We start from the raw sequence: 144179 nt of genomic DNA, 5'->3' as shown, positions 1-144179 counted from the left end.
ACATAAACACTTAACCCTGGAAAGATTCAATGATGGCGGATAAAAGAGTGATTTGTGTTCTGCTAAGGGGAAAATCAGTAATCCTATCATTCAGCGTGACATGCAACACAACACGCTACATCAGTCACAGACACACACACGCGACACTAAACACTGCCTATCAGGATGATAAAAGCATGCCTCACCCACACAATAAAGCGTTTGATTTTTCTATTTTCCGTGTCATTCATTTTCTCTTTATTCTGCTCCTCCATTCTCTCCCTCTCCTTTTCTCATTTCCCCGCCGGCATTGCTCCTGACACAACAGCACATATTTGTGTATTCATGTAAATATCTCAACTAATCTCTATAAATATATTTATGAGATTTAATACCTTTGTACTGTAATCGTATGCATGCTGAGCATCGGGTTTCACGCCCTCATGAAGACAAGCGCACGCATAGAGACCCTCGTACAGACGCGCACAGCTACACGTGGCACACACTGGGTGCATACCAATCCCTTGGTCTTTCTTTCTTCCTGCTGAGGCATTAATTCCTGCCCATATTTCCATCTGATTATGGTCCGGTTATACCCGCAACTAATTGAACATTAAATATAAAGAAAGTTAATGAAAATGTCCTTTATCCCCTCCAAACTGGGCCTGAGAACGCATCTATTAACGCAAATTAATCTGGCCCTGGTGTGTGTTGCAGGGGAGAAGATATATGCACAGTTTGCTCCTCTCCTCTCTGATCTGCATTATGGTTCTTCCCTATGAGCAGGACATAGCTGAAGAAGTGTTGTTGTTCTTTCCAGTGTTCTCGTAAGCTTCATGTCTTGTTGAAAACAACTTTGACGCTTTAGTTCAGTCTGGATGTTTGCGTCCTGGGGTTGTCCTCCTACTCCTTCTTGCTCCTGCTGCATATTTGGACCACCAGCACCGCCCCTATGACTGGTATGGACAGAAACCCCCTTTCTTCATTTTACAACCAGAGAATGTAGATTGTGTGGTTGTTTTCGTGGACAGGTGTCAGAACTGTAGCACCGACACACAGTACAGACAAGCTCAAGTTCAAAGACCTGACCTGATGAATGTGTCCGTCAGACTTCACATGGTGAGCAAAAGGAATCTGTCATCTGCACCTACGGCACATCACATCTGAGGAGAAATAGATAAATATACATTGTGGCAGGTTTGAATAACAGTATTTATTGGCAGCAATAAGTAGGAATCTGCTATGAATTGTTTTCTAATGGGCTTGTTAGTTTTATTCCTTCTGCGCTTTTCCTTTTACTGGAGCTACTTGTACAAGTGGCTCTAAAGACCCCCACTGAGAGTGCGTCCAACAGACTGACTGACGCGCGAGGCAAAAGGAGAAAGCAATAAATGGATGGATGCTTTCATTCTGATGAAAGGAATAAATGCTAAGGCATTTATTTAGTCTATTATCCCACTAAAATGCCCTCTCCATTCCTGGCTCCCCCCCTCCTCCTGCTCCCCCAGGGCCCCTCATTTTAGCATCTCTCCTGGACAGCGATGGGTTAACTAACCCGTTTAAGGGGAACCACAGAAAACAATACATGGACCCCAAAAAGACAATGGCAGCGCCTTTCTCCTCCGTATTTGTAATTTAACATCAAAAGGCTCCTCTCCCAGCGACCTCTGAGAGCCAGCGTCTCTTTAATGAAGCGCCCCACCCCCCTTAATCACATTCAAATTGGTTAGTGTTCAGAAAATAGAAATATGTATTAGATAGCAATAAATTTTCATCATTGGCTAAGCCTGCTTCTTAATTGTCCTGTCCCAAGGCTTGGGAATTTCATTGTTCGTTAGGTGCTTAAGTCCCCCATCTCATTCAGTCTCTCTGACATTACTGCTGAGGGCTCTAATGCCCAACTAATTTGAATGGGGATTTACATGATAGAGCAGGGAGCATTAAAATGTGGAGGGAAGGGAAAAAAGGAAAAAAAAAAAAAAGAAAGAGGGGGAAACGGCTTCTTTCACTTCAAAAGTCACTTTGTTCAAAGTCAAATGACAGTGTTTAAAGATGCTATATCTCTCTCTCCTCAGGATTTTGGACAGCAGTGCCAAGTTTAATGGTTCGTTATCTTAGCACCTCTCTGTCTTCCACTCTCCCTCCTTACCTCTTTTTCTCTTTATGCCGCCAACCATACGCTTTTGTTTAGTGGCACCATACTGTTTCAGAATATACATTGTTTTTGAGTGACTTTGAATTGCAAAACACGTCTGTCATTCTGGATTATTTTTTTTTTCCCCCTCATATTTCTGTCTCTCTGCGTGTCACTCAATAGTGTGCCATCGCGGGTTTAGGAAGCTTATTGAATAGGCATGAAAGTCCATACTTGTGTGCACACATGTACTGAGTGAGTTTGTGTGTGTGAGCTCAGTGCGGCTGTAATATTAGGTTATTGCAAGAACTTTCACTCCATCTGCCACGTAACCTGTTCTGCCTGAGGTTTCTGGCTGGCAGCTGGACTCTGCCTGGAATTGTTTTCTGTTTGTTCTGGAGGTATTTATGGATCTGAGGTAGATTGTGAGTGTGCCGTTTTGGATGAGTGTGAATACGAGCAGCAGTGATAAAGAAAATCACGTTTTGTGATGTGCACCGTTGGACTCAGTGTGTGTGTGTGTGTGTGTGTCTGGCAGTGCAAACATATCATTGTCCATAAGGTAAACACAGACCAAACAGTTTACATGGGGAATTAGAATTTTGACAGCGCAATTTCTTGTGCATACATGTGTTTGTACATGAGTGCTGTGAATGTAAACGCATTCTTTATGTGTGTGAATCCTCACCACTAATGTTTCACACCTCTGCCCACTTGTTGTCAGGATGCCAAAGAGTTTCTGCTGCTTGACAGAGGGCCTCTGGTAGTATCTGGCATTGTTGCAAATATTAGGTGAGAAAAGCCGAATTATGAGTTGGCATCTGAGCCTTGTGTTTACCCCAGCTTTAATTATTGTTTGCCACTTTTTACCTTCTAAACATTGCCACTCTCCGTCTCCAGCTCCACATAATTAGCGTGTTTGGTTTGACCTGGATGTCATGGGAGATGAGAGGAGGTTGCAGAGGGTCAGAACTAATGAGAGAGAGGGTTCGACCTTAGAGGTAGAGCCAGTCTGGGGCAACGAGAGCATCATCATGCAAATCACATAATACCACACACAGATGTTGCAGCAAAGGTCCAGAAATGTCGAGGAATAACTAATTGTTTCATAACTCTGGGTGCTGGCGGTGACAGTGTGCTTCCTAACATTTAGAATGAAGAAAATAAAAGTGAACTGAAGTCACTTTTGGTGAGAGTCATTGTGGGACATGGGAGACCACGCTTTCTGAGTATGTTATCTCCTGGCTGTGAAGCTGATGCTTTTTTTGCCGTTTGTGTTTTATTCTTGAGCTCGTTATCTGAGGATATCGAGCTGAATGTCTCGCTGTCTGGCGACTAAAGATCAGAGACGGAGAGTGAAGGGTTAACTCTGATAATCACCTGTATTGATTGGTGGGTGTTAGAGGAAAAACTGCTGTTTCCAGAGCAGCCGACCATGAATGGTTATTGATTCTATCATAAAGACCATAGATCCGGCTGCCTCCTGAGTCTATGGCTCTTTATGTAATCACTGATGCCGTTTTTCTTTTTTTCCCTTCTGGCACTCTGACAACTTCATATCTTACACCTGTATCATCTGGCCACTTTTTAAACTCATTGCACCCCAACAAACCTGCACCATAAATCACTGTCCTTTTTGCCTGAAGTGGCCCCATCTTCCCATCATCCACTCTCGCTTCTTGGCTTCTTGCTCACACTTTATACACTTCTGTGCTACTATACAGATTTCTTTTCTCTCCAAAGCCTCATCGTCCACAGACAGACAGACAAGCAAACAGGCCGACAGACGACAAACGAGGAAGCGCTCACTAATCTGGCTTATGCTGCTAGTGGGCTAATAGAGCCGTGTGCCCTGCTTAGACTGCTGCTGTAAATGATTAGCCTGGCTCAGGCTGAGCTGTATTAGCTGGCCTGCCATCGCTGATAGCTCCTGACTCCTAACTTTATCGCCACGATAAGGCCCCACCAGAGCCTGCCTTAGAAACAATCAACCAATTTTCTCTGGTTTTGCGTCTAGGTGGGAATGGCAGTAGACTGTGCCTCTGTGCTGAGAAAGGACTGAGAACTGAAGGAAGACGGTCTCCCACGATGCCTCTGTTAGATAACCCAAAGCAGGCCACGATTTAGGGAAACATAAGGGAGGTGAGAGGGGCAGCCTGTGACTTCACATCAGTCCAAATTAAAAGACAGATCGTTAACAAGTGATCACTTCTACCGTCTCGTCTTCCCTCCTTTTGGTGCAGCTGATACTTATTGTACAATTTATCTCTAAAGTTTAGTTTTAGTGCACGAGCGCAGTAATTCAGGAGCTGCTGTATGTGCCTTCTGTATGCCCAAAGACTTGGATTAAAGCCTTGATCACATTACCATCTCTGATCTGCTTATAAATGTATGAATAGAGATTAATAATCTTTAGGCATGTGTGTCCTTGCCTGTATGTGTATGAGACCACATTCCAACCCACAGCACCTCTAATGGCCTTTACACATTTGCCATACACCCAACATATGCTGACACACATCCCAACCCTCAGGACCAACATGCGAAGGAGAGACAAGGTAACTTTTTATTTTCCAGTGGTCACATTGGCCGAAACACACACACACACATCGTGCCCTCACACAAGATGAACACACACACACACACACACACACACACACACACACACACACACACACAAAGACACAGACAAATGAGACTTTAGTGGAATAGCTGGTGGGTTTTCTGCTATGGTCATGATTTCCTTCAGGGCTGTGAAAACACTCTGCATATGGAGTCCATCTCCTCTATGGCTTAACACTGAGACAAACACACACACACACACACACACACACAGCATCACTAGAACACACTCACGCATAAAGTAATATTCCCTTCCTAGCACTTCTGCTATAGTGGTGTAGTTTCTGGCAGGGTACAGACAAAAGTTCTTTGCCAAAAAGGGAAATAAATACAGTAGGTAGAAACAAAATAAGACGTGGGGATTCACGCCTTGACTAAATGAGGCTAGATGGAGGACAATGCATGTGTATGTGCGTGTTTCACATTCATTTGTAGCGTGACCTGTGATGAGCATAGACATTTGTTAAAAAGAATGGCAGAGAAAGGTATTCTGACATGGCAGGAAAAATCAATAGGAACAGTTGTGTGTTTTTTCACAGAGCCGTGGTCTATTGAGCCATCGCGGCTCTGCTAACAGGTTATCAACTCAGGACGACGTGCGTGCATCTGTGTGCGACTGCGAATATATTCATTAACATCGTTATCACAAAACAGGCACACAGAGAGTCAACCCGGCTGTGTCTCACTCTCTCTTCGCTGACTGGACCCGAGTGTGGAAGTATTGACCAGTTGCCAGGGGATAGGAGCTATTGATTGTGACTTATCCAGTTGTTTATATTTGAACCCTGGGTTTAACCTTCATCGATCGACACGCACCTCACAGTCTGCAAGGTGTTCAACTCTGCTTTCCACTAATGGGGCTAAATGACTGTGCAACTGTGTGTGTGTGTGTGTGTCTCTACCTCTGTGAGTGTGCTCTCGTGTGCGGCCCAAAGCGTGGCCTGCTCTGTGTAGTTTTCACTTCAGAGAACATTGTGTGTAAATTATTATTATTTTTTTGAAATCAAGGAAAGTGAAGTTTAGCTCTGTTCTGTTAGGTTGTGTGTGTTACACAAAACACTTTGCCCTCCACTCAAGGAGGACATGAGAATTCTTAGAAAATAATCCTAACCCAAACCAGACCTACTTTTTTTTTGTCCTGTCGAGTCCTCTTCAGTCTGTCACTGCCATGACAACTTTGCAAGGTCTCTGAGGACCCTTGATTTAATGTGAATATTCTCCCCGCCTGTTTAATAATTGGCTTAATAACACGCTTACTACTACTCACTAACTTTGCCTTGACACTTTATCTAACCCTCGAACATTACACGCAGACTAACAAGCCTGCACACACTCCCACAGATGCTGATACAATGAAGTCAAGTTTCGTTTGGTTGTTTTTGCTCCAAAAAGAGGAAGGTTAGATTTTATGCACTTTTCTTCCAACTTTTTGTTGAACTGTCAAACGATTCATTTAAAGACCCTTAATAATTCTGCTCCAGTCAGTTTTGTATTTCTCTCCATTTTACTGAGCCATGGCCCTCACACCTACACCCCAACCTCAGCTGGTTCAAATAAGCAATTATTATGTGTGAATGCAAGTGTATGTTTGCATTTATCCGGGGTTCTGTACCAAAGTTTTAAATGGAAGCTAGAAACTGGAGAAGAAGAAAACTTTTGTTTGGGTGATACCTTCTCTCTCTCTCTCTCTCTCTCTGTCTCTCCCTCTTTGTGTGTGTGTGTGTATATGCTTTCATTTTGTCATCTGTGTATGCCCGTCTCCCTTTCCCTCCCTCTCCATTTGAAGGGTTGTAATGAGTCATCAGGGAGAGCTGATGTGAATTATTAATATTCAATCATGATGCTGTTCATGAATTAACTGAAGCTGGAGGAGGACGGTTGGACAGGAGAGAGAGCAAAGGGGGTAGACAGAGAAATATACACACACGCACAATGCATACCTAAATATTGAATTCATGCTGGTGAACAGAAACTCAAAATCATTTTAAATAGTGGTGAAGTTTTGTATTTAAAAAGAAATATATAATCTCACAAATGCTTTGTTTTATATTTCATGCACTGACAAGCAGGGTGACTTGTCCTCTACTGTCGTGTTTGTTATTTGGACTTTCCGGTCAGACTAGCAGCACATTCTTTTGGGGTCATGTGTCATTTCATATGTAATCATTAATAAGGTTACAGTATGTTCACATGCTGACGTGGCCCAAATCAAATCTTTTTGCACTGATCAGATTTTTTTTCAAGTAGCTGTAAGGTGGTTGGACTTGTGGGTTCAAATAGTTAAATTAGTAGTGCTGTAAACATTATTACAGTTATGTTGTATTTGGACTTCTGTTGATGTGGTGGAAGATGTCATTAGTGGATGTGGCTATGAAGCATGTTAAGTTTAGTCAGGCACCATGACTGAGGTTCCTGTGGCAGTCAGTGGCCTCTGGACTAACTTTTATATACAGTAAGTACAACAGCTTTTCTGGGCTCGTATGTGGGGGAATTCCACAAAGCTGCCTTGATCTTTATGGATGCTTTCCACGATATGGAAAAAAGAATCATTTACTAATAAAGAAACATGCACGTGAACCATCTATATGAGAAGATCTGACAAAAAAAGTCTTGATTTAGCATTGAAGCCTGTAATTTAATTAAAAAGTAGCCTAAATGAATAATACAATTAATCTTGAATTGTTAGTGGTAAAATATGTAAAAGATTTCCTCCTTGAGGTTACATTCAGCTTTTTCTTTGTTGAAGCAAAAGACATTTGTCATTGTTTGACAGCTACAATTGTAATTCTGTTATAGATGACTACAGGTGCATGTGCTTGATATCAGAAAATGTGATACAGTTCATGCTATTCATAAAAAAAGATGGTGTTTGGCTCATCTAAGAGGAAAGGTGGATCGCAGTATACATCAAATCCCTTTTAAAGCCACTGACTGAAGAAGAAGAAGGCAGATAAATCAGTTATTTCAATGTGGGTATTGTCAAACTTGAAAGCCCAAGCTCACGGAGCTGAGATGCCAGTTGTTGAAATGTCCTCACATAAGTTTGTCATGTAGACAAATAAATAGATAATAAAGATTAGATACAGACTGATTTGTGAAAATTGAATGGATTTAACACCGTAACCTTGTGAAATAGCAATTTGAACATTGACATTAAAAGAAACTTGTGTCATGGAGAAAATAGTTTGGTAAGACTCAGCACATACGTGTAACTCAATGAGTTCATCGGTTGGATCCCAGCTGTAAACTGGAGGAAATGGGACAAACTGCACAAACGACAATAGAGCTTACCTGGCAAATGATCTTAATTTATTTTGTTATTGAGTCTTTTCTTGAAAACTGTCATCACAGACACAGGCTTTAAACAGTCCAAAAACGTATCTACAATGTGTTGACAGTGCCCCTTGTTAGATTGAAGACTGTAATTTGATGTATGTCCCCAGACATCACCCTGTATCGACATAAAATCAGTGGTTCAGTGCGACTCATAGATACAAGATGTCAGCTTTCATTCTCTGTAACTGGTTCGTCATGGTGTGGCCTGTGGTTGGGGTTATTGTGATTCACACTCTAATCCTGTGTGTGTGCGTGTGTCTGATAGGAGGCTTGTGGTGCATATAAACAGCTGTCAGTGAGCTTCAGTTTTGATGTGCGTCTGTGTTTTGCTGTCACTGCAGTGCTGGATTGAGTTTTCAGGTTATAGGTTATCAGATGCTCACAGACACAACATACCAACACACACACACACACACACACACACACACACACACACACACACACACACACACACACACACACACACACACACACACACACATGCTTGTAAACCTGACCAAGCTTGACAGTTCCATCAGTGTGAGTAGACTCTCAGTCTCTCGTCTCCTATCGTCTCCTTTTTTCCTTCCTCTCCGCCCTAACGTTTAAAGGCACATTTACTAAACAGTTTGCCAAAAATGAGATGATCACCATGTAATCAAATCACAGCCACATGAGTCAAAGTTGATCATTTCATTTATTCTAATTTTCCCCGCCATAAATAAGACAAACCTGAAAATGTCAGTGTTTAAACATCTTAGATATTATTGTTTAACCAACTGGGTAATAGTGACATTAAAGATGTTTTCTTTGTAATTTTATTAGCTTATTTTATGTACCTATAATTCATAAATGCCTTATTTGTTCTTTTTAACACCTCAGACGCTGATGTTTCTCGTAGTTGTGCCTTTATGCATCACCAGATGTGGTTAACTTCACTTTTCCATGCTGCTTTTTAGTAGGTTAACTCCGTATAATCAAATCAAACCCAAAATGCGTGAATTTTACAGCTGCACGGAAAAGTTGGAGCCTTCTGTTGCATCATTTTATGCCGCTGACAACATTTGACTTATTTGGGAACTTTTAAAACTTTTTAATCTTCACTAGAATTTCAAATGAAGTTCAGTGGGTTTGAACAAATCTCAGTTGCACAAGATGCATTTGTAATGATGAACCCGCTGAAATGCAGTAGGGCTGAAGGGGTTACTGTATTTTATGGAGAGTGGTCCAGAGTTTTGGCAGAGATGCGGCACTCAGTGGTTTGCTATGCCTGGCACTTTCTACCTGGCCTGGGCAGGAATCAAACCCACAACTTACACAGCTCTTAGCTTGCTCTTTAGCTCAGCCAGCAACTGCCAGCCCGGTTGGCAATAGGCACTCCTGAGAGGTCCTGACCCACACTCGGAGGCAAAAAAATATACATTCACATTCACACAAGGACCATTCCAGTGGCTTTGCACAGTCAGTCCAGTAAAACCTGTGTAGTCACTAGTTAGATTATTAACAGTTATTTCACAGTTAATGCAAGTCAGCCTGTTTCCTCCAACCTTGCAGGATCCCATTCATTTCAGTTAACTATCAAAACCAATTGCAAAAGACTTGGAACTTGCTCAGCAAGGCTAACGCACTTTTTTTTTAGTTACTAAGGTGTTCAGCTTTTATAAGACTCATCTGTTAGTTTTTGGTGGTGCATTCATAAGCTGAAGTGAAGGTCTTACAAGTGCTTCTCTCTTCAGCTGACACATCGTGTTAAGTTTAGAAAGTGTGATGTCTGAAAACTGAATAGGGGAATACAAATACTTATCAGACATGAGTGCTGCAAAAACTTGACAGTATTATGACTGCTGTTGACTGAGGACAGTTTAAGTAGAGGTCAGTTTATCTACACACTCCTGTCCAGTGACTCAAGTCACAAAAGATTGTTAAAAGTTTTTGTAGACATGTAAGGGAAAACATTGAATTTTAAAAGTTATTCAGAGAGTTATGAAAAAAAATTACAAAAGCTAAAATCAAGCATGTTTTGAAAACTAGACTGACTGGCACTAAATGTTGAATGGTAGTTATTTATTCTAAAGATGCAATATTATGGATACGGCCCTTCAACGTTGTCCATACTAATCACATTGCAAAAACCAGACCCAAACTAATCTTTATCTTAACACTAAACTCAAATCCTAACCCTATACAGCATTAATAAGCAGTCGCAAAACATCACCGTGAGCCCATTTGAATTATATAAAAAGAAAAAATCTGTCACACACATGCACTCTGTTTCTGATACCTCTGATATTGCCTTTTCTTCTCTTCTTTTTCTCCAGGTCTGTTTCCAACCAAACACTGAGCAAATTTTATCTGTATTTTCAAAAAGTCTATCAACTAGTGCTATTTAAATATTCTGAAGAGGGTATAACAAGGGCACGTAATTAAAAGAGCACCAGCAGCTCTTCTGTACCTCTGGTACGTCGGGGCATTTCATTGCAGCTTTCCATTTAATATGGCATTTATGTTATTTACATGAATTAATTTGTCTGCTGGGCCACTAGTTTTGTTCTTTATTTTTTAGTAGCTTTTGGTTGGAGCAGAGGAATGTAAGGCTAGCTGCCAGGAATATGCCAACACTGCTCCTGAAAATTAAAGAAAAATGTTATTGTTTATTTGAAAAATCTGTTTCATTCATCTTCTGTTAATGGATTCACTGCTGTTCCACCTCAGCCAAGAGTAAAAGCAATTTTGCAATCTTACAATAATCTTTTTTTATATTCGTTTAGATTTTTATGCTCAACCGTAATATATATACAGTATATATATATATATATATATATATATATATATATATATATATATATATATATATATAGAAACAGATGGATATAAACTCTCCTCCAGTGTGTTTTAACAACAACAAAGAAAGCATCAGCTGTTGATGCTGATGTTCTGTGGATGGCTTGTGTTAATGCATGAACGGTATGGTTTAAAATCCACATTCGTGCATGCATTTACTGTCTACAGGCCTGTATACAGTAGGCATGTATGTGTGACAAAGAATGTGTGTGTAATATGAGTGTGTTTGTAAGTGAGCGAGCCAGAGGTAGAATGGTAGAATGCAGTATTCACGGCAGATGAAATAAGGGTTTTGTTCAGTTTGCTCCAGATGTTGAGTCTATGTGTTTTATTTTTACATTCTTGGCCTGCGGCCTGTATATATTTTGGATTGGGCAGGGAGTATATAATATCAGTGGAAAATGCTGCGGTCTGGTACCTTTTAAATAACATTTCCTCCTTTTTCTGCTGCTGTCCTGTTTTTCTTTCCATGTTGTCTTTTATTCGGGAATGAGCTTTGAGAGGTGATGTTTAGAAAAGCGCTGAAATGAGACTGGCTGCGGGGTTCAGGGAATCACTGGAGACCCCTCCACAGACACACACATATACAGAACACACAGAAACCATACATACTGCTGCTGCTGGTACTAAATTCAAGGAGTGGGTGGAGAGGAAGAGGAAGAAGGTTTTAAAAGAAGAAGCTTAGGCAGGCACTGTTATGTGTTGGGGTGGCCCTACCTGGGCTGTAGGAAGTGGGAAATGTAGTCATACTAATATTTGGCTCCCAACCCCTGGTCGGTGGAAGGAATTATACCAAAGGTGCTCAGGGACCCACATTTTGGACTTTCCTTTCCTCCATTTCTGATTTATTTCAGAACAAATCTGGGCCGAAGCAGGCTAAAATCTGCTCTTGAGCAGTTAATGGACTTGTAAAGCTGGGGTAGGCTCCAGGGAAATCGAACCACAGGGCTTAAAAAGTTTCCCTCTGTCTATGTGTGTGTGTGTCTTTCACTCTGTCCTGTGGTGGGCCCACTCCTGTTTCAAAAGCCACAGTCCCCAGTCAGAAAAGAGCATTAGATCCCTCACACCTACCCTCATGGTGGGTCCTGTCATCACTAATCCTGCATGTGTGTGTGTGTGCAGAATACAGTATATATGTGTGTGGACCTTGCAACATATGTTTAGCTTGATTTGTCAGTATGTGACACAGAATGATCTGCTTAAGTTATATGAATCTTGCTCTCAGTATCTGCTAGTTTAAAAACATACAATAGCATCTTTGTGAAGTGCATAAAGCACTTCATTCGAGTGATTAAAGGCAGAAGACTGGAGAGGCGTGCCTGTCTGACGGCTGCCCTCTTAGCATAGGATTGAATGACCTGCTTTCTTTTCCACAGCCTTTCTAAAATAAGGACAACAGAGTTATCAGAATTGTGAGCAATGACCAGCTCCCGAAAGAGAAGAGTGTGTTGACATGAGAAAAAGAGCACTTCTCAACTTTCATGGTAGAAACAATGGGTCAGCAAAGATAGGAAGAAGGGTTTGCAGGGTGGGTAGTGAAGGATGAGGGAGTGAGAGAGGCTCAGCATCTGGATCCTGAGCCGTTTCCCAGCCAAGTTACATTTGTTTAGTCTGAAAGACAAGAGTGTAGGCGAGTATTGGGGTGTGGGGCAGAAAAATGTGAGGCCAAGAGAATGAAAGCAGTTAAATAAGAGAGTGAAAGGAGAGCAGGTGTGAACGTGCATGTGTTTGTGGCTGCATAAAACGTACTGCATGATCGAATGGACTCGGAGTGTTTGTCTTTTGTCTTGTTTTAGCTGAGCGGCCAGTCCTGTTGGTTATGATTTCATTGCTAACATCTGGCGATGTGACACAACTTTATAAAAAAAGTTTATTAGGGTAAGCAAAAGGTCAGACCATCCAACTGATTTAACAGCTCCTCATATATAAATCTGAAAAAATTATCTGAAATAAGTCAGATGTTATGAACAAAGATGATCACGGTCAAAGTGACAGTGTGTGTAATGATTCAGATAAACAAAGAAAACACACCTGACTGCTGTTGTCTACCTGCCTCTGCATTCATTGTCCCGGTGAGTTATGACGGTCTAAAATACTAAAATATGTTGTATCCAGGTTGTGGAAAACTAAATTCCTTTACTGCTTGAGTGTGTGTGTTTGTTTGTGTGTGTCCAAGGCTCTCACCTCTCCCTTCCCCCTTCTCACCATATTCAGGCCTCAGGGGAGGCCAGCGCCTCTTGACCTCTGCATTCCACAACCCGGCACCACAGCAAGGCCACACATACATCTGCACCCAAACAATTCACGAATGGACTCTCTCTCACACACACACACACACACACACACACACACACACACACACACGCATACACACACACAAGCATACATGATTGCATTCATAGGCAAAAATGTGTACACCCAGAGACTAGCACCCATGCAGACACAGCACATAAACACCCTACTGCCCTGATATTAACAAGGTAGAGATGGGAAGACACGTGAAGAAAGAAAAAAAGACATCGGTTGAGACAGGAAGGAGGATCAAACTGAAATCCTTCTCAACTGTGTAGGACACGATAAAAAAATCTGTTTTTGGAACAACATCGTGCCAAGAAACATTTCCTAAAGAACATAAAACTGTAAATAGAAAGAGAGTAAAGGAGATAGAGAGAGAGAAAGGATCATGCAACATGCAGTCATCCACACAGAGGCCAGTGTTTTCACCTTTTATTCCTCATATTGTCAAATGTACAGATAGTGCTTTGTTTAGCTGGAATTTTGTTGTGTGCTACATGAGCATTCCCCAGTGCCTCACTCACTGATCTTTGACCCCTGTATGCAACACACACAAACACACGCAGACTATAATATGTAGGGGATTTCTAGGATATACAGTATACAACATTATGCACAGTCAGACGTGACATTGTGCTGTGAAATTAGGCTTGATGCCAACTTTTCCCCTTATAATCTACTTCTGTGCATGTGCACACATAGGGCTTGTGTGTTGGCCTGTCTGTGCAATATATAGCGTAGATGCCTGTACGTACAGCATGTGTGTAAGAGCATATATGTGAGTAAAATAGAATTTATGTGTAGCTTGACATGGTTAGTGGCAACAATTCATAGGTGATTGCAGCCCGAGACCTATTGAACAGAGTAAAGTGTGTATTTTTGTGTTTTCTTGATGCCAATCTATGAGGCACCATGACCTGCGACCCAGTGTCTTGTCTGTGACCTCATCAAAGAGAGATGAGAAAACAAGCATCCCTCTTGAGTACAGCGGCCATTCATCACTCCATCTTTGTCTCCTTTTAGAGCCTTCTGCCTGTCGTAAGGAGAAATCAATGTCTTAAAAGGATAGACACAAAGATTCAGACACAAAGAGCACAGTCTCCCACATGCACACACACACACACACACACACACACACACACTGCCATACTGAAGTGCAGCGAGAGGGAATCTGTGTGCAGCACCGCTTTATGAGTTTGCTATAAGGCTGCAGTCGTTGTTTGTACTCAAAGTACTTGACCTTGTGATGAAAGGAATGGAACAATTTTTGCAGTGCTGCATTTAGAAACACAAAAAATGGGCTGGTCTCACTGGGCCTCATTCACGAAGCATTCTTAAGAAGAAATTTCTTCTTAAACCCCACTTATGCAGTTTTTATGAAGATTCGGACGGACCGTGTGCACTTCTCAGTGCTGACATGTTTGTGTAAAATAAACGTCCATTTTACTTTATTCATTTTGTCGATTCTATGGTACAAAGCAATACAATACAATCATATGCACCGGACAGCAGACTCGCTCAGCTCAGATAACTCTAGGTGAGCTTGTCCTCCACAGAGGAGCAATCAGTTCTTCATTTATGATATTATATATGCGGCTTGTTTGATGTCTACTTTGTGCAGCATTGTCACAGCTTCAGAACTCTGATGAGTCTGGTGATCTACTATCATTCACTTCTCTTTTCAATTTCTGTGTGACAGCCTCGTGTGTGCATGTGGCCCTGCATATTTATGTCCTTGCGTGGGCACCGGAGGGGTATTAACCTAGGCTAGTAAGTAACAACTAGATAGGCCTTCAGCTAATGAGGATAATGGGACACACCAATGTAAGAATGAAGATAAGAGCAAAATCAGCAGTTAAAGAACACATCATGACTTTTCCTAAGAACCAATTTAAGGAAAAACTATTGATTGGTGAAGATTCTAGTAAAGAGTCAGGAGTGTAATACAGCGAGGACGTGTGGGTATTTATTATACAATTAAGGTGCAACAATATGTGCATGCTTATCTTACCATGTGGTGACCATTGTATAATTCATGTGACCATTAGTTGGGTGGCCAGGTGTAAAAGGTTCCCCCTGTGCTGTTTCTGCAGCTACGTATGCCTCCATGGAGCATATCCCCTAAGCAAAGGTACCAGTAGTGTTTAGTTTTCTCTGTGCAAAAGAATGCTGCATCTTTGGTCTTAGGTCCAGTTACTGACTACATCTGGCATGTGGCTGCAGTGGGGTGACTTGCTTCTGTTGTTCGTTTGAAATGAGAACCCATGCGTGGGCCTGCTCCTCCTATGAGTTTTGCTCTGTGGCGGACAGACAAGGCTGATGTGCGGGCGATAGCAGCAGCAACAACAACAATAAATGCAGTCTCACCGGAATAATAAGAGAAGGCCAGTATGTAACCCAGAAACATGAAATGGACTTGAACAGCTGAGACGCAGCTGTGTCCCATTTTTCACTCAATTTCCTGGGAAACATGTAAAATATTAGTGTAATCCTTGAAGTTAATAAATTAAGTTATGCAATTTGAATAAACCAGTTATTTCTTCCAAACAGCACTCTCATGCATCTTATTCAGTGTTAAGGTGTGGCTTTGACATGTCCTCTTTGTCTTGCCAGTATTTTGCTAAATGCTGTGCAACATTTACTGTACTCGTACAATATCTCTTTTGCAGTGTGTGATTGTAACTACTGTACAGTACTAGTATTTGTTTTACTGGTAAATGTGTGCATGTTGGTTATATAGTTCACAGTGTGTCACAGTAAAGTTTTGTCTTAACACTGACATTGACCCTCAAACAGAAACAGATTCACAGGCACAGTAGCTTCTGTTTAGTCTGATTTGACTGCTGCTATTTGATGAAGAAGAAGCTGTTCAACTGGATGTGATTGAGAGTATTTGCTAAAATGATCATTATTTAATGTCCTAAAACATCTCTCTAAAGAAAATACTTAATTTTAAATAGTTCAAAATACAAATGTAATGAAACGGATGGCTGTTCTAAAAAGCCTTCTTGTTGACTTGTTAAACTGTGTAGGATTGGCAACATCTGCAGCAACAAGATTATTTTCCAACCAGGCTTACTCATACTCTGGTCAGACTTTGTGTCTGGAGGCCAAGCCCCAGTGCTCATGAACAGAGTTGAATTCAAAGGGGAAAAACAAAAACAAGAATGCAGGTTGCTTTGTGTCCATATGGCTGTGTGAGTTGCGTTCAAGTGCTGGTATGAGGTGGTCTGATCAGTAGCATTGTACAAAGGATAACATTTATTTAATCTGGTTGCAGTTAAATTAACTTTAAACTGTCCACTATCCCATGGAAATGAGGTTCCGGTTCTGGGAAACATGTTTGCATTTGGGGTGGAACCTGCTGGGATAGCAGAACTTTCCAGACCAGTTATCAGGAAGCAACACAAGGGCTCACCTTGGTGGGTGTGTTGCCTCAAGAGGTGGTGGGGCATGGAAATACAAAATATCGGAAATACAAAATATCAGAAATACAAAATATCAGAAATACAAAATATCAGAAGTGCTTATGATGATGCACAGAAAATAAACAGTTCATAATTAAAAAGTAGAATTAGGATGCTAAAGAGTTTAATGCACTTATTAAAACATTTTAGGATCATATTTACCCCATTCAATATTTGGAGGTAACATTGAAAAAAGAAAAGCGTAGGTAACCCAAAGTGCTACCTCCCCACAATTCATACTAAAACGTTCTCATTTAGGAATGATTTAAAAAAAGAAAAAACATTTTAATGTTTGAGCTGGAGAAAAAAAACTTTGTCAGTAAGGAGCTGTGACTGAAGCCTGTAAGATTTATTGAAATAATATATTATTCAATTATATGAAATAAAGATGTATTTTCTTTTTGGGTAACTTAATGATTTAACTGACTCAACTGTTTGCAGATGTTTCTTATTTTGAAAATGTCCATGTATTTGTTCAATTCAGTGGTGAGTAGTGAATAATGACCTACATTACATGATTTGTCTTTTATCTGTACCGTCTGTAGAATTGACTAATAACTTCTTCAATAACCCCCTCTCTCTTCTGCCTAAATATTGTCTTTGATTGGAAAGAAAACAACTACTGTCAAACTATTGATCTTGTAGATTTTTTGTATTGCTAACCTAAAATTATTTTTCAGTATTACAGACAATAATAATAATAATAATAATAATAATAATAATAATAATAATAATAATAATAATAATAATAGATACTTTATTAATCCCCTTGGGTAATTCTTTGTGGCAGAAGCACATGTGTTGGTTCCTCTGATGCCTGCAGATGTTATAATACATCCCACTGACCACTAGGGGCCACAGAATTCTCATATTTTTATTTTGTCATGTAAAATGTATTAATCTTATCCCTTAATATGTTTTTTGTTAGACACTACCTGTCCCCTATTTATCATGCTATCATTTCATCCACCGCCAGAAGGATGAGGTCCAGTTCACTCCTGCGCCAGGTTGGACACCTACAGACCCACTTTAGGGGATAAGAGGGGTTGGCAGAGGTGTGACTATTACATCCTTCATAACCTCCCCTTCTATTATTTCACCTAACGAGTCTACTCAGGCCAGAGGTGGAGTGAAACCAAACCTGGAGCATAAATTTCTACTTCTAAAGAACCCACTTGGATGAGTATCAAAACGGTTCGAACTAACAAGAAGAAAGTCCAGTTGCCACGACTCAACTTCCAGATAACGTCACCTGGACGACTGGGAATCTTCACCGACTCATCCATTAATGTTAAAATTAGTTTCAAAATGCTTTAAAACAGAATCCAGTAGCATGATAGTTGTGGCACTGTTTGAACTTAGCATACATTAGGTAATGTTTTGCATTGGTATTACTCTAAGGACATCATTCATGGGTTGGTTTAATACTGCGTGTGTGTGTGTGGTGTGGTCTGTTTGTGTGTGTGTGTGTGTGTGTGTGTGTGTGTTGGGAGTACTCTGTAATGGATCAGTATGAATGCCTCGTTAGCAAGCGCCACTAAAACCCTGTAGGCCCTTCAGAATATGAGTGCCATTTTAGAGTGGAGCTTTTGCTGTCGCATTCTAACTACCACTTACACAATACGTTTTGTTCATACACACACACACACTCAACAAGCTCTCGTGTGTGTGTGTGTGTGTGTGTGTGTGTGTGGGTGTGTGTGTGGGTAGCTGGCTGAATTGATGAAACAGGATTCTGCATCCTCTGGGGAGCAGAAACACACCACTCTATTTAGCATCAGAAAGGCTACATTCACTCTTTTCATCTGAGAGGTGAAGTGAGGAATGCCCTCAAGGTGTGGACCGAGGGATGAGGATGGTTACAAGGCGGTGTAGGGTTTAGGTGGCCGGGCCGTGTCTACCTTTGTGTGCCTCGCTCTCAGTTTGTCTTTCTCTTCTACAGTAAATCTTTCCATCCTGCAGACTGTAAACAGCAGGGGGTCTTTTCATACATTTTTTCATATGCTGTGATTCTGCTCTCCTTGTGTCTGTCATGTCCCCGTCTTGTTTGGTCTCTCTTGTTTCTCTCCTCCACCCTCCACATCCTTCTCTCCATTTTCTTATCAAACAAAGTGGCATACACACACACACACACACACACACACACACACGGCACAGGTAGCAAAGTTTCTCCTGGAGTTTTCCCATTCAAACAAAACATAAAACAGCACTAACGCACAGGAGTGAGGGTGGTAAAGAGGAGGAGGAGGGAGGCGAGAAGAGAGGGAAGTTATTTTCTCTGTTTTTGAGGCTGTGCCGCGTGTACTTCTGACAGGTGGGAGGGGAGATGAAGCGTGCATTGTGTTCACTTGCTAATTAGCATCGTTAGCGAGGCCCATCCGCTGTGAATGGCGGAGATAGTATTAGTGAGGTTTATGCACAGTGAGTGGTGGAGATAGCGAGAATAGAGTGTGGCACAGGCGAAAGCTGTATATGTTAACGCTACATTAGGTCTGATAAACTTGCAGGTCTTTTATGGACTCAGCAGGAGAGGGAGGAGAAGGGAGAGCAAAAAAAAAAAAAAAAAAAACAATTGTAAAGAAGTGTACAGCAGTCTGCTTCAGGCTTTCCTTTCAGTACTTGGAAAATGACCTCTGAAGAGCTAAAAAAAAAAACCAAAAAAAAAACCACGGTGACACACGAACAAGATAATAAGACATTGTGTGCGTGCACGTCTTTTAAAGAGATTCGGGTGGAGTGATTTTGAGATCAGACTTATCCACTTTCATCTTAGCCCTTGAGGGTCAGGTTACATGCAAGGTGTATGTTACAAGCCACCGGCCATATGAACAGTCCTATTAACGTAAGATTCACGTTTCACGTTTGTGCACACGCACGCTCATAAGCACGCGCGCGCTTTGGAACAAAAAAGGCATTTCAAAGCAGCAAGTGCTTTGGATCATATCTAATGCTTTGGTTTGTGTCACAGTAATAATATGTGCGTCTGACCCGGGAGGTCACATAAAACTGTCAGCATCATCCAATCACCTAGGTTTTTTCATACTGCCCTTTACCCCTTCCTTTAACTCCCTTCCACTATTTCTTTCACTCTCGTCATTACAGCCCCTCCAGTGTCAAGAAATGGCCCTTGAGGCTGTGTTGCTCGTTCTAGGTAATACACACATGCACCCGCCCACGCACTGCACATGCACACACATCGTCTCTAAAGGACCCCTGAGCGAAAGGACCAACAGAACAGATTGGAGGGATGGGAGGCACAGGGTATTGTCATGGGTGGAGTTTTCCAACAGAAACATCTCAATGGATCCTTTCTCTGTCCTCTAAATAGGCGGAAGGGTGTGATTGAATGGGGGAAATGAATATTAAATAAGGTCTAATAGCTGACACCCCCATCTCCTCCGCCTCATGAGACTCGAGGGATCACTATGACATGAAACACAAGAGTCACATGACTGATACAGGCATCTTATAGTTAGCCAGGTTACTGTAAAGTTAAGATGAGTGAGAGTTTGATTTCCACTGCAATTAGAGTCACTTTACACGATTCTTTATGTGCATGCATGCTGAAAATGAAGAATAAAATATGTATTGCACAACTTAATTTAAATTTCACAATAGCACGTGACACAGCTCACGTGTCGCCATTGACACATCCTTGTGTTTAGTCAGACAGAAACTAAAAAAGCATCACAAAGTGCAGGCTGTGTAAGGCCGTGTTCGGAGAAACAACACCACGAAATGACAAAATGCAGCACATTCCCTGCAACGAATGTCAGAAATGTTTCGAAGCAACATGATGTGACGTCATCTGAAAGCGCACTGTGTTGGCAGCACATTCCTGTGAGGCTGCTTCATAATGTGAATGGTGTAATAGTACTGTTTACCTGGCAACTGTCACAGTGGAGGATGAACGATGGCCGCTCTGATTACTTTTTATTAATTGCTGTGCAGTTAAACCCTCTGATCTGTTGCTGGGTTTCCTCGATCCTGTTTCATCATCCCATTACTATCTGAACAACGAATTCCCACTAATTCAGTCTGGTCCAATCAGCTGGATGGTTTACAAGTTTACAAACACACAGTAAATTACATTATCATTGGGTTTTCTTAATTAAAGTCATTCACATACTTACATTACTTATGTCACATCAGTTTGTTTTCACTGACTACACTGATCTATCAGTCAAGACAGTGCAGTAGATTTAACTGTAAGCAACTATAGTGTGGCGGTATGTCAATGAAAAAAATCAGTCCTTTGAAAACCCGAGCGGGCTGCGCTGAGCTTTGTTTCTGGTTAATACGCTAAGTGAGCAGTGCTGCCTTATTGAGAAATCAAGAGGCCTGCGTCAAGAAACGGCTTCACTGGAACGGTGCGTGTGTGAGATTACAGTTTACAGTGGCTTTTTGGCTCTGATGAGCACTTCACTCATTACGCCCAACTTCACTGCATTACAAATCCCCTCAGATAACAACATGTTGCAGGCTTCTATCAGTACAGCAAATGAGCATTTCATTACGCCGCCACCAGTCATAATCCCCTGACCAGCGCGGCCCTCGTGTAGCATCAAACACATGACTTGGAAATAGAGGAAAAGAGGAGGATGAGAGAGGCAGGAGTTAGAGGGGCGGATGGAGGGGGCGTGTAATGGTGTGTGTTTGTAAATAATCCCTCTGTCATGGTGGTAAATAGCAGTTTATTTAACAAGCATCACATCACATCAGCGCTTTCACCCTCCGCCACCCCATCTCTCCTCTTCTTCTTCTTCTCCTTCATCCCCTTCATCCTTCTCTCTTTCCCTCCTCTCCTCTGCTCTCGCCTTGGGCTCCACGGTTACAGCAGAGCATTAATAATAATAACAATGATAAACAGAGAGGAGAGATAACCACAGTGGTGTGTGTATAAGAGGCCCTCACGCTCAGCCAGCTTACAGCGCTTAGCCCCCATTAAAGATGGGATGCGAAGGGGTGGGGTGGGCGGGAATGGGGGGGCAGCAGGAAAATAAGAAGCTGTTATTTTGCATGATATTAACCACATGAAAGCGTGCGGCTGGCGAGGACAGTAAAAGTCGCTGAAGAAGACAGAGGGAGGGTGCAAGAGAGGGAGGCTCGGTGGAGGAATAATGTAAATAGCGGCTGGCTGAGTTATCGGGCATGGCACTGTCAGACGTGTGTGCATGCATGTGTGTGTATGTGTTATCGTACGCAACGCTGTCAGACGGCCCATTGTTTGGGAAGCGATAAAAGGCAATTTCCCAGAGTCCCTTGTAGAACCACAAGCTCGGCTTAATTTGAGGGCCATTTTCCGTGACAGTGTTGACAGTTTATACATCTCCCTCTCTCTCTCTCTCTCTCCCTCTCTCTCTCTCTCTCCCCTCTGTGTTCTCGTGCTTCCTCTGCTCATCCTTCCTGTGTGCGCCTGCTCACTTTGTAGTAAAGAAGCTTGTATTCATGTCTGTGTTTATTAGTATCTCAACCCCGTGTTTGGCATGTTCCCTTTGAGGAAGCAACAATACCTGATACTCTAATACCTGTCAGTGCACACACTCAGACACACAGAGCACTCCACGTCTGATGGGAATGTTTTTCCCTCTGCCCTGTCTTAATCTTGCCCTGACACAGAGCATTGTGAGCTGTGCTGCGCTGCCATCAGAGGAGAGCATGTCCTCTCATCATCCTGAGAGAGGCCCTATTAGAGGAGCTGAGGATGATGGGAGGCAGGGAGGAGAGAGGGAGAAAAGAGAGGAGATTGCAGGTTCAGGGCAGGATAATTGACACGGAGGCTCCTATTGCCTGCGGAGGAGGTTTTTTTTTTTTTCTCTACAATGCCTTTAGTGAGAGAGCAAACAAGACATTGTGCACAAACACACAGACGCACTTGCAAACACATACACAACACAGTCATGCGCGCACGCTGTATGAGCAAACAGCTTAGTGTTCGGTTTTTTCGCTGTAGTGTGATTTGCGCTGGTTGCTCTCTCAACTTCAGAGCTTGAGGCCTTGAAAGGAAACTGATACCTGGCATTGAAGTTAGTTAGCGATTTTTATTTTTACCTTTGCGCTTGCTCCATTATTCAGGTGTCTTCTCCGTCCGGACTTTGCTGCTCTCTAATAAAGTGACCTTAATCTTGATTACATCAGCACATCTTAATTACTATGGCCACTAATAGGTCTTTGTCACTTGAACTTGTGACATTTTCACCTACTTTGAATGTTATCCAATCATTCGGTGGCTGTTGTTATCGGGACCACATGGGTTAGTGGGGCACTCCAGCTGGTAATCTGCATTAGTAGGCTGTTATCATTGGCTTAGTAGGTTATCTCACAGAATTACATGAGATTAAAACGAAAACATCTTGGTTTTATTTAAAATAAAAATTTACTGTCTGTATTTTTCTCTGTTCTCTGTTGGACTTTGTCACTTATACCACGTGACTTTTGTTCCGGTCAGAGTTACTATGATCTCAGGTGAGGACAGTGGATTTGATTTGCACCTTCTGGTGGGTATGGTTTCCTCCTTCTGGTGCATAATTATTGGAGTGATAATAACCAATAAAGCCCATTGAATGGCATGATAACGTTTTGGAGTACCTGCTGAAATGACTGACATTATTATTGTTCTTGGGAGGACAGCTTCAGCACTAATTATGCCACCGTATCACAGTAAATTATGTTTATCCAAGCTTTATTCGTAGGAAATGGTCACTGTGTCACCCCTGCACATAGCTTCGTGACAGCATGGCAGATATAATGTTGTTGGGCTGCATCGATCTGGATGCCAAGGCAACTATCTTTTGCCTTGGCATCCGGACCTGTACAAAGGCAGGATGAGACCATACAGGAGCTGTTGCATTTCTTCATCTAAGCCTCTAACTTGAGCAGCAACAGAGTAGCTCAGACATAGATAAAGCTGTGCGGCTATCTGCTTACCATAATCTATAACCTATAAAAAGAGAAGAAAAGACTGGCCATTCTATTCCTTAACTCTGTTATCATTCTTTAGAGCTGAGCTCTTCTGCTTTCTTTGCCGCTCCAAGGCTGTTTTATTGTATTGTCGTGAGGAAGAATTCTTATTGTATGTATTTTTTTATTATTATATTTCATTGTAAGGAGAATACCTCACACTGGTGGTCTGCTGAAGAAAACCAATGAGGTAGGTTTTGATAAAGGCACACGTTTTCAGTTTGATGGGGCACTGTCTGCCCTTTCTGTGTGATAAGTCAGTCTTTAGTAAGAAGTGGATTAAAAAAAAAACTGTATATGCCACAATCTATTCTATTTCACAAAGTTGCAGACAGCAGAATAAAGCCAAATGCTGTAATGTCTTTAAAAAGTAACATAAAAGGTTTTCCTTATTATCTAAAGCCAACAAGTTTAAATTGAACAGGCCGTTGGTGGGGTCTGGCCTCTCCTCTCCTCTCTGTATCTCTCTTCCCCTCTGTTACAAATGGCCCCACGTAGGAAATGAGAGGATTGTTATTTCAAACTTAATAATGTTACACGACTCCATCAAGACAACGCTGCTCTATCAAACTCTCGCAATCTCCAGAGATAATTTAATCACCAAATGCCAAACTGCCACGCCACATTTAGGTGTAATTTTCATCCATGCAAAGGTAATTTGTTTCAGTATTATGAATTAATTAAAGCCTAACGAAGATGGAGAAGGCTGTAGAATGTCTAATCAGCAGGCACTTGAAGACTGATTGATTCGCTCTCTTCCACACTCTGGCCTGTCATGCTTTGTCCCCCTTGTTGTCACATCTCCTGTTGTCTTCTTTTTCTGTTGTTGCTCTTTTTTTTTCCTTCACAATGACTCTTTTCCTCCTCTGTTATTGGGTTGTGTCCTGTTTGTGATGAGCTAGACCTCACAAGTTCCACGGGTGAAGTCCTATACACGCCGTAACGTGGCCGCTGACTGACTACTGATGAACTGACAGTTTCTGTTTCTGCATGTATCAGCATCGCATTTATTATTTTATCCCTGTTTGCACCTTGACTTGTTCAAATGCTATGTGGTATTTGTTGACATTTAAGTAGTTCACAATACATTCCTTATTCTATATATGCCAGTGGGAAACGCATCAGGGTGGAGCCATGTGTCACTCAATCATTCTTGCAGCTGCTTGTTCCAGGGGCCAGCGACTTTGTTTTCACGTACATATACAAGCCGCAGGCACCTGAAAGCGTCCTTTTCACCCTTAAACATTCACTCACAGGCAGATACACCAGTGTGAAAAATACACTAAACCATAAATCAAGGTTAGAACATGCCACGGTCATATGCAGACAAGCCCTTCTCACGCACACACCCCACTTGTCAGGTGTTATCTGCGTTTCAGATCTGCAGGCATGTACACTGTGTGGACATTTTCTGAACTACACACACTCGCATAAAAGTGCTCACGCCCAGAGCCATACAGTAAATACAACAAATGCCTTCTCATCTACCAAAAACAACACACCTCCTGTGCTTGCTAATGTAAATATTTATCCTGCATGCCTGAGATATTCAGGGCAGGCTACGTGGCTGAGACAAAAGCTCCCAGGTTTGACAGTGCATAGTCAGTGGAGGTAAACAGCGGATGAATGAAACCTGCAACACTGCTGTTGCAAACATCACAAACACAATCAGGGATTGGGAAAATGCTGAAAAGACAGGGTGTCCTAACTCTCTGCCTGTGTAAGTCATGTATCGAACATAGAAAGGTTAATGTACTGTAGATGGAGATAGCTGTAGGTGCATTCCTTCACTGTACTGTACAGAGAGAGGGTGGTGAAAAAAAGACAAAGGCATAAAATAAAGTAGACATTGGCTGGGGTCAGACTGAAACCAGTCAATGAATCAGATGAATCAACTGTGTTGAACAAACATTGTTTAGTGACAGGCACCAGGGTGTGTGTGAGTCTGTTTGTGTGGGTATTTATTTAGGCTCTATGAGGCACCATGGGAAATGCAACAGGGAGTGCCTGCAACGAAGCATCATAACTTAGTGCTTAGATGGGCTTCTCAGCAAGTGATCGGTTCACACAAACAATAAAACACAGCTTTTCTGTATTTTCGAAACCCATGCAAATAGTTTTGCCAAGTTTAGTGATGATATCCACCACCACTGCAATAAAAGGAGGTGAATGCACTCACAATACATTTGTAATTCCTTAAACACTGCCACAATAAAAAAATCGAATCAAATAAAGCAACACCAGGTTATCTTCCGCAGAGTCTGATGTGAATGATTTTCAGTATTTTCTAAGTGCTACAAATAAAATTCTATTCACTTCATTGAGAATGGGTGGTGGCTTAATGGTAGATATTCGCATATTCATACAAGAGCTCGGCCCAGGAGAGCTGCTGAGAAGTTGGAGATGCACCTCCTGTCACCTGGCTGCAAAGTCTGCAACTAACAGCTCAGTGTGATTGTTCCTTCGCGCTCCATTTCTCACCTCGATATTTAAAATGGATGCAAACTATTAGAACAAACAAAACAGAAAACGGCCGTTTTCTTGTTTTGCTAAATCATTTTGGATGGAGCCTTGAAATCTGCTTCTGCTTAACAATATTGCATTTGGTTTGTTGTAGGAGCGACTCTGCGTCTCACCTGTTGAATGCTTTGACTGTGACCTTGCAAGATTAGGAAATGTTTGGCTTCTATTAGCAGTAACTCAATACAACCTTGACAAAGCTAAATGAACAGTAAACACGGTTGTTGATATGAATGAGGAAACAGTACTGCTGGATTACTGCACACGCATTAGTCAGTAGCAGGTTAGCACAGCACTGATGGACCTACAGCAATATTAGCCTATATTGATACTTGTCTTTATAGAGAAGCAAATGATATAAATAAATAAAATAATATTAATTAATCAATTATAAAGGAATATAACTTCAATGACATACAATATTAACATATTTGTTTTTCTCCTAGTTCTAGAGGTTCCTGTCCTATGTATCCATGTCTTAGATCGTGACATACTGTACATGTGTTTGTGTCTTTGTACTCATTGGGTTAAAATGACCCTAAGATCTCCTGCTGTTTAATCATACTGTGGTGACACAAAGCAGATGGCCAATTAAAAATCCTTGGACAAACACCCAATCATAGCTGTGCTCTCAGGGTCTTCCACTCCATCGTCTACCTGCTGCTTTTTCACAGCCATTTTCCCTTTCCGTTCTCTCCATCACACACGGCGGCGGGGGTCTTTTCACCACACAAGGACACGCATACGCATGCACGCACGCACACATAAACACGGTACACCTTATTACTCTTTATTAATCTGCAGGGCGTTAATTGAAACCCCCCTGAGTCTGAACCGTACCTGCATTCCCTCCCTCATTATCAGTCAAGGTGCCTTTGGGGGAAGCAGAGAGGGGGATGGTGGTGGAAGGAGAGGACTCCAGAGTCCACAGATCCACAGATCTGACTGAATTAAACTTAGCAGCCAGTCATATGTACATTCAGCCTGCCATCAGTGAAAAAAAAGGATGCCTGGAGCAAAACCTGTGGATCTCTAAATCTCATATGTTCAATATGTGCTGGGGCTGTAAGTAGTGCCCCCCACCTCCTCCATTAGTCTATAATTTCAACTTCCATGTGAACAGGTAGATGAGGCGCATGAAGAAACCTGAGCTATGCAAATGTTTGAACCTCGGTTCTTCTCAGCCCTTTATAGGTAGCAAGTACTTTTCCTGACCTTACAGTGCTCAGTGCGAGGTCATGAATGATACATCAGGATCCCCTGAAATAATATTTCATGCCTGGTGTTGACACAGCACTGAACACGGGTACAGTTATTTCAGAATTCGGCTTCTTATTTCTCCCTTTTATGAAGCTGTCAAAACAGCTGTTATCAAACAAGGTCTACAGACAAGCGACACAATCACTGTTTCTCTAATTCCCTTTTGAATTTTCCCTTTTTTCAAAATGAGCAGTGTTTTGAGCCAGTGTTTCTTTTTTTTTTTTTTGCTCTCATTGATTGCATTACCAGATTTCAGCTGGTTTAGCATGTCGAAGTTAACAACAGTTTAAACAAGAAATCTGCTGTGACTCAACAAAACACATAAATGTTACAAAGACTGTTGTTGCACTGCGGTGTTTGATGGCTGAACGGAAAGAAAGCAGGACAGGCAAGCTCATAAAGCTCGCAAGTCAAATAAAGGAATGGTCTAGGACACGTTTAATTAGACACACAGTCTGAGCAAACTGAAAGATGTTTAATAATTCATAGTATTTAAGAAAGAGTGCAGCTGATCAGCAGACGTGCAGGTTGGCATTCCTACTTGGTTTTCATCTACAGGGGAACATTTTATTATTGATGTGTTTCTTCTTATCACAGGTGTTGAGACAAGCATCTTCTTAGACTTTGCTCATTAGTTATGGACGTTAAAAGTGGGTCAGGGTTCAGTTTACACAGGCATCGTTGGCTATGGAAGTGTACTTAGAATACCAGGAGAGGAAAGTGTGTATGAGTAAATTGCATGCTAGCCTGTGTGTGTGTTGTGTGTGTGTGTGTGTGTGTGTACGCGCGTGCGTGAGCCCGCATGTGCGCCAGGAGAGAAGAGGATCCGATTAGTACTACTCTGAAAGTAATTACCTTAATTAAAGCAGTAATGTGTGGAGACAGAGGGGAGGAGAGGGTGAGAGGAGGGGGGAGGCAGGGGAGAACCTGCCATCTTTTATGGGGCAGTTTAGGGACTGTGTGATTTAAGGGGCACACTCAGCAGTGAGCAGAGAGTGAGAGAGAGAGGAGGGAGGGAGGGAGGGAGGGAGGGAGAGACCGAGTTTGAGGATAAAAGAGGTGTTTTGTTATGGGAGGATAGAAAGAGCCGAGGGGAGACTGAGCGAGGGAGAGAGGAAACGGGGAAAACCACCATCAGCTCACACCGAGGTCTGGCCAACGAGACAACTTCATTTCTCTTCATCGCATTTAGTTTTCACCTTATCTCTTATCTCTAACCATACTCACCTCATATGGATGTAACCCCCGCCCATCTGTGACACACACACACACACACACACACACACACAGACAGACACAGAGACAAAACGACCCACAATAGTCTCCATTACGCTCTTTTTTTTTTTCTTTTTTTTTAACCCTGTGTTCGTAAGCATCTTATCTGACCTGGCATATGACCAATGACTCAACTGTGTTGTGGCAGACTTACTTCCTCTCTAACCTATTTTACCCCCACACACTGTGACTGTGTGTCAGTGTGGTGGTCTGTTCAGGTGGTGGTTTTGTGTGAGAACCAGTTAACCCCTTTACAGGTGGAGCCCGCTGTGTCACTGTAGGTTTCAGTGGAGGATAAACATATGTAGAGTTTGTTTGTTAGTATGACATAAACCATGATCGGAAATAAAGTGAAGCAAATAAAACGAATTTAACTAAAACATTAGAGTTATTAATTTATTTATAATGGAAAATGATCCAGTCTCATGTTCAGTGTGTGTGTGTGTGGTGGAGAACCTGTGATTATCAGTTCATTTGAAGGAGTAATTAGAAATTAGAGTCAGGCGTTTCAATCAGTGGAATAACTGTCTAGAGCCAGAACCAACAGATACAAACACTCTTTTCTACCCTGAGCAATCAGTACGGTGAACTCAGAGAGAAGACGGCCATGAAAGTGTCCCCCCCTCCAGCCCCTTTATATGTACTTTATATTAACTGTGTCTGTTTTCTCCGTGTCATGTCAAAAATAATCATTTCCTGGAAAAAATAAAGTTATTGATTGATTTATTGATTGATTGAGTGATAACAATTATGTGTGAGTGTGGAAAACTGGGTTTTTCAAAATGCTTCATGGCTCAAACGAAGATGACACCTTAGAAGTGGAGGGCTGATAAACCGTTAAGTTCAAGTCATAGCAACAAAAGGAGGTCGCACAACAGTCCCAAATATCAAAGATTAAATCATAAACCAACAAGTATATAAACCAGTGAGCTATTTTTGTCTCATTTGTTCAATTGGATTTCCTTTATCTAGCTTTAAGACTTGAATAAAATCAGGTCATGTTTTGGGCATATTTGTGCTGAAATGCAAATTTGCAAACTTTCTCACTACATTTCACTTAACCTTCTCAAAACATTTTAAATGACATTTTGAGCCTCATAGGTCATTTCTTTGAAATGATTTTGTCCCCACTCTACTTCCCTTTACTGTCAACTTGTTCTTTATTATTTTTTTGGTTTGTTTCCTTGAATATGTTATGTTCTCTGCTTCACCCGCACCACTCGCTCTTTCTGCCTCACCTACCTTATTACTGATAAAATATTTTCCCATATTGTGTAAGGTTGAAGCCTTGTTGTTGTGCATGTTTTCTCTGTACTTCCCAAGGTCCAGCTCTGTGTAAAGTTTGCGGTCTGCATTGGCCTTGCATACATTTGCATCTGTGCATTAGTGTGTGTGAACGTGTGTGTGTGTGCACCCTAATGTGTTGCTGGGATGGCAAAACCACACGGAGAGACTGAGAGCAGCTTGCACATTTGCATGAGTTGGAGGCCTCCACATAACGGTTAGATAATGGAAATCAAATAACAACCTACAGAATACAGTCAGTACAATGTCCTCACACCACGTACACTGTACAGGTGCGTGTGTGTGCGTGTCGGCATTTGAATTGTAAGTGAAATAACATCTTTGTGATAGAGCGATAATGAAAATAATAACATCCCTGACAAAATATTCGTAAAGGTAATGATGAATTCCATATTTCTCAGAGAGATACATCAGAGGCGTCTTGGTTAAAAGAAAACAGTGGCTGGCGTCTCCAACACCCTCAAATTATCTGCCGCTTTCACATTTCACTGATAGCATAGATGAGAGCTGAGGAAAATGGACACACAATTATGCTCACTTGTCGTATATTAATACTGCTTCTTGACATCTTCCATGGACCCTGAGCTGTCATCTCTTTGTCTGGTTTAATTGAAAATTAATGGTTAGTATGTTTCCATGGCAACCCCGGCAGTGGTGGTGGGTAGTGAGTCACATTCAGACAGACACCAGTGGCATTGTTTGTCCTGTCTGACCCTGGAAGTAAAGAAAAAAGATGGAAGAAAGGCAGAGGAGACAAAAAAGACATTAAAAAGAGAATGGAAAGGTAAGGGTTGAATGTTGTGCATTGGAGCGAGTGAGAAAAATAAAATAAAGTTATTGTGGCCGTGTTTTTGGCCAAATGGAGAGAAAGAAAACTGTGGTAGGGGTGACAGAGGAGGGGACTGGAGATATGATGTCAAAATGCCAAATGGGGAGAATTATGTTTGAGTAAGAAAGCAGAAAAAGGCCTGGTGATTCTTCTGTGGAGCGACAGGATTACCTTTGTGCTGATGGAGTCAGAGGGCACCTTATGGCCCCATAATCATCTGGACACAGGTGTGGAGTGAGCCAGCGTGAAACAGAGGAATCGTATATGTGTGTGGAGGTGCACGTGGACATGTTGGTCCCTTATGTTTACAAATCCATCAGTGTGGACACAGTGCCAAATGGACACTGACTTCAAGGCCAGGCATCCGTAGATTGACATCACACAATCTATTCAGCGGAACGCTCTCGTGGCCACGATGAGGAGAGATGCAGGGGTTACAGTAGACGTGATGAAAAATAATTTATAGAAAAATATAGAAATTATTACAGCTGTGATTTGGTCTCCAGAGATGTCAGTGGCTATGGTGCTTTTCATTATTAACAGACTGAGGCATATAGATACATCCCCGTTCAAGTGGCATTTTTCTAATTTAATATTAAAAGAAAAAAAAAAAACAACAACAAAAAGAAAAACTCAACTTTTCTGTCATTTGCTGTGTTGATGCTGGATTTTGATCAAATCTAACATCTTAAAATACGTCAAATATTTGCTGAGAAATATTTTACTGCAAGCACTAAACCAACAGTTCCATCACAACATCCAGTATTCATTGTGAAGGTTTTCAGTTGTTCCAGTCTATCACGGAGTCAGCATCGCTCATGCTCCATTGTCAACAAGTGCACATTCATAAAAACATTCAAAGAATGTTTTCTTGTCTTTCCACATTTCCCTCGATATCCACAAAAGGTTTTTTTTTTTTACATTTTTGCTCTGTTGAAATGCTCAAAATTAGCTAAAAGATACTGAAATCAGAGAATGTGTGGTTTTAAGAGTGATTGTAAAAATGGTGGCTGATTGTTGTGATGTTCAAATACTCAATTAATGAGCTAATCCGTACCAGCTTTCGGGTCTTCTCTGAAGCTGACACGAGAATTGTAGTCAGTCAACAGCTGATAGCTGGAAGAAACTGAAGATGTTTCGTCGAGCAGTGTGGCAATAAGGAACGTAGCTGTAAAAAAAGGGGTTCAGCAGATGGGTTGGCAACTCTATGTTAAGCCATTACCACCAAAGGTTTTCCTTTTTTCTGTGGTTTAATGTAATCACCATTATGGCACATTGTTTAATCTTTCAGTCCTGCTCGATGGGTGCTATGTTGAGCTAGAAAACTGTAGCTCACAACATAAGCATTGAATATTGTCTGTCTTCAGAGACAGAAAGCACAGCAGTGCTTGACTGTGTGGACTCTTGGGTTGATCGGGTACGGTTGTACATATCAAATTCACCATTCAATAACATCCTCTACAGCTTCGCAGCACTTGCTTCTGTACCCGTGTTTATTCCTAAGTGATGACTCCACCACAGCTGCACCCACCCACCATCCCGGCTGCACTCATGAAGAGTTGTTTGTATGAATCATGCTGCATGTACTGCATTTTCAAAAAACCTTAAGCCACCGAGCACATCCTCCACAGTCACATGTATGTGTGAGTGTGCGCATGCTGGCTTGCGGATACACAGGCAGCTCTGTGTGCATATTTGAGCATTGTGGCCAAGACTGAAGAACTCTCCAAGGACTGGAAGGCCATGGCACATTTATTGATTGAAACTTTCTTATGCAGACATTTTGTGAAGGTTGAATGCCTTCAAATCCCATAATGTAACAATACACTGCTTTTGACACAAATGCAAGAAACATTTTCTTTTAATAGTTCTCTGCAAATATTTCTCACTACTTTTCATGTTGCTTTTAAGTATTTGTTCATTTCCATCATCCACAGCAGACTAGTCAATAAAAGAACAAGATGACCAGTAACACACAACACAAACACTCAAAGTGCTATGCAGCTTTTTTTTCAGAGGAAATTCATCACAAATCTTTTTTTTTTTCTGTGCCTGTAACTTTAGTGTGTATCTGTTAGTGTGAGCGACCGACTCTGTAAGTATTTTTCCAAAACACACTGCCGCCTTCCTTCTAAAAGCAGTTACTGAAGGATAGGCCTTTCTTTATGATTTCTGATTTAGTATTCGTTCCATCTGAACGGTATTACGCTCTATTTAAATGTTCTGATGTGTGAATGGAGGAGTCAGAATGGTTCGTTGAGTGATGATTTGCGGGTTGAAGGTCAGCAGCTCTGAAAGTGGAAACGGAAATGCAGGTGGAGGAACGTGGATTTAGGATAGAGATCAGTATCCGGTGAGATATGGTCTGATGACGGCATCTCCGGAGCTCAGTTGTCAGGTGTAAATGTTTTGTTTTAGCCGCTGTGAACATTCATTAGAGAACTTGAGAGAAGGCTTGGGGCGGCTGTTGGACTCAAACGCTTGCTCTCTTACTAGCTTGTCAGTAATCTGTGAAGCAATTTGTATGATTGAGCGAATACCAACGAGTAGTTTCGATGTGCTGAAAGAACTTTTGAAAGTGCTGGGGACTTCTCCTGCAGCCATTCAGCCGCCCCGACCTGTAAGGTGGTTGAGGTTAATGGCATGATTGAGTATCATGTAATGCATGGACAAATCTGCACTGGGAACGAGATTGTTGATGCTGGGGAACCATTGGGAAGTGAAATCAATAATGAGTCGCATTCTGGACACAGAGCCACTGACATCCATCGAACCTTAAAGGGAGGGCCACTGAATGCCTTGCTAGTGTAGACTATAGCACTTTAGTCATGCTGTATAGGTCTCCTGTCATGGCATGTAAAGACCATCACCCCACAGCAGGAGAGACTGTAGCAATTAGAAAACAAAGATTTTTGTTGTCTTTTAAACAATTAACGCAATGAGTTGTTTTTATTGACTAAAACATATTTAATGTGGTTAAACAGCAATTAAAAGAAGAACTTTCAAAGATATGGCAAAATCTCTTCCTGCTCCTTTAAATCCATTTACATTTAGTGAAACCATAGCAGGAATTAACAGCGGACTGAATGTCTATGAAATTAAAATAATGTGTGATTATACAACGAATACGGTTAATTATAGAGGTGATAAAATTATATCACAAGTCCTGTTTGCAAAGTATGTATTACATGCTTCTAATTGCACTACCTCAGCGTGACAATTTGTATTAGCATCACATAAACATCTGAGGAACAAGTGCTGCTACTGATGTGACAGAAGTGACGAGCTAAGCTTGCTCCAAAGTCTGCGCACGCACACACACACACACACATCCAAACATATGTAATCATGTTTACTTCTCCCCCCCTTGTGAAATGTATGTGAGTTTGCTTTACTTAACTGAGAACAGTTGCTATAATAAAATAAATTGCTATGCGTAGCAATTACCAGCACAGGGGCCACCATCAACATGTTTATAAAGTGAAAGTGCATCACGATCGACATTGATAAAACGCTTATGTAGAGATCCATCCCTGAGGAGACATTTGTGATTCTGTCACGCTCATGACCTGTTGGTTTTTTTGTTCCTTAATATGCACAAGCTGAACCAGGCTGGTACAAACAAATGCTCGTCACCCCATCTCACGCACCTGCACTCGCACATGAGGAGAGAAACTTGTCTCATCATTTGAAACAATGAGACACCTGCACCCACTCGGTTCTCCTTCAACCTACGACAGGCATGAAATGAACAATAATAATGAATGTCTCATCCAAAGACCTTGCATACCATAAATATATTCTCCAAAACACATGCAATAGATTGTAGTGCATTATGGCAATGCAATAATCCTACTGCAAACTAACTAACTAAATAAACAAATGAATGAATGAAAGTAAATTTCCTAAATGGTAGCAATAATAGTACGTGTGAAAATGTGTTTAACTTAACAGAGCTACCATCCTCTCTCAGGCAACAGAAGAGAGCGTCTGTCCTCAAACTAAGTGAAGCAGTCAGGGAAGCAGGAAGAGGGAAGTGATGTGAGCGACAGGCGAGGGGAAAAAAGTAGTTGCGTGTTTATAATACGGGAAAGTTGAGGTAAGGGGTCAGGGATGTAGGAGGAGGGAGAAGATAGAAGGAAGAAAACGAAGGATGGATCACTTTCCCATATTGCATGTGTAGCAGAATCCATCATCTTGGGGAGCCAGATGTGCGTCATTCACATCAAACTTTCCAAATTAAAGGGCCACCTCACCCCTCCACTCCCCTCTCTAATCCTCTCTCCATCTCCCTCTCTCTTACCATTAAGTCTCTGCTATTACACACACACACACACACACACACACACACACACACACACACACATGCGCGCGCGCCACCGCACTTAAATGCATACATGCATGCTCACACGTTGTAAGTACACACACACACACTCTTTAATGTCTTCCTCTAATTCTTTTTTTCCGAGGGAACTTGCTGAGAGGTCTCATTTATGATGTTTTGCAACAGCAGTGTAGCCTTAGGATGCAAAACACATCTTTGCGCTGCCAGACGAGGCATTGCGCCTTATCTTATCTGATGTGAAAAGGGGTGGTGAATGTTATTTGCATGCTGCATTGATGTTGAAATAGCAGTTTGAATGCTTCCTCAGCAGGGAAGGACTGTGATTGTATGGTTGGCGAGCAAACAAGTGTATGAGATGATATCAGCCTTGGCCTATTTTACTATCCCGGGTGAAGCGCATGAGTCTGTACCATAAAAACTTCACTGGCCTTATGCATACATTGGTCTCCAACTTTACCACCACCTCTTCTCAGTAACGTACGTATGTGAATCTGTGTGTGTGACTCCCTTGACCATGCCACTATTGCATTTTATGGCAGTGATATGTTAAGTACCTCACATTACTGCCATAAAAAACGTCTGTGCATCGCTTGTTGATGCAGTTTCAAGCTGCAGCAGCCAGGCCGCAAATTGTTCTCTGCTCTCTAACCTGTACGCACCAACACAGACACAAAGTCGATCCCGTTTGAGTGGCCGCCAAAGGCCCCGTCTGCCTTTCATATGTACACAAAGTGATAAGACGAAAGACAGAAGAGAGGACGCGGGAGGCGGGAGGACAAGAGAGGGAACAGAAGCGAGAAGAGAAATGAAAGGGAAGGTGGGAGAAAGACAGTAATAAGGAGTGAAAAAGTGTCTGAATTGTAAATGAGCAGATGTCACTCTTACAGCGGCACAACCGGACAGACACATGACGGAGCTTTCATTCCTCACGATACTGTGTCATTGCTCCATTAAACAGACAGTGAGAAATTTTCTCATTTTAGGTCCAATTTCCATGGGATAGAAGGGCACACGATAAGTGAAAAAGCACCACTACCCCAGAATCTCTGTCTTCTCTTTCTTTGTATCTGTCACACACACACACACACACACACACACACACACACACACACACACACACACACACACACAGCGCACGTGAGTAGACCAACTTTCTTTGAGGGAGTTCTCTTTAGCTGTGCTGCCAGATGAGGTTTGATACCTGCGATTCCACAGTTAATCCTGGTTAGAATTTAAATAGAAGTGAAATTATTGTCTTTCTTTTACTTTCCCTTTTCCTCACTTCCATTTTCACCACATCTCCCTCTCCCAATATCGCTCCCTCTCTTTTCTCCGACGCCGGGCGCAGAAAAAGCCTGACCTCTGCGTTTTCTCCCGTCCTTAAGATTGGTTTTAAATACTCAGCAGATTAAAGCACCGGCATGAAAGCTCACATTAGCCATATATTTTAAAATCCCCCTGGCTGATAATCCGTGTATTTGTCAGAATCAAACACAGGGGAATAGAAAAGGGACCAATGACATGATGAGTAGCCTGAGCCAGACGTATTGTGAAGGGGAATTAGAAGGAGAGAGGTGCATTTAGCAAAATGTGGCCTGAGAAGAAAAGTCCTTCAGGATGATTATTGAAATTCACTCAAGACTGGCTCACATGAGCGTTTGACAGGACAAAAAGCACTGTGGCAATTTGACGACCTCTGATGCCCTTCACTGTCTCTTTCTCTCTCTCTCTGCAGTTCACACACACACACACACACACACACACACACACACACACACACACACACACACACACACACACGCAGACTGACCTGTAATTATGAAAAACTGATAATGTGCACTTTCTACATGCTGTTGGATGTGTAACAGTAATTTTTAATATGCTGTAAATGTAGCAGATTCAAATGTTGCTGTCAGTTTTATACAACACATACATGTAACAACATATAAGTTTTTGTATTTAGTTTGTCTAAAATATATAAACTTGTATAAAACCTAAGGCCATACACAAATATATAAATCTGTGAGATGTTTTTTGAAGTAATCTGAAGCATTTTTTCTGTTTTTAAATGGTAACTTTTATCACATTTACACAGAAGGAAAAGCTGAATAAATAGAAATTAGCAATTCTGTCCATCTGTGGGACTAGTTGTGTTTTGTATCTATATTTTACAGTAAATTACAAGGACTCTCTTACAAAACTAAGTGAGTTTTATTCAGAGACAATTCCCTACTGCATTCCTGTCATTGAGACCACTGACATTACTTCTTGTTTTGGTCTGTTTCTTTAATCTGGCAAGAGGAGATGAATAGCCTGGCTAAGTAAGATGTGTATTTGAAAAGAAATCATTGAACCCTTCACACAAACAGATCAGGAAACTGTCAATAACCAGTTGCAGTGAATTCCGGATTTAAAGTTAAACGAAATAAATACATATTGCATTCAATGGTGCAAAGCCTCCAAGGTTGTGAAAGCTGCAGGACATTAAACGTTTTTATTTTTATTCAGCTCGGATGAGTGAACTCATCATTTACTGAAGAGAGCTTTGGATAGTACAGGAGGACAAAGAAAACTGCATTCTTGAATGACTGAAGGAAGAGGTGGCTTGTTTGAAAAAAAAAAAAAAGAAGAAAACTGTATATGTATTTTCAATGCCACAAACAGAGCTTTCAGTGAATGGTGTAGTCAAAGAGCAACAAATTCTACAGCTACAGTGAAGATTTCTGTCTTTTGTAGCGTCAGTGACCTGCTCACACTTACTACAATTATTATTACAATTTATAACTTATTATTGATTTTTATTTATTTTATTTTTTCAACATTTACATTAGAAAATTCCTGTTATCTTTGATAATTCGTCTCCATCACTTTAATCATACTGATTAAACTCTGCTTTGTGAAACCAGTTGCAGCCACATTTGATTTCTGCTGTCATTTTTTCATTCCTCTTTTAATAATGAATTTATTTTTATTTAATCATTTGTTTGTGTAAAAATAAACTGGTTTTCTTGTCATCTATCAACCACATGCATGCATAGAGTTTTGAGCTGGTTATTGTATCAGGGCTGTTACATGTGTCAGCTTAACACTGATGGCCACACTAATGTGACAGCTCTTCGGGTTACAACTTTCTCTCTGCTGCATTAAGATTCTCCAGTACAGCAGAGAAAGGCCACACGTTACAAAAACACACACACACACACACACACACACATCAGTAAGGTGACTAAAATAAAAAGCTCTCCTTCCTCTTCATCCCTCACTCTCTCATTCCTCGAACCAGCCACTGACAGGACACAATGCGGAGGTAAAATCACAGAGGCTTTTCCACATCTTTCTGTGTGCCTCTGTGTGTGTGTGTGTCTGGGTGTGCAACGCTTTTGCAGACAAAGACCCCTGCTGTAGGGAGTCCTGTGGGAAAGGCGTGCGGCCGGAAGATGTGAGTGCGCCGGCGAGTGATAATGTCAGCTGGAAAGATACGGCGTGTCATTTTACACAAGCACACATCAAAAAAGACAGTGGGGGGAAGAGAGGAGAAGACAGCATGTCATTTGTTTGCTTTGATACAAGATCGCATCAGGGGAGGGACTGGAAGGATCTGAAAATGCATGTGTCTGTGTGTTTGTGGGACTTTTTCATAGTGTGTTTGTCCTGCGTGTGAGCAGATGAAGGCATACAGTTTTAGGGATTTAGTGTTTTAAATAATGTCAAAAACAGACAGACACACGTGACGACTGGCACAGATCTGTCATGTCTGACTTCAGTTGTTCAACCTGTATGTAGCAACATGGAGGCCCTGTCACACACCATAAAAAAATCACTGGGCCCAACTTAACTGAGTTTTGGCCAATAGAAAAACTTTGTTTATTTTAATTTATCGATAGACACTAATGAGACAGACAACTGTACAGAACTGTTAAACAACTGTGGTTAAAGGTACAGACCCATCAGCACATGACACTGAAAACTGCCAATGATACATATAGCGTTAAATAGACAGAGACATAATGTAAAGATAAATGAAATTCAAATAGAGACTTGGTCTGATTTTAAAGGTACTCACACAATTTCAGCAGGAGAGAGTCAAAACAACCTGAGAGTCTCCCTCAGTTTTGAGTCTGGAGCGAGAAACAACCAATAAACTCTAACTGAAAACAGAAAAAAAGTGAAGACAGTCATTTTAGAAGGATTTAATGGGGAGCCAGTGAGAAAGGATTAGGACTGGCGTGTACATGACACCTCTTTGAATACCTGGAGGATCTCATTCTGGACTCCGATCCAGGGCTGTTTTTTTTTTTAATCATCTCCATCCCAGCCGGGTAACAGTTTAGCAATAAGAAACAGAAACAAATTCAACTTTACATCAGCACCTGTTCAAAAGTGAAGAGATGAACGTGGCATTAAAACGTTGTAGCTGGTGAAGGCGGAACTAGTTTGGATTAATAGATGAACAGATACATTTCTACTACTTACCTTTCACCATGCTGCAGTTTAAAAACTGTTAAATTATAGTTGACAGTGCTTTAGCTGAACACAGCTACTCCTCAACCAGCACACATCCTACTTGTCTGTCATTCACTCTCTCCATTTCCCCATCACTAACAGCTGGTTCAGTCACTGTCACTCTGCCTCCAATGCTAATAGTTAGCATTTTAAACATGGTCATGAGTGACCTTCCTTCTCTTTCCTCCTCTACATGTTAGAGTGTGTGTCTGTGTGTGGGAATGCATGCATGTGTGTTTATTTTTATGTGGCACTGCCTCAGATGTGGTGAAGTCGGTTGACTTTATACCGCTGGTAAACGACCAAACATTTGCAGATATGAGTGTTTCATTTCTGTGTGCGCCGCGTACCTGTCAGACTGAAGACGTCTTCCTGGACTTGACTGCCGGGTCACAAGTGCTTTAAAATTAAGTGAGTCACTGAGACATACAATGAGATCCTCTCTCCCTCTCTCGGGCTTGTCCCCGCACATGGGAAGAAGTGTGCGAGTGTGTGTTAAAACAGCTTGTTAACACGCACTCCACAGCCTTGGCTGGGGCTCCCTAATTGTTCCCTTCCAACTAAAGGCCAAGACAGTGAGAGAGTAGTGATAAACACATTTTCATTTCTTTCTCTGTCTGTTCAGTTCGGTCTGTGTCTGCGTGTCTGTGTGTGAGTGTGTGTGTGTGTGTGTGTGCATGAGTGTGTGCTTGCATGATGCACAGCAGCTGTGACAGTAAACATGTTTAGAAGTGGTTAATAGAAAGCAGGTGGTGATTGGCTGTGAGCCTCCCAGCAATCAGTGTATATTCAGAGCCTTAGACAGATGCCACAGTGTGCACTGAGGACACATGAACACACACACACACACATATTCAAAAGAAACACACACTGTTCACAGGTACTGTACTGCAGGAGCACTGTGTGGATGCACTCACTCATTTATTATCGTAATACATCCCGCCCTGCTGAGCCACTGTCTGCTGTTGCCTTTGCATAACCGCTGAGTATGTTTGTGTGTGTGTGTGTGTGTGGTGTTTGTTTATGCGAGTGTGTGTATGCAGTCTTCCCACTTTGTCTTTATTTGTAAACATGCAAACTCATATGTGTACCAGAGTGGGTGTGGGCACACATGAGCATGTTTGTGAACGCTGTGGAAATGTGGATAATTTGGTCTGTGCGCTGCATTCCTGCTCTGGGTCTGTTTATTTGTATACGTGTGTGTTTGTGTGTGTGTGTGTGTGTGTGTGTGTGTGTGTGTGCGTTTGAGGCCTCTATTTGGGTTTAACTCTCAAGGCATTGTGGGGATTTGGTGGGGGTTGTTTGTAAACATCAACAGCAGTAAGTTTTATTTTATTGTAGCTTTATTTTACGACATTATTCCCAGATGGCTGTTAAAGCTCGCAGTTATTTAATGCGTCCACCACACATTCTGCACTCCCCAGCCTCACGCTTGCCGCCGCACATATGCTTTTGCTCTCGTACGCAAACAAACAAACACAGTCTGTGGGACTGATTCAGTTAGGAATGAACAGTGAAGATGAGTTTTTTTTTTTTCCCCCGTCACACGTACACACAGGCTAGAATCGTCTCTCTCTCACTCTCTCTCTCTTTTTTTTTTTTTAGCATTCCCGTGTTAAACGGATCAGATTGAGTTATTCAAGTTGGTGGCAGGAGCTTTTTTCCTCATTTTTACCAGCTCTGTGACACTGTGGGTGAGCTCTCCCATATTTCTCTTTAATTAAGCAAGGGAAAACCTTGTAGTACAGCCAACCCGGCTCATGTAGCCACTTATGTTTTAATTTAATTACCTGTCCACTTTGATAATTATTCCCCCTGATTAACAGGGAGAGAAGGGCTCCTAAATGGGAAAAGGAGATGGGCGAGAGGGCCAAGCAGCATTTTTCCTTCTTTCGCTGAGAACAAGAATGAAGGTGTTGACTTAAGATGTTGAGGCCAGCTCGATTTTGATCCAGGTTTCACGTGCACTTGGCCCGCTTCTGGTCTGGCCTCCGAGTCCTACGGAGAGTTTCCTGTGCTCTGTTGAATCTTGTGATTTCATGCAGCCATGAGTCAAAACAGACAAACAACAAACAAATCATGATTCTGCAAACAGGCGGGGGTGATTGATATCTTTAGTCAAAATGCCAGCAGTTGCACAACAACGAGCACGGATGATTCAGCCTCTCTGCTTCGATTTTTTTCCACATATTTTCATTTAGAGCCTGCATGTTGTTTGTTCTAGTGTAGCAATGCACATGTTAGAGTATATCACTATATTATTAAAGTAACACAGCTGCTGGGGCTCAGTTAGAAACTTTCCTTTCATAATGCCTATGATTTTTGTAGATCAAACTTGAAAGTAGACCTTCACGATAACAGCCACTTAGAAAAGCATCACTCATCACCATTCAGTTGCTCACATTAGCACCCGTCAGTTATCAGGAGATTTATTGGACACATATAACAAAGTGTTCCTGGTAAAATTTGTTAGGCTCAGAGGAGAGGTAGGAATTAAAAAAAAAAAAAAGGTGCTCATACTATATACTCACACATACAAACACACCCAAACATTAGCACACACACACACACACAGACACGGACACATAATTTTAGTGCTATTGATCGCTCTAATGAATGTGTTGTGATTTACTGCACATGTGGCCCATTGTTGGGTGCTGCAGTGATGGACCGCCATCATTTTCCAATGGTAAAAGCTTTGATAAGAGAAAAGGCAGGAGGGCAGAATCCCATTTAATGGCCAAAGCAAAATTATTCCAAGATCTTCTTATGAGTTATGGCTCTCTCTTTTTCCACCTCTCTCTCTCTTCCTCTCTCCCCTCTTTTTTTTTTTTTTTTTTTTGCAGTGACAGGTATGATGTAATTTCCAAATTTCATCAGAGACAGTAATCTCAACACTGATTATGCTGTCAATTAGTAAATGAATGTGGGCACAAGGGGGAAAAGGTGGTAATAACTCTGCAAAAGGAGTTGTCAAGCTTCCAAAATACATAAAGGACATAGTGAGTTAGGCAGACTGTAAAATTTGTCCAATCACAATATAACTGTCTATTTGCAAGGTAAGTGTGTAACAAGGCTGAACCCACTTAAACTGGTTTTACACTTCTTTTTTACTTGTGGAAAAATGGCATTTCCTAGCTTCACATAAATCTTTGTGGCACAAATCCATAGAGACTAAGGTGTAGTGTAAAAAAATCAACTTATTAAAAACAAGTAAAGAGTAAAAATGGTATTGTCTGATAATTCCTTACTTGTGAAACTTTCCTCTTGTGTGGGACATAGAAGTTATTTTATTTAGCACCAAGTATAAGTGTATCAATGGAAGACAAACGTTGCCAAGTGTTTCAAAGTAGAGTAGTTTCTGTTTGAGTGATACTGCTTTGTTTCTGGCGGTTTTGGAGCTCAAACTTAGAGCAGGCTAACATCTGTTCCTCTCTGCCTCCACAATAGCACAACTCAGCCGGGATGCAAAGAGAGGTCAAAAGATCAGTGCCTTCCCCTCATCTACACACACACACACACTGGGAGAGAGAGCGAGGTGGAGAGAGAGAGAGAGAGAGAGAGAGAGAGAGAGAGAGAGAGAGAGAGAGAGAGAGAGAGAGATAACTCTCGCCGGCTGCTGTTTTCCTATTGTGCGCCAGGGCTTTGCGAGGATAGGGCAGCGATTAAAGCGCGCACCTGCTTTAGAGGCATTACGGTAGCGCAGCGAACTGTCCCCCCGCAACACACACTCGTACACACACACACACACACACACATACACACACAGCCCTAGTGATTCAACCCTGATTTCAAGCGAACGAGCAAGCAACAGAGACGGGATGCCAAAAAGTGAGCGCCGGTGGAGAGGTTATACGCGCTGATCCGAGCGTCTCGAACAGACGGCGAGGGAGAGCGGACGCAACAACACAACAAAAAAAAAAAAACACAAGACGAGAAGCTGCGCTCGTTCTCCGCGGCAACTTGCGCACAGTGCCAGAGTTTTAGCGGCAGTATTGTTCTGACTTCACTCCAGAGGGGCCACTCCGAGGAGAGAGGACGCACACAAAAGGGAAAAGGAAAAGGACTAACGAGCACGCTTTGTCGTTTTTAAAGTAATGGTCCTGCGGTCCGAGACCTCCGATTTCTCTGTCTGTCTCTCTCCTGTGTGTTTCTTCCCATTTTGTTTTTGGTTTTGAATTTTTTTTTTATTTTTATTTTTGTATTTTTATTTTTTTTTACCTTCTTCGTCCCGGTCGGTTTGTGTCCCCCCTCTTTTGGTCGCCGCGAGAGAGAGAGAGAGAGTGGACGCGCCGGGGGTTTAGAGGAGCAGAAGCGGGGCTGCCCACATGGTCCAGCCACTGGCGTGAAAGTTGACTTCTTCAGAAAACGAGAGAACAGGTTGATGCATTATCTACACTTTGCTTTTTCTTGTCTTCCTCACTCTTTCCTCTCTCCGCGCTTACTCTGAAACTCTCTCTCTCACACACACACACACACACACACACACTCACACACACCAGAAGCCCAAAAAAACACCGAACTTCAACTTTGCATAGCACCTTGTTTGTGAAACTCCTCCAAGTCAGCCGAGTAACGTTGTAGTGTGTTAGAGGAATAAAGACCGAGGCGGGACACACACTCTTGAGTTCTCCTCTTTCACACTTCTATCTCCTGTGTCTCGTTTGTTTTCAAAACTTTGAGCCTCTTCTTATGCGCCACGTTGTTAAAAATCCTCTTTGAAGTAGGTGTTTTCATCTTTTTCGATTTCTTCAAGCTGAGAGAAACTCGTCAGTGGAATAAGTTTCTCAGCAGCTCTTCGCCACTTTAACACGTGTTCTGTGCTGAACCACGATTCCTCCTCATTTGCTCGAGATTTATTTGCACAGGATTTATGATCTTATTTGAAGTCTTGTAATCCGGCTCCGTGGACTCCGGAGGGCCGGAGCGCACAGAAAGTGTCATTGTCCGAAGTCTTCGCTCATGAGACAAAAAAAAAAAAAAAAAAGTTTTCCTCTCAGGTTAGGACGAAGTAAAATGTCGGGAGTGGATTGAAAGGAGGCGACAAACTTTAAGTTCGCCTTAAAGTTTGTCATAATCCTTGTTAAGGGATTTGATAATAAACACGGGCACCGGTTATGTGGTGATAATTTTACACACCCGACCGAGGATCGTTTGAACGCTGCGTCGTCCTCTTTGTACCTGTTTGTCTTATTATTAGATAGTTGAACTCTGTCTCTGACAATAGAACAGCAACTTTTCAAATTAGAAAAGGACATTAGAGCCCCGATTGGAGATAATAGAGCTCTTGTTTTTTAAAAAAAGGGGGCTTTCTTTCTTGAGGAGGGAGTCGGTGGGTCAGAAGACAAGAGTTTCTTTACAAACCGTGGAGACTTGTGAAATGGGAACCGTGTTTGTGGCCTCACGTCTCTTGTCTTTTTCTCCTTTCACCTTAAACAAACGACAACAATACATAGATCAGTGTCTGAGCAGTAGTGCACAGAGGAAGTTGTTCCTGAATAATTCAACTAGAGAATTTAAAATTGCTTAAATGTTGATGAAATCACTGATGCGCGTTTTAGTCTTTGGAGAAACACGGTGGTCATCATCAGGAGGACGAACACACTCCAACATATCTGAAGCCAACAGACAATTATTATTTTACAAACTGAGAAGCTCTGCATGGCCCACGTTATTTCTTTTTTTTCCAGTTCGTTTTTTTTTTTAGCTATAAACCGCCTTAAAGTAGGCCCACACCACAAAACCTTATTTCTTAGAGTAAAAGAAAAGCAAAGGACGGACTAACAATAACCAGACTGACAACGTGAACTCTTTACATCACACGATGTTTGACGCTGCAGCATCAGTCTCTGGGTTTTTCTCCTGTCATCCTTTACTTATTTCCTCCTAAATTATAAACTCCCACCAAATATCTGAACACTCCCGCGTGTCGGATGGACTCAGATCCCGCACGATGTGAAGCTGCACGCACAAAAAAAAAAAAAGAGGGGGGGGGGGGGGGGGTGAAGAGATGAAATGACAATTAATTGCTGTTAGGTGTCTGTCATGGAGAGAAAAGCATACATGGCCGTGTGGGTGCACACCCTGACGTGGGCATTATTGCCCTGTGATTGATGGGCGCCGGGGCATTTGGCATAATTAATTTTATTTACTGTGTTCTTTCTCTCTCCTGTTGTGTCCCCCCCCCCCCCCCCCCCCCCCTCACTCTCTGTCCTCTGTGGTGGCATTTCCGCGATGCGATGACACACTTTTAATTGCACTTTAATAGAAGATCCAGCGGGAATGAAAAAGCTCTTCATCACGTTTTACGACCTTGTCACATTTCTGCTGTCAGACAGGAAAGCAGGTATTTTGTGGTGGCTTTGAGCCGCCTGGTCTAAAGTGGATGCGGAATTGGATTTATTTAAAAAAAAAAAAAAAAGTTTATTTCACCTGTAGGAATTACACATCCTCTCAAAACAAAACTGCCCTGTGTGCATTCACACAGCCAAGTTTATTAAAATCAACAAATTTAGGTAAGAATTTTAACCTAGATTATTTTTAATTTTAACTAAGGCTTTATATGGATGTGTTTGCATATTATTTACAAATTTAAATAGTGTTAAAATAATTTACACAATTATATGCTGGTAGTGACAACTCAAATGTAACTTAATTTATTTTCTAGGCACCTGTGGTTGTCTGCTAAATGTGCCAAAATAGTTTCCTCATAAATATATCAGAAATAAATCAGCCATTTGTCACTTTTTTTATTATTATTATGATTTTCTATCTCCTTAATTTTCAAAGCTGATAAATCTCAGTTAGAAGAAAGATGTTTGAAGTTACAGGAACAATTTCCAGTAAAATACAAATGACTGTATATTTTAGTTATTTCTACATTTACATTTAAAATGACCACACTGATAATCTCCCACAAACTAAGTGAGACACTGCTGAACGTGTGAAGAACGTGTTTTTCTTTTTTCTTTTTTTTTGTTCTTTTCTGTTTAAATATTTACAAACAGTACACAATCTGTGAAGTTATCATTTCTGTGTAGTGCTTTGCGCCTTGATGAACGATCACATCAGTGACAGCCGTTTCATAAAATCATAATAGGGCGATGAAACAAAAGAGCATTTGAGAGGCAGAAGTCGTTATTTGGGAAAATCTGAGCGTTGTGCAGGAAGCCAGGGGTGTCAGAGACAGATTGACTCTCCCTGCTCTCTGTCGGCTATTGTTGTGTCCGTGTCTGAGCGTTTGCCTCAGCGTTGCCACCTTTTTTCATCTTGCTTCAACACTTTTCCTTCTTTTCTTTATTCTGCTCTCACCAGCCGTGTCTTCTCCTTGTCCTGTTTTGATTCATTCTGTGTAAGAGTTGCTCACGTGCTGCTGATTTTGATCAGTTTCTGCCTGTCCTTGCCAGATAGTTGTTTCTGTTTTGCTCCTTGACCACATTACTTAAGTGATGATTTTTTTCAGCTCTGTCCTGTGCCTGTGTGACTGTGTACCAGGATGTGACTGGAGCCTTGCATGAGACCGTCTAGAGACAGACATTAATGGCTGCGAATCTCATGTGCTCTAAAACCCCTTCAGCAGGATTAAAAGCCACCAACATGATTGTGTTAGTCCATAAACTCACTCAGAGAGTCCTTACCTCCAACACGAGCACGTGTGAATGTATGTGTGGAAGAGTTTATATATCTGAGTGCTTTTTTCTCAATTCACCTGTCCTGCTTGAGTGAAAATGGGCAGTATTTGAAGTTTTAAATGTCCTGTGCGTCGGTAGCGTGGATGGCTCAGCTGTCCGTCTCTCCATCTCTTGCTGTCTCTTCATTAAAGTCCTCCTGCTATCCCAAACCCACAAGTCTGAGTGGGCTTTTGGCTCCAAAGTGATGTTGAAGAGCACCCGTATACGACACTGCTATATGTGTAGAGTTTGACCTGTGATAGATACTCACAGGTTTACTTGTATTGCAGCACTTAGTGCATTACCTGCTTAAAAGCTGAAATGGTTAAATTTTCAATATCCTTTAGATGGGATTTGAGAAAAGCAAAAAAAAAAAAAAAAAAAAAATCTGTCAAGAGAGTGAAAACATGTTATTTAATGGAATTATTTCAAGTGTTGGTCTTGAAGCTGCCGTTAACGCAGGGTGTTCACGTTTGAACTGCACACGTGTGCTGATCTTTTCAAATGTGGAAATACCATCTATACGATAACGTGTTACGGGTTGTGTAATTGTGTGTTAAAATTAAACAAATTGTGGTTTTGAGGCAACATTGATTTATAGGGAGTCAAATTGTTCCTTTGAATGATGCTAAAATTTGGAAAAAGAAGATATTAATCTGAAATATCAAATACAGCTTGTCGCCTCTTTAAAAATTTAAATATTCACAAATAGTAAATTAAATGAAGGTGTCATTGTACACAGTCAACCAGTGAGTGGAGGAATGTTTGGGCTGCGTATTGAAGTGATTGACTGCACAGTGAAACTGCCGCCACATTGCTTTAGACTGAGGCCTGATTATACATGTGGTTCTAATTGAACCTGTTATTTAGGCAGAGTTGAGGCCTGAATACTTGTACGAGTGTGCGTGGCTGTCCGTCTGTCTTTGTGTGCGTTTAATAAATCCCCACACATTTTTCAAAGATGAGATGTGTTTTTTTTATGATGGGCAGGGAGGCGGCGTCATGCGGGAAAGTTTCAGCACAGTGGAAGAGCGAAGCTGCTGGGTGCTTATAGGTGTCTTTAGAAAGCTGATCACCTGTGTGTGTGTGTGTGTGTGTGTGTGTGTGTGTGAGAGAGAGAGAGAGAGAGCAGCTGTTGTCTGTTGTTGCTCTTCCTTTTTCTCGTTGTGACTTTTGAACGAGCTGTCATTGCATCTTACCTTTCTAAAAGTGAAGCACTCCTCGTTCACTGATTGATAAGGCAATCATTTTCGCCTGACACAGCGGTTTAGCCTGTGGTCGTTAACATGCCTGTGCGTTTCAGATGAGCTTTTCTGTGTGTGCGAGAGAGGTAGCTGGGAGGCAGGCCGACTCCAAGATGTTTCTCAAGCTCCGTAGAGCACCGGCCCATTAACAGCTGATGGATGAGGGAAGGAGTGACCCAACAGCTCAGAGCGGAAGAGACTGTTTCCTATGGGCATGGGGGAAAGGAAAGCAAGAGAGGGGAAAAGAGAGATATAGAACGTACAAGTGAAAGGGCTGCATGAAGCAAGGGAAACGACAGTGTGAGGGTTTTAGGCGTGGGTCATTATAGCTGAGGAAGCATTAGATCAGCCTCTCCAGAGTGTGCTTGGCACCTGAGGCTATGGCTGGAGCAGAGCTTGAAGGAGAGGGAATGAGAGCAGATTGTGAAGTGGAGTCGTCAAGTTTGATTTCAGAGACGTAGAGAAAGAGTCACAGAGGATCACGAGGTCAGGGCTACAGTCAGTGATGGTCAGTGACAGCAGAAAAATACCCAAGTGGTGTTGTGTGGAGGAACCGAGAGGACGCCTGTTGTGTTCAAGTAGAGCATCTTCATGAAAAAGCTCTCATCGGTCATTGTGTCCCTTACTAACTCTGCATTGCTTCTGACAGCTGTATTTGTGTTATGGATTTTCCTTCACTCGGTCCCGTCTCCCTTTCCTTTTCCCCTGCCTCCCTTTTCTCAGTAGTCGGCTCCCCTCCTCTCCATCGCCTCCACCCTTATGACCTTTTGTAAGCACTTCATCAGAGAGCCGTTGGTGTTTTGTAAAGCGCCGCGACAAACTGACAGGGCAGCCGTCAATCGAGCGGGGGAACCGAGGGAGCAGATCAGTAGAAAAGCTTCTCGCAGAACAACAATGTGACTAAACTTTCTGCAGCACTGCTCTAATGTGTATTGAAAGGATGGCTGCGAAGGGTTAGGTGACAGCTGTGAAGCGCGAGGACTAAAATGCCACGGATGCACACACAGACGCACGTTTCGTAAACCATCTGACTGTAGAGACGTGCTGCAAAGCTCTTGAACGCTCGTCTGCCCATAGTGCCGCGGCGGTAAAATCTGCTGAGCGGACGAGTGAACGCTCTGATGAAATGCTGAGATTCACAGATGAGGAGGAACGCGCACCAAACTCAAACCTTACAACTCTTATTACTTTGTGATGCAATAAATAACCCCTAATCCTGGTCACCCAAATTTCCTTTTCATCACTTGGCTCATTTCCTTTTTAGTTGATTTAGATTTAGGTCAGATTTTAGTTTTTGATTTGCTTGAGAATATGTGAATTACTTTAACCAGGACGACTGTGCATTAACATATGATGACAGGAAATTAGTAATGCAGCATTTCCCCTTGTCCCTGTTCCTTTGCCATCCAGGACCGGGAAGGTAATGACTATTTAAATGCATCTCATTATGTTTTCTAATCCGCAAAGTGTAGAGATGTTGGCGAAACGCAGGCGAAAGTGAGGCTGGGGCATTGCCGTGCACTGCTCTTTTATGGTATTAGTATTTGTGGTATTAGTTCCGGGGGACATGGGATGCCTACTTAAGCTATTAGCATGTGAGGCGCCATGGGATGATCCATCCCCTGACAGGACGAGCTGTTAACCAGTGTTAAACCAAATCACAATAGGCTGCCTGGGCTGACGGATTGACAGAACTCGCTCTCGCCACTTGCTCGGGCCGCCTCTCCTTCCTCTTCCCCAACACTTAACGTCACAGAAAGATTTGTTAATTTCAGGAGGGGAATTAACTTTTCCAAAGTGACGCGAAGAAGAGGAGGGTGGGCAAATTCGGAGAAGTTATCTAGGGGTAAAAATACGATCCGTATGATTCGGCTCACATCGGAAGACTCTCTGCGTCTCTCTCCGCTCCTGTCGTCGTCCTCCCCCCTTTTCTTCTTCTTCTTCTTCTTTTCCTGTGGTTCTCAAGGTGAAGTGACTATGCAGGCATTGCCCAGTGGGGTGCGGTCTCTATGGCTTCTATAGTGCCCTTTCAGAGATGGGAGGAGAGGGGGGGGGGGCAGGAGGGAAGGATAGTGACTGTTACAGCCACTGTCGGGAGTCTTGGAGATCACTCACAGACACGAAGGATGCTATTGCTCTCTGCGTGCGTGAGTGTGTGCGTGTGCAATTACAATTACCTGTCAGTCAGTGGGTGACCCTGCACCTCTCCCCTCCTCGGACAGAATTCCTCAGGTTTTAAGTTTTGTTTTTCAGATGGCTGTGAGAGGAGAAGAAAAGCAAACAGGTCTTCACTTTCCCAACTCGTGTGTATCTTTTTTAGACATTTCATTTTTCAGGAGGAAACAAGCTCCACCGTCCTTATTTTTATAGGCTGTGTTGTTGAGTAGTTCGTGCTGATTTATCAGCGGCCGTTTTTTTCACCCTGTGGCTGCTCGCTGGGCATTGAAACTCTGTCAGTGTGTATGCACACACACATGCACGCCTGTGTGTGGTGGGCATTGTTGACCGAGAGACATCTGCCACTAGATTATTCCCAGCTGTTATCTGAATAATTGTGTAATCCCCCCTCGCTGCACTCCTCTCGTTCTCCTTCGCTCCCTCCTCCTCCTCCCCCTTTCTCCCTTCTTGCCCCCATATTCCTTCTTCCTCCGAATGATGAGACGGAGAGTGGTGAGTTTTTTTTTCTTGGTGGCACTTTGGGCTTTTTTTCAGGAGTGTTTATGAGCGTGTGTGTGTGTGTGTGTATACGTATGTCTATCTGTACGGCCCCTGGTCACCGGTCGCTGTCTGACATTTGTTGAAGGATTCGAGTCTCCTCCACCACTACCCCACCACCACCACCACCACCACCCCCCCCACCATACACCCACTCCCCTCCACCTCTCCTCCCCTCCCTCCCCGCAGCTCTCGGGGAAATAAAAGTAGCCTAATCCTGCCAGATCAAGATTGCTGTCCACCACAGCTTTACCAGCCTGTGAATTAGAGCCTGCTCTCATGTTCCTGAGGAGAGTGGAGGCTGTGTGTGTGTGTGTGTGTGTGTGTGTGTGTGTGTGTGTGTGTGTGTGTGTGTGTGTGTGTGTGTGTGTGTGTGTGTGTGTGTTTGCGCTGTGGGCCGTTGGCCTTTGAAGCAGTGTTAGCTGTTTGCCGGCAGAATACTGGTCAGAGGGTGAGAGGAAAAAAAAGGTAGAGAGTGCTGAAAAACAAGAAGAAAAGACAAGCTGGAGGTAGGAAAAGTGTTTGGGTGGACGAGTGTAGTGCACGCTTTGATTTTAGCTTTTAGATGTAATGGTTTTTGCATTATTCTAACAGTCTGCATAACATACGTTTCAAATACATACAGTTATAAGATAATATGTTCATTCAAAAAAGGTTTTTTTGTACCATATTTTTCCAAGTTCAATGCATCAATTCAAGTTTTCACATGAAAAAAAAAAGCCACTATATTTCCTTTTTTAAAAATTAATTAAAACATTTCTTCCTGGATTAAAAGAGAAAAACATCATGAAATATACCAATGTCACATCCTCACTGTCTGTCTGTATCTACAAAGGCACAACATAATGTTTTTTCCTCCTCCTTTAACAGACATTTTCAGTCAACTTTAGACACATGAAGTAAAAAGGAATATTTTATTGGGTTTTAACTGTTGATTCCTTCTCCAGTGCTTTTGTAATTTAACATATTTACCTGCTTCAGTAGTCCTACAGATACACCAGGAAAGATGCTTGAGTGTTGCTCATACGATTGCAGTTGCTAGGGCTGTCTTTATTTATGGCTCGTGGATGGTAGCGAAGTGTTCTTCTCTCTGTCGGAGCTCAATGGGAAGGACTCTCGCTGCCTCTTTTTTTTTCTTCCCTGCTCCTCTTTCTTATTCTGTTGCACTTTCTCCTGTCCGGCCACGCTTTCCCTCCATCTCTGCTCTCCCTCTCTTCTCCTCTCCCTGTCATGCCTGTTGTCTCTAATTATCACAGCTCTGTGTTCCTTCAGCCTCTTCATTACATCCGAGCTGTCATCACAGTTTACCTCCAACATTTACTCCCTCTCCTCAGGCCCCATTTCAGTCAGAATAAATTATTCTATATAAGTGAAATGACAACACTCAATACAAGGTCAATCAATATTCCTCTCCACTGTCTTTGAGAAGCTTTTTTTTTTTTTTAGGTTGGGTTAAAATGGCTGGAAATGTGTAATTTAACAACTAATTGAAGGTTTCGAAAAGAGAAATTTCAAACCACATTTTTTTTCTTTTTTAAATTTATTGTTATTTATTAAAAATTTTTTGCCTGCTTTGAATTCAAGCACATTACATGTAAAAATGACTGCAGTGCATGCACACATATTCCTTACTAGTGTGATTGGTAAACTTGCTGAATTATGTGTTTTCAAAGAGACACATTGAGCGTGACAAAAAATGTTAAACAAATTATGTTGATAAATTTTGTTCAGTTCAATTTGCGATTGTGATGAACTTGAATGCACTGTTTTGTCGGTGCATGTACTGTGCCGGTGCAAAAAAAAGGCTTTAGCCACAGGTCTCTGGCAAAAACATCAAATGACAAGGAACTCTTTAACAGAGTTCTACTTTGTATTTCTTCCTCGTTATTTCCAATATGCAACTTTTGCTTTGAAGTATTTACAATCAGCAAGTAATAGATAAAACACTGGAATATTTTTTTTCCTTTTAGGAATAGAGACATTTATTACCAGGTTTTAAAGGAACTCGTTGAACAACTCAGTGATTAGCTGACACCACCATGCCCATTTGCCCAGTGAAGGTCAGTGCTGCCATTCGCAACCTGTAGCTCTAATCGGCAACTTCTACTGCAGCAGGTTTCCATTGTGTAAAGGTCAGTCAGAAACAGTGCATTAGCTTAAAGGAAGTAGTCAGTATAAACGAGGGAGGAGACTGAGGGAGGAACGAAAGGACTAAAGTACAAAAAAGAGGACAGGAGGGAGGGTGGGAGTGGCAATGAAACCCTGGCATGCTCCGTGTCAGGCAGCCGTACGGCTTCTGGGGGCTTTGTGAAAAGTTTGCCTGAGAAACTTTGCTGAAGGCTGGGTTTGGTTTGAGCGGCTCCCCTAGGGGTTCGCGCACAGAGTGGGTGGAGGAGGGGGGGGGACCGAGGGGGAGGTGGAAAGGGAAGTGAGAAAGCAAAGAAAAGGAGGAGAGGAGAGCAAAGCACAGAGAGAGAGAGAGAGAGAGAGAGAGAGAGAGAGAATGCCGTCACAGTCGCCTGTTGTTGCAAGGCGCAGGCCCTTAGTCGCTGATCTAAGAAACACAACTCTTAGCTCATGCCCCCTCCTTTCTCCCTCCCACTCCCTTCTCCATCCTTTTCCCCTCTTTCCCTCCATCCTCTGTCTCTGTCTATCTCTCTCTTAGCTTTGACAGCGCTGCACTGTGGTTTTGAGAGCTGGTTATTAACATACAGCCTGTATTAGTGGAACAGTGGCCACCACTATTTGCTGCTAATGAGGATTTGGGGCCTGTGCCGTATAGTAACTTGTAACTTGACCTCCGGTGGCGGGGGTCAAGTTCATCCTGACGAGGTGTAATTCTCTCACTCCTCAGCCCAAACACCCTGACTGCACCCTGGGGGGAGTGTGCTGGGGGAGGAGGAGCCCTATTCGTCCCAAATTTGAATCTCTCATCCCGTTCTCTCTCTCTCTCCTCCACCCCCCCCCCCCTCCCAGAGGGTTAATTGAAGGGGAAATTGATAGTTCTGTGCCGTAATTGTGGCTTTGAGAATTCTCTGTCTCCCATGGAGAAAGATGAGGGCAGCTGTACCACAGAGTGACGTGTTGTAAGAGAAAAAGAGAGCGAGAGAGAGGAATATGGTGAGAGAAGCACATAGAAGAACAAATAGAAGCCCCCGCACCTCCACTGCCACTGCCCCCATGGTGGGGGTTTGATTGGTTGATGAGGGAGCATGTTGATTGGCTGATGATGAGCTGAGATTTCTGTGTAACTTTACAAGCCGGGCTCTAATAATCATTCACTTCATTATCCAATCAGAGAGACTTGCCACACTGCACTGTATCCTCAATGATTCTTCTTTTTAATTCTCTTTTTTGACCCCCCCCCCTCCCTCCTGCTCCAATCCTCCCATACCTCCCAGAGGAGTCGGGGATGGACAGATGAGTGGAGCGCGTAGTATCAGTTCGGTTCTGCTCTGCTGCTCGCTGAAGTAGAGAGAGACAGACTTATATTCCACTGAAGTCAGTGCTGAATGGCCTCTCTGCCTCCCTCTCTCCTTCAAGAGTGGCTTTTCTTTCCCAGGGGCAGAGCTTTATAATTAGTCTTCTTCCAGAAATAGAAAACTAGTTTTCTGAGGTGAAGTCACTCTCTCATGTAGTAGTTGCAAATTTGAATTGATACGTAACCAAGTGAAATCTATCTATCTATCTATCTATCTATCTATCTATCTATCTATCTATCTATCTATCTATCTATCTATCTATCTATCTATCTATCGATCTGTCTGTCTGTCTGTCATCTATACTGTATATATATATATATATATATATATATATATATATATATATATATATATATATATATATATATATATATATATATATATACAGAGTCAGAGCAGTCTTTGGTCAGAGTAAATGTTCCTGCAGTAACTGCAGCTCTTTCACCTCCCCGCTCATTGTTTAGTCTCAGATCAGGTCATCCTAAGGTTGTCACCCAAACAACGTTGTGTGTGTGTGTGTGTGTGTGTGTTTTTGCGTTGTCTTTACATTTTATAATTTTCCTCATTGCGTATTAAAATTTGTTGATGTAGGCATTTCTCCATTTGGATTTTATCTCCAGCAGCGGTTCAGTTTTCTTTTCCGTTTTTCCCACCTCTCTTTCCCCCCTGATCAGCTCAACCCCGACTCCCCTCAACCTCTCCCCACTGCTCTCCTTTTCTCTTTCCCTCCAACCCCTCCCTCCCTTCTCCTTTTGCTTTCTCTGTCCGTTAATGAGAATGTGTTAACGAGAAAGAAAGATCTATTGGGTGTAGCACAAATTATCAGAAAGGCAGAGGTTTGGAAGAAAAAAAAAAGCGGCAGACCCTTCAAAGAAGTCCTATTCTTGTGGTTGTGAATGTTTGATGAGACAGTGAAAAGTTCCCCCTCTAACGTCATGGTGTCTGAACAGAAGAGAACAGAACCGTTCTAATCATGCCGCACAGAAAAAATGACTTCCAGCCCGATTTAATTAACTGATAAGAAATGGCTTCAAATTAATTTTTCAAGGATGTTAGATTTTGATTAAGAAACTCCTAAAAGAAATAGACGAATAATCAATTTTTTAATCAACTTACTCAAATGGTAACTGGTTAATATGATAATTCTAGCAATTAGGGCAAATATTGTCGAGCAGCAGTTTCTATGCATCCTGTTAAAGGAATTATAATATCTTTACATCTAATTATCATGCTTATTTAATTTTTTTGTGTGGCTACCTCTCAATTTTACCATTCGTTTTTTCATCTGCCATTATAGGGATAATGAAATGAGAAGTTGGAAAGTGAAATAAGATGAAACTTTTATGAGGGCCAACCTGAATGGGACTTTTCACGCGCCCTGATTGGACAGATATTTAGGAAACGGGAAGGGGACGTCGTTGAGAATGACATTATTTCAGCTGGTTTTACATGCAAAGCCGAGATGGATCTTTAGATGGTTGATTCTTTTATTTTGTCAGCAGATTAAAGTAGCTAATGGCTTCTGGCTTCTCTGTGTGGCGCCTCTCTTATCCGTAAGCAGGTAGACCCAGCTATGAATATGCTCATCATTTCTAATCCACAAAGTTTCAAATAATCTATTCAGTTCGAAAAGCGAGAGAGAGAAAAAAAATATATTCAGCTTAGATTGAAGGGAAGATTCAGTTGTTCACCTGCTACTGGCCATAAAGCGTGTGTGTGTGTGTGTGTGTGTGTGTTTCCCTAATTGGACAGGTATTGTAAGCGGAGGTGAGGAGGGGCCAGAGAGAGGGGAGAGGGGAGTGCACAGAAAAAGCTGGCAGGGGGTCCGGGGCTTTAAGGAGAGCAGCCAAGAGACAGAGTTCTTTACTTCAAAGAAGGCTTGGACAGACGCTTACCCCGCTCACATACCACTACAACACACACTCCACATTCATTTACAGTGGCTCTTTTAGCTCTCATGAGATGAATATCCATCCTCTCTGGCACTCCTCTCTGTATCCCTCGCTCCCTGCTTGCTGAACATCAGTGGAGTCGTGCATTCAGAGGGAAATATTGACAAAGCGTTTGGAGAGATGGAATGGTTCCTTTAATTATATGCTGCTCTTATGATGCATGATGTTTCTGTCTGGCTGCGAATGCACACACACACACACACGTGCACGCCGATCAGCTGAATAGGTATTCCTGGCACAAACCCCTGTATTGAGCACACATATTCAATTAACAAAACTCATTAGCAAAACTTGGCATTTGTTGTTGTTTTTTTTTTTTGCCTCCTTGCTTGGAATTAATGGTTTTGATATGCTAATTAGCGGGTAATTTAATTTCAAAAGGCCTCAATTAACAGCAGCGTTGTGGACACGAGGAAGTTAAGCAGCGTAATCTAATTTGCATTAGTAACGAGCAGGGAGTAATTAGTCTCTAATTAGCCACTTCAGACAGCACTTGTGTTTACTTTCCTAATGAAGTGGAGTTTTTTTTTTTGTACAGGAAAGCTGTGTGTGTGTGTTTATGAGAGAGCATGTGAGTGTGTGTGGTTGTGTGTGCGTGTGGTTAAGGGGCGGGGGAGAAGAGGGGTGGGCACCAGAGGCAAAGTGGCATATGGCTTACCGTTTGGCTCCAGTTACACACATGGGCACCCCTTCACAGACACACAAACAAACAGTGGCTCACACATGAACAGACATGAAGGTCTCACTGTACTGGGCTGTCTTAGGCGACTGGACATGTACTTACATTTGTTCCTCAAATCCATTAAAACATCTCCATGAGCTTACTTACACATGCCAATGAGGGATTTTGTAGGGTTTTGTCTTGATAGTGTTTCCACTGTATTTTGTGTGTGTGTGTGTGTGTTGCAATAGCTTGCAATATTTTCACATTTCCTTTTTTGTATATCCAGGCACTTGTTCATTTTCTGCCATATTTTATCCAAACATTTTTTTGCATTGTGAAGAGTATAAACTGTTGTGTATGTGAGTGATGACGTTACAAACTGTGGTTGCTGGCCAGCCTAATGCAGTGGGTTATTTCTGGGAGACGGTTGCCTGTGTTGACAACATAGCAAAATGGAGAAGAAGAAAAAAAGAAAAAACAGACAACTAGCTAGACGCATAAACAGACAGGCCGTGCTTTATGTGTTTTATTCCTTTCATTTCTATCTGCTTAATGACGTGGGATTACATCCTAAGTAATATTTAAGAAAGAATTGTGAGCAAATTAAATGAAATCTTTTCAGCAGTGACTGTTCCAACAGTTTGAACTTTTCCATTCACAGCCGTGTCAAAAACAAGTTGAAAACAACAGGCTTCCTCCTGGGCTTTTTATGGGAAGGGAGACGGGGTGGAAGGATTGCAGGGGGAGCAGTATAGCAGTTTTTTTTTTGTTGTTTTTTTTGGAGGGGGGGGGGAGGGGGGTGGAGGGTTGGGGGGGGGGGGGACAAGCAGCTGTCCTATTAGCCCAAATCTGTTGTTCAGAGGAGGTGGGAGGAGGGTGGAGCAACACCGCTGAATTTCCACAAAGGAGAGCGCACACTTTTTTTTTTTTTTTTTTTCACTTTGTGTTCAAAAAAGGCTCTGTCCTGAGATTATGCCACAAATTAATGTACGTTTAACCCCTAATACATCTTTGGGTGTAGATCTTGTTTTATTTTTAACCATGATTCAGTGAATAGGACAGAAGAGACCACGGGGACCCCATTAACTGACAGCATTTCTGATGGGAGGGCGTTTTCTAAGGGCTCTTTCTCAACCTTTCCTGGGAATAATAAGAGAGGTCAGAAAGCTGGGTGACTTCCTGCTGCAAAGAACAGGGTCAGAGCAGTGGTTGGCAGTAATAGTCAGCACTCAGCAGACTTGGGATACACACACAAACACACACACACACACACACATAGAGTGAATGGACAGGCAAGCCATATAGCAGAGTTTGGGTGATTTACACAGACTGGGAGCAGAAACAGGAAAGGATTCAATAAATATAATGAATGAAGGTGTTACAGTGATTATGAGCCTGTTTCCAATACTGACCTCTACACGTACACACGGATTTATAGGCACAAACATGCGCACAGACGCACACACACTCACACGTACACATCCATAAATAGGCAACTGATTTACAAATGAGCTGACCTGTGTGTTGGCCTTGCTCTCAGATAGGCTCACACCCCCGCCAGGATGCATAAATCACAATGGACATGCATATGCATGAGCATCTGAGGAGGTAGGATAAGTGTGTGTCCGCATGCGTGCGTGTGTGTGTGTGTGTGAGCGCCAGCCAGCAGCGGTATTTGTATCGATCATTGAGGCTTAGTTAAGTGCCTTTTATTTCATTGAGTTAAAGTTAAGGGCCGTGGACAGGCCTCTCTCCAGCGTGTGCTGCTTTTCAATGGAGAGAAAGCAAGAAAGAACGTAAAAAGGAAAAGAAGGAACTCTTAACTGTTCTTTTTTCTTCTTTTTAGTGGCATCCAGGGATAGCATATCACATTAATGGAACTGAGATGACGTTTCACGTCTCTTCTCTCTGTGGAAGAAGTGGTTTTGGTATTGGACCTTTGCCTGATGTGTGTGTGTGTGATGTGAGCTGCTTTAACCTCCTCTTGTTTTATGGACTTATACATGGCTCTGGATCTCACTGCTGCTAGATTAATTTACACACCACTCACACATGCTTGCCAAATCTCCCTCTGTCTTTCTTTCTTCCTCCCTCTCTCCTTCTCTCTGAAGACAGAGCAGAAATTGCCTGGTGAGGTAAATAAATTACTTCCATCGATTGCTGTAGTTGTAGAGTGACTTTATCACAGTTTGACTTATCCAGATACAGATCAGCGTGTGACAGCGTGTGTTTTTTATAATGTGCCACTGTTCCTATGTGTGTGACTTTACATGTGCTCGCCTGTGTGTGTGTGTGTGTGTGTGTGTGTGTTGGGGGGGTGTGTTCGTGTGAGTGACGATGTGTGTTGGCTTCAAAAATCAATGTAAAATCTACGTGATGTGTATCTCAGCATATTAAAAGCCACTGTTAGAGCTACAATACTGTCCACGAGATGTGTGCCTAAATGAAGCAGGCAACCGTGTGCATATTGAAAAGCATCTGATGAAGTTGGTGTATTATAGTGAGGTCTTACAGTCTTACAGATAGATTGTTGGTTGATTAAGTTTAACTCTATCGTACCATTCATCAGCATCGGCCACTGATGAGAGCTGCAGATAGGTGACATTTTAATAGAGCTCTCACTGATACCTGCTCTGAGTGTGTGCAATCTACATATCTTCCTACATATGTGGGGTTCCTGCAACATGTGTAGAAACGATGTGCACACCTTCACCCCTAAGCCCCAGGTGTCACTTTATGGAAAGAGGGTTAAAAGTTCACCACAAAAGTGTCCATGTGCAGAGGTTTTCTGTGTGTGTAGCAGTCTGGGACACATGCTGTTTTAATAGACGCTGTGCTGACGTTATTGCAGAGGCCAAGAAGCCACCGTTAAAAAGAAAGGATTTGGAAAAAGAGCAAGGGAAGGCCTCATCTGTTTGCATTAAACAGTGGAAGAACTGACCAGTGAAGGAGCAAACGAGCAGCAGACGGCTAAAAGATATCTGCTTCGTTGGCTTTGTCCCTCACTTCAGCTTTCCCTCCCTCATTCCTGTCATTTTCTACAACCTAAAATGCTCAGTATGCTCCTTTTTTTCTGTCTTATATCTCTTATTTATTTATATTACTTGTTTAAGTTTTTTCTTCGTGGAGGCTTTTGGCTTTAAGTGTATCTATTAACTCAAAGACGTAACGCAAAGGAGGAGCTAAAACAGTGAGAAGCAGACATATTTTTATTTACACTTTAAGACTATTCCTCGTGGTTTTGTTCTGACCGTCTGTCTGTCATCTACACGATCAGGTTCCTTTCAGATGCTCCTGATTTGAGAATTAATTAGACAGCGCAGTGGCGTCAGGGTTGGAATTTTAGGTTTGTTCTCTAGCTATTTTAGTAGCTAATTACTGAGGGGGAGAGTGTTAATTGGAATTCTCTTAGATAATGTGAACTCCTCTTCCCCTTTTCTCCCCCGCCTCCACTAGAGTTTAATAGAAAACCACAGCACTTAATAGACTCTCCCTCTCACTCGCTCCTTATTTTTATTATTTTTTTTATTTTGATGTTTTTGAGTGTAGCTCAGTTAATGCCTTTGGAGACGGGAGATGTTTGTGGTTGTGTTGGCACTGTGCACGTACAGAATAAGCTCTGTACTCAGACAAAGTGACATATAGTAATCCTTTCAGACTTCATAGGATATTGACTAGTTTTCTGTCACTGATATGTTGTCTGTTACCTTTCACTGGGCACAAAGTGAGAGAGACACAGAGCCCGACGCCAAATCACAGACAGTGCAAACGATGGGAGAGTATATTTTAAATTTATAAAAAGAGCTGTAGTTCACAACAAGATTCTCACAAATGCATGATTAATGTTCATTGCATTTAATTCTTTAAAAATAAGCAATAAAAAACTAAAAAAAAAATAATTTTGAGAAAACCTATCCCAAGGGCTTTTTCATGTTTTTTATTTATATATATTATGCTTAACTTTTGTTGCACTGATAATGAGCAAAACTGGCCTAACCTGCTTTTTGACTTAGCACTTTCTCCATAGCCCCGGGGCATTAAAATGCAAATTCAGTGGTGCGTAAGTAGGGGGATAAAAACACAAAAAAAAAAAGGGATTTTAATTTTAAAGAATGTTTGAAATGAAACAATAGTTGCATTTGGATGTTGTTATAATTGGAGCGAATGGCTGACTAGATAAACAGGCTTCTGTTGCTGGCGTAGCAGCACACACTTGGGGGTCTTTTCATATCAGTGCTCTCTTTAAAAATTAAACTTCTAACCAGCATAAAGCAGAGAGGGAACAAAATTAATATACAGTGAGGGAAGATTAATCAGAGATCTGTGGTTACATTGTAATTTCTCTGTCATCCTAAACTGTGACAAAAACATTATTTAACATCTTTACCTCTGCTCAGCCACTCATAAAAGCTTGGTGCACACACAGACGACTGTACAGTATTTTAATATCACTGCTTGTATATTCTAATCCTGACACCACTTGAAATATAATTCCTTTCCCTATTTTAAATCACAGATGTGAAATTGCATTAAGGCTAGAGTGTGTGGGTATGAAAGCAGGAATGTTAAATGGACATATGAATGCAGGGGTGAATCCTAACCTATTAAGTACTTTCCTTATTATTTCTGAAAGTGGAGCGTGATAATTACTTTGGTAGAAATCCTATAGCGGGGTGGAGGTATGGGTCTCAATAGTTGAGCCAAATTAATTTCTTCTGTCACCTTGAGCATACGTTCCTCTTAATAGGTTTAATTTATTTCACAGTGATTATCTTTTTTTTTTAAATGCTTGGCTGTGATGCACACATTCATGACAAAATCCACTTCAACCTTCTGCACAAGTGAATGGTATATTCATAGCTAAATATGATATAGCTGCAAAGCGTCATTGCTACTTGGCTCCTGAGTCTGTGTGATCTGAGAGATGGCACTGTGCCGTTTTCCCAGGGGTCCTTGCTGTTGCGGCCCAGTTGTCATGTGATCCATGTGTCTGGCTAAGAGCTTCGCGTTTCTCAGGAGTTGCTCCAAGTCTTTTTAGGCCTAAAAGTTAACAATCATTCCTGATGTTAAATCCATCAGAAACCTACATGTGCCACGCGGTTGCTTTAATAATCTCCCCTGTGTGTGTGTGTGTGTGTGTGTGCGCGCGTGCATGCGCTGAGGTTAGGGTGGGCCATGGGAAAGTGGCATACCTGAGCAGATTAGCGTGATCTCAAGGACACTTTGCGTGGGACAACTTTCAAATACTAATTTCTTGCTAATTCAAGGGCACTGCCACTTTGAAGTAAAACTAACGGCGAAGCCATTGTAGTACAGCATGGAGCGTCTCTAATCCAAAACAACACAAGTCACCGTGAATGTGTTCATTTTCAGCATACGTTAAGTGTAAGCCAGTTCATGGGTGTGTTGACTCCTCCTCAAAGAATATGGTTTGTTTTTGATCTAGCAGGGTTCACTAGTTACCCTGTCTAGTTTCAGCTTACACTGGTACATTACACGCAATCACTGAAATTACATCCTATAGACTGTGTGTGTGTGTGTGTGTGTGTGTGTGTCTTCATTGTTGATGTCATCTGAACGAGCTCTTCTCAATGTCAGCTTTGATTAGGTTGAATGAAGTTCAACTGAACTGTTTTTGTGTTTTTGTCATTTAGGGGAAGTAAAATGGAAATGCAGCTGTTTTTTGTCTGTGTGTGTGTGTTCGAGTGTGTGTGTGTGTGTTCGAGTGTGTGTGTGTTTGTTCAAAAGTTGCTGTGTTGCATGTGGCAGCGAGTGCGTAAGAGTGGTTGTCAGCTGGTAAACAGCAAAGACTCAGTGCAAAGAGAAGCTGATGCACAGAGTCTCAGTTTTCATTGGACAGGCTTCAAGTAAGGGAAGCTTGATGGGACAAAACTCATATGGAGAAGCTGCAGTCTGCCAATTAGTGAACCAGATGTTCGTTATTGTTGGACTAGGATTATGGCAATAGCTGCATCTGGCCAACCATTATGAGTGTGTGTGTCTAAGTGAACTAACTCCACCATGATAGATTTTAAACAATCTTCTTCTGGGACTTACTCCTGTCTTTAATACTCCTCTGGCACCTGCGGTGTTTTCCAGAATTCTGTCCCTCTCTCTTTCTGTGTAGTTTTTCAACATTTTGGAAATGTAAACACTTCTAAAATACATCCAGATGTTACCAGCTGTGCTCCACCACCACAAACAAGGAGTGTGTGTGTGTGTGTGTGTGTGTGTCTCAAAGACTCCTTTTTCAACTATTCACGCTCAGACAGAAAAAAAATGATTGCCCGATTTCGTCGTATATCTCCACTTCTTTGTCTGAGTGTGAGCAGGTTTTCAAATACAGTGTGTGTGTGTGAGAGAGAGAGAGTGTGTGCTGAATACGACTATTGTAGTTGCTAAAAGCTGCTGCAGGGTAGTGTTGGCTGAATTAAAGGCGTTATTAAATGCAGAAAAGTCAGAACTGACGCAGTGTCACAAAGGCAGGGGTTTTTAGAAAAACATTGACCTTAGGTATGCCGCATTATCTCATTGTCTGTCCTTCCCCCTCTCTCTCTCTCTCTCACACACACACACACACACACACACGTAAACTCATATAAAACCAATCTAACGTTTTTACGGCAAACCTCCATTTAGATTTGTCATTACAAGAGATTGGCATGAGTTCAACCACTCTGTGTAGGCGAAGTTGAGAAAGGTGTAATTGTGAGGTGAACGGTGTTAATGTTTGTTTACGAAATGCCCTTTACTACATGTGTACACACAAACACACACACACATACACACACACACACTCGCACAATTACCTGTGTAGAGTTCTAATTAGCGGATGTCCTCATCTTCCACAGTGAGATTATTACCAGTATTCCCTTTTCCACTCTCACACACCTTCCCCTACGCACACTTTTCAACAGGTGATCACACTTAAATGTCATGCTGTTTCACATGTGTCAGCGTACTGTGTGTGTGTGTGCGTGCGTGCGTACATGTGTGTGTCGCTATGTATTTGTTTATGCACAGTGGCCGTGCTGAAACCTTGTTCCTCGGGGAGTAATTACAGAAGAAGTTTTCTGGCCGTTTTCTCTAATTAGTGTGAATATGGAAAGAAACTGTGGAACCTCAGTTAGCATGTCTACGCACACACACACACACACACACACTGACACATGGAGGCTGTGTATAAGGCAGAAGTCCAGACGTGTGCAGGGCTTAGGCTGATGCCATGGCTTTAGCCTGGAGGTACGGTTCATTTCTTTTGCCACAGGTCTATTTCAGCCCCTGCATCTCTGTATATATACATGCGGTGCGTTTGTGTGTGTTTCTCTCATTCAACACATCTGGCCTGAACCTCACTCAGTCCTTCAATTGAAACTGCAGGTTGTTTGTTTGGGTTCGCCCTTACAAACACACCATTAGGCCTGCCCTCTGTACTGAGGACTATTCCTGGCTCTGGCCTCAGTTTAGCTCAGGCCTGCTGCCTGGCTCACAGGAGGTCCCTGCAGGCAAACCTCACTCCTACCAGAACCCAGGAAGATCCGAACCACAGCACACCGCCCAACCACCACAGTGAAACTCAAGCCTGCTTCAACCAGGCTCACCCCACAGCCTTAAATGTTAGCTGCAGGGTTTTAGTGTGTGTGTCCTACAGCAAGTCTTTTCTTTTTAACAGTCAGCCTGTTGTGATGCAACAAGTCCCCCTTTTCTGCAAACAAACAGGTACAGACAGGAAAAAAGAGCGGAGGCTTCGTGAGTCACACTCAGACAATGAAAAAGGATTTGGGAATGAGAGATGAAAAGAGGAAAAAAAAATAGAAAGAGAGAGTGAGAGGCAGCAAAAAACGAAAAGAAAACAATAAAGGTGGTTAGGACAAAAGCAGTATTGTATCATTGAAATGACTTGTGAGTTGAAAGCCTTAAAAGTTCTCCCCAGAGCCTGGTCATAAAGCCCAGAGACCGGCTTGGCAGCCTAGTCTGTAGCCAGACAGTCCTGGCAGTTGGGCTCAAAGAGCTTCCAGTAACAGGAGATGTAAAAATCAATTTGCCGTGAATAAGGTAAACAATCGGAAATGACAAATATGCAGGTTCTTTCCATCCCCCTTTTTTTTTCACCTCTTGCTATTTTCACTGTTATTAAAGAAGACAAATGCAGGGAGGAGAATGACTAATCTGCAGTCATGTGGCGAGGGATCCTACCAATGTTCAGGGAGAGAGGGTGAGAGGAAGAATCTCTCGTTTTATTTTCACTACCTGAAACAGTCGAGCTGGACTTTTCTAGTCAGCAGCTGAAACACACAGACTCCATATTAGCATGGATGTTGTTAACACAAACGCACAGACGAGGACGAGTCAGACGCGATTAAAGAGACTGAGGCCGATACAGTCATGCGGATAGCGAAACGATTGAAGAACAGGGGGGATGACAGAGAGAGATGGAGGAGAGGAAGGGGGCGAATCCTCGGGGGCTTGTTTGGTGGTTAGGGGCCCCAGAAGCCCCAGTGGAGACCTCCATTAGTGGAACGATCCGAGCCTGTGGGAGCCAGTGCGGTGGCGGGCCTTCGAGGCAGGGGCCAGTGTGTTGAGCCGCAGTTTGTCTGCATTGCTCATAACATTGATCCAGTGTTGAGCTGCACCCGTAGGAAAGCTCTTTGGTGCTGAATAGGCCGAGCAGCAGTGTATCGATGAGGCAGAGTGGACCAGCGGAGAGCCCTGCACCCTGTTGGTCATTTGGTTAAGACGGACAGATCTTGTTCAATATGCTCGCCCCGCAGTCGCCTTAGGGTCACATGGTAAGGCTGCCTGCGCATGTGTCTGTGTGCGCAGTTGCCCATCTTTATGTGCGTGTGGGTGCAACGATCTGTGTCTTACACAATCTAATCCTCTTTACTTGTCCCTCTCAGATGAACAGATCTGCTATGACTGGTTGAGACAAAAAAAAAAAAAAAAAAAACGAAAGGGGGGGAAAAAAGAATGAGTGAGAAAACAAAACATGTTTCCCAGGCTCCAATTAGACCACTTTTTATTGCCCCTAGATATGCTCTCCCACCCTCGCCAGTCCCAGTATCACTGAAATCTGCTTACACAGAAAGCTTGAAACCAACGAGAGGGTTTAAACATCAGCTATAAAAATATGACCGGGGGACACGGTGAAAGGAGAGGGAGGCAGGTGTGACAGGAGAGAAGAACCTCTTCTCCATCATCTGTCCGTTTTGAAGTTAACACACATCAACAGGGCATGTTTGAAATCAGTGTACGCGTCTGTAAGAGGTTTACTACCCTATTCTTCTGTGTGTCAGCTGCACCATGGGACATGTGTGTTTTGTGGTTGTCGTATTTGTACAACATCAGCCGCTGAACGCTCGAAAACAAAACAGTTTGAACCCTCGTTGCAGAAGCCATCAATTCTTAATGAGATAATGACATGCTAACATACTCACAGCAGCAGCTCTGTTTACAGATGAAGACAAACCACAAACAAGACACAGACATGCTGAGCACTTTAGCCTTGCTTCCCCAGCTACTTTCCTCTTGCTATTTTTCCTTCTCTTCTCCAGCTCTGACTTTGTGCGGTGGCCAAAACTTAGCTAGAATAACAGGTGGGGAACGTTTTGATGGTGCGTGTGTGTGTGTGTGTGCGACGTGTGTCCTTCTGATAGACACACATACGCAGTAATGAGTCAGGCGCTATAATGTGGCTGCAAACCAGATTCTCTAATACGAGAAGAATGTTGTCCATGGCATCCAGAGTTTTTCCACTGGACTCACACATTCATCCAGCCTGTTTCCTGCCCTGGGGTCTTCCTCTCGGCATGAACAGTTGAGGAGAGGGAACCCTCTGTCTCCCTCTCCCCCTTTTACATCGCTCTTCCCATTGTCTCTGTCCCCTTTCCCCCCGCCACATCCTTTTTCTCACTTTTTCCTTCCCCTCCATCAGTTAGATTCAGTTCGTGTGGGCTATCGGAGCGCTGCCCTTCCTTTAACGTTTTCTAGTCTGGTTCTAGAGTGACACAAGCACATGACTCACAACTGAGTCAGACCAATTCAGGCCTATTGCTGAGGAAATGGTGGTGGATTAGGAGGAGAGGTGTCTTACTCGGACTGGTACAGGAAAACACACATGCACGCACGCATGCGCCCTCGCACACACACACACACACACACACACACACACACACACACACACACACACACACACACATACAGCTGAGTAAGAAAAAAAACATCTGTGGTTCACTGAGTCTTCAAATTAATGGAACTCTTAGTCTTAGCTGTGGAGCAACTTTAAACAAACCAAGACAGAAGTTTAAAAATTCACATTCAAATACTTTAACCTTGAAATCTCCCCTTGCCAAGGCACCAGCTCCCTCTTTTTTTCATCTGTTAAATGTTTGAGTGTTTGATAGTTTGAGGTCTATAGCAGAACCCGCCCGGGAATTAATGTCATTCATATGCCCTGCGGAAATTACTTTTGAAATGCATATAATCTAAAACATGCAAATGAGGCTGACTTTGTGCACCCTGTTTAATATGAATTATCATTTTCTGAATACCTATTATTACTGCGTACATTTCTCCAATTATATTGTTCTTTTTTTGTCACTTTTGCATACGGACGCACACATTCACGTCAGGAACACCAGAAACACATGCATGCGCATGCTTGGTCACATGCGTACGAGTGCAGGCGCACACACACGCTCACATGCGCACAGCAGAATGTCTTTGTGATGGTTGTATTTTAATGAGGAGTAATAAGGATGGTAATGACCCAGTCCACTCCTCTCTCTCTCTCTCTCTCTTTCTGCCTCACTCTCTGTTTTTGTGACTCGCCTCTCTCTGCCGCTCCATCTATTTCTCTCTGCCTCTCTTGCCCACTGCCTGGCACACAGCTGTTAGTTTACGCGAAGCCAATGTGAAGAGTCGCATTTAAAAACAACAAAAAAAAGTCATGTTTCACAGATTCTGCACAAATGTACTAGTCAAAAAGTCCTTAAACAGCAAATGAAAATAACAAGGCAGGAAATACAAGTGTTGCTCATCCAAATTTCATCAACTGACTAAAATATTGATGCATTTTAAAAATGAACAGTGCATAGTTTGTCTCTTCCTTTTCTCTTTCTGGTGATAGAACACTGTTATTAATGTCCTTGTCCAAGAGGCAGACATTTTTTTTGCTCTTTCCTCCTAAATTGAATGGAAGGCATCCCTTTTTCAAATGAATTACTCTATTAATTTATTTATACTGTGCCATAAATTATTCTATTAATATTAGCATGTTCCAAATTAGTATGACTTCTCTCAGTGCTCCTTCTACTTCTATTAATTAGCATGCTTGTCAGTATAACAAAGATTTTTCTTTCTCTGATAAATTATAAAGGAGACATTTTTCAATACAATGAGAACCGCCTGAGAAATTATTAATATTTTAGTTGTGGCCTATAAGACAAAAGTAAGGAGAAAAGATCAAGAAGAACAGAAAACTAACAGTTACATGGAATATATTACAGACTGTCATTGGTGTGCAACAGTGTTGATTTTTATTTTGCTTTTTTGAAAGGAAAAAAAAATGTTTGAGCGTGTATGTGTGTGTGCTCACCCATACTGAATGCTCAGGGATATCATCTTGTTTTAGTACTTTTGGATGGGATGTGAATTAATTACCTCTGTAACAGCTTGGACCAAGTTCAAAAGTACTAAAATTCAATTAATTTGAAAAGTGGACATGCTATCATTTTCTCCGCATGGCTCCTTTAAAGTCTGGCCTGTTTTTACTATGGACTTATTCAATTATATTTGATTAAACTCACTCTGATCCAATCTATTAATTAACTAGGAAATGCAAAGTGCCAACTTGAAAGCCGATGTATAAAATTATATCATGTCCACTTTGATATTTATTTATTTATATTTTTGCACCACTATTTTTTATAATCCATTGTAACCCTTTACCATTGTAACTCACTGTTGCCCATGTTGAGGTTGGTCTATTCACTTATTATAATATTCCCTATGTTCCTCGTACTGCAAATTTTGATCATAAATGAAATTATGTCTCACCTTAAGGAAACTATAACACATTGCCTCTGGGCAAAATATCCTTCTTTCTATTTATTTTCTATTTAACTTGGCCTTTTTCACGCAATAAAATATAAATTCTTCCAAATAATTAAAGTTAGGAAGTTTGTAATTTATTCAGTTAGAAGAAAATATCAGAAGTGGAGCACTTGTTAGTAATGTTTCATAATTAGGAATTAGCTGAGGATAGTCGACTTTTTCATATGATTAGTAGGACAGAGTGTTTACATGTTCCTCACAGGTCACATGCACCTGCAAATGCTTATCCACACACTATCAGACTTAAGGAGACTCAAAGACTGATTTGAGTGTGCACATTTTGGATTTATGAATGTTTATATTTTGGTACATGTTGGTACTGAGGGTCAGACAAATCAAATTCACCACTGGTCTGTTCTTTAAATCCCAAAATACAGACATTACTCTTTTTTTTAACTTTCATATTTACCGTCATATGTCTATTTCCCCACCATTTAATCTTTTGGTCAAAATGTCCTTCTTTTCTTTCTCTCTTCTCTGTCTCCTCACTCCCTCCTCATTCCCCCTCAAAGTGAAGGTCATTCTAATAAAGAGCTCTCGTAGGACAGAGCTGCTAATTGCTCCACAGCGCTCTGGCTGGTTTCAGATCCAAATAAAGGCACATTGCCTTTTTCCAAGCTCCTCTCTCTCCTGCCCTCCATTCCTCCACCTCCCCTCTTCACCTCTTTTCCACCATGTTAAATACAATCTGAGTATTAGCTGTCATAGACTGACCTCAGCCTCCATTACCTCTTAGGACAGAGGGAAGAGATGAAGGGAAAAGCAGGGATTTTTCATCCTCATGATCACAGGATGATTTCCAACTGGCACACGTGAACGCGCACACGCACGTGCAAGATTTACCTCTTTAGGAATGCACAACCCGTGATTTTGGGCTCAGATAAATGAGGTGTGCATGAAGTCCGCTCCTTCTACAAATATTTGTGTGTGCGGTGTGTGTGTGTGTATGTGTGTACATATCCTTGTGTCTGTCTTCAGTATTTTGAACTGACAGCAGTCTGCAAGCTGGTAAATCACTTACTGCACTCTAAAGGAAGGGTCGAGGTGAAGGCAGGAGTGTATGTTTGCCCCGGTCATACACACATACGGAGCGATCTCATCGGTGCGGAATGTGCTGTGTGTTTACCTATGGCTCCAGAACCCACCTGACCAAGGGAGGCTAATCTTTATGGGCTCTGTAAACAGGGACTTTGTCTTCAGAGAACTGCAGGCGGGCGAGCAGACACACAATTCACACACACACACACGTGAATGCAGACGTACCCGTGCGTTGACTGTACAGGATGTTGCACACTGTAGAGTCAGTGCACCGAAAGCACAGATGCTGCACACGCACATATAAACAACTCTGTGAACATGACCTGCAGACGTATAGAAGAACTCCCCATGTTCATATAACAGGGGATTTGCTTATCGTCTGCACTCGGAGCTCCTCTCCTCTTCATCTTCGGCTTCTTCATCAACCAGCTGCTTAGCACACTGGAGGATCAGTCTATAGGTCTGTAACGCTGGCTTTCCTCTCTGGGTTGATGATGCTCTTTGAAGCCAGCCAGCCAGTAGTAGATATTGGCCCACGTATGACTGACTGTCTGCTGGATAATGGAGTTCACCTGTTAGCACTGGAGTAGGGCCAGGGCAGCCGCAGACATCTAGCATTAGCCCTTTGCTGTTAGCCAACCTGTTAGCGCTGGCTGGCAGCCAGAGTAGCCTGGAGCAGCGCTGTTCGCTGTTAGCTTCAGATCTACCTGCTCGCCCCTGATCTGCTATGTTTCTACCAGCGTGCTGCTACGACCAGCTGCTGGGGAAACAACCAACCCAACTTGGACGGAGAAATATGTCACTTCTTCAACTTTTCCTCTGACCTCATTTTCTTTTATTGAATCTAATACGCGTCAGCTCAGAAATGCCACGCAGATATCCCTCCTGTCCCTCGTCCTTGTCTGCCTTCTGTTATTCTTCTCGAGTCCAGCCGTTGCAGTAGACAACTTAAATGTGTATTATACAGTGTCTCAATCAGCCAAGTAAAAAACTGAAAGAGAAAAAACTCTAACCTACTTTTGCCAAAGCTGAATTGCTGTGATGCAACTCTGGACTTTCTTTTAAAAAAAAAAAAAAAAGCATCAATTCATTTAACTGCATATGAGATGATGCTGTTCTCAGGCTCAACCTGTCTTTACATGCACGACGTTGCTTCATTAGTCACATAGTTCCATATACAGTATGTTTGCATGGGAAGATAAAATGAAGGCGACTTGTATAGGCGCTGGAAATTCTGCCTGTGGCGGAAAATCTGCCCTGAAACTATGATTATCCAAGAACAACTTGTCTCTGCAGTGTCTTCACTTGAACCTAAATAATACAACTAATGTTTACTTTCTTTCTTTTTTATTTCTTTATCCCTTGGTACACAGTTTTTTAACCGTATTAACCGCATTTTGCTCAGTGTTTCTCTCACATGCGAACTATAGAACTGATTAATAGACCAAAGAGCCCAGACCTGATAGTTGGGTTTGTTCTGGGGTTTGAGGCTAAAGCAGATTCCCTCTGGGCCTGTGTTACAGTTTATTTAGCGGAGGAGTCTTTGCCAGCTCACAGGGTGTGAGAATATGGGTGTGTAAGTGTTTACTAAAGTATGATCTGTCTGTGTGTATGTCAGCGTATATGTCCCTGCCAGAGCATAGAATAAAAGAGCTGAGACTCTTTTTGATGCTTGAATGACAAATCCTGGGGCTGATGCCCTGACTGTAAATAGGACGTTTTGTGGACACAATGACAGCAACTGGGTTTTTTTTTTTAATTTTATTTCTTTTTGTTTCCTCGTTCGTGACTGTCAATTATAATGAAATAAAGCACATTTGGGTGTAACTGCTAAACCAAATATTTTATCAATTCACAAAACCGCTCACTGTCAACAGAGGCTCCTCCAAATTCTGTTTCCTGATTACAAAACAGGTTAGAGCTCCAACTCCTCAGATTTCTGTCTCAGGAAGGGTGTCTCTCTTGCTCACAAATATTGATTGAACTATCAAAGATTATAGAAATAACCTGTGTGGATTCTATTTCAGGGTGAAAACTTTAATGTTTTCCAGGGTTGCACCTTCTACTAGTTGCCAGGTATAACCGGAGGGAGAAAGACATCACGCAGGGAGTACGAACAAGACAGATAATTCAAGAATCAGATGAAAGTAGATGACGGAGTGTAGATACTGATACACACAGTTTTTTCCCCTTACCCCCCTCCCCCTTTCTCCCTTCTCCCCTCACTCTCCATCCCGCCCTTATTCCCTTAGTTCTTCGCCTAATAAGCAGCGTTCCTGCGAGCTGATGCAAGGCGGAGGAAACAGAACAGGCGTTCTGGGACTGCTGGAAATATTCCCACATGAGACATAACATGATAAAGACTTATTATCTCACTAAGCTGCTGTAAACACAGATGCACGCATAAATACACACTGTACACAACTCCTGTTCTCTGTCTCTCTCTCTTTCACACACACACACACACACACACAGATAAACACACACATTCACAGAAAATGAAACTGGTCCGGCTTTACAGTTCTGATGAGCAGTGACCAGGAGGAATCTGACAGAGCCAATCCCTCCAACAAAGCCTGAGAGTCAGTCATGGTGAGCCAGCTCACTGGGCATTTGGCTCAGCTTGTTTGAACTCCACACACTCAGAGCAGTGGGAAGGAACAGAGGGAGAGTTGACTTCTGATTATTATTAGTACTAAATTTTTCGGGAACATCTGCTCGAGCTACATGTTGGAACAGGACTCGTTGCAGCACCTCTACACTCATCAATCACACCAGACACACACATAAACACATGCACCTAGCGTTTGCTGTGAGCTAATCCAATACAGTACAAAGTATGTGTCAGCCTCTTAGACAAACACACACACACACACACACACACATACGCCAAAGTCATCAGAAACATGTTGAGTCCCATTTTCTTTCTTCTGTTCTCCATCCCAATTAAAAGGCAAAGGAGGCCTTTTATTTTGCTCTCCTCCAAACACATTCTTTATCTCTCTGATCTGCGCTCCTCCCTTTCTCGCTCAGTCACCTCAGGGTAATGGGAATGTCTCTCCCCACGTACTCTCAGGTCAGGGGTTCAGTTGGAGGGGGTCTGAGCATGCAGAGAGAGATTGAGAGAGGGAGAAAGAGACACATAGAAAGAGTGAGCAGCGGGTTGAGGCAGGCCTCTGCACGGGCAGCTTGTCGTCGCTGCCAGAAACACTTAAATTTAAAGCAGTGTGTGTGTGTGTGTATCATATCCCTAATCAGAGACTTCAGGGTAGATTTATGCCCCTGCCTTTTTCCCGACCTCCATTACACCAGCTTATATACACCCATTACAGGATATGACAAAGTACACAGCCTTTAAAGGAGCATACCACACTGCCTGTGTGTGAATGAGAGGGCATGCATTTTTATACACTCCCCACTTTCCCATTAGGTCCTTGTCCACCTGCAAGCTCTGTCTCTCTGTCTTTATCTTCAGTTCCCTTATTGCTAATAAGGTCAATGAGGAAGAGTTAGAAGCAGATGGGTGTACAGTACATTACAGCACAGCATAATATAATGTGGGCTAGATAGCAGGCCGGTGATTCATGCTTAGTGAGACGTGTGATGATATGAGGAGTTTCTACTGCAGTGCAAAGTCAGTGGACTGTGCAGCAGGATCTGTTGATCACTCAGCACTATGCCTTGCTTCATAATCTTACCTCAGGGAGCAGTTTGATGTAGCAGGGGTCTGGACGAAAGCGGAAGAAGATGGAATGAGAGGCACTGAGGAAGAGAGACCGTGTTGGGAGGAGGAGTGAGGTTAGAGATTAAGTGGCTAGTTTTAAATGTCACAATAACGCTCTACTTCTCAGTCTTAACTTCACAGGCAGATAGGTGCCAGAAGGGAGACGGAGGAGAGTCAATGGGGAGGAAAAATACTGCAGTGTGATTTGTGGTTTTTTCGAATGGCGGTGCTTGTAAGGGAGAAGTCTTGAACTGGTGATATCAGCACTGTACTTTTAAAGGTTTAATTCACTGAAATAAATAGCTCATTTGACAAAGATTAAATGTGATTGCCCAGTTAATTATATATTTGAATAACCTCTCAACCATGTTGGCTTAAAAGTTGAGGGGACAGTTAATTTTTGTTCTTGAAAAAACATTTGACAAGGACAGTTTTGTTTGTTTGTTTGTTTGTTGCATGATGTCCACCGACTGAAGACGTTATGTTGTATTTATACTTACTCTGTGGCATCAACTTCTCCAGATAGTTTGTTTAATGCGCTCTGGCCTGACCTCTATCCCATAGTATCTGATACTATTCCACATTCAATAAGTGAACAAACTGTGCTGCACAAATACTTAAAAAACTCTGCTGCATAGTGTTTTTTTTTTTTATAAGCCATAGACTGCACTGTTTTTAGTATAACTGGGACATTTGTATTTGTGAAAAGACAAAGTGTTGTTGATTGATCACGTAATTGTTTTCAATACAAAGAATAGCACAAACAAAATTCTCAATGCGTTGCGGCAGCAGCAGAAAATTTATTAGCAGGTATCCTAAAACCTTGGAAAATAAAACAGCTCTATAAACACGACAGGGCATCAATGGGCAACATTATTTTCATCATTTGGTTTAACTTGCACGTGCTAACACACACACACACACACACACACACACACACACACACACACCTGCTCAGGTCCCTGTCCTCTGCAAACATCTGGCAGTATGCCTTTAACAAAGCCACCAGTGATCAAACTCACTTTCACTCATACACACACACACATACACACGAAAGTTCACCTGCTGTTGCCTCAGAGGAGAAGAAAAGTTAGATTCTCTCATGAAATGCCTTTTATTGTTTCCCCAGAAGGCATGGGTTGTATGCCTCTGAAAAACACACGCATACACACAGGCGGGTAGAATGCCTCGATGGCGTTTTGTGTACCCACTCCGGGTTGCTGAAATAAAAGCAGTAGAACTTTCCCCTTTAAAGCTATGTGCTTGTGTGCGTTAATTTCTAAAACTGGATGAGGCAGAAAGACGAGATTGAGCTTGTCATTAGGAGTTCACAGCCTGCGTGCTTGTATGAAGCTTTGTTTTGTTGTGCATTAGCCGCGTTGTGTGTTCTGCGCGCGTATGTGTGTCTCTGTGTCTCCTCTCTCCCACGCTCGAGCTCCTAACGATGGCAAATGTGCCTGTGTGTTTGCGAGGCGTTGTTTCTCAAAAACAACAACACATCCAGGAACGGCTCGTTTTGTCGGGTTTTGTGGAAGGAACACGCTCTAATTAGAGAGGCCCTATGAAGGTGCATCAAAGAGATGCTTCTCAAAGACCAACCTGCACTGCACACACATGCCACCTCTGATTATTGGAGAAGAGTGTGTGAGTGTGTGTGTGTGTGTGTGTGTTATTTAACTGTATAGCAGAGTATTAACAGCGTTGTCACTTTAGATTTATCGCACATCTTATCCTAATCCATGCACATGCTGTAAGACCCACATTTACACGCAGACAATAAAAGCATCTGCTTCAGGTGTTGCTTTGTGGCCACTTGGGCATGTTTATGCGCAGGTGGCTCGTGACTAAAAAGTCCTTTTCATGAAGTACACATGCACGCAAGCATGCACAATTCACTTCTCTATCTCAGCGTGTGTTTACTTTAGTCTTCTGTCTTTGTTTGTTCACTCACATGGGAGCAGGCTTTCTACTCAAACTGCCCAGGTCACTTTTATTCAACCTGTGTTGTCTTGCCCCCCTCTTCTCATAGGTGCCAGTGATGATGGTGGAATCAGCTTCGGAGACCATTCGAACAACGCCGTCCAACCAGAACGGAGTCAGCAGCCTCAGTAGCCAGTCAGACGGTGGGGGAGGTAGAGAGGGTGGGTCTAATGGAGACACCAACGGAGAGATCAGCCCAGTCGACTTACTGCACCTGCAACAGCAACAGGTGTGTTTGAGTGTGTATGTGTGGGCATGTCACGCATACATTTTGACATGCATTTGCATATGGACCTGTGTATGTGTGTTTGTCATATTTGTTTTGTAACACCTCCAAATTGTGCAACTCGTGCATACAGTACGAACAGGTTCGCTGTCTAGAACAGCGTGTACACACCAGGTTGTTACATAATGTACAGATGTGACAACAAGTAGCTGGCCAGAGTCTTTCATCTGAGAATGGAGAGAAGCCCTGACAGGTCGGTTCATTGGTGCTTTCATTAGCCACAATTCACGTGCCAACTAATTTTACCATAATAATTAATACACATTAGGTATTGTAAGATGTACCTGCCATTTTTTCCTATCGTGGGTGTCATATAAACATATAAGACATTTAATAGTTTGAAAACAATGTGCAAAGACATGCACCGTAGAAGAATCAGATGCTCGAGAAGTGTGAGTGGTCACAATTGTGGTCTTTTTGTTTTATTTTTTTCCGCTCATCCGTGAAGTAGTGTTTATGTGTGTTTGACACGTCAGCATGTAATGTCTCCAGTAATGCCATTTATCTTGCCTCCTGTGCGTCAATCCTCCCCTGGCTACACACACGCATGCACAAACACACACGCACACACACACGCTCGCTCACTGGCCACTGTGTCAGATGGAATTTCCAAACTTCCCGGAAGATCTTGGATGAAATTCTGCATTTTTATTTCTCATTCTCCCCAAAATCCACAAAGCTCTTTTCTGATTGCTCTCATAAGGACCTGGGCTTTCGCACATAACACATAAACACACACAGATCATTTTAAAAATATTTTTCTTCATCTAGAGGGCTCACATTTGTCAATAACCTCCAGAAATGTCCGCCCAGTGTTGTCATCTAATGATGGAAACTTGCTGATTCACGGTTTCATTCACTGATGTGGCATTTTCTGCAGTTGAAGATTAGAGAACAATTGAAAATTGTCCTATTTATATACTCGTTATATGAGCATATAGGGAGTATTTGCAACTTAGGCATATGTATATGTATCTATACACTGTCTCCTCCATTTATTGGGCAGAACCAGCTGACTTCCTAGTGGAGGAAACCCTGGGTTAAAAAAGAAAAAAATCAGGGTTTCCTCCCTGCAGCTAAAATTATTCCGACTAATTATAATGATAGAGCCTTAGGTGAATGAAGAACACTCGAGACCCTTCACTCCTGTCTTGGTCTCCCTCCTCCTTCCCCTGACTGCACCGTCACCCTGCTTCCTCAGCAACCTTCAGCCGAGGACACACACACACACTAAGCCACGCACAAATGCACACACATAAACACCAAACCTGTAGCTCATACAAAGCAGGTCTTTATTCTCTCGGACATGTCTCTGCTCTCTATGTTTTTGCACCTGTGTGTGTGTGCGCACACTGGTATTTCCTCTGTTGAGCGGGTTACCAACCACAAACATACCTCCCTCTCTCTTTCCATCTTTTTCTCTTCCTCTATTTCACTGTACTTCTTTTTCCTTCTATCCACTGTAGACCATGAAAGACAAACACAACCTTTCCTCCAGATCCCAACCCTGCTTCACAAAAAATGTTACATCCACACATATAGCGGTAAAGCAGCAGTCATTTATTACTGTGTGAAACCGAAATTGCACAGACTGATCCACAGGTGTGTCCTTCCTTTACTATAAATATTTTTCTTCAGCTTTTTGCAAGTTTACGGCTAATTTATTGTGTTTTTCAGTGTTATCTCACATTCCATTTTTAAATTAAGTGTAAAGTTAAAAGTGTTTTTTCAGCCTTTCTTTTTTTACACAACTCTATATAGCACCTACAAATCATCAGCATCATGGTACCTTCCCTTTAATGTTGTACATGAATATATGTGTGTGTCTGAGTGTGTGTCCCTGTCAACTTCGCTCAGCATTACCAGCCTTTGGTTGCCCCCCCCCCCCCCCCCCCTCTCTCCTTCAGCCACCCTCAGCCTCAGATATCACAACCAGAGGATTTTTTTTCTCATTGATCTCTTTTGCCTCACTTTCTTTCGTAAAAATCGAATATGTTTATTTATTTTAAATGTATCTTCCCTTTTTTGCGTACGACTGGTGCAGAATGCTGCAGCAAGACTCTTAACTGGTACCAGAAAGAGAGACATATTACACCTGTATTGCCATCCCCTGCACTGGCTTCCTGTCAAAAGAAAAACTGAGTTCAAACTTCTCTTATTTGATTTTAAGGCCCTACATGGATTGTCTCTGCATCATATCTTTGCTGGTTTCCCTGACATATAAGGACCTGCCTGAAAGTCTCAGATATACCTCCTCCTCCCCCTCTTTCTTCCTCCTCTTGCTTCTTTCTCCTCCACGCTTGAGTCTCTCACCTGAAGTTGTACTGCAGACTAGTGTTGGTGCTTAAACACCATGCCAGTGCGCACTGGAGCAGAAAAGACACACACACACACAGTCACAGAACTCCTGACAGCACGATGTTGTCAGAACACAAAGCCTTTTCCTTGGGCCCCCTGGGAACCTGAGAGAAATCACAGCCATCTCCAGCCATCAAACTACTCCACTGGCCTTTCTCTGTCTTCCATCTCTTTCACAGTGCCTTTGTCTCTGTCTTTTTGTCTTGTTTGTATTTTTAGATAGATGGATAGATGCATAGATAGATACTCTAGATGGGTAAATTCATGTCCAGGGTTCAAAGAAAGAAATAAAGGAGGTCATTGGTAGATGCTAGAGGACCAGCAGTTATAATGGGGAATAGGGTGAGCAGAGAAGAGGAATTAGGACATATAGCCAGAGTAAATGGAGGTAAAAGGAGGGGCAAAGAGGCAGAACATTGGTGGGGGTGGGGGGGGGGGGGGCACTGGTGGGTTAGAGAGGAGAAATAGAGGGATGAGGGAGGGGTGTAATGCTGAAACGTGTCAGAAAAGGGCGCCTGGGCCTCCCTGTGGAATGTGGCCTGTCTGCCTCCCCAGAAAGTACAGAGCAGGAGAGAGGGAAGAGAGAGGGAAGAAAGGGAAGAGGGGGTGAAGACCAGTCCTGCCCCATCATTGAGTGGATAGAGGAGGAGGAGGGGGGGGCAGAGAAAACAAAGACCAGAGTTATTGGGCGAGAGGAAGGAGAGGTGGAAAAGCGAGAGTGCAGTGGAGAGTGTACTGCACTTTGTTGAGGTGCTGGGCACGGGTGTAGACGTGAAATGAGGCATAGTAGCGGAGAAATATAAGCAGGATAAAACCCACCAAGTGTGTGTGTGTGTGTGTGTGTAGCTGGGTGTAGAGTGCTCTGACGAGAACCAGGTGTCTTCAATTCTTGCCTTTCATTTATGCCTCTCATTCCCCTTTTCTACAGCCCTCACTTAAATCGCTGTCACTCTCACCCTTTCTACCTATTCTCACCCTTTTCTGTCTCCTCCTTTTCCCCTGCCATCAATTAATAGCCTCCGGTGTTTCCAGCAGTTACAGTAGTAGTAGCTTGTGATGACTAGAAGAGAAGACAGGAAAGTAGTAGGAAGAAGAAGGAGAAAGAGTTGGTGACAAAAAGGTGCCGTTTCCTCTTAGGAGTGCCACTCATCGGTCAGCTAACAGAGCCGGAGAGAGTTTTTTCTCTTTCCTCTCTTTCTCTCTTGCCCCTTAACTCACTCTTACGTGCAAATAGAAAGTGAGAGGCAGATTTTAGTGGTGGTCTCCCTTCCCCAAGGCTTTAAAAAGGAACATTGGTTGAGAAAAAGGCAGTTTTAGAAATTGGTTTGGAGCTTCGATCCCCATTCCCATTTGTCATGTTCTATTTTTTCCTCAGTGCTTCCCTCTTTTTGCTCTCTCATGCACACACACACACATATACTGACAATCTTTCTCTCCCTCTTTTATTTACACACACAGGCAGTTACACACATGCACCGAGCTGATGTGAGTTAATGAAGGGTGTAATTAAGGAGCCATAGTGATGACTGGAGATCAGGGGGAACCGATACAGATCTCAGATATACACAAACACTGATGAAAGATAGCTGTTTTGTGTGTATGCACACATGCAAGAGTGTGCATTCGGATGTGATGCCCGGAGTGCTTTGCAGACAGATGTATGAGACTGGTGCGTGTGTGTTAACAGATGATGAGAGATCATCAGCAGATAACGTATAGCTTTCCTTTAGATTGGCTAGACTCAGTAATTGTGGCCTGTATAGATGGAGGTGGGGAGGTTTAGAGATGTATGTCGTTCTTTGGCTGTTAGGCCTTTGCTAAATTATGGGAGGTGAATGTTGGTCACTGGGACAGTTATATCCTGTTTGACCTCCAGCTCACCACCAGAGTTCACTTTCAGGTCAGTAGTGCAGAGGAGACGAAGGTGAAGGGGTGGCAAAGGACAAAGAGGAAGAGGTCAGAAAAAAAAACACATTTTCTGGATTAGTTAGTGCAGTGGTATCCCATGTTGCTCTTCATATTTCATTACATTATGGTTGCATTTTGCACATTTGCATGACAGATTGTCTCCCATGTGTGACTGTGCGTGTCACTTTCCTGTCTGTATGCACAACCTGTGTGTCTGCGTGCATGTGTCCGTCTGTCGTGTGCGGGCTAGTAAATCAGGCCCAGGCCTCTCTCTGAGTGCTGTCACCTCCTAAAAGCTTTCCCTCAGTCTGGGGCCAGGCCTTGCTCTTTATGTTTGAGGTCAGCGTAGTTCGCAGGTCACCAGAGGTCACGCTGCCACAGAGGAGAGGCAAGCTGGGTTGCCTAGCATCACAGAACACCCACTGCCGTCAGTGCACAGATACAAAGAGACCTATAGAACATCAACTTCCTCTAGAAGTCTTACAAGTACCAGCAGTTCCCTTTATCTCGCTTCTTTGACTTTTGCTTTCCCTTTCTCTCGCCCTCTCAGTCTTTCTCTATATTGATCAATTTACGTATTGATCATTGAAGATTTCTATTTACACTTAGGCATTGATCCATTTTTTACACTTCCTTTTCAGACCTTTTTAGATCACTCCCTTCCCCTATTGAAATTCTGTACTCCAGATGTGTAAACACACACACACACACACACACAATGCCACAAACACACCTGCGCATACAAATCTCTTGGCAAATGACTGCGTTTCACGTAACTCCCCTTCCTCATATTTGTCATTTGAGACTTTTTTTCACACATTGAGATTTAATTCTAAAATGCTGAGATGATGCATTTATGAGCACTCATAAAATATGTTTTATTGCTTTTTTCCAGCTAGGCCATTGTGTGTTTCATAATCCACCGAATACAAGTTTTTCAGCAGATTTTTGTTCTTACGGTGGAAGTTGTTTTTTAGTTCCTTTCCATTTGTATTTGGTTATGCTCTGAAGCTCTATGACCTCCATATACACTTTCATTCTCTAAATACAATGTAATGTAATTGAGTCACAACCCTGAGTTCACACATTTATGAGTCATAGCTAATAGGTGATATTCATATTAACTTAACTAAAAATGTCAAATCTACTTAATGATAACATTTATTGTCACATTTAAGTTGCTCCACATGAAAAATGTTAAGCCACTACATGTACTGTGGATACAGAGTAGATAGAAGTAGACATGGTCACGGCTGGTTGACTCAACCAGCCAAGAGGCTCCGAGACAAGAATAGACAGATACCACCAGAAGAAGAAGGATGTATACATGTCTGTTGTGGAGACGGAGTCATACACATGCATTCCCAGGCACCTGAAGGGGTTAGGTTGGGTTTGGTTGCCATGGGAGTGTTTGGAAGCACTTACCCTGTGTAGACATGGCTGTGCTGTCAGGTAAATGACACTCATGTACACACACACTCTTTCACATGAGCTGGGATGGACACTCATCTCAGAGAAGTTTCTGAGGTTAATAAAGTCAGTTTTGTTGACTCTCTTTTTTAGAAGTATTGCACTTTTTAGGAGGTCAAAGGTCAGTGAGCAAAGCGGCATGACCTCGTAACTATAACTGGTCAGTGACACTGTGATGTGACATGGTGGTCACTGCCTACTTCTTTCTTTATCCAAAAACAATAGTTGTGATTGGTTTTAATTGACGCCTGCACTGTTTTAGAGTTTATGAACTTCACAGCACTCAAACACCCACACCAGCGACCCACCCAGATCACACAAAATCCTTGCATCCAAGTCCTTGTGTCCTCTCTTTTCTAAATGTCCTTTATTCCCTGATTCTGGACATACAGACAGAGATGGACATCAATGGTGCAATGAGGAAAAGTGGAGAGTAAAGACAAAATGTGCAATGCTTACAAGGCTGCTAGGCAAGTAGTTACCCTGGAAACAGTCGAGAGCCCAAGATGCACACAATGAATACGCACATATACACACCACACACACAATGGTTGCAGAGGCCTAAAGTGTAGCTAATTAGCTAGTCTGCGCTGGTCCTTTGTGTGAGCCATTTTAAAGGAGAGATTAGAGTCAACAGGGAGGAGACGAGGAATGTAGCTCTTCTCTCTCCCTTTCTCTCGTTTGCTGTCTTGTTGAGCTCTGGGACACTGCTTGATGGCCCCTTTTCTACCTGACACAGTCAATTTGTTGTCTTGTTAGTGAACTTTTCTATAATTCAGAACACAAATTCTTTTGTATTGTGAAATTTGATTTAGGATAAGAATAAGGTGAGGAAGCCCAACATAATGAGGACTAATGCAAAATGTCTGCATTGTGCTGACTTTTAGTCAAAAAAGCTCATGAAAGCTCAAACTCTGTAAAATTAAAATGCCATAAATACTGCTCTAAAATTATTATTTTTGAAATGTTGTTGAAGGGCAACTTCAGCTTGATTCCTGTGGTTGTAGTTTGGGGAATTCATGTACTTGAATGGCATAAAACTTCCATCTGCCTCCCTCATATTAAAATACTCTCCTAGTTGATGAAAGTTTTACAGTTCAGTCGACCTGACTTTTTAAAGATACTTTATTTTAGGGAAGGGAGAGTAATATTTAAAAATATTAATCTGCACATACTGGCTTAATTAAAACCAAGGAGTAAGTAGCAGCCAGGGACGACATTTGTCATAGTAACAAAGTTCAAATCAACAAAATCTTGTCAAAACGTTTTGAAGTAATAGGAAAATTAGAAAGATTTACTCCACTTAATTGGAAAAATGTTACAGTTTACATCTGGTTGTATTGATCCTCGCACTAAATCACATAGTCTAGCATGTCCATGCACACGCACACACACACACACACACACACACTTCCCCATTTGCCTTTTTTGAAACACACCCCACCCCTGTTTCTCATTTGGGGAAGTTAAAGATTTTGTGCTTGTTTAAAAGTTTAACTTCTTGTACAACAGCCAGCCTTTGTTGTGCCCTGCTCGCTTCCGGTGTTTGTGCATATGTGTGTGTGTGTCTGTGTGTGTGTGTGTGTGGTAAGGGTGGGTGTGAGGGTGTGTCCATCTCCATCTCCACAGCCACAACCAGGTGTAAAAACCCTCTGAACTGAAAACATGAAAGAGTTTTATTTCCATCGAAGCGGGCAGGCAGGCTAATACTTTTACAGGCCACTGGCTAGAAACGTGTTTTTCTGTTTAACCAATAGGCGTCTCTGTGTGTGTACTTCTGTCTTTGTGTGTATGTGTTTGTGTATGCATGTGCGCATGGCAGACAGTCTCTGTTTGTGTATGTATGTCTTTTCCCTCTGTCTCTTGAGCTGAGCCTTGGCAGTGTTTTGCATGTGTTATTAGTTAAATTTTTTATTTTTTTTTTCTGGTTATTAATAATAACAGTTAAACAGTTTCCATATGTGAGGTCTGGTTGCCAGGCTAGTGCTATCCTCAGCATGGACTGGCCTTGCACAGTCTCCTCTATCTGGACTTGCTCTTTTGAGGCAGTCAAGCAGCTTAAACCCTTCAGGTCACTCAGCTAAGACCTAACAGCTAAGTGGCCTTGTCTTCCCAGGAGCATGACCAAACTACTTAACTGTCCTACCTTATACGAGATCAGGGCTAAATATTACAAGGTACACTCTGTGTGTCTGTATGTGTGTGTGTGTGTGTGTGTCTGCGTGTGTGTTTTCCGCTGTGGGCTGGGTCTGTCTGGAGTGAGACCTTCCTCTCCTGCCAAACGAGCTGTGTTGAAAACCGCAGGGAAATGGCATATGTGTATATAATGTATGACGTGTATTTTTGTGTGTGTAGAAGGAAACTGCTGTAGAGCTATTTGCCATCAATTAGCCGCCTGGACTGAGATGAGGCCTACAGTACAGAGGGAGCTGCTTTTAAATTCTCTGGAAGGGAGTTCGTCTCACTTTCTGTCTGTGCTCACCTCATCATTATCTTCACTTGTCTATCTCTCGATGCCCTTTTCCCTTCACTTAACAGAGAAAAGCTGACTGCGTTTCCTTAGAATGATCTTTTTTTTCTGTACGCGTTAAAGATGTGTGTGTATGATGATGAATTGTGTCATGATATGGAGCAGTCTTCTTTTTACAGCTGCGCTATACCCCTCGGAACCAATAGAAACATTAGACGAGTGTAGGGACGTCGTGGAAGGAGAGCAGTTTTCTCGTTTCACAAAACAGTTTTGAACTCAAGAGAACCATCTGGAAAACGGTAAAGTCCCCGGAGTTTAGAACAGGTCCCTTTTGTGAAAAATAGTATGTGAAAAAAATCTAAAATCGGCCAGGGTTTTCAAACATTACAGCATATTTTCAAGTTCTTTTGGAGTTTGTGAGTTTTTATTGCGTTGGCTCTTGAATGCGGTCTTTCCTCTCTTTAATGGTCAGTTTGGGCCCAGAGAAGCTTGCTTCAGCCGTTTTAAAACCTCAGTCTCAAATGGTGCCCTTATATTGCGGAAACATTACATTAAATAGCTGAGCAGGATTGCGTCTGGTTCGAGTTTCTGAAGGTGTCCTCGATAGTTCCAGCTCGACTGCAGCCTAAACAGATTAAGATATTCATTATAACTTAAGCTCGGTTCTATAAGACAGCCGGTTATGGCAACGGGTTGGAAGTCCTTGTTGCTATAAGCGAAAACAAATGGCAGGAAAGCTGCTGAAGGGAGTCCGGAAATACCTGATTAATACCAGAAGAAAAGGCGCACCTGAGGAAGAGTCAGAGGAAAAGGGGCAAACTCTTGGCAGAGCGTAGGTTATTAGTAAGCCACCGTGAAATTGAGCAGCTTTAGCAGAGTTTGGTTCAGGCTGCCCCTTGCCCCTATATATTTAGCCCCTGGAAACATACATGCCACTGCCCATTTATTGCAAAATAGAAATAGCAGAACTTCCCCTTTTACTTTGAACTGAGATACTATTTTTGCTCAAAACATTATTTTCCCTAAAGTCTGGGGTAAAATAACATCAGTGTAATCAACTGCTGTTAATGTTTGGTTGGAACAAAAATGTCCAGTATGTTCTCCTCATTGTTAAAATCTATCATAACTGTGCCTTAAGCATTTCTGTGCTCAAACCTAACAGCAGCTTCACCTTTTAGCTACCTATCGCAGCACCACAGCTGCTGTCGCTGTAGTTGGTCTTCGTCTAAAGGCGAGGGTCCCCTCATAAAGCCAACAGCTGCATTCAGAAGCCTTGCTTTTGTATTGGTAGGCCCAGACAATCTATTTTAGGCTTCTGGCCAGCCCATATCTGCTCTCCGAGTTGACTGTGGCGAATAAGGGTATGGGTAACAGATTTCCAGAGAGGGGAGGGGGGACGGGCACAAGAAAGACTTGGAGAAATGCCAACCAAACTTTTGTGAATTATACATTATATAGAGTCAGAGTGAGGGTAAGGGACAGATCTGGTAATTTAAATGGAGAGAAGGAGAATACAAGTGATCTGGGAAAGCAATCTGGTTTTTGTGGTGACTGACAGTGATGCATTTGATACGTGAGATTCCGCTGTGGCTGTAACCAAGCTTTCACTCACAGATGCCCCAAAGTCATGTAGCAGTCCCACTGACTGATACCTCCTCAGTAATCTGACTTTGTGTACAGTGTGCGTGGGTGTAAATTCTTGGCCAGACTCTGAAGGCAGGTGAGCTGGTACAGTACTGTGTATCATCGTCCTTTAAACAAATTTACATGCTTTGTAGATTATGTTACATCTGTTCAGTCTTGTTTCATCTTCTTCTCTGATCATGATTCCCTGTGAGTATTGAGAGAAAAGGAAGGAATCAAAGATAAGAGAGATTTAGAGGCAGAAAAAAAATAGTAGAGACCAAACCCAAAGGACGGAGTAAATTAAGTAGGAGGTGTGTGTGTATGGGGGGGGGTTGTTGGAGTTTCAGAGTGTTTTTTTGGTGCCAAAGTGAGAAAGCGCACTGCACGTAGATACAAGGGATCACCAGGGTGACCCAGGAGGATGGCAGCATTGATGCAGCTTTAGCTTGGCTTTCAGCTTCAATGACAGCATTTCAGTTAGGAGATAGAGAGAAAGAGGGAAGTATGTGTGGAAAAAAAAGATCCACTGCTCCTTTCTCAACCCAGTCTCTCCCACTGATCCAAAATCAGAGAGCGTGTAGACCTGTAGAGAAGCAGCTGGGTGTGACGAGCTGTTTCTTTTTTTTTTCTATGTCTTCACCCTCTATCTACCTACCTGTCTCTACATCTATTGCTTTCGCCTGGGGAAGAAAAAAGGGGGGATAGAGGAATAGAGGAGCGGTGCGTTGCAGGCCTCTCCTTCCAGGCTGTTGAGCAAGTAAGGTGGACATTGGATATTTGCTTGGCACTGGAGAGGTCTGTTGAATTCAAAGCTGCTGAAACATCTGAATCACTTGCTCGGTCTTGCCTAGTTTAACTCTCTCATGGACAGATGAAAGAATGAGCCTCACTTGCGCTCCTTTCTTTTCTCGTCCACTCTTATTCTCAGTGTAAGAGCAGAGAAATCTAATACCACCTGCCTCCCCCTTGCCCTCCCTCCTTCCCTCCCTCCTTCTCCCTCAAGGACAGCCCACTGTCTGCCCCAGGGGCTGTTTATCTATGGGGGGGTATGAGGAGGAGAGGGTAGAAGGGGAACGGGTTTGTTTCGTTTCGGCCGTCAACAATGGACCTCAGTCAGCGCTGACGGATTACTCCAACATATGGTACCCACCTGTCTCCCTCTCTCGCTCTTGTCTCTCTCTCTTCCTCCTCCCCTTCCTTCACTATGTCTCTCTGTTTAGATTTCTTTGCTTATTCCTGCATTCTCGCTCCCTGTCTCACCCAAACACACTGGGCAGATTAGAGACCAGATTCATCACACACACAGACCTGTTTGCTTTAGCAACCTGAGCCAAGCACAGGCGCACAGACACACACACACACACAAACACACACACACACACACACACACACACACACACACACACACACTATTATTTTAGGAGGAGGAGGAGTTGTTACATTTTAGGTGTGCACACACACTCAAATACATACTGCAAGATCATCATAAACACAGTAAATTAAATTTCTACCCATTCTGCTAATGGATTCTCTAACTGCACCACAAACGCTCCTCTCTTTTCAAATAAAAGTCGTTTTCCACTGTTTTTTTTTTTTTTTGTCCTGTTAAGGAGAGAAACTAGCTTTTACCGTGTATGTGTGTGTGTGAGTGTGTGCGCTTTTGTTTGCATGCGTGTGTGTGACCCTGCTGAATTAAAAAATGCACTGTTATTAAAGGCAGCGTCAAAGGCGATGATTTACACAGGGAAGCGATGACAAGTCAGAAGAACTCACACACTGAAGTAACACACACACACACATTATGCTCTCAGGCCTCCAAGCTGAGCAGTGACCTCCTCACCCCTCCTTCCCCTTCCTCCTCCCTCTCTCACTCTAATAAAACCTGTCTGACACCACTGATGTGTGTATATGTGTGTGTGTATGTTTGTGTGTGTGTGTGTGTGTGAGCTCTGCGGCAGCACAAAGACTCTGTTGTTGGGCCCCCCTCTTAGGCCTCCTTCATATTTTCTTTAAAGGTGCAGTGCGCCCCCAAGAATGCCACAGGGGTTGTGTGGAGTTGGGGTTGGGGGAGTCTAGGAGGTGCTAGTGTATGTAGGTGAGTGGGTGAGGGGGGGGCTCATGCTTCACAATGCTACAGCTCACCCAGGTCAAAGAGAGAGAATGGCAATGAGTGAGTGTGAAGAGGAGAAATAAAAGAAGGGTCAAAGAAGAGGAGTTCTCCTAGATATGAGAGAGTTTGTGGTGGCTTTCATGTGTCTGTACTAAACCTGGGGTCCTCTCTCTGTTTTGAAAAGTGATTTATACTTTCAATAAAACAGTGGGATGATGATGAAAAACATTACAAGACATTAAGAGCCAACTTTACCAGAATAGCCTGTAGACAATGTAATATCGGTTTACTAATATAAAGCTAATTAGACGCAAATAGAACAGATTCTCCTCCTAATGAACTACAGCAAGTTTACAAGTGATGGATGAAGGAGGGCGGTGGAATAGAAAACATTTAAGCTGAGGGTTTCATTGTTCTTACCAATGCAGCTAATGAAGGTGTTTTACTTTTATAATCTTCTATGGTTTAGTATTCGCCGTAACTTGTGGCTGCAGGAGCACATTTCACGTAACAACACCAAACTGTTTTTTCCCGTGGTTATGTTATAAAATCACACTTTAAAAAGTGGCTACTTTTAAATAAACTCCGACTAAATCGACAATGAAGGCTTTGTTTCGATATCTATCTTTGTTTGTTGTTTTGCATTTCTTGTTTCCCCTCACATGCACCGTATCCATGAATACAAGCACTAGAGAGGAGACAGGCATCACCTCTGCTTGGTTGTAGCGTTTATGAAAGCCATAAATGGCTCTTTAATATAGTGGTAATCAGGGTGGTAATTTGGGTGGAATTGTCCCTTATTGTTGCCAGACATGCCTCCCCAGCTCCTGCCAACACACACGCATATGCACACACAGACAGACGCATACACTCACTCTTGGGCAGACAGGGTGTTCAAGGAGTAATTCGCACCACATGCCAACAAACTGGGCGGTTGTGTTTTTTTTTTTGTGTGTGTGTTTCTATGTGTGTGTGTGTGTTTGAATGTCTGTGCCTTTTTTAATGCTGAGGTCAAACCAGTAAATGGGAGGGGGTTCCCAAGATTTTAGTTAAAGTGTTAAAATACATGCGTGTCTGTGTGTGTGTGTGTGTGTGTGTGTGTGTCTGTGTGTGTTTGTCCACAGCCTCGTTCGCGTGTGTGTTTTTTAATTGCGGTCTCAGCAAAAGTAGCAAGTGTGCTCAGTACAGATGGTTTTCATCACTCTGACTACACAGGGAACTTCTCTAGCTTTCTGTCTCTCTCTAATCTCTCCTTTCTGTTATTGTAATTAAACATTACTTAATGTGCCCAAGCTTCTAATTTGGCAATTCATTAAATATGTAACAGTATACAGTATAAGTGTGTGCAGTAGTGTTTCACAGCTTTATAATTGTCTGCAGTTATGAAATGGTGCGCAACTACAGAAAGTAACTGAAATCTGGTAATGCGTGGTTGAGTAAGAGCTTCCATGGTAAAGAACATCCCTCATTCGAGCCGTTAATTTGTGGTGTCCACACACACACACACACACACACACACACACACACACACACACACACACACACACACACACACACACACATAGACTTTCATAAATCAATATTTACTGAGGAACCTTTCCCATTTGAGTCAGAGGAAGCAAATGTGCATCCTGCTGTCTCCCCTCTAACCCTCCGTCATGAGGCTTGTGTGTGTGTGTGTGTGTGTGTATGTGTGTGTGTGTATGTGTGTGAGTGTACACTTACAGTAAGTGCGAGGTGGCTCGTGTTATGAGACGGGTGTTTTCTTGTTTTGTTTTCTGAACTGTTCAGACATTCCAACTAAAATGCCTTTTCCTCAGGGACTGATTTGTCATGTTGATAGAAAAACCTGAGACTTTAACTCTGCAACAAGCAAAGAAAAGAGAACAAACAAAAGACCTTTATACAGTTTTTAAAGCATTTAAGGGTCAAGAGGAGGGTAGCGGGAGATAAAGGGAGATATGAGGAGAGAGTGAGAGAGACAGCGTTGGAAGGATGAATCAGCAACACTCAAGGGCAGAGTGAAGGAATGAAGACAGTGAGCCAGAGAGCGATGGTGTCACTGGTTTGAATAGACAGCACTGGAGGGTAGAAAGGAGAGAATGGCGAGAGGAGGGGTAATAAAGAGGTGGGTGGTGGTTAGTCACAGCTCTTTAGGGCACATCGGGGCAAACAGTTCCTTACATCACTCTGGAACACACGGGCATATGAAGATATGCTGACACACTTCTGCCTCAGATGATGTGGAAAACCCACTTTTCACCTTCCTCTGAAAAAGAAAAGGAGGAAGAGGAGGAGAAAATTGGTGTAGAATAGAGAGTGAGACAGGGGGGAGGGCAGGGAAACTAAGAACGGAAAAAGGAGATGGCCATTAAAGGTTTTGAATGGGTTTGGAGGAACCCAGTCATTTAAATACACACACAAATGCAGAAGCGCACTCATGAACGTACTGCATGTGTGCCAGACGCATGCCTTCGGTTGAGGAAATCAGACCTGGCAGCTTGGCAAAAAGGAAAGGGTACAGAGAGTGGCCAATATGAGAGAGTGCTTTTATTTTTGTCTTATCTAAATTGAAAGTTTAATTGAATAGCTGTGTGGTGTTTGAAACACTGGACCGAACTGTACACAGAAGCACTTAAAACAATTACCAGCAAAGTATGACTTTGAGAGATGTGCTACTTTTATAAGCGCGTGTGTGTTGTTTTAATGCTGAAAATATTTCAATGTATGACTGTGTGCGCATGATTAACATCTGATCATCTCTTTTTCCCTCTCGTAGGCGCTCCAGGCAGCCAGACAGTTTCTCCTCCAGCAGGCCTCTGGACTCAACTCCCCTGGCAGCAATGAGGTCAAACAGAGCCCTGTGCAGGTCAGAACACACACACACACACACACACACACACAGACACAATCACAGATGCACAACCCAAGTGGTGCTTTGTCAGAATCTGTATGTTATTAAGCCCCTGGCTTCTGCAGCTTTGCTTTCACCAACCTGCCACGTCAACTACGCTGTGTGATAAAGGCGCATGCTTTTCACTCCCTTTCTCTCTCTCTCTCTGTCTGTGTTTCTCTTTTCGTTTTTTTTTTTTTTTTTTTTGCATGTGTGTGTGAATGAGGTCTTTGTAGCGATTGGGTCGTGAGCTGTTTTCAGACTTGAATTCCTCAGTAGGAAGAGTGAGTGAGGTTAGCTGGAGTGCAGGATCCCCTTTGAAAGCCACTTGAGGAGGACACAGACAGCACACACACATATTCTTCTTCTTCATATATGTTGATAAATATCACACATGACATTACTCGAGGCAGTTATTTACAATTATGTGATGTGCAGAATGCATGCACATGAGCGATTTGTGGCAGTGTCTCATATCAATGAAGTGGGGCCATGGGTCCACTTGAGCAGCAAGCAGTCTGGCTATTGCACTGCTCTTCTCATTAATGTGCCATATGATAAACAGACAGCTGGACTGCCACAGTATGGGAAATGAAAGAGGTGGAAAAGAGAGAAATACGGATGTGAGCCAGAAGCAAGCATAAGGTCAGATTTCATTTGTGGTGTCTGAAGCCAGTAAGGTACCTGTGGGAAGAACTGGCAGCCTTTCACATCAAAACTGTGTTTGGACATGTAGATAAAAGACAGTTGTTTGTAATTTGGTTTTAGAGTGATATGCTGCACACAAAAAAACTAAATCCATGCCTCGTGGAGGATTTTTCATTTGAACTTATGTATATGTGGTGTTTTCCAGGAAAACCCCTCTGGAGCACAGAACCTCCAGCAAGTGGGATTTGTTTGAAATAAACACAGAATGAGCTGGATATTTAGCATGAACAGCACTGACACAAGACACACGGAAAATCTAGCACATGCGAAAGCCTCAGGAACAACCCAAAGCTCAAAAGGAAAGATTTCCTAGTGTCAGTCGAACAGGCAGTAATTGCCAGGTGACCTCTGGGAAGAGCAAAAATGCCACAGAATTAATCACAGCTTATTACAGAACATGTCAAAATATTAAATACAATTATAAGAAGAGGATCTTGAGGATTACACTTTAACTAAATCTGATTTGGAATCAAAATCACTTTATGTACTTTGGTTAGACGCTGACAGTTGTGGAAATGCACGTCCGAGACGACTCTGATTTGTTCCACAGGCTGGTAGAAAAAGTTAGTTAACATGGTGTAAATCTGTTGCTTAGTAGTGACAGATAATAGGATCAAACACAGGTTGAATGCACATTCAGTTAACCTGCCTCAAATGTGCATCTCTTATATAAATGTAGTATTACCTTCCACTGCCTCCCCTCTCTGTCTCTCAAACACACACTCACACACACACACACGCGCGCACGCATGTGCACTGTTCCTTTGGTCTCTCCATCTCTGTCTTGTTTGTCTTGTTTGTTGGTGCCTGGCCTGGGTAGCCTTGTTGTATTCTCCAGGGCATCCACGCTACATCTCTGTTGTCTGAGCTGTCAGCTCACATGGCCCCACACACCCTACCAGCATACACACAAATTTACATTTGTCTGTGTGTGTGTGTCTGTTTTCACTTGGATCCTCACAGTCAGAAACACAAGCATTTACACAAAAGTCTTTTCTCTGTGCGTGTGTGGAGCAGAAGCACCGAAATTGTTTGGTAGACTGCACAACAAACGTGACTACTAAGGCAACACATCAAATCTCTTAATTACTATAAATCCAGTTTTATGATAATATTTAAATCACAGCAACTGCACTCGGCTGCTGTGATTGAAGCAATCATCCGTCGGCCACATGGAGGGTGAGTGAGCAGTGGGGCGAGTGAAGCCAGACATTTAATCTGGTCATTTCCAAAGGTGGCAGTAAGCGACTGTACAGTGACACAGTGACTCACACCACGCACAAAATGGCCGTCTTCAGGTTGATACCTGCTGGGCTGCTCTCACACATGCAAATGAGGCTCAGCCAATAATGAGATCTTTAGGAGCTTGATAATTAGATTTTTCTCTTCTCTCTGAGGGAGAACGACAGAGACAGACAGGGAGAGCGGGAGGACTTCTTTTCGTGTCTTGACTTCTCTGGAGAAGCCTTGGCCTATGCTGACAATCCCCCCCCTCCCCACCTCTCCCTACACTCTCCCCACCTCTTCCCCATCATATTTCTCTTCTTTTTTATTCATAATAGAGGGGAGGATCTGAGCGGATAGAAAAAGAAACTCTGAGATTATATCTGCTTTTTGATTGGTTGCTCTGAGAAGGTTTTTGTGTTTGGCTGCCTGTGTGAGATGGTATCAATCCATTGTGTGCGTGTGTGTGTGTTTCTGTGTATGTCACACTGTCATGTGTCACATTCAGGAGAAAGTTAACATTAGCTCAACATAAGTCTCTAGACAGTCACTTGCAGGAAAAAAAAAATTGATTGTGGGAAACAAAATTGCTGTTACAGTTGCTGAAAAGCACAATAATCAGTATTTTCAAGTGGTTATTTAGGAGTCAGATGATTCATCCGATGAAAGAGGCGTTTTAATTCGACAGAAACAAATGTATAATTTTACGCAGAAAAAGACACTTAATAATGTTTGTACATAATAATAATTCAGTCTGGAAATTGGAGAAAATTGATATTTTGAAAGGCTAAAGTAACCTAAATGATGTTTTATGGTTTCTGGTACTCTGTCTTTCTCTCTCTTTAACTAATACATTAAATTCATTTTTTATTTCACTGAGAATAACAAAAACATTACGCTACTGTATATTCATATTCAACAACTACTGTCATTGTACTCTTAAGCAAGGCATGCAGAAACCAGGACACCTATGGGTGTGAATTAGTAAAAAAAACATGCCATTCATGAATACATAAAGACAGCCTTACCTTCTGCGGTGTGATCATTTCACACCTACAACTACAGCATGGTGCATGTTTTGTAGTAGGTATTGGCCATACGCTAGTCACCTTAATTGGTTGTGGCACAAGTACAACTGAGAGAATTGGTGGGCAAACAGTTGGCAGACAAAGTGGCAACTGGCGGATTACCCAGCATGATACATAGCACGCCTCTGTGACCCACCACACGTTCTCTACAATGGGCACACTTGGCACACGCTCATACACTGGGTGGGCACGAGCAGACGCATATACACCTACTTGGCAGACGCACGCCTGGCACACTTAACACGCTGCCACTTGGCATGCACACATAAAGATTAATACACGTGCTTGGCTGTGGCCCATACGTATGTAATTGAATAGCGCGGTGTCCTGTTTTCATGTATTATTGAGGAGCTCGTTTAATTAGTAAAAAAATGAAAAGACTCATTAGAGATATGTTAATTAGCTTGGCTCTCTGCTCTCTGGAGAGGGCTGGCACCAGCACAGTGGGATGGAGGAAGAGAGGGAGTCACTCTGGAAAGACGAGAGGTGTAAACTGAGTCGTGTCAGCCTTTAAGCAGAGATTTGATTTCAAGACTAGTTTTAATCAATATTACAGCTGTAATTCGCCACTTTTCTGTTTGCTGCTAAACAGTTTTCTGCCTCACCCAGCTGCCTTATTGGAACCACTATAGATTGTGAGAAAAGCTACAAAACATAAAGATACGGAGGCAGGGTTCAAAGTCTTTTAACTAATCAACAAAAGTATGTGGAAAGATGAGTGTTTAGCCCCCCAGAGTCTGCGCTAGTGAAGCGGCTCCTTCTCTTGCTCTCTTTTATTTCCTTTCAAAGTGTTTTTCCCAAAGCACTCCTTTTGTCCACTCAATGAAAGTGCTTAGTTGGCAGTTTCTCTTATTTGATGTGGAGGGAATTGGGGCTGTGTGCACGCATATGTGTGTAGGTTTGTGTATTGTGTGTGTTGGGGTGGGGAGGTGGGGGTTGAACTGTATGTGGTCCTGACATTTTGTGAAGGGTGTAGGGAAGAAGGTTGTGCAGCCAGTGGAATGGGTCTGGCTCTGGGCAGAGGGGTGGACAGACAGAAGGGAAGGATGGAGAGGAGACGTTTGGGTCTGGCCACTGAAGTGTGAAACTCTTATTTTGTGATTTGAAACATGAGTGAAATCAGTAATGAAATATGGTCGATAACGGCCTCTCACACTTCCCAATGAAGTGCCCCGAGTGTGTATGTGTGTGCGCGCGTGTGTTTCTGGAAGTGTGTTGTCATTTTTATTCTGAAGCACTGGGGCGTTAGATAGAGGGAGGCAGAGGATGGGGTTAGAGGAAGGGAGGGACTGGGAGGAGAAGGGGAAAGAGGAGGAGGATTTTCCACTTGAACTTGCTGGTCTTTCACTGTCCTCTCTGAAGTTTTTTTTCCTTTTTTATTGGTCTGGCTTCTGTCATGGAGTGCTCAGTATTGTATGTGCAGCACGTATGTGCATCCACATACAGTGCATATTGTGTGTGTGTGTGTGTGTGTGTGTGTGTGTGTGTGTGTGTACATGTGTAACAGCGCAGCAGTACACTGGTAAGACCTCAGCTCACTGCTCTCAGAAGTCTGCATTCCTCTGCAGGCTCAGGTCCATCTACTGCCCTCACATCAATTAGTTCATCCATCCTACAACCTCCATTTCACTCGTGGCTGCCACATACCTGTGATGTGAGGGTAATTACGAAAAGACATTACTGAGCAAAAAGGTTTGAGGTGGCAAGATGCCCTGAACATCTCCAGCCCCACCTGGCTTCGCTCATCAGTCCCTCCCAGAGTAATGTGGCCCCCAGCCCCAGTGAAGATTAGCTGGAGGAGGGGTACTCACCACACACAATGAGGCCCTTTTACTACCAGTGGAGGCCAGGCGCTGAGCTCCAAACAACGCTCTCTGCACAGTAGGCACTCTCCTGTTTCTGTTTTTCACTCAAATGCTTTTCTCTCTCATACCTCTCTTTCTCTCGTTGGCCCTCTTGCGCTCCCCTCCACCCCTCACCCCGTGCTCCCCTCTCATTCCTTGGTATGATGACCACAGAGAGGCTGTTTACCTGCAGATACTGAAGAGGGAGACAAGGTGAATAAACAAATCCCAAAACAATAAGAAGGAGTGGAGTTTACCATACACTATTAAAACCTTTACACACCAAGAAACGACCAATGACTGCATTTCAATGGGAGGCTCCCATCTAGCCCCCAGCCCTCGGGCGGTTAAAGTGGCAGAAGAGGGTCATGCAGTTGCCATACACATGAATGAGCGCAGACTTCTCTCTCTCCTACCACTGCAGCTGCTTTGTCAAACTTTGCCACTGTCCATTTTGGCAAAGGGGATGTGATTTGATAGCTTTTAACAAATTTACCACTAAAAACGTTATGGCAAGATATAATGTGGCAGCAGCAAAAAGATACAAAGATACAAAGACCTGTTTTCTTGCACCTTTAGGTGTGTTTGTGTGTGTGTGTTTGTGTGTGTGACAGGAGAGAGACTGAGAGGCAGGCGTCCTTTCCAGGGTGAGGTGGTAATGCTCACTGACAAGGATAAACAGCACTGGGGTTTGCTCCTACCAGGAGAGGGGGATGAGGAGGATGAGGGGAGGAGGTCTATGTCAGCCTCTCTCTTTTCCTCCTGCTTTCTCCTTGTCATTTTTTTCAATTATCCCTTTCTCCTGCGTGTCCCCATAGACCCAGAGGCAGGGCCTGCATCATTTAGACTGAGAGCCTGTTTAGATTCTGATTATAGCCTCCTTTCTTCTCCCTACTCGCTGCCATCACACACACACACACACACACACACACACACACACACCATGCACTGGCCGCACTTTTTGCAGCCAGCATGGGATAAATAACTGTAGCAGTAAATTTATCTGCTTGTGAACCTCGAGGGAGTGTTTGGTGAACACTGGCTGTTGCTCTTTTATAAACTGCCACATGGCTTGTGTGTTTCACTGAACTGTGCCAAAAGCTCGTGCATCATTATTGATTATAAATGTTGTAATTTATAGTGGACAAGGATGTGCATAAACGTCTGAGGAGCAAGGTAAGGGTATTTTGAGGGCACTTTTGTAGTTTCGAGATCTCAATTAGAGAGACGGGTGAAGGTGTGAAATCTATACTTCACTTCAAAATGAGAGGTGATGCAGTCATTTAACCAGCCTTTCTCTATATAAACATGGTGCTGAGCTGTAGCAGGCCTATTTCCCCAGGCTGTATGCTGGTTTAATATCAGATAGCCCTCCTTCCTCTCTTTCTGAGGTTTCTGAAATGGAAAGTGGGGCTTTCCTCCTCGTTAGAATGAAAAGTCATCAAGGGAGGAGAGGAGAGAGGGATGGAGCCTCATTGAAATGCAAGTTACATCCCCCTCTTTCTCTCTCTTGACTCCTCTGGGACTCCATGCCTTTCTCCTCCTTCCCATCTTTTGGGCGCTCCCTCGCTCCCTCTCTTCCTTTGTTAATCAGTTAAACTCCCTCTTCAAACAGCCCCTCTAATTACTCCTCCACTCTCTGTAAACGACAGGGCTGTCTCTTGCTTCTCCTCTCCTCCCTCCATCCCTCCCTCCCCCTCGCTCCCCCCTCTCCATGGCAGGAGTTGACCTCTGTCAGCCACCAACCCCTCAGCGATGTATGTGTCTGCCTGTGTGTACACGCGTGTGTGCACATATGACTGATTTTTGCATATTAATGGTAGGAGTGACATCTTATGTTTTTAGATGTTATTATTATTACTGTTCAAGTTTCATGTTTATCAGTCACAGCTGTAGGCCGCACTTTTTCCCTCCAAACCCCTGACAGGTAGGGCGTAGGGTTTCGGTTTCTATATAGCTCGTCACACACTTTTATTTTTAACCATTATTTCCTTCCTTCCTCCCAAACTCCCTCCTTTCCTTTCCACCACTGTGTGAATTGTATCTTTCCTTATTCCCTGTCTCTGCTTTCTTCTCATCTCACCCCTCCCACCCTCCACCCCTTTCCCCAGCTTCACCTCTCTCCCGCTAATCTACCACGCATCTCTCTTTTAAATTAACATGCAACATGAAAAAAATGGGATGACAGCGGAAAAAAATTAAATGCATTTAATAATTGGCTGACTTTAAATCGCCTGGCTTTGCAGACTCTCCCTATTCACAGTCCAATGAAAGGGGAGAAATCATTCACCGGGAGAGACAAAGCCGAATGAAAATATAATTCCGCATTGTGGGGTGCTTTTGTCCTGGCCCGTCAAATCGCTAATGGCGAGGCTTTTGTTTTGTGGCGGCGCTCTCAGGCTGGCGGTGTCGTATGGCGGTGGCAACGCATGCCCCATAATCACCACGCTTTGTGATATTAGATTATAGGGGCAATTAATGGCGTCAAACCTTAACTACTCAGCATTCAGCCTGCCACACACACATTCAGCCTTAAACACATACACGTTTACCCACACACACACGTACTCCCACGTGCACACATACAGTACAGTATACCAGCACTTGCACACATGCATTTGGTTCTGGCATCAGAGCGTCAGCCAACACACAGAAAGGTGCTATAACTCTAGTAATTATTACGCCTGTGACTTGAAAATGTCAATGGCGGTGTGTATAAAATAGAATGTATGAGTTGTCAGGGAGAAAGAATGGGATGCACAAGAGCAATTAATTACAGCTTTTCATTTGGCAGCTTAGACTGACAAGGCTCGGCAGCGGGGGCAAGCTGGCATGACGCCAAGTGGCACCCATCACCACCCCCACGTTACTCACTACACCCCCCAACTCCCCTCTGCCTGTTCTTTTACCAACTGCCACAACACCACCCTCGCTCTCCCCACGCTGACTCTTTTTTTTTTTGGTCTTTTTCACCTCAAACACACAAATGCACTTGTGCACTATCAACACACCCCCTTCCTCTACTTAGCAGAAACCACCCTCTCTCTCCTGTGCTCTCTCCAGTCCCTTCGCTGTTACGTGTAGCTGAGGGTATGTTTAGTCAGGACGCCTGGTTTGACAAACGCATGGGCAGAATCTCAGGATGCTGACATGCACACAAAAAGGAAAAAGAGACAGTAGAGGGCCAAAGAAGGCAGGCAAGTGCGAGTGCGGGAGACAAGAGGCCAGGTGGGAAGAGTATGTGTTAGTATTTACAGCCAGTCTTGTTTACAAAGTCAAATCAGCTCTTTACAGATTTCATTTACCGATGACAGCTCAACCCCTTTTCTTGTTCGCATCACCCTCCCTACCTGCTATTCCCTCAGGTGATGAGTACATAGACTGCTTTGAAAAGAACTCATATATACACACACACGCAGGCCCACACACACACAGACACGCACATCTGCAGTTTGACCACGGACGACATTGATATTTCACTACAGAGTGAATATAGATAAATGGCCAATTTCAGAGGTGATAACTCACCCTTGTATTTCTCAGTAAACTTCTTAACAGACAGGATTATTTGTACTGAGAAGGCAGTATAGTTTATTGATGTGTAGGCAGTGAAAGAAGAGGTAGTCATCCCTCAGCCCTGATATTTTCTCTATGTAAACACAGAGGAAATATCAGCTCTCTGACTCAATCTCACTCCCTCCTCTCCCTAAATACCTTGCATTGCCTCAGATGTTCTGTCTCCCCATCCCTCTTATTGTTTTCTCAGACCTTAAATTGGTTAATAAATACGATTTGCTCGTTGTCAGCAGAACTGTGTGTGTGGTTTTTCAGACTGTATATTGCGTCTGCATTTCAGCCAGGGTGTGGGAGTCTCGGTTTCTGATTTATGCGGTTAGTTTGTCTTCAGTTTTGCAGTGTTTGTGATCAGATTAGCAGCTCTGCCTATCTCTGTGTACAATGCATGTGCATTAAGAGTGCTTGCACAACACATCTACAAGAATCACCATGTTTCTCTCCCAGTCCTCTCTCTCTCTCTCTTTGCCTTTGCCTGCCTGCAGCTCTATCTGATGAGATAGACATCTCATCTGATAGGCACTTTGTTGTGCCTTTCTTCTTAGCCAGGCTTGAATTTGTGGAAAGAGAATCGGAGGCCATCCTAATCATGTGTTTATGAAAGCAGATAAGATTTTATATTTTATGGGGAGATTGCAGATCTGTCCTTTTATCTCTGCCTGTTGTTACAGAAATTGGCCATTTTTTGTTTTTGTCTGCCTCATGTAGGAAAGTGTCAACAATAGTGTGTGCTTTGGCGTGTCTGTCTGTTTATCCTTGTCTCATGTTGCGAGCTTTTAGCGGAGACTGATGAAAGAAAATGAGAAACAGCACACCTCTGTCACTTTACCTGTCCGTACCAGCATAATGTACCATCTCCATTCAGTTTGTTTGTTTTGAGTGAAGCTTTCAGTTGCAGGCACAGTCATGCCAGGTCTTTTCATACAAAGCCTAACCCCACTGATTGACTTGTCCTACTTTTGAATGCTAATAAGTGTGTAGAATCTAAATCTGAAATGTCTGCGTGCTGTCTTTAGGTTCCTGTATCCATGGCTATGATGAGTCCGCAGATGATCACTCCTCAGCAGATGCAGCAGATCCTGTCTCCCCCTCAGCTCCAGGCCCTGCTGCAGCAACAGCAGGCTTTAATGCTACAACAGGTACAGCACACACACACACACACACGCACACACCCACTTTTGTTGGACCCAGTCCCAGGATGGCATGTTTGGATGTGTCTGTTTTAGTAGGTGCTGACACATTCTGGGTGTGATTGTATCTTATTCAGTCCTTGGAGATCTTTGAAGATAAACACGCATCCGTATAGCCACTCATTTCGATGACCTCCACTTTAGCATTGTTGTTAGGAGAATGTGCATCCTCCCACCTGTACACAGCTATAAACACACACACATACACACACGTGCACTTGTTAGCATCAACTAGTGAATCATAGTGATTCAGGAGTGTTTGGTGATGCCCAGCAGGTGATAGAGGGGTAACCATGTAGCCACAATGCAATAAACACATATCTGCATCAAATCTGTCAACAGCATCAGCCTCTGACCTCCTCCCTTTACAGTGTTGTAAAGACTGTGTTTGAACAGGACTATTAATACAGTTGGAATAGAGGAGTAATTGCAGGAGAAGTCTAGAAAACACATACACACCCACACACACACACACACACACACGCATGTGCACGCAAGGCCAGAGCAGCCAGTAGATTTAATAAGGAGCTGTAGCTTTAGGCGAGTATAAATTGCAGTGGGAAGATCTGACAACATGGATCATAATGGAAATGTGAAATGTGCTGGCTTTCTGGAAACAGACATGCAGATGGCTAAGAACCACTTCACCAGCTCATTTTTTTCTCTAACGAGGAAAAAGTAGATGGGAGAAAGGGGGCTGATAATGCACACACACACACACACACACACACTCACATTACACTCACTGGCTATTAAAACCACTGAGTTTAACGTTGCTCTCCCACTTAATTAACCACAGTATGGACTTGCTCTGAGTGTATATCTGCGAATCAGGCACTTTTATACACACACACACACACACACACAGAACAACCAACCAACATATCACTCACTGGAGCATTAAATTTCATATCCCCATGGTAATACAGCTTTGTGTAAGACTGTGTAAGTAAAGTTTACGGCCCATTGCTACACCGCTCATGTGTGTTTGTAGGGGCACTCATTTGTGGATATCTGTTTTTGTGTGTTTTAACCTTTAAGTTTTCCTGCAACCTTTACTTATGCTACAGCTGCTCTGCTTTTCTTTCTTGATTTGTTCACTGAAGTCAAGGTCATGGTAATAGGCTGGAGAGGTGAGTGCCTCACTTACACATGCTCTTAATGCACAGAGCCACTGAATCAAATCATTAAAAAGACCTTAATTATCACTTAATTATTCCCTCAACTCACCACTCTCCAGCCAAGTGTGTGTTCGCATGCCTGTGTGTGTGTACGTGTGTGTGTGCGTGCGTGCTTGCATATGCATTTGTCTTTGTGATGAGGAGGCGATCAGGGCTAGTGACGCGGAAAAGAGAGATTAACTCCGCCTAAGGAGCGATAAAAGAGAGAAATAGCAGATGGAAAAGAAAGAGAAGAAAGAAGGAATGAGTCCTGCATTTAAAATAAATTAAGGACAAGAAGGAACATCATAGTACAAAAGCACAGTAAATTATGCAAAATTGAAGCTATGGCTAGGATAAGATTATAACTGGGAATGTAAAACAGCTTTGCACAAAAAGAGCAGGACCATTACTTTACAGAGGGTGTGTGGTAAGGATGGGCAGCGCTGTGTAGTCTGCTCACTGTAGGGTCAGATGGATGAGAGACCGAAGCAACTGCTGCGCTGTGAAGTCATTCTCTGCTGGAAAGTCTCTTTGAACATTTGATGCACCGTGAAACAAAGACAAACTGCAGACGGACACATGTACAAGCTGTTCTCAGGAGTATAGCCCCCTCGCACACACGTGCACGCGCAAACATACACTGCAGTCCGTGTGCGTTTTCCTGTCTGCCCTGCTCTCCTCTCAACAAGATTAGGATCTTAATGGAGCTTCCTGAGTAAATTACCGATTAGTAACTCAAACAAACAGACAAGCTGTGGCCAGTCTGAGGAGACTCTGTGTGTGTTTGTGTGAGTGTGCTGTATGTGAATCATGATTTTAATGTGTGTGATTCTGCATAAATGAACCCATCTGCAACGCTGAATCCAGTCATTTTAAACGAGTATCTGCATAGTTACAGCAGAAAAGAAAATGCCAGGTAATGAGGAGTGTCAGCAGAAAATTTCAGTCATTTTCCCTTGCAGGCCATTACAGGCCGTTACTATAGCGATGGATGGACATGGATGGATCTATAAATAACCATCCATAACCTGGGGCCACTGCTCTTATCTGCACATGGTATAGAAACAGCCTATTTAAGATTTACGAACTGAAAACCCTTAGTTGTACAGATGTGCGCACATATACACGCAGTCCCAGCAGGTGTTTTATGACAGCAGTACAATAAATACAGCTGGCTTGAAGTATTTCACACAGGAATCTATCCATGTGCATGTTTCCCTCTAGGGTTAGTATGGTACTATTCAGACAGACCTAGGTGTGTATGTGTGTGTGTGTTTGTGCATGTGTGAGGAGCATGTGCCAGCCACCAGCACATATCTTCAGATTTATTTTTTCATGTTAGCTTCTCATTGACAATGACTCAATGCAGTACATGTGTGCAGCTATGTTTCTAGTCTGTTGCCCATCTGCGTCTCTATATTGTACCACAGGTGCATCATTCTATGTAGCACTCAGGTTCAGCGTTGTTTAGAGCTTGGACAAACACAACTCAATATACCTCAACCATTATAACTCCATAATAGTCTTTAGCAGTCTTTGCTTGGGTCTCCGTTTGCTTGCTATATGTGGTTTGTCAATAAACCACACATCACCACAACAATAAACTGCGGCCTTCGCTGCGAGCGGAGGGTAGAAATCAACTGCATTCCCTGAGAAGTTACAATGTCTGACTGCTTTACTGCTGGAAGACTGTGGCATTGTTGAGGTTCACACAAAGTGTGTTGTGACTCATTGGTCTCATATTTATACCCCCCCGCCTCCTCTCTCTCTCTCACCTTGCCTCCCCCTTTTCTCTGTCTGTCTCTAGTTACAGGAGTACTACAAGAAGCAGCAGGAGCAGCTGCATCTCCAGCTTCTGACTCAGCAGCAGCAGCAGCAGCAGCAGCAGCAACAGCAGCAGCAACAGCAGGCTGGAAAGCAAGCGGCAAAAGAGGTGAACTTCACCAAGTACATACTCACTCAGCTCAAGTACACTCTGAAGTACATAAGTACCCTCAAACACAGTAAAAGTGGTTGACATGGGAGCCAGCAGAAGGAAAAAAATCACGTAGTCGATCTAATGTATAGGATGTAGGATGCATGCACTGGCTCTCTTTTCTTTATCTCTCTTACTCTGCTCTCATCCTCTTTTCTCTCTGGTTTATTGTTGTGTGGACAAGTCTCAAAACACGGATCTCCATTTTTTTCAGCACGCCTTGCAGAGGCAGTGAAGAAGTGCTGTGCTATACACCACCCTGCCAAAAGTATTCGTTTGCATGCCTTCAGCTCTAAGCCCGATGTGAAATCTCCCAGTAGGAGGGGTCTGCCACTCTTTTAATTGTCAATTAACACGCTAGCACTAGGAGCCTCTCTTGCTCTTGCGTTCCCTCTCTTTCTCACACACACCAAATATGCATGAACACACACACACTGTACCAGGTTTAACCACAGCTGTGGTGCAGCGGGATAACAGAGGATCAACTAGGATCACGTTGTGGCACAACAAAGGGGATCTCAATCGATCAGACGCGATTACTGTCATAACCTGCGTGCGCGGATGGGGGATGTGTGCGTGCCTGTTTGTGCTCGTGCGTGCTATATGAATGCTCATTCGCCAAACACCACAGAGGAGGATGCAGGAGACGGACTTAAGGAGAAAGACCTCATGAGACTTTCCTGATAAACGCATGAGGAGACACATCCTAGATTTCTCCACCTCTCTCTCAACCCCCTCTCCCAATGGACAGCCCCCACCCCACAAACTCCACGCAGACAGTGGCCAACCAACTCGACCGTGACCATAGCAAACCAGTTGTGGTTGACTTGCATGTTGAGAGGGTGTCTGAATCGCTTTCCCTTTTCTCCCTTCGCTCTGCTGCTGTCCCAGTTTTCAGGTTTGTTGTCCTGTAACAACTAGACAAGTGCAAACACTGGTCACACGGCTACACATACATGCAGAGAGGGAGAGGCTTGATGTGTGATGGTTCACTGCACAAACACATACACTTGAGGGAATATGCCTCCCTGCAGAGATATGACTAAGGATATCTTCAGCAGTCAGTATTTTTCAGTTGTTGCAAGGTATCAAGCACAAACAATCTCTTCTGTCACATTTTTGGGGTCAAGCAGGTGAAGTCAGAAATTGAGACAAAGGGTGTTTTCCAGCACAAAGCTTGTACTTCGGACTCCCAGGTCTCTCCTGGTACAGGAACACATTTCACTGTACCACCTCCCTGAAGTCTAATACTGGCTACACTACACTAGCAGATCTTTAACAAACAAGTGGATGGAGGAGAAGAGGAAGGATAAAGCAGAAAATCTTTCCTTTTGCCTCGTGGACTGTTTGCGCACGGCTAGTTGTGACTTTTTGCCCTTTTCCTTCTTTTCTGCAATTCCTCTTCACTTTCTTGTCTGCGTGGAAGTGATGCATTGAAAGAGAGACTATGAATGTGTGTCAGCGGTGCATTTGGGACTGGTCAGGAGTCAGCTTAATGAAGTGGCTCAGACCATCACAAGAGATGTGTGCATGTGTATGTTTGTGCGTGAGTGTCCATCCTCACTGTGTGTGGCTGTGTGTGTGCTTGAGACTCTCGTTCTTTGAATGTCCCTCTCTCTCTCTCTCCATATATATATATATATATATATATATATATATATATATGTGTGTGTGTGTGTGTGTGTGTGTGTGTGTGTGTGTGTGTCTGTGTGACTGGCAGGCTCAGACAGTGTGTGATGTGCTCATAAATCACATTGACAGCCTGTTACTGCGCTAGCTTTGGCCACTCAGCCACAGCTAATGTAAACAGAACACAGGCTCGTGCTCGCGCGCACGCACACACACACACACACACACACACACACACACACACACACACACACACACACACACACACACAGTGTGTGTTGTAAAGAACTATGGCCATATCTCAAGAGGGAATGAGAGACAGAGGGCAGAGAGGAAGAAATAAAACGGACAGACAAGTAGAAAGGGGGGTGGGACGAATAGAAAGATAGAAAAGGAGGTTCAGTTCATTGCAACATGCAACAAACAAGAATTTGTAATTCACTTCAAACAACTGAACGCTGTCCATAAATGTTTCAGAATATCTCCTCCAGTTTCTATGGTGCGTAGATAAAAGAGTCAGAACACTGGCACACAAATTTCAACAAAAGTTATTCCAGAATACTGACATTTTCAGTCTTGGACAGATATTTAACAAACAGCATAGTACAAACATTCAAATCTAATTAACGTAAAACTGAAACTAAATTCCACTGAGCCGTTGTCCTCCTCTATTCTTTTTAATAAAGAATAGTTATGCTTACTCCTCTACACCTCCTAACACCTCCCCAACAGCCCCCTCCCACATACCAACACGCTGCCACCTCACTTCTTCTCCCCAGGCACCAAGTCTGAAAGGAAGTGACCTATCTGCCCTTCCTGTGAGTTCCTCTGTGTTCAAACATTTCCAGGCTGCCACTCTCTCTCGCACACATTCGCACACACACACACACACACACAATGAGTAGTTCCTCAAGTTGTATTTATTTATTTTTGGTCTCCGCTAGTTATCTGTTAGAGATAAAGTCCGTCTCTCTCAGGAGTTTGTTGGGAAGGACTTCAAACAGCACAGCACAGGCCAGGTCTGCCCCAGACTGGGAGAGCAGGAAGGAGGACATTTATCACAATAACACACACCAACTTTATCGCCACACACTATGTGGTTTCTCCCATTTTCCCTCATTCCCTTCCCTCCTTCTCGTCATCCTCTAAGGTCCTCACAGCTTGGCTTTGTTTTTCAGCAGCAGATAAATAACCTTTAAATTATTCTGTTATTTATTTTAAATGGTGTCAGCTGACCTTATAACATTTTGTACAAAAGTACCATAAAAGATTTGTGATAGTTTTATGAAATTGGCACCTGTTTGCACCAAAATGAACAAATTTGATGACAAATCAAAACTTCGGGTTTTTCGATGATACATTTTCTTGCTCAAACTCTTAGAAACACATAGAGAAAATTATGGGATTTTTTCCTAATTTAATTTTTTCTTCCTGCCTTTGGGTTTTCAGCAGTTAAGCAGTAAGCAGTTGGCCTTCCAGCAGCAGCTGATCCAGATGCAGCAGCTTCAGCAACAGCATATCCTCAATCTCCAGAGACAAGGCCTGGTTCCACTGCAGCCCACTGCCGCCATGCAGTCTCTGCAGCAAGGTACGTGCACGCACACGGACACGACTATATGTGCACATCCTTATCCATACAACACTAGATCGCACTAGCACATCCTAAAAAAATATGCATGCACACATGGTCATAACTGCACACACACACACACACAGGCCTGTACCCAAATGCCGCATGTGAAGCCTGTTAAGTTAATCAGCCTATAAAAGATAAAAGGAAACCTGATTGGTGGGTTTGTGGAAGGTACTCATTTGGATAATAGGGAAAATATGCCACTAAGCCTACAAGCCCCTGCTTGGAGGTGAGCATGTGCTTGTGCAAGTGTGTGTTTGAATATGTGTGTACTTGAGAATAGCCAGACACAAGAACATCATCGTTTTGCTATTGCTGTGCCCCCTGTTTTTCTTTTTTTTGTTCCTATGAGTAACTTCTCCCACAGTTCCTTCATTTTCTCTGCAGAGTTTTAGTACAATTAATGTTGACTGCTCCATCCTTAGTATACGTACAATGGCAAGAAAAAGTATGTGAACCTTTTGGAATTCAATGGTTTCCTGCATTCATTTGTCAAAAAATGTGATCTGATCTTCTTCTAAGTCGAGAGTATTAAAAAATATGATGTGCCTAAAATAATACCACAAAAAAATCTGATCGTTTATGTTTTTATTGAGAACAACTAGAAAAACCTCATAGTGCCAGTGGAAAAAGTACGTGAACTCTTGGAATGAATATAATTATTTTAGCCTATTCTTCCTGGTAGGACTGCTTTAGCTCTGTCATATTCTTTGGACGGCTCATGGGTGTGACTCTCTTAAAGTGGTTCCATAGAATCTCTATTGGGTTAAGGTCTGGGCTCTGTCTTGGCCCCTCCAAAAAGAGTCATGCTGTCTTGTTGTTTTGGTTCAGTTGCATCACCCAACTTCTACAGAGTTTCAGCGGACGTGCAGACATTCTCACATTATTCTGAAGAATTTTATGATACACTTGGAAATTCATCTTCACCACAATCACTGTAGGCTGACCAGGCCCTGATGCAGCAAAGCAGTGCCAAATCATGATGTTTCCACCACCATACTTTACCGTTTGGATGTGCTGTGTATTCTTTCCAAATAGTTCAATATAGTGTCATGAGTCCACAAAACATTTTTCTAATACTGCTCACTGTATATTTTAGTAATCAGCAGCTTCCTTCGTGGTGTCCTGCCACAGACACCCTGCTTGTTCATTGTTTAACCTACTGTAACACAGATGTTTGTCAGTTCCAATGATGATTTTAGATCTTTAGGGTCATTTTGACTGGTCGCCCACTTCTTGGTAGAGTAGCCACAGTCCCAAAGTGTCTCCATTTGTAGATTGTTTTCCTAACTGTAGACTGGTACATTTCTAAAGTCTTTGACATCACTTTGTAACCCCTTCCAGCTTTATGTAAATCAACAATTCTTGATTGTAGATCCTTTGAAAGCTCCTTTTGGCGAGGTATGGCTCAGATAAGCGTATTCTTCTTGTGTGGAGCAAACTCAAAAACTTAGAAAGTTTTTTGTCAGTCTCAGTAGCTGTAGTCCACACCTCCAACATAACATATGCTAACACCTGACTCAAATTATATTTTTTTGCACTATGACACATAAAACATCAGATTTGTTTGTATTTTTTTTTTAGGCACATTATATTTGTTAATACTCTTGACTTATTTGAAGATCAGATCACATTTTATGACAAACCTATGAAATTCAATATTCAATTCACATACTTTTTCTTGCCACTTTATGTGTACGTGTGTCAGTGTCTGAGTCCACTTTAGTCTGTACACAGTAATGCCTAACACATACCCTCACACACAGAGAATGCTTTAGGGGTTTTAAAGTGTCTGTAACAATGCTAAGGCACTGAGTGAGCTCACCAAAGGCACAAATTTCCTTCCCTTTGTCTATCTAATCTCTTTCTGTCTCTCATGTGTAGACACATACGGTCACACACGCTCATAAGTGCATACACACCTTCATACATGCTCTGTAATCTGAACTTTAAAAAAATCTCAAATAAACCCAAGAAATCTCATCAACTTATTATATATTTTACACCCAAAAGCAGCACAGAACTTAATCTACATATGTCTGTGGGTGTGTGTGTGAGAGAGAGACAGAGAGGGTGGTCCATCACAGGGCAAGTGGAATTACTATTTTACAGAATGTGTACAAATGAGTGGATACAAATTGAAGACAAATGAAAAGACAGAGGCTATGGTTTTGGATAGAAGAGTGTAATTTTTCAGACAGTTGCAAACATTTGTCTTTGGCATCTCCTCCTCTGTCTCTCTGTCCTTCCATATCAGAGTGGAATTTCCCTGCAGTGTGAAAGAGCCAGTCCATTGTGACGGCTCAGCCAGGCGTGAGCCAGAGCATTCCTCTGACCAGCCATGCCGCACAAACACACAAACACACATGCATAAACACTTGCACCTACACACAAATGCGCACACTATTTCCCCGCCTCAAAGGGTCGTTTTGTCTGGTGGCTAGGTGGGAGGTGACAAGAAGGGGGCCTGCTATGGTTTTTGTTTATTTCTCTTACTGTAGTATGATGGAAGCACTAGGCAGACATTTGAACTGCACATGTGCATTAATGACAAAGCACACAACGTTTTTTAATGGACAAAAAAAAGCAGTGATAGCGCTGTATACATTTGAATGAGAATCAAACTGTGAGTAAGCACTTGAACAGTTTTTTTCACTGTCATACAAAAAATAAGTAAATAAAAATCCATTAGATTTGACTTCATTCTTCTAGACTTTACTTATCTACACACATCAATGTGAAGGAAATATGAGATTCTAGCAGCCAGATGTGGATGTGTGCATTTGAAATGTGTGAGCCAGCAACCCTTAGCAAGAGTACTGTACTCTCATTTTCTCAAATACTTTGCATCTGTCAACAGTAGCTGGGGGAAAGTTTTCAGCTGAATCCACACAAAATAAGGATGCTTTGTTTACAAATCGATTCTGCTCTCAGCTGTTTACAGCTTGATTTGCTATAAACTTTCACCAGAAATCAAAAAAAAAAAGTCTCAGTTTTTTAATTGAATAGATGGATGTGGTGTGAACCAGTCTGATAAGTCAAAGCAGGAAACACTTCAACAATCCCATAACTACTTTACACTTTCACTTTCTGGGTGTGTCCACAGACTGGTCGGATTTCTTGGATAATACATGCTCACACACACTCACACACACACACACACACACACACACACACACACACACATACACATACAGTACATAGAAATCTATGCACACACCACCTCATTCCTCCAGAGTGAGAACTTTTGTTTTGGCGGGACCACAGAAGAATGCAGACAAAGCAGACATAATATTTGGATTGCTGCGAGGTCTCTGTATGTGTATGTGCAGATGTGTGTGTGTATGTCTGCATGCGTGCGTACGTGCATGGTAAAATCCATTGGAGTAGGCTGTGGCATTTTAGGCGTCTCTCTCACTGTGAAATTGGAGCAGAAATAACAAAGCTGCGACTAGAAAGTGCTCAAAGTGTACACCCACCCTGTTCAGACAAATAGTTGTAGTGACAGGAGCAGTGGTGCTCGGGGATAGTGGATACCTCAGAAGATTAAACAAATATGCAGGGATTGTCTATTTTTGTTTGTCTCATTTTTCTCTCTCCTAATCACTCCATGGGGACTGTAATAGTGTAGCATATGCTCTATATGATTTCTGTTTATTTAAAGTGTGCCTGTGTGTGTGTGTGTGTGTGTGTGTGTGTGTGTGTGTGTGTGTGTGACATTATAGGCATTGTCTTATCTGAGTTATTATTAATCATGCTGGCTGTTTCAATTAACTTAAATATCTTTTGATCATATTTGCACTGAACATGTAAACTGATGAACGAATTCGGTGAACGTTAACTGAGCGTTCCTTCTCTGCAGCAATGTGTCCGTCAGACCTCCAACAGCTGTGGAAGGAGGTGTCGGGGGTGCCAAGCAGCGAGGAGGCCCTGAAACAGGCCGAGGGCCTGGACTTGAGCACCAACAGTTCCAATTCTACCTCAGCCTTCCCCAAAGCTGCCAGCGCTCACATCCCACTGCACAGTATGCCCAATGGACAGAGCCACACCCCAAAGAGAGACAGGTACGGTGATGTTAAAATTCTCAGTCGATCCACGTTGCGACGGTGGGTCTATCCTGTGTGTGACCTGCAGTCTTTCTAATTCACACATTCCTGCTACGTAGTCTTTAGACTCTTAACTTGTAGCTGTTTTTCTGCACCTACACACGTAAACATGGTTGCAAGAAGTGCACGTGCAGCACACTACACGACACCATGGTTTAATCATCTCACAGCTCATTTGATAGGAGGTGTGTTGGGTTCACTGTGTCCTGCCAGTATGCTGTCAACCACATGCCAGAATGGTATGGAGAAAAGAGGAGAGGAGACAGTAGTCAATGCACGAGAAGTAAAGTAGACGAGGAAGATGTGGCAGACTGAATGTGTTGGAGCCAAGTTCTTGTACCAGCTGTATTTGTACCACACACACTGTGTCAGGGTTGTGTTGTCCCATGGCTGTTCTGGCTGCTCATGGGCTTCTCTTCATCTTTAAGAGCCAGACTGTTTGAGTGGATATCCTCCTTCACCAAGGCAGACAGCGGAGATGACCATGTCCCCCTTTACTCCAAAGGCAGCCAACCCCCCAGCAGCCAGTGAGTAGCACATACACACTCATAGGGGTCAGGGTGGGCGGGTGAATATTAAGAATAGTTGATCAACTGTCATGCCATAGGACAGCTGTGCAGCTGGTGTCCCAGCATAGTTCACCGGATCACAAAAAGGGGTAGCATCATTGTGTTAGCCTGCTAAGCTAATGCATGGCTGATGTGGAGGAGAATGTGGTTGCCAGCAGTTTGTCATGTCTGCTGTCTGAGCTGCTTCTGAGTTGACTCAACCACAGCCAGCATACACACATACAGCCACGCGCACACACAGCTCCAACCCCAGCCTGCGCATATGATCAGGAAGAGACGGAAAAGCAAAGGGAGAGGGAGAGAGACATGGTTCCATCTGTGAGACAAATGGTTTCTGTTAGACAACCTTCTGATGTTGATTTAGGAGAATCCCCATCCCAGTCCGCACACACGCACATGCACGTCCACATACACACATACAAATACACACATACACAGTCATGTAAATATATGTGGAGACAGCAGTCCCCGGCGAAGGTCCAGGTCTGAACCACATCTGCTACTGGACCTGCCACACACACACACACACACACACATGCATGGATACATTTATTTTACCCAGGGCCCAAACCAAACCTGGCCCAGTCTTTCATCGTCTCACACAAATACAAATACGTGCTAATAAATATGCACGGATACACGCACAAAAACACACACACACACACGCATGCACACATAGGCTCACCACAAAAGAACAACCGGCACATGACGGCAGCCGCCGCCAATCAGTCATGGCTGGTTGGTCCTATGCCGACTCTGTGTCAACTCCTGAAACATAAGAACAGACACAAACACACATATGCACAACACACACACACACACACACCAAGGACAGAAAGACAGGTCACGGCCTTAAGAATGTGCCTCTGAGGTTACTGGACCAATGCCCTTATTTGCCTGGCTTCTGTAACTGACCCCACTCTGCTCTATCCTCCTCTCTCTGCACTTGGCTTTCTGCACTGTACAAACTAATGACTGCTAACCAGACTCAGATGGCCGTATTGATGCTGCTGCTGCTGTTACAGTCAGTTTTGCATGTCTAAGTTTATGTGTGAGAGTGTGGCGTTTTTACACTTTGCTCCTTATTCTTATAAAGTATCTGCCTTTATTTGCAGGATATTTTATGTGCACATTATATTACATAACATTTAACACCCGTTTTGCTGTCTCTGTGTGTCTCTCTGTCCACAGTCACGAGGAGCATGCAAGCTCCCATCCTCTCTACGGTCATGGAGAGTGTAAGTGGCCTGGCTGCGAAGCACTGTGCGAGGACATGGGACAGTTCATCAAGTAAGTCAACAGCCACAAAGCCATATGATATCATACATATGCTGGTTTGATAGATGAAAGTACTTGACTGCTAGTCCCAAATATTTGCAGGCATAGACTCTCCTCTCTTTGCCACAAACCAGACTGTAGACCATGTTAAAACGTACTTTAATTTCATCACTAATTTGTGGTAGTAGTATTGTAGGAAAAAACTACATGACATCACTTCTGATTGAGATAACCTGTAGGCACAACAGCAGAAGCAGAAAAAAGGGGAAGCTACAGTATGTGCTAAATGTAGAGTGTCAGTCACACACATCTTCGGAGTTCTGCATTACCTCACTAATTCACAAGTTGCAATTTATTGCATCACATTTGCTCTGAACCACACACATGCTCACATGCAGGTACACACACTTTGTAGAAAGTCTTTGTTTTTCGAGGGATTTATTTTTTTTTGCCTCCAGATATAACTCTACATTTCATTTTTAATTTTAATTTTCTTATCATTTTTTACTGGATATTTACATGAACACTTGCTGACTTAATATATACCTGATCTAAATATGTGAGGCAGTGTTTGTGTCTCATGGTAATGGCAACGTCTAGGTTTGTCCCAGTATTTTTGTGTGTGTTTTGTCTGGGGTGTCAGAGAGATGGATTCTTTACTAAAATAGAAAATGACTTGTTATTAGCTAATCCACAAGCATTTTTTCTGTTTTTAGATAATGACAAATACTCTACAGAATCTCTCACTTCTCCCTACTCTGCTTCTATTCTCCTTCTACTTTCTCCCTCTCCTCCCTCTGTCATTCATCCTGCTACCTCATCCTCCATCACACACAGTACAGTGGACTTCCCTATGGCACTGTGACTGGTAACAAAGGCTTCACAAGCCTCTAATGAAGCCCTAAACAAACTCGCAGTCTCATTATCTATTTGGAACTCTTAGCTGTTTGAACAATGAAGATATTAATAAGCTGGGGTGATGAAATACATACTCTCACACACACACACATAATAACAGAAGTGTGGGTAGTGATTGTGATGGCATCGGACAGTCACATCAAAGCTTGCAAGCAGGCTGGGAAAGTTTGGAGAGGAAAGCTGTTGTTTGGTGTCTCATTTCACATAGCCCCGGGGCAGATGGAAGGATAGAGAGATAGGGTGAAAGAGTGTGTGTGTTTGTGTGTGTGTGTGTGTACGCGCATAAGAGAGAGAGGGGGAGATGAAAAAAATAGAGTCAGTGACAGATAATGCCGTCAGTCCGACAGTGTGCTGCCTTCCAGCTAGCCTTAGTCATCGCCCCAGGAGGGAAAATGGTAGAGCAGAAGAACAGAGGAGGGAGACTCTCCACTATTTCAGGCCTTTCTTCTCTTCTCTTCTCTTCTCTTCTCTTCTCTTCTCTTCTCTTCTCTTCTCTTCTCTTCTCTTCTCTTCTCTTCTCTTCTCTTCTCTTCTCTTCTCTTCTCTTCTCTCTGCCCACCTCTCCTCCCTCCTCTTCCCTGTCCTCTGGTATAATACTCTGGCTGTGGTCTGTGGAGCTGGGTGTAATGTGGGTTAAAGCCTTGTCTGCCAGCACACAGAGGGGTAAACAGAGCCTCATTGTTGGGACACATCGAAAAAAAAAAAAAAACCCTGCTACTGTTTATGGCCTTGCTATAGAGGGAGGGGAAGGTTTTGGGGCTGATTTGGTTGGAATGAGTGTGAATCACAGGCATTTGGGGAGTTGCGGGGGAAGAAGAGTGGGAAGGGGAGAGTGGACAGAAGTGCAAGTGAGGGAGAGGGAGAGAGAGCTTGACAGAGGGGGGGGTGAGATCATGTTTTTGTTATTATTATCATGCACTTGTGTTGAGCCGTCTATCTGCCTGGATTATCCACGCCATGACATCATTGTTTTTGTTTCATTTCTAGTCTTCGCCTGATATAGCCCAACTTTCTACTTCATTAACGACACACACATAATCACACAGTCATACAGTGCGTCAACACACACATGTTCCTGTGGAAAAGTCATTTCCTAATAAACAAGTTAGTAATGTTACTAGAAATTTATTGAGATTAGATGTTAACACCACAGGATGGGACAAGACTCATTTTTAATATACCGGCTCACTTAACTACTCATACACTCCCACCGCGATGTGTGCACGCAAACACTCTCAGACACACTCGAACACACACACTGGGCAGGCAGCGGCAACCTGTGAATAACCTTGGTGATGAGAGAGGGGTGGAGGAAGGGAGAGAGGGAGGGGTGCGCTGGGAAAGATCAGAAGGTCCCGGGGTCCTCCCACACTGGAGGAAACAAACAGCGCCACCATTCACACGTATCCACACACGTCTGTGCGCACACGCGCACACACACACGCGCCGGTGTTAATATGTAGAACGCAGTTTAGCTAACAGAAAGTCTTAAGATAAGGCTCTGTGTGATAACACATGAGCTCATATCCAGGTGGTTGTCTTGGATCACGGTTCACTGAGCACCAATGAAGTATACACACACAAAACACAGCTGCTACGTCCTTCACTAGACAAAATAAACTTCCAAGATTATGATTTATTTCTGTAGTGCTGAAACAGCTCAGAACCCAGTTTAAATAAAAATGAAAGAGCTTAGTTTTGTTACTTCATCACTCAGGACCCGTTGGCTGATGTAGCAAATATTCTGTGGGCTTAGTGTGACTTAGAGACTGTCATTGAATTGGGACTAGCGGGAGTTTGATCTTGATGCTTTTTATTTGTAGATATCAAGTTATTTCCCAAATATGATTGAATGCTGATCCTCTTGTGCTTCCTGTCTCCTCCAGGCACTTGAACAATGAGCACGCCCTAGATGACCGCAGCACCGCTCAGTGCCGAGTCCAGATGCAGGTGGTTCAGCAACTGGAGATACAGGTGCGTCCCTCTGCCCACTCTATTTCTGTCTCTCTCGCTCACACACACACAAATACACACACTCACATACTCCATTTTCATTCACTCACAAACAAAAAAATCGTGAAGACTGTTTCAGCCAGTCAATGGCGGTAACTTGTCTGAAGCAGGGCAGAGTTTATGGAGAGCAGTGGAGCTTGTAATTTAAAAGGAGCAGTCGGCAGGGAAGCTGCCATCGCTTCTCCAACTATAAAGCTGCTCTGGTCACCAGCAAGAGAGAGCGAGGCTTAGAGGGGAGGAGGAAGAGAGAGGCGAAAAAGAGAGAGAGGGAGAGACAAGCGCAAGAGAATGGAGGACCAGGCTGTACGGCCTCTCTTGTTCTCAAAGTGGTTCATATATCCAAGCTCTTGAAACATCTGAATGCTCCAGCAAACATAAAATACCAACACTGGGTAATAAATGAAATGTTCTCATCAAGCAAGGCTGTGGATACGAAAAGTTCCAAACAAAGTGAAAATACAAAACCTGTCTCCTCACACGCATCGTGACACAGTCCTGAATACACAGGATCAGGGGGTTAGCGTTGTGTTTGGTGGTGGTGGTAAACAGTGTTTAGCTGGGATCCTGAAGCCACCACCAGGGAACACAAAGTGACAGAGAGGCAGCTGGTGTCACATCACATCAGGACGGCCGTCACTTCATCCCTCAGCAGTCCACAGGCAGCCCACTACTCTTAACCTCCAACAGCACACACACACACACACACAGCAGAAGCAGCACAGTCACTGTGTTTCAGTTTCTGGTATTTGCACAGTGCCACGCATCGCTCTGGTGTGTAAGTATGTTAATGGTGTTATCAGTCTTATTGTAGATACGTTGTTTCTGGAGGCTACATGTGTGTACATTTTTACTCATGCACAAACACACACGCAGGATGCAGCGTTCCCACAGGCTGTAGCGGCGCCCATTAAATGGCAGTTAACAATGTCAAACGGGGACAAGTGTGTCTGCAGGCTAGTGTAAGTGTGTGAGAGCGCTCTGGGTGCTGAGGCGGCTGACTGTCATTTTCATCTCTGTGCCTGAGGTGTAATTGTAATTGTAATTCTGTACCAGTGCCACATGTGGTACTGGCACAGAATTACCCTTATATCAGTCGAAGGGTTATGAAATGAGGTGAAGTATTTTTCACGGTGATTTCATCCCTGTGTGTTTCACAGCTGGCGAAAGAGAGCGAGCGACTCCAGGCCATGATGACCCACCTGCACATGCGTCCCTCAGAGCCAAAGCCGTTTAACCAACCTGTGAGTACACGGAGGCATCCCTATTCACAAAACACATCCCATTTTCCTTTATTGTGTGACCTCAAACTATTACATGCTTGTTATTCACTTATAAACTCTTCTTTATGAGTTTCATCACGTCTTAACCTTCTTGGCATTTCAACGTTCCCCTGTTCCTGTCTTGCTTGCTATCTGCGCCCTCTATTGACCAGTGAGGTTTATCAGGGTTTTCATGATTCCTGTTTGTCTGTTTTATTCTTTTCCTTTCTCGTTCATTCATCCTGTTTGTTTCCATCCCTGTCTCTGCCTTCAAGTTGTCATTAAACAGTGCGTTTCATTCCTCAGAGAATGACATAAATTACAGCCATTCACAGGTTCAAACTGTGTCTGACTTTAAGCTCAGTTTCGTATTCAGTCCCGCCGCATGTTCTTTCTTAGCTGCTCTCGGAGTATATTCTGTGTGTGCTGGTGAAAGGGAATAAAATTTGATATGATGTGTGTGTATGAGGCTGTGTGTGTGTGTGTGTCTGCACTGGTTGGCGAGGTTGTTATTAGGTATCTAATGAATATTTCATTATTCAGATTGACGAGGAGTCTTATTAAAATATAAAGATGTTGAAATTAATTGTCAATTAGAGGTAGAGTGTCTTAATTTGAGGGGATATAAATGGGTTCAGCTGAGTGGCAGTGTGTGTGTGAGTGTTTGTGTGTACTTGGTGTGTGTGCATGATGTGTTGATCGCAGGGGGATCAGCTGCCATTAACATCTAATGGGAAATCAGGAAGAGGCGTGTTCTGTCACCACTGGAGATGAGCCTCGGGGTCAGGGATTGGAGGAGGAGGGGCCGGGGAGGAGCGTCAGGAATGGAAACAAAGCTTGGCCTCAATTAACAGGGTTCGACTGTTGCCGTGGTGATGTGGCAGGGTTGCAGCGTTAATGAAGTACCTGTTAAACACCCCCAACCCCACCATCCACCCCCCAAATGGTACAGCAAGAGGGCAGAGCGAAGACGGGCGATTCACACATTTCAAATACATATAGACAACACATGCACACACAGTGGTTTTAATTAGTCCTAAACTAGCAGCCCTGCAATGGCTGTCCCAGAGAGACTGGGAGTACTGGTTCTGTGTGTGTGCGCGTGTGTGCTTGTGTGCATGCGTGCAGGGCTCTGCTTAATTGGGCAGTATTGGTCCGTGAAGACTTTGCCACCGCAGAGTGCATGAGTATGCTCCCCTCTCTACAAACACGCTGTCGTGTGGTTTTGTTTTTGTAAGCACAGGGTTAATTGCAGCAAGCAGTGTGTGTAGAAATGTATGTGCATGTTCACTCCGAGTCAGTGTGTGTGTGTGTGTGTGGGTCCGCACAAGAATCTGGGTTGTTTTCGAGAAATGGTAGAGACACAAATTCGTAGGGGGGGCTCTCGGGACACAGCTTTATATCAGTGGTGCCACCTGAATATAGGGCCATGTGTTCCTGCAGGTTAAATAATGCACTGAGTTATGGTTTGAATTGTTTTCAGTCACTGGACTATTTTCATTACTTTTTCAGGTGATTCAAGCATGTGGCCCTGGTGGCCCACATGCTTGTATCATTTCTGTGTTCTCATGTATTGGGAGAACAGGTCAACTATCTGGACTGAGTTGGAGCTCAGTATTACATTTCTTACACAACCTGTAGACAAAACAAATCTTTTCCTGGAAGAGAAGTGTTATATATTTAATTAAAACTCTGGTGTCATGCATTGAAATCTTATTCTGACCTTATCCAAAGTCCATGATGTTTCTCAGTAAACAGCTGCTTTAGAAAAAATATGAGGGCAGCAAAAACCAAGTCTGCACACTTAGAACTCCAAATGTTAATATCAATAATGGCACCAATATTAAAAATATTATTATTAAAAATACTCACCCTTAATTCTGTCTCTCCTCAGCTCAACCTGGCTTCCAGTGGCTCTCTGCTAAAGCGAGACAGCGAGGCCTACCCAGAGGGTCTTCCCCACCCCCCCACCTCCGCTGCCACTCCCATCACCCCACTGCGCCAGGGACCCTCGGTCATCAGCTCATCTAGCCTACACACACACTCTCACTCTCACACGCACGCTGTTGGGCCCATACGTAGGCGCAACTCCGACAAATACTGCACCCCCATTGCCTCAGGTAGACTTTAACACACTTCTTCCTTCTTCTTTGATTTCAGGTGCCCAAGCAACAGATTTCTTTTAAGTATGTGACCTAGAATTAAGTGATATACTTTATACTTTATCATTCTCTTATATTCATTTGCATTTATTGGCATTGCTGTAGCAAAAGACTTAAAATAAAATATATGGATTATCTTCTAATAATATTAATAAATAGAAAAAAAATTAGACACAATTCATTTCTTATTTCTTCTTTTTAAATAGAAGATTAAAAGTCACCAATGTTTAAAATTCACACTAGCTATTTTTTTATTCAGAGCTTGCCCAGAACTGTGAGTTCTACAAGAACGCTGATGTCAGGCCTCCCTTTACCTACGCGTCTCTCATACGTCATGTAAGTCAGTCTCTCCGATGATTTCTTTCGCCGTCCCTGCTCTGTGTCTGTGTTCTCCTCTAACTTTTGTCCTTTCTCTCCCTGTCTGTAGGCCATCCTGGAGTCCCCAGAGAGACAGTTGACTCTCAATGAGATCTACAACTGGTTTACACGAAAGTTTGCCTATTTCAGGAGAAACACAGCCACATGGAAGGTACAGACACGGCAAATGTTCCCACTTTTGTCTTCATTTTTGCTGTGACAATTTAAACCTGACACTCCTTTCAGGACCCAATGTGTAGTAAATGTCCAAAAATCTGTTAGATTAGATAAAAGATGATAACCAGACTTGTTCAAAAACTGTAGTGGAGTTGTTGAGATGATGGTGAAAATGAGCAGCACTGTATTTACAAAATGAAACTCTGAAACTCTTTCTACTGTGCTGACTGGGTAAATGTTGCTTCACTCAGAGCACAGTATTTCAAATACACTGTGACGAACTCCTGTGACTGGATAGCAGGCTGAGCTTTTTGACTGTGCAGTAATTGTGGTCTGCGCCCACTGATGAACCCAAGCAGATGCCAGCTGAGACTTGTTAGACCACAATGAGAGAAACAAAAATGACTCACTTTTTTTTTTTTTTTTTAGAAAATGTGCTCACTTTGAAGGTCTAAATCTAACACTTACAAACCCTACTGACTTTTCTGTGCCTCTAAAGAGATTCAGCTGATTTGACAGTTACAGACTGCTTCCGTCCTTTATGAAACACTTTCCTACTGCTCTCATTCTCTCCTCCTCTCTCGCTCCTTTATGCTCTCTCCCGCCCTAAACAATTCTCTCACCTCCAACATGGCACCTGGAGAGCCAGCCCCACTTAGCTCAGTACAGCCACATCTAGCCTCATTACAGAAAGGCACATACAAAGCTGGTGCACACACAGTGCTCATGATCACACACATTGAATTCTCGTCTATTCTCTCTGTCCTCATCTCGCTCTCTCTTTCTCTCTCTAACGCACACACACCTGGCCTGATCCCGCCATTGTAGGTGCTGACCCATTTCTACAGAAACCTCACACTAATTTGAGTGTCAGTTCATGCAGAGAGTGGGAAAGAGGGAGAATGAGGAAAAAGGGAGAGAGGAGGAGGGAGGAGAGACCCCAGCCTTACGTTAATAGCCCTGAACCAAGGAGGGAGGGATGGGCTGATGATGGAGGGATGGAGAGAGACGTTCAGAGAGGGTTAAGAGACAGGGCAGCCAGGAATATCTTTATCTCCTCATCTGACTTTTATGAATTTTAACTATTAATGTCTGGTGTCTGCTTCCTGTGCCGTTGGCCTCGCAGACCTTTAAATATAGCTTGGCATGCCCTTATGTATTTATATTGCAGCTTGGTGAGTCAAATAGGGGCCGTAGAGATGTATGTCCTTTAATAAGCCATCATATTTCATGAAGACAGCAGCTGTGTCAGTGATCAGTGAAATGAAGGGAAAAAAAAAAAGAAATTCTAGTTTCTGTTAAAAACCCATTGTATTAATATAGTTTTGACATCTACAGTTAACAAAAAATGCTTCTTAAACTTATCAACAATGCAAAAAGAAAGATAGATAATAAATTGCTATTAATACTAAGTCACAGTGACCATCTTTACACATTATGATTATTTATCTTTCTTACACTGAGCACATTTTGCCTCATAAATACTGCTCTCCGGGATCATATGGGAGCAGGCCTTCCCAGCACACAGCAGAAACACAACTGGACTGATCATAATGCTCAAACATTTACAGTACAAAGACAATAACACCTCCATTCACACCTGGCAATGTGAAAGAAAATGAAGTCACTTTTTTTTTCTTCTCCAAAATTCCCACCTCCAGTTTCCAACCCCCTCTCAGCCGGAGGGAGTGCCGATGAGTGGCACATGTGCTGTGACCCACTGTAAATGACTGCTAATGTTTTAACTGGGAGAATTAGGCTTTCATCACGGAGACGAATGCAAATAGCACTGCAATAGCACTGTGTATGTGTGTGTGTGTTTGCACTCACTCAGGGTGGCGGGCGGAGATTGGGGTCAGACTCATTTACAAAACTTAGCATCACGGCTCGGGGGTTGAGGGGATGCGGGGGAGAAAGGGTTCCTCCGCTGATTATGGCTTGTGTAATTACGTGTGTGTGTTTGTGTGTGCGTGCGTTTCTGCGTGTGTAATTACGGAGAGGAGTGATGCATGCCTGGCCTGTCCCTCCCTCTCGGCTTAGAACAGCGTGTCAGAGAGAATATGCAGGATTTAATTATAGACGAATTAAAATTGGTAATGAAATTGGGCATGAACAAACTACAAATAGCAGATGAAAAGGGAGGCCTGTCCCTGGGGGGGTGAGACAAAGATAGCGGTGTGCCTGCCTTCCTGCCTTTCTGAGTGCCTGTGGATGTGTGTGTGTGTGTGCTGATGATGGCTGATTAGAAAAATTCTGAGACAAAATGATGGTACTAGAGAACGGCTGACTTGCATTAGCACTGTACATAGAGCTACAGTATGCACGAGTGTGTGTCTAAAAAGTTCTAAAAAAGCACAATTGTCTTTGGGTCACAAAGCTTAAATTTGCCACCTAACACGGAGCTGGAAAGTGCCGTTGGTTTATTACACTCCAACACACCCTAAATGAGCTCCTGCTAGGTAACAACAGGTAAAATAACAAAAGTAACTTTCTAAGCACAGCTAAAGGAATTGATGGAATATTATGGCAATTACAGACAAACCATGATATGAACAAACCAAATGAATTAGCAGTAGACATCAGGGAATATCTCTGACCTAAACAAATCCATGAGACAAAGGGAAACCTCTTGTGTTTTTTAATATTTCTAAACATCCTTTGCATTAGATTGTTTGTTGACAGGTGTTTCCACTGAACATTTATTCAAAGGGAAATCAACAAAATAAACTTTAATTTAGAAACTAAATAAAATCCAAAACTTTAATTCGCAGAAATGACTCATATTAAAGCCTTATCGAACGATCTTCACGCACATTAACACTCGCCCTTATCTGTCACGTCTCCCTTTTCCCAGAATGCTGTGCGCCACAACCTGAGTCTGCACAAGTGTTTTGTCCGTGTCGAAAACGTGAAGGGGGCCGTGTGGACTGTGGATGAAGTTGAATACCAAAAGAGGAGACCACCAAAGATGACCGGGTAAGAGCCTCACGCACGTTGTCACGCACACGTTTCGTTTTCGTGGTGCACGTCTGAGGTTGATGTGAGTGTGAGCTTATGGGTGCTGGCACTATGATTGCCTAAATGAAGCCCCCTGTTATTACTGAGAGGCCAACTCAGCAATCAAATAAAAAAAAGGGAGTTTCTCACTTGTTGTGTACTTGATGTATGTGTGCGTACTCGTGTGTGTGTGTGTGTTTTCTGTGTTTGTCAACACCATTAGTAAGCAGCTGTGTGAGAAGCAAGAGAGGGAAAAAAACTTGTTAGCGTATGTAAACAGATGTTCTCTGCAACCACCAGAGAAACCAGGGATAATTACACACACACACACACACACACACTCACACCTGCACACCAGATATCACATGTGTTTTAGCATCTGTTTACAGTCTGTGTATGTTTCCACTTGTAACAAACATATTTGTGAGATTTGTCAGTGAGCTTTGGCAGAGGTCATATCTAATCACATGTGCACTCAATCTGTGATCCTCACTCTCTCTCTCTCTCTCTCTCTCTCTCTCTCTCTCTCTCTCTCTCTCTCTCTCTCTCTCTCTGTGTATGTGTGTGTAGAAGTCCTACTCTGGTGAAAAACATGATTTCAGGCCTGGGCTTTGGATCCCTAAATGCCAGCTATCAGGTAAGGAATGCCCTCTCCTCCCTCGATCTCTCTCTCTCACACACACACACACACACACACACACACAGTAGCCAATCACAATCAAGGGCACTAATATCAATTCCCTCTTATAATTAGCAGATTCCCTAACGACATTCGCACCAGCTTCCTCCCTCCGCCTCCCACACCAGCGCACACTCTCACCTCTCTCTCTCTCTCTCTGTCACACACACATACAGTACGCACCACCCCCACCTCGCCACACGCTGCACACTCGACCTATCCCTTCACTCCTATACAGATAGACACACCGAACACACACACACGCAGACGCGCACGTGCAGTTTTATGACTGAGATGATTTATAGCGACAAGTAGTTGTCAATTAAGGTTACTGCATAAAATTATCGCCTGTCCCAGAAAACTAGTCTCGGAGCCAATGAGAATTCTGCACTTTTGTCTATTTTTTTTTTTTTTGCTGGAGTCTCTCAGTCAGTGTCCAACCTGTCTCACGTTCAGACCCTGATGCTGGTTCAGTTGTTTTCTCCTCTGCAGCCATTGATGTTTCACTGTGTTTGTGTGTGTGTGTGTTCAACTACAGTCTCACTTAATAATCTTGTTGAGACTTTTACGTGAACACACACACACACACACACAAACACCAAACTACATTATGACAAGCAAAAGCCACAACTGGGAAAGTACTGTGTATAAGTGCCCCCTAGTGGTTTGTCAAGTTCATAGGCAAGGTAGTGGATCCAAATGCACTCCATCTGGAAGAGCTCTCACAAGAAGTACTCATCAGTATTTCATTACACAGTGATATATGTCTAGTTGGGTGTTTCAGCTTACAAACCAATTACAACTTAAACATAACCAAGTCAAGCCGTGTTATTTCCCTCAACTCATCTGATTGTAGTGAACAGATCTTCATCATCAGCACCACTTCTGCAGTGATATGACATATTTCTGTGTGTGTGTGTGTGTGTGTGTGTGTATAGGCGGCTCTGGCAGAGAGTAGCCTGTCCCTGCTGAACAGCCCTCCCTTGGTGACCCCTACGTCTGCGGCCAGCCTCAACATGCTGCATGTGGGTCACGATGATGTCAGCTCCACTGTGGAGCAGGTCAACAGCAATGGCAGCTGCAGCCCCACACTCAGCCCTCAACAGTACAGGTACATTTGTGCAGACACGTAGGCACCAGACGTGCTGCTAAAATAAAAAACAATTAGCTCAGTGTGATACTTTACATTAGTACAGCAATTCACTGCTGTCACTAATATCTGTCTATCCTGCTCCGTCCTGCAGCCACCCAGTGCATGTGAAGGAGGAACCCACTGAGCTGGAGGAGGACAGTCGGCCAGTCTCCCTCCTGGCTGGTGTCACACACAGCCTGCCGTTGCCGAGCGATGAACGTGACCTGGAGGAGGATCTTCCCACTGAGGAGCTGGAGTAGGACAAATCCAAGATGAACCAGAGGGACGGGACATAGTGAGACCAACCCCTAAGCCCTCTCATCAGTGTGAAGAGGAAAAATATAGATACAGTACACTTACGAGAGAAGAGTGAAAAATGAGAATGTTTTTTTTTTTTTCGTTGTTGTTGTTGTTTTTAAAGAAAGAAGTTTTTAAGAAAATGCAAGCAAACAAGGACGACATTGAGAAACTCCAAACAGGGTTAGATGACCTCCGTAACTTTCAGACGCAAAAACAAGACTGTGGAGCACTGCTTTACCTCCATGTGTTTTTCTTTTTCAACACTTGGGTCAGAGGTGTAACACCACTTAATGCATATACACCCACACGAACACACACACACACACACACACACACACATACTCATTCACTTGTCAGACCATGTCTCACCATCTTCCCTGTTAACACCAGCCTCTATGTAGAGACCCCTAGAGGCGCGGACACACTCTCTTCTCCCTGTCCCAACTCTTTGCATAAACCCTCCTCGCTGTTGTCCCGGGCTGCCTGGCTAGCCGCGCATCTCTGCGTCAGTTGAGAAGACACACAGGTGAATGTGTGTTAGAGAGAAAAAGACACACATAGAATCATGTGTATATAGATTTGGAGCAGTCACCAGGGGCTGTGCAGTATACCTCTCCTTCTTACCCCTCTTTGAGTCAGTCACTTGCGTTTTCTTTTTCTCGGATGTGATTGAAATGAAACAGTTTGGGCTTCCAGATGGGAAGGAAAGAAGTACGGACGAGTGCTTTCAAAGATTACCTCCAAAAGTGCTCCCACACTTCTGCAGAGCAGGCTCCTGCCTCCACGTCTGTGCGCGAGAGACCACAGCGAGGCCGACCCGACAGAGGCGGCGTAGTGCTGGTCCCTGCCCAAACTTCTGCCCCCAGCAAGACACTTAGTGACAAACATCTTTTGAACTCTTTGCTTCTAAGTGAGTAAAAAAAAAAAGAAGACAGTTTCCTGCCCACCTTTATCCCTTCCCACCCCCCCTCCCTAAAAGACTGTGGGAACAGGACCATTTGGTGCTGCCCTTCTCCTGTCCTCCATTTGCAGATGGAGCGAGGAGCTTGGAACACTCTGAGAACGAGAAGAAAAGAGTGGAAGCAGAGAGAAAAGAGGGACGAAGCGTCTACAGAAATATTGTGACTAAAAAAGCAAACTGTTGATGATTATGGAATATAACAAGAAAAAAAATGTGTGGTAGCTTTTGTCATTTCCTTTTTTATTTGCTGTTATTATCATTGTTTATTTTCGAGGATCGATACTTTCACAGTGGCGTTCGGTTTTGACGTACCTTTTCTAAGGATGCTGGTTATGTTTTGTTTTTTGTATTGTAATTTGTTTGATTTACTCTGGTTGTTCACACCATTCCAAATAAGTATTGGCAAGAAAAAAAAACAAAAAAAAAAAAAAATTAAGAAAGCGCAGTATTGTCCCAACTTGTGATACCTGACCCTGACTCCTGCCCCTTTCCCTTTCTGTCCCAAGTGTAGCAGGCAAGAAATTTGGAAATAGCACTTAAAGTTGCCATTATCCAGACAGATTATTTAACAGCTCGTTTGTTTTGTTTTAATTCTCTCTCATTCACTTATTTTTGGTTGTGTATTTGAAATATCAGTAATGCTTTAAAAAATATATATATATATTATTACTGCAGTCAGAGAATACCTCATCCCACAAAGGTTCCGCCTGGAACTGTGTCCAAATTGATAAAGAAAAAAGGGGGAATGCTTTCTGTGGGACACCAAACGTGGCAACTCTGCTCAGCTTCGATTCAAAGCTCTATGGTTGTACTAGTTACTGTGTAGAAGCTATCAGCAGTTCACTGTGTGAGTTTGTGTTCAAAGAAAAAGCACGTGAGATTTTTTTTTTTTTGTTCGTCTGTTTGCTTTCTGTGAGCATGAAAACATCACTTTCCTTAACAGTGCCATGCCAAATTTAACATTTATTTTAATCTATTATCTGCTTATTCCCATTTTATTTTTGTTACAGGTAACCAAAGAAATATGTAGAAAACCAAAAACCCTGTAGTTCTTTTTTCTTTTTTTGCCATTTTTGAGTTTTTTTTTTTTTTCTTTCTGTTCTTCTTAAAGAACTGGCCAAAAGACAGCGAACCAGGAGTTTGAATTCCTATTATTGTATTCATAAAACTATTGTGTTGAACCTAAACATAACTTACAGTGCTGACCATTCCAAAAACAAACAAACAAAAAAAACCAAAGCGTGTAAAGCATCAAAGCTTTTACATGAGAACTGGTTACAAATGACTCACATTAGATTAGATACGAGGCCAAAAATGAATATTAACCTCGCACAGTTCCTCAAAAAATAAATAAATAAATAAATAATAAAAAAAGAAAGCACTTAGAGGTGAAACTGTCTCTGCCACGCTCAGGCTAAATTGTGTTCCCAAACAATTCTAGGACGGGCCTAAAGTGAGATACTCATGAGGGATTTGAGCATGTGTACCTTTACAACCTGAGATGTCAAAAATGAGGGATGTTAAACACAGAATGAAAACATTTGGCTCCGTTTAAATGCTTGGCTTTAAGATTTTTTTTCTGGTGCTGTCTTATAAAAAAAAGAAATTGGACTTTATCCGTTTAGTTAACTACCTTGCTCTCTTAAGGAAGAAGAAATGTACTGTAATGTGGTTACAAAAGTCACATATTTGGACAGGGATGAGTAATTCCAAATATCTATGAAGATTACAATAAAGAGGGAACAGCTTAAAAGATGAAAATATACCAGTGTAAGAGGAAAACAACCAAGGGATGTCGTGTAATTTAACGTTTGGTTCATATTTTCATACTTTTTGTCGATCTATCTCTTGCACTTCAGATGATTTTTACTTATTTAATGAAAGAACCTTTCTGATGACTTTGTGTTGGAAACAGGACTGTTTCCTGTCACATTAGAGACTGATTTCTAACAAAGTACAAAGTGGCAGACAGGCATCTTGAAACAAGATAAAAAACCAAAAATAACACTACCTCCTTTTCCAAACAGTTCAACATATAGCCAATGGGAGACTGTCTTAAATTTTTTTTTTTCCTCCATTCTTCCTTGATGATACTAATGATTGCCAAAATTGTGTTACACTATCTGTATGACCAACAAACAAACAAAAAAAAAACAAAAACAAAAAAAAACAAATATCTGGATTCCCTAACACATCCGCTTGAGCCCAAAAACCTAGAGACGTTTCACTCTCCACGGAATTAAAAAATGACTACCTCTCCTTAAACCACATCTAAAGCACTCTATGTCTCCAAGTGTGTTGTGAAGCATTAAGTGCATATGAAAAGTTTTCTATCGGCTGTGTGAAACTTATTCCTGCACCCGATTAGCACTGGGCCATGTGAACAGTTTCTCCTGTGTGCATCAACTGTGTGTGTGTGTGTGTGTGTGTGTGCACTCATCCAGTGGGAAACTGGTCATTAATGGCCACAGCATGCGGTGTTGCAGGGAGCTGGTTGTCAGGGGTAATGATGGGAAAAATATATCAGCGTGACCAGGACATACACACACACATACACAAACACACATCCATATATACAGTGAGCATAGAAGCAGGGCTATGGGTTAGTGCAAACAGAGGCTCTGACCATCCATATATCCAAAGACCCACACACACACACAACAGCAACCCCTTCACCAAAACATTCACAGAGACACTGAGAGGACTAACACACACTTAAAGAAACTCATCACTACTACTAGTAATATCCAAACCAAGAGGAACTGCTGCATACAGTACATAGATGATCTCTGACTCGTGCTTTAAGGTACACCTGTTAACAAAGCTGTTTTATAAAGATGTAGATTGTTCACAGGTCGCCATGTAACACTTCTGTTCTTTCTCCAGCTTGGCATAACACGATGTATTCTTGTATATTAATGCTTGACCTATCTCTCCAGGGCATTCTTTCCCATTTTGTCCATTGATTTTCTCTTTGTTTCGGGGGATTCTTTCTTTCTTTTGTTTCGTTTCGTTTTATTTCTGCACCTGTTTAGCTATTGTAAAGCTTTCAGCTCTGATTCCTATACTGTACTGCTAATGCTGAAGTATACGTATTTATCATATTAAGTGCTGCAGGTATCTTGGTTTAATAGTTTTGTTTTTGTTTGTTTCCTTTTTTTTCAGTTCTTCATAAAACGTCTGGGACGCTGATTTTTTAAGTGTATTATCTCAACAAAAAAAGAATTAAAAGAATAAAAGTTAGATCAGTGGTTTAGGTAACACCTGTTTGTATATTTATCTTAGCTAGGTCTATTTTGATACTTTTTTGTCTCTGTACTGCATTTATGCATTTTTAAGGAAAGAAAAAAAAACAAATGGAAAACAAACTAAAAAGTTACTTCATTATGTATTGATACCTCAGAAGGACTTTTTCTCAAAGACAGGACCAAAACCTCCAAAAAGAAAAAGAGAAAGAGGAAAAAAATGTAAGAATATGTAGCCCCTCTCTTGCTTTAAAATATGAAAGGTATTGCTGTTGGTCCTTTCAGGTGCCAATATGTGTCCCTGCTCCCTATGACCCCTCCCTATGACCCCTGACCCTTGTCATTCCTGTGCTGAACTCTGACCCACAGAGCTGTCAATCATCTGTAGGCACCATGGGGGGTGTCACTGAGTCACACACCTGGATGATGGTGACCAGTCACAAACCTCATCTCCCAGTCCCACGGAGGCAGATCAAAGTCTGACACTGTTGCATTTTTAATACTCCTTCTTTTGCATAGTCTCAATACCAAAATGTGGAATGGCTCTCAGAGATGCAGCTCATCTTCTGACTACCAAAGGCATTGCAAGCAAAACATTGCTTAGTCCAAACTCCTGAACTGTAACCAAACTGTAACCAAACCAATGCCACAAACGTAACCAAACAAAGAACAAGCTACTTCCAAAACTCTCCATCGACTTCACTGATCACCTTTCCTGAGAGCTGTTATCTACTGTATTATACGTTCACATAATGGTGTTGTGGGACCAGCCTGAATCCTTTCGGTTGTTCAGATCCTGATGTGTGATTGGACAGTTCTGAGGTGTCATGTGAGGGGGAAGGGACTCTCAAAGTGGAGCCTTGCCTGACGGTATTATCAAGTAGACAACCAGAGTCATGAACATGATCATGATGGAACTACCACTTCAGCGCTCCTCTGGTTAAACCTTAGGAATGTGTGTACATTTTCAGCAGTGACTCTCTGTATTGTTTCTTAGTTTTCAGTTTACCTGTTTACCTCTCTTTATCCTTTGGTTTTTGTTCTGTTTCTTGTTATTTGAAAGTGTGACCCGAGGAAGAGGTGGGGACAGGGACTGGGTGGTGGCTTTAGACAGACAGTGGAGCCCAGCCCTCTGACCCTCCACCCCGGGTAGCCATGTAATGCCAGTCACTGCCCTTTCCTTCATGCTGTATAAAAACACACACATATATCTGTGTATTTGTAACCTGAATCTTCTTGTGTCTGTCCATGCAGACAATAAAAAAAACTGTACAGTAGGTCTAGTTGCATGTAATCTGTACTAATTATTGACAATGGCATTATAAAATGCAATAAAATACTTATTAAACTGTCTCACCATATGTTTTTGTTGTTTCCTCTCCAGTGGTATTAAATCCTCACATAAAGATCATAGAACAGAACCTTTACTTGAAGTATAATGTTGCTTAATTACATCCAGCTCTTGGTAAAACTCACTGGGAAATAAATACACCATTTATACTTGCTATAATAATAACACCTGTACAGTGTAATGCAGTTTCAATGCAATAGTCTTGCAACAAAAAAGCTTGTTGAGGCTGACGTGTTGATCCAGCTGTGCAGTAATTCCCCTGCTTGTAATGGGAGTTGTTTCTGTGAATTGTATTATAGTGTAGACAAGATGAGAGTGAGTATCAAAAACACAAACACAGGCTGAAACGGCACTGCAGTGTTCACTGTGACCTCTGGCATGCTCTTCCTACTGTCTCTGTCTACTATAATTAAGAAAACCAATCATGGCAGCTACCAATAACAATTGATGAAGGCTGAATATTTTTCTAAATTTAAACAAATTATTTCTAACCGACCTGCTGAGTCATACTGCACATGCACAACCATTACTAGACTGTTTGGTTTTAACTAAAATCACCACCACTGATCCAATTGATGATGAAATCGAGGTCATCTAATAAATATGTAATACAAACAACTCGTTTTACATGGCAAAATACATAAATAGGTAGCTTATAGTAGCTTTAGTCATTTCCTAAGTTTAGAAAGTAACAACCGTTGTTCCAGATTGTTTTCCGGTGGAGGATCAGGGCAGTGCTTTGCCAATACTTAACAATAATAGGCAATTTAGAGTTTTTTCAGCTTCTTATTTCCTTCTTTTAGTACTTGTCATTGCAGACAAACACTCACTCTTGAAGTAAACCTCTCATATAACCTTTAAACAATGAATCATATCATTCCTATAGTAGTTTTTAAGTCCTGACTGACATAAAAATCTCACTCAATGACAAACTACTTGTTAAATGAAAACTTTTCTGAGCCTGCGTCTTCCATTCAGGTCCGATCAGAGGTCAGCGTGTATTGTGATACAGAGAGCGGCCACCAGGAGGAGTAAACAAACCGGACAACACAAGCAGCATCTCATAAACACAAACCCAGCAACAAACACAGCCCTGGTCCACTGACATGGTCCGACCAACAGGGTGGGCCAGAGAGTGCAGAACAGACAGAGCCCGACGTGAACTATCTGTGCTGTTATGTGATGGAGTGAACGGCATGAGTACAGGTGGCTGAACGCTCATTAAGTTTCTAGAACAGATGCTGGATTTTAAGAAGAACTACTGTTTGTGACCTGTGTGTACTTTTTATTCACTCACCTTCTTCATTTCCCCTTCTTCTTTACCTGTGTCTTTTTCCCTCACAGGCTTGGCTCATGCCCTACAGCTTATCTTTAAACCTCAGTGCTGCATCACGCATGTGTTGCCACAGGGAGAAAAGATGGAAACTGGCTGGATGTTTTTTGGAAAGTAGAAACTTTGTTTAATCTTGTGCTTTTAGTGAACTTCTCTCGCAGTCAGCTGGGAGGAAACTCGCTCTTGACACTTAAATCCCTGTGACATTTGGGTTTGGTAGAGACCCCATCCTAAGCCTTTTACAGACACACATGCACGCACAAGCACGCATATAGAAACACACACTCACTGGCATGCACACAACAAGAATACTAAGCAGAAACTTAGTAACATATACTTGTACAAGGTGAGCCAGGGTGCAGAGAAACACACAAAGAGGTTATTCTTGGCATGGCAGAGTAATGTTTGGCATAAACTTGGAGTCTGAAGCTCTGAATATATTTCTTAATGCTCATCTGGGCAGCGTAAGCGTTAGGTGCATGCATAGGAGTGTCTATCGCGCAGTTGTAATCCTGTTTGTGTGTCTGGAACGGGATTTGCACACATGCTCTTGCAGCTGCCTGTCCGTGCATGTGCAGGGACGAGCACTTCTAAATCAGTTTTCATTTGTGTGTGTGTGTGTGTGTGTGTGTGTGATTTTGGCGTGTGAGTGGGTGTGGAGGGCTGCTAGTGGCAGCAGCTTGGAGAGCACTGAGGTCCAGGCAGACCCTATGAGTCACAAAATAAAGAGAGCCATGCTGACATCTCTCTTCATGTCTCACTCTGTCATCCTCCCTCTCTCCTTTCTTCCTCTCCATGTCTGTGGCTGAAGGAGTGGGCTATCCTCCAAACAGTATATTTACTCACTCAAAACAACACAACATACTGTGTATCTGCTGCTGCATGCATGCACATGGATCTGCTTATTCAGTCTAATGAGCTGAGACTCTCTCTGTCTGTTTTGTCTACATTTAAATTTAACCCTGCAATTTTCTACTGTAGGCAACATCCAAGTAAACATCCAAGCACATATGTGCTTTAACACTCAGTTTAAGTTATTAAAAGGCCCAGAGCACATCTTACATCATTACACTGAAGATAATGTGTTTTATGTTATACAGTGCAGGCTATCCGTGAACAAATATGTGTTACTTTGTCCGTAAAGTCATTCAAAGACAAATAAATCATCAATGAATCGCTATGTAACCATTTATCATGCCGTGCTTCACTGTGTTGAGAGGAGTTGAAAGGAGGACTCAAAACATGATAGTTTGGGTCAAACTGACTCCAGAGAGATCTAACTCCCTCTTAGACCTGTTATAAACATAAACCAACTCCAATAACAGAATTACAAGTAGGTTTAACACTGTTGGTATAAACCTGGCTATAAAGCAAATGTCAGTCATCATTTTCTGAAGCACACTTACATAACATTTCCTCAATTTTGAACTGTTTACGCACAAAAAAAGCATTCGTCATAGTGCTGAACTATTTTCTTTCAAGTACAATTCAGGTCATCGTGTTCCAAATCCAATCCAAAACTACAAAACATAGCAGATCATCACATGTGAGTAGGTAGAAACAGCGAATGCGTAGCACCTAAATCTTTTTTCTATTTTTTTTATAATGATTGACTAATAGATTTATTAATGCAATAGTCAATGTGGCAACTTTTGAATCTGATAAAGGATACGTACAATAAATCCAGGAATGCCATTTGCCGTTTCATTTGCTTTGGCTGGGTTTCAGAGTCTTGTCCGAGGATGCTTCAACATGTGCAGAAGAGGAGTCAGGTTTAGAGCAACTAACCCTGCAGTAAATAGATGAACCACTACCTCCTAATTCCAAGCTCTTAAACCCTGAGGTGATGTGGGTGTGAGCAACATTGGTAATGCACAGCTACCAATGTTGGCTCCCGACGTTTGTGTCTCACAAGTATGCGTTTCTTCCCAAGACCCCTTCCCTGCCATGAGCCTGATGAGAAAGTGGATGAAACACCAACACCAAGTCCATGTGTGGCAGAGAGAGGGAGCAAGCGAAGGCCCCAGCTCCAGAACAAAAGCATCTTTGTGAGTGATTGGAACCACATTTTCACCCTTCTTTCTTTCTCTCTCTTCCCCTCTCGCTGTTCATAACCACTGAAACAATCAACGTCAAAAGTTTAGAATAATAATCTGGGACTGTTTGAGCAGATACTGTCTGTGTGGGTATGTGGCTCGGATTTCACGTCTTTACACTTCTCAAATACCTCCACACACACACACATAATCACACACAAGCTCTCCCTTTCTCTGCTTCTGTGTGGACTCTCACCCTCTTTCAGTCTCTACAGTGCCTCTGTCTGCCCCTCCCACCCTGTTGTCGGCTGATCGGATGCTGGGTTGGGCCTGGATGTGGCAGTCCGATGCAGCGTGATCAGAAGTCCTGGAGCAGCGAAGCAGCTCTCAGCTCTCAGGCAACCTGTTCTTTTTCTTCTAGATCGTAGTGAACTGGAAAGCTTCTCAAGCCTCAGAGGCCTAAGCCAAACAAAGAACAGGTCTACGTGCCGTGAGAAAGTTAGAACTTCGACACAGTGAAGCATGGCATGATTGCCAACTTAGCTTTGGTCCAGTATGTAGCAGACATTATAACTTCCCTTTCGCACTGGTATTTAAATGTCTAGCCCTCTGGGAAGTGACACCTTTACATTAGTATCACACCAAACTATAAACACAAGCATGGGTTTTGATTTCCTAATGTGACATTGTCGGATTCTTCTGACCAGAATCAAAATACTGTGCTATTATTCTGTTGCATAGGCTTTTAAGAAAATACACTGCTGCAACCACTGAATGGTGAAAGACTAAATATAGTATTTTCTTGTATTTCCTCGGGATTCGTTTCACCTTGTGAGGAGTTGTCAGATTGTTTTCTTGCAGAATAAGATGAGAAAATTGATACCCAGTAATAAAGAGTAATTACGCACCTGGACCCAACAGTCGGTTGGCTTAGCTTAGAATAAAGAGTGGAAATGGGGAGCTAACGTGACCTTGTCCAGAGGTAAGAAAATCCAGCTGGCAACTAATATTGGCTAAGAAATAATCTCAGTGAAATGGTAAATTGTCAGTTTTACACTTTTACACTTTTTTTTTACAGATGTAGGAGTCGTATCAGTGTTCACATTAACGCTCAACCAGAAAGCAAAAGAAAGTGTATCTCTGGAAGTGCAGAACTATTCCCCTAAAGCATATTTGTTTTTCAGGATGAAGGAGAAAATATAATCCGCTGTTGTGGCTATTTCTGTCCGTGTGTCTGTGTGCGTCAACAGCAGCCTCTGTGTCATAATTGGAAGCTGATTTGATAGAACTGTTGGAGGTGAGGAATGTGGAAAGACGATGCCAAATGTGTCTGCTTGGTGCACTAGACCCTGGATGGCCCAAAGTGTCCGTGTTCACCTCTACAGGGAGCTGCAATTAGAACCAGAACCAAAGCAGCCAGTAAATCCACCAGGTTTGTAGTGTCTGATACCTTGTCTGTGACAAATGTATCTAAAAACCATTAAATAAGGTTTAATTAAATTACTACTGAATCGGTAGCGTTTAATAATTATTACTAATAAGCAACAGAAATTAAAGCTACGAGGCCTTACAGCAGAGAGTTTTGTGAGTGAAGGGTATGATGAAGTGCGGTGTGAGTCATGAAGGGAAATAAGAAGATAGGGAGCATATGTTTTTCAGGAAGCTGATGACAAGAAAATTTCTCCACTTGTCCGATTGTTCCGAGCTGGAATAGGTGGGCAGACTCATGTCTTTAATGTAGCCCCAATATAAAGTCACCCATCTTCAGGGTGTTTTGAAGCTCGCCTTTGCTTTATTTACGCCGGCCTTCTGTTTCCATTCCACTATAATTGTACAGTATCTTTTTCAGATGATGTGATAAACGAGGAAATGCAGAGAATGTCCTCGTTAATGGATTCATCACACTGTGATCCTGTGAATTAGCTCAAATGAACCCTGAATTTTAATCTGATACAATTTGGAGAGCCCTCGTCCCACCTTGTTAAAAATCCTTTGCAGCAGATGACAGATTGGTAAGTTATGCATGTAAAACAGCAGGTGTCTACTGTTCAAAATGTGTTGATAAGAATTCGCTTTGAAATGCTGCTGTTTTTGTTACCGTGCTTTTATTTCAGCGGTTTGGTAACAGCAGCCTCTCAAATGAATCAAACCTAATTTTATAGCTCGAATAATTATGTGCAACCAAAATATTTGGATTCAGTGAAGTGTCGGTGTTTTACACTTTAAACACAGTTATCCAGATTTACTTCAGAAACCAAAAACACCATCGTTGCTCACACAAACTCTGACCCTCAAACCCAGACAGACGCTGAGCCCCCACGGAGCACAAATCCTACAAATACTTGCTGTCAAAACCTGATGGTTTCAGCTGAGTGACTGTACACACAGGCTGAATAGGAGGTCATCAAGTTGTTAGGAAAAATAAAGCTTGTCTCAAAAGGCTTAGAAGATTTGCTCCTGTGAATTACCTGTCACCCCTGCCACGCCCTCAAACATCAATCACCACAACACACTCCAGGTGTCAGCGAAGAGACGAGGCCCGTTTGACATGTGCATTTTTTTTTTCCGCATCACGTGTGACCAGGGGAACACACATCATTTCTGCAATGTGGTCATTTGTTTCATTCCACATGCTGCACCTTAATAATAATATTAATAATAATAATAATAATAATAATAATAATTCAAAAAACTATTCTCAAGGCACTTGAATTCAATTTAATCAATTTTTAGATTTCTGACATTCTAATGTAAAATATAAGCATACCTGTAAAGGCATTTACTGTGTTACACGTTACCGTCTGCGATCATTTGTATTTTCACTAAACATGATAGTTTTGGTCCCGTGTTGGATTATTCACCGCAGATGACACAACACATCCATCACCCATCTGTGTGCGTTATCACGGGACACCATTTACATTTAACTAATTCATTAATGAATTTTAAATTTGTTTTTCTAAAAATCTGAACTGACAATAATAACCCGCTGATATCAAGGCATGCAGAGACAAGGTGGGGATGTACTTTGAAGGGTTGCTTGTAATTACTTTCTAGTGCACAATTACTGGATGGATTACTGGCTCATGACTCATCACTGACAAAACAACCTGTTAGGACAAAAAGACCTATTCTGGTGTTGTACTGGGACATATTAAATAGCCGTGTACTCATCAGAATGAATAAAGAAAATTCCCAACAGCTTGAAAACTAATAACAGTGAGTCAGCACTGGGATACAAAAGATTGGTAGTTCATAAAACTGCTGACAAATCGTCATTTGCCATGTTCAGCATTAAGGAACAAGTAGTGACTAAACCTAGTTTGGATTTAATTCACTTAAGTCATTTTGAGTGAGTGCAGTTGTCGCCTGCACTATTTACAGTGGTTCATATAGAGTTATTTTCACAAACTGTTATATATATAAAACATATGGTTCCTGGGCTCATAGTTCCTGATGAAAGCTAGCTTATGTTAGTGCTTTGTCTGGTTTGGGTTAAGGTGTAATTATATGACAGTATAGTTCAGCCCAGCTAGTTTGTAGCCTGGAGGAAGCACAATCACTGCTGACTGTAGTTTCCTGTCCAATAGCTGCAGCACAGCAGTCTGAGGCAACTAGTGGGAGTGAAGGGAGCGCGCAGACCGTGCGCACAGGACGGTTGTTGCTTATTTTTAGGAGATTAAACAAGTTTGGGAAGGTGGTGTACCACTCGAGCTTTGTTTGCAGAAGCGCAATAGAAGGTGAAGGAACATTCAGGCCTGCGCAAGAGTGATACCGAGCGAGCTGCCTGCAGAGATCCACAAGCTTCCCAACATCTGGTCTGCTGGAGGACGGAGAGAACCGGAGAGAGAAACTTTGGAGGCGGAGAGAAAACTTAGCACCGCTGGAGAAAAATGCATTGAGCTGGGAGTCTGGGGCACCCACCTGAGCCGAGGAAGAGTCTGGTGGTCGTGTGAAGTGGCAAGACTGGAAGGAAAGAGGACGGGCGAGGTTTTGGAGGACAAGACGTTCACCTGGAGCGGTCAGAGAATGAATTAGGCTGCACAGTCTCAGCCAGAGAGAAGGTAAGAAGTTGTTTTCCTCTGCTGTTGTTGTTGTTGTTGTTGTTGTTGTTGTTCAAAGCTTGATGTTGTGCGTGTAAATCCAGGCAGAAAAAGAGTCTCCATAGCGGAGCTGAAGTCGGTCACAGCGTGCAGAGACTCGTTTTAGGAAAGCACAGAGCAAACCTGCTGTAAAGGTAAACAGAGTCCACCCGTTATTAGCTGACAGTGACATTTGATATGAGCATGAGCTAAATGTGAATCTGAGCAGACATTTCTTTGGAAAGGTAGACACTGTTATTTTTTAAAACCTGGGTCAAGTAGCAAAGTCTGAATTTATGACACAAACGCGGCGCGTCTGCTGTTTTCTTCCCGAAACTTCTTCACACTTTCATAAGTAGGAATAAACTGCACAGGACCGTGAGGTTCTTCCAAGGTGAAGAGATATAAATAAAAAAAAAACAAACAGCAACTCTCTAAACTGCGCTTTAGTAAATGCTTTACAAACAAAACTATTAAAGATGTGTTGTGAAACTTTTGGTGGCAGCGAGACGCGCGGGAGCGCGCAAACAGCTGTCCAGCTTTGGCAGGATAGACGCGCGCCACACACACACACACACACACACACACACACACACACACACACACGACACATGCAGGGTTTTTAACTTGTCCCGTTATATTAATGAATTAATGAATTGGTCTTAACACTTAAGTCTCTTTCTTTTATTATTTATAACCTGTTCTTTTAAATGAATTCACCTTTTCATTACTCTTCCTCGTTTACTCCACTAAAGCATCTGAACACTTTTAGTATTGCATGTAAAGTAATACTACCATCATCCCCATTTGCACAACATAACACATTTAAATCAACATTGGCTGCGATTTGATTTTTCTGGCTCCTACAAGAAGTGTGCCGGTCTGTCTCTTCCTTAAGTGATTTTCAAATAGCTAAAAGGGATTCATGCTGGTTCAAGTTGTGACTAATTGCGCTTCTCCCTGTGAAGCATGACCTGTTGTCTTGTTGCTCAGTTTGAAAGACACTGTGAAACTGTTCATGTAGCCAATGCAGTATTTATTTTGTAATAATAGTGTGGCTCCTCTGTCTGCCTCAGGCTCGCTCCTTGGCCCCATCCACCTCCTCCCATAAGAGCCTACGCCCATGGATGAGGAGAAGAGTGACCCCGCCATATCCCCAGAGCCACCTGATGATGGGGACCCCAGTGTATCAGCTCCTCAAATGAATTCACACACAACCTCCACTGCAGAGGGAGCAAACAGCTGCCCGAACCCAGTGCCCTGTCCTAGTGCAGGTAAGAAAGAGATGCTTTAAAAAGGCTTATAGTTCTAGTCACTAACACTAAATACTGTTAAACCTCCTTTGATGTTTTTGGTATGTGTGTGTGTATAAGTGTGGTTGCCTCGGTTTATCATGCAAAAGGGAGCTAGTGGATTCATGCTGCGAGATTAGACCTCATTATGGTAGGAAGTTGGCCAGTATGTTTGTGAATTTATAGCAGTATGCGAGGCATTTTTCTTTCTTTACAAGATATGGGAGCCGTTCCTACTCAAAAACCAAAAGAGAAGATTAGAAAGTATGCACCTTTTAGAAAGTATGCATAGAATGATATTAGTTTTATAAAGTTATAATAGTCTCAAGTCACTGTTGTCGATAAAACCATAAGACTGGTCGTTAGTAATGGTACACTAAGATGCTATGATCCACAGACTCCCACTAAATCCCTAAGAAATCACGTGTATTTTTGGTGCTTGTCATAGTGATTCATTCAGGTTAGAGGCCTTCTCACTGACAGACAAAGACAACAGTTGTTTCTGGAGATGATCAGAGAGTGTCTGTGTGGGGGGGGCCAGGACCAGTTCAGTTCTGTGAAACGCTTAAAGCTCACAATGGGACTCCTGGGAATAAAGGTATGAACCGATGACCCTTTGCGTTTGTGTGATTAGTCATCGTAAGGGTTGACTGACCCTCTGGTGGGAGGATATGGGCCAACTGAGTACTGTGCCTGAATGTCTCATCCAGGATCAGCTTCAGCTTTTGTCACTGAAGCTTGAATGAAGATTTGAGTGAGAAACCAACAGGACTGACTGTAGATCTGAGTGTAGGTCCTATGGGGTAATTAGGGTAGGTGTGGTTAACAGTTAGAGAAGTGTGCAGAGATTTAAGTGGCTTGTTGCCATGGGGCCCCTGCCACAAAAATCTTAGATGGAGTTTTTTTTTCTATTTTTTGTTTTGTTTTTTGAAGACATGTCTCAACCCAATCTATTATGATTACTATATTAAATGTTCAAAACCCTAGAGTGCACACACGCACATCTCTGTTCTCTGCAGCATTGTGGTTTACCATTATATTGTAAGTACACATTTAATGATAATACCTCAGTGAAGAGTCTTAGGTTATTAAACAGTAGGTTTGTGCCTGAACATGTTTTTGTGGCTGTGCTAACTTTAACTGTGCTCTCTGCTCAGGAAGCCAACACAAAGTACGACTGTGGCTTCTTCCACTAAAGTTAGACTGCTCGTCTGGCTGACTGGTCTGATGTGTGTGTAGGTGCTGTAGGTGAGCCAGGGCGGGAAGAAGAAGATTGGTCAGGCCACTGAGAGCAACAAGGCCTGCTTTCAGGGTTCTACTTCATCCCCCATCTATCCCTCAGCCTGCAGAGTGCAGGACCTTGGGACAACACAACACGGGCATATGTATAGATCTGACTGGGGTTTAGAGTTTGGCCATAGACGTACTAGAAAAAAAAATCCAAGACGGCACTTGTTATCAACCAAACGTGAATCACACATCACCAATCTGTGCCACCAATGCTGCAGAAATGCAATTAGAAATTATTCTTTTTCATCGTCATCGTCCCCGTTCTTAAACCCAGCTGCTAATCTCTGATGTGCTGAGTCATTTTCTAGATGTCATCTGGCACAGCACCAGATTTACCTACTTGAAGATATGTGATGTGCAGGACATGATTGAGACAGTTTGTACCAGATTGTGCTCCTCCTGACAGTTGCGTTCCTCTAACTACACCGACTGTTGCTGTCACCCCGGACTGAAGATGCAATGAGGCCGTCTGTTTATAGAGGCTCTAACCACCACATGCTAGAAATCCCTCCTTTTCTTTCATCACTGGCAGCACTCTCACTCTATTTTCTGTCTTGCCCTGTCCTTCTCCTCACTTTTTATCATCCTTTCTATCAAAATAACAAATTTGAAAGGGCATTCTTAAGTATCTCCTGCATTATTTTATCTTGCACTACATTAGTGTGTCAGGATGAAGCAGGTTAAAAGTTGGTGACTGTTTTTTAAGCTACATTCATCCAGCTGCAGTTAATTTAATTTTGCAATCTGGCCGAACAAAATGAAAATGTTGGCTGTTGTCTGATAAGTAGGATCTTTGGATGCGGACAGCTGCATTCATGCTCACCGACTAACTGCAAAGTTGAGAAAGAAACACGGCTCTGTGTGACTTTGGAGTTTTTAAAACATAAGGACTGTGTGTTTCTAGTTGAATTCCTCCCTTTAATCACGTGTAAATGAGCAGTATCTTAAATCGCTCACAAGCTCGTCATATCATTTTCATGTTCACTGAATACTCTGAATCTGGACCTTTAGGCTCTGAAGTTGTCAGCAGCATCGTATTGGAGCTTTCAAAACCTTAAGTTAAGCACCTTGTTAGACATGACTCAACAGATGTTTGTTGTCATAATCATAAGTGGAAATCTGTGCAGCTGCTATAACTACTGATAATAACAACTTTGAAAATGAAATGTCACATTAAAGGAGTAGTTCCTGAGACTCCAGAAGAGTACCAGTGGTAGGTCTGTGCTCTGCTTAGATTTATGCACAAAGCCAACTTTAGGTTTAGAAAACAATTATAGTTTTGGTTGAAATACATACAGTAACCTTAAGGTTAGAGGGCTTACAGTAATAAATGTGGTGGAGAAACAGTTATGTTTAAAAGAAAAGACACTGGCCACAGATTGAAATCAGTCAGTAGTCAGTTCAAAAGTCACCTGTGTTTTTTACACTTTTATTCATTCCATATATTTTTAGTTTAACAAGTGAAATAACGTTTGCATGTTCATCTATGTGAACTCATTCCTCTCCCTATGTCAGTCTACACTACATAACACTATTTGCTCCATTACATAGATAGAGTTATTTGCCTACTGACGCCTGTGTCTAATTTGGTTTCTCGCAGAGATGGAAACAAACTTGGAGCAGTTTGAGGCATTTTTACAGCATATTTGAACTTCAAAAATGAGTGTACATTTTTTTTCTTTCCCCATCTCACAAACAAGTGTTGCTGTTGCTGCCCCGATGGCCTTTACTCTCCCCCCATCTCCTTCACCATTTCCTTACTTTTCTTGCAGTCTCCAGACCTTCATAAGCCCCGCTGTGTGTTTAAGTAGAGTATATGAAGTTAGTGTCCATGTTAAAGGAACCTAGACGTCTTGGAGTCCCTTTGTTAGATACAGCAGTGTGGCACTCAGTTAGCAAAGCAGCTGTATTTTCCCATGGACCAGAGGAATCTCTGAGACAAAGTAACACAATTAAATTCCCCTTAAGCCTGTTCAACAGCAGACAGTTTTTGTCTTTAATGAGCTTACACTGCTTCATTCTCTCAGCAGCTATAATCTCTGATTTTGGACATATTCCAGTTGCTGCTCCCACAGCCCCTCTGTACAATGTGTGTGTGTGTGTGTGTGTGTGTGTGTGTGTGTGTGCGCTTTCAATTCTTGGCTGAATTGCAGCTAAACAATTTCCTCTTCTTTCCCTCTGTGTGCGCATATATTGATGTGTCTACCGTATTTGTTGCTGGATACAGATAAAAAAGCAAGCTTTTCTGTAGTTGTGAGTTCTTTTATTTGTATTATCCTTGGTTTGGTCAGAACCTCAGTGGTTTTGTGTGGTTTCAATCAGTTCCAGTCATTACTGCTGGCCGGAGAACTGCTTCTGCGTCATCTCTGCTGAGCATTATTCTGCTGCGTTGCTCTTCACCTCACCTCATTGTCTCCTTTTCGATTGTTTCGTTTTTTAAGAATGAGTCAGCAGGGTGTGAACTATGTGCACCCGTTTGTTTTGTGTGTGTCACCAAGTAAGGTAACCTAAAAAAATATGTCTAAAAATGTATTCTGTACAATGTCAGAAAATGTTTCTACCTCCATACTGAGCCCAAACTGATGAATTTATGTTTAATTATGTTTTATCAGTTTTATTACAGTCCCACTGTTAAAATTTCTTGAAAAATAAAGTAAAAAGAAAAACAAATTGAATTGATAAAACACAGGTCAGAGACATATGTGTCCCCACCCTACAGTGGCTGCTTATGAACATTTTGCTCCTGTCTTTTAGTGGAGGGTGCAGAAACATACTGTAGGTGTCTTTGCCAAAGGGATGTATGCACCCAAGAGAAGCATACTTCCAAAGTAGTATTAGTGAAGCTGTAGAAACAGAGTTGAGGCAGTTGAAAGGCAGCAGTTAAACTCAGCCTCCCTCACTGTGTGCGTAAGAACCAACAACCCCCCCTCATAGCTCATACCCAAAGGAACAAGCTGTGCTCCGCTTCAGGTGATTCAGGATATGTCACATCATTTGCTTGCTCATATAACTTGGAAGGGTGTGCATGTGTGTGTGTGTTTGTGCTGTTTTAATGCTAACCATTACCCTATATGATCCATATGTTTTTGCTTTAACTGTTTGTTTACTTGGAGACTGAAATTCCTCTGACTTTGCCCCCTTCAAAGCCACTGACACGTGTACATACGCCAAACTACAAACACACAAAGACACACATACATGAACAGACACACAGTTAAGCATGCACAAATAAATTCACATACTCACTCACATGTGTAAGCA

At 42.7% G+C, this 144179-nt stretch overlaps 2 protein-coding genes across 6 annotated transcripts in view; both read left to right on the top strand.

The window, feature by feature from the left end:
• Positions 1 to 43402: 43402 nt before the first annotated feature.
• On the top strand, positions 43403 to 130887 carry foxp4 (forkhead box P4). Of its 4 annotated transcripts, none has more exons than XM_026348520.1 (18): positions 43403 to 44030; positions 76283 to 76462; positions 91241 to 91330; positions 100808 to 100930; positions 103958 to 104077; positions 107198 to 107336; positions 111244 to 111445; positions 111916 to 112014; positions 113248 to 113346; positions 116139 to 116226; positions 117423 to 117506; positions 119419 to 119644; positions 119946 to 120022; positions 120114 to 120215; positions 123075 to 123196; positions 123788 to 123854; positions 124835 to 125007; positions 125141 to 130887. In XM_026348520.1, the coding sequence occupies exons 2-18, from the start codon at positions 76292 to 76294 to the stop codon at positions 125286 to 125288; spliced, it is 2130 nt and encodes a 709-aa protein (XP_026204305.1). In that variant the 5' UTR covers positions 43403 to 44030; positions 76283 to 76291; the 3' UTR covers positions 125289 to 130887. The 4 variants fall into 4 exon arrangements, with proteins under 4 accessions (XP_026204305.1, XP_026204304.1, XP_026204303.1 ...); XM_026348519.1 differs by having other exon boundaries at positions 103952 to 104077; positions 107201 to 107336; XM_026348518.1 differs by having other exon boundaries at positions 103952 to 104077.
• Positions 130888 to 137871: 6984 nt separating this feature from the next.
• The window catches only part of mdfi (MyoD family inhibitor), a 23494-nt gene continuing 17186 nt past the window's right edge, over positions 137872 to 144179 (top strand). The window contains exons 1-2 of one of the 2 annotated variants that reach the window (XM_026350132.2): positions 137872 to 138318; positions 139413 to 139610. In XM_026350132.2, coding sequence (XP_026205917.1) covers positions 139460 to 139610 — 151 coding nt within the window. In that variant the 5' untranslated portion in view covers positions 137872 to 138318; positions 139413 to 139459. Of the gene's footprint in view, positions 138319 to 138414; positions 138492 to 139412; positions 139611 to 144179 lie in introns of those variants that run through there. The other variant, XM_026350133.2, reaches the window with a different exon arrangement.

Source organism: Anabas testudineus, chromosome 5, assembly GCF_900324465.2.
Source record: "Anabas testudineus chromosome 5, fAnaTes1.2, whole genome shotgun sequence".
NCBI lineage: Eukaryota > Metazoa > Chordata > Actinopteri > Anabantiformes > Anabantidae > Anabas > Anabas testudineus.
Note: the sequence above shows the minus strand (reverse complement) of the source record. Positions and strands in the feature narration are given on the sequence as shown.

What these genes read in the sequence shown, in the direction of transcription:
- foxp4 (XM_026348518.1), top strand. Translation starts at nt 76,292, where the DNA reads ATGATGGTGGAATCAGCTTCGGAGACCATTCGAACAACGCCGTCCAAC. An exon ending in AGCCAACCCCCCAGCAGCCA is followed by an intron (nt 112,015 to 113,247) that starts GTGAGTAGCACA and finishes CTCTGTCCACAG; the next exon opens with TCACGAGGAGCATGCAAGCT. An exon ending in CTGCACCCCCATTGCCTCAG is followed by an intron (nt 119,645 to 119,945) that starts GTAGACTTTAAC and finishes TTTTTTATTCAG; the next exon opens with AGCTTGCCCAGAACTGTGAG.